The sequence below is a fragment of the Papio anubis genome, chromosome 16 (assembly GCF_008728515.1).
Source record: "Papio anubis isolate 15944 chromosome 16, Panubis1.0, whole genome shotgun sequence".
NCBI lineage: Eukaryota > Metazoa > Chordata > Mammalia > Primates > Cercopithecidae > Papio > Papio anubis.
Genome location: NC_044991.1, coordinates 53,269,336 through 53,412,219, shown reverse-complemented (window position 1 = coordinate 53,412,219; position 142,884 = coordinate 53,269,336). Strand labels below are relative to the sequence as shown.

General features: G+C 44.7%; 3 protein-coding genes and 1 non-coding gene across 6 annotated transcripts; 1 reads left to right on the top strand and 3 right to left on the bottom strand.

Moving 5' to 3' along the window:
* Window positions 1-28,828: 28,828 nt before the first annotated feature.
* Window positions 28,829-42,637, bottom strand: TMEM230 (transmembrane protein 230). 2 transcript variants are annotated; one of them, XM_003905043.4, is made up of 4 exons: window positions 42,500-42,637; window positions 38,951-39,064; window positions 35,503-35,625; window positions 28,829-29,914 (listed from the first exon to the last, which is right to left on the bottom strand). In XM_003905043.4, the coding sequence occupies exons 2-4, from the start codon at window positions 39,047-39,049 to the stop codon at window positions 29,774-29,776; spliced, it is 363 nt and encodes a 120-aa protein (XP_003905092.1). In that variant the 5' UTR covers window positions 39,050-39,064; window positions 42,500-42,637; the 3' UTR covers window positions 28,829-29,773. The 2 variants fall into 2 exon arrangements, with proteins under 2 accessions (XP_003905092.1, XP_009214779.1); XM_009216515.4 differs by having other exon boundaries at window positions 42,296-42,619.
* Window positions 42,638-44,491: 1,854 nt separating this feature from the next.
* Window positions 44,492-60,785, bottom strand: PCNA (proliferating cell nuclear antigen). 2 transcript variants are annotated; one of them, XM_003905042.3, is made up of 7 exons: window positions 60,673-60,785; window positions 49,390-49,726; window positions 48,580-48,677; window positions 48,421-48,488; window positions 46,968-47,162; window positions 44,982-45,105; window positions 44,492-44,900 (listed from the first exon to the last, which is right to left on the bottom strand). In XM_003905042.3, the coding sequence occupies exons 2-7, from the start codon at window positions 49,608-49,610 to the stop codon at window positions 44,821-44,823; spliced, it is 786 nt and encodes a 261-aa protein (XP_003905091.1). In that variant the 5' UTR covers window positions 49,611-49,726; window positions 60,673-60,785; the 3' UTR covers window positions 44,492-44,820. The 2 variants fall into 2 exon arrangements, with proteins under 2 accessions (XP_003905091.1, XP_003905090.1); XM_003905041.4 differs by lacking the exon at window positions 60,673-60,785 and having other exon boundaries at window positions 49,390-49,832.
* Window positions 51,648-51,770, bottom strand: LOC116270891. Its single transcript, XR_004179196.1, has one exon. It is a non-coding gene; the product is annotated as a small nucleolar RNA SNORA26 (small nucleolar RNA).
* A 133-nt stretch (window positions 60,786-60,918) lies between the features above and the next one.
* On the top strand, window positions 60,919-130,023 carry CDS2 (CDP-diacylglycerol synthase 2). The gene is made up of 13 exons (XM_003905040.2): window positions 60,919-61,307; window positions 106,102-106,238; window positions 107,453-107,549; window positions 108,881-108,978; window positions 111,017-111,156; window positions 114,608-114,666; window positions 115,286-115,368; window positions 117,198-117,285; window positions 118,099-118,167; window positions 118,988-119,140; window positions 121,202-121,321; window positions 121,879-121,982; window positions 122,250-130,023. The coding sequence occupies exons 1-13, from the start codon at window positions 61,251-61,253 to the stop codon at window positions 122,380-122,382; spliced, it is 1,338 nt and encodes a 445-aa protein (XP_003905089.1). The 5' UTR covers window positions 60,919-61,250; the 3' UTR covers window positions 122,383-130,023.
* The last annotated feature ends 12,861 nt before the right edge of the window (window positions 130,024-142,884 follow it).

Here is a 142,884-nt window from a genome sequence, read left to right as displayed (position 1 = left end):
CGGAAGAACTCTCTGCCCGTGTTACTGTGTTTGCAGGAATACCTGAAGCTGGGAATTTATAAAGAATAGAGGTGTGTTTGGCTCACGGTTCTGCAGGCTGTACAAGAAGCATAGCACGAGCCAGGGCTCAGCTTCTGGTGAGGACTCTGGGAGCTGCCACTCATGGTGGAAGGTGAAGCGGGAGCAGGCATGTCACATGGTGGGAACAAGCAAGGCGGGGGAGGGGCCACACTTTTGCACAACCAGATCTTGCCTGAACTCAGAGCAAGAGCTCACTCATTACCATGAGACGGCACCAAGCCCTTCATGGGGGAATCTGCCCCCATGACCCCAACACCTCCCACCAGGCCCCTCCTCCAACACTGGGGATCACACTTCAACATGAGATTTGAAGGGGGCACACATCCAAACCATATCACTGCCCCTCCCGTTTCTGCCTAAAAGCAGAACGTAAAGTTTCATTTGTAAGGGTGTCTTTCTCTCCCTACCAGGAAGAGTAGAATAACTCTTAATCACCATTATCACTGGAGATGGTACCAAGATGAATCTGCATAAACAAACCTTACTAGATAACCCTTATCTAACCTATCTATAGTTTCCCCCGTATATTTACTTTCCCACAATTTACAACCCCTAGAAGCCCAAACCCATTTTTCTTTGTCTAGTTACCTCTCCACAATTTATCACCCTTTGTTAAAATGATATATAAGCTCTCAGGCCTAACCACTTCTTTAGGTTTTCACTTCTTTTCTATGAAGTCCCTGTGTATACACAAAATAAAACTTTCCTCCTGTTAATCTGTCTTTTGACAGTTTAACTCTCAGGCCCAGCTACAGAATATAAGAGTAGAGGAGGCTGGGCATGGTGGTACATGCTTGTAATTCCAGCACTTTGGGAGGCCAAGGCAGGCGAATCAGTTGAGCTCAGGAGTTTGAGACCAGCCTGGGCAACATGGCAAAACTCCATCTCTACAAAAAAAATAAAAAAAAAAAAATTAGGTGGGCACCGTGGCGCATGCCGGTAGTCCCACCTACTCTGGAGGTGGAGGTGGAGGTGGGAGGATCACTTGATCCCAGGAGGTAAGGCTGCAGTGAGTTGAGATTATACCACTGCACTCCAGCCTGGGTGACAGAGTGAGACCCAATTTCGAAATAAAAGAGTAGAGGAAAAGTTTTTCCATTCTTCACTCTCAAGACCACACGTTTCTCTTCTCTTTTCCACAGCTGCATTCTTCCAGGCCCGTGGCCAGGTGCTCTCTCTGCCAGGTCTGTAGTTTACTCCTTTGCGTGGGCACTTTTGTCAGAGACTCACCTCAAGCTACAAGCCTTGCCCCCTCCCCAGCTCTCCGGGCCTCCCTGGCCCACCCATCCTGGCACCAGCTTTCATATCAGATCCCTGGTAATGCCTTATAGTGGATTCTATGGAAGCCATGGTTTTTGTTTTTTCTTTTTTTTGAGATGGAGTCTCGCTCTGTTGCCCAGGCTGGAGTACAATGGCACAATCTCAGCTCACTGCAACCTTCGCCTCCCGGATTCAAGCAATTCTCCTGTCTCAGCCTCCCGAGTAGCTGGGATTAGAAGCACCCACCACCACACCTGGCTAATGTTTGTAGTTTTTAGTAGAGATAGGGTTTCACCATGTTGGCCAGGTTGGTCTTGAACTTCTGACCTCAGGTGATCTACCCACCTCGGCCTCCTATAGTGCTGGGATTACAGGTGTAAGCCACCGTGCCTGGCCAGCCCTTTTTTTAAAAAAAATTATTTTTAGTATTTTTTAAAGAGATGGAATCTCACTGTGTTGCCCAGGCTGGCCTCCAACTCGTGGAAGCCTCATCTTTGACAAGCTCTGTGCACCCATCTCCTGTCTGCTTGCTATGAATGGCGGGCAACTTGGGCACAGGAGCCTCAGTGACTGCTTGGAGAGCTGGAAGTGTCTGGGAATTTTCAATTCCCCCTTCTCCCTGGTCAGTAGCCAGACTGGCATGGGAGGACAACAGCCCAGGTCCTTTGCCTGGAGGTGTAATTCACAGTCCAGTCACTCCATCCCCTTACAGGCTTCTCCTGGGAGCACACTCTTCTCTAATAAACCATTTGCACCTGAAACTTTGATTCAGGGACAGCGTGATCCACATCCCAAACATTCATCAAGATGATCATTTTGCAACTGGAACTCACTGAATACTGAATGCTTGAGTAATATAATATATAAAGATATCACAGTATCTCCCTAGCATCCCCCACCGCCTTTTATCCCTGCAACCAACTTGCCTTGGTTAATTCTTGGCTCACCCATTCTCAGCCATGCAGTAAGGGAGGATCAACGCCCGCCCAAACTCCCACATGGGCCCTGATTTGTTTAAGACATCATGGACATTCCTTTGGTCATCATGGGCAGGAAACCCAAGCAGATCCAGCAGAGGACCCATCTGCTGGGGTTTCCAGGAATGAAAAGCTTCCTTCTTGGCAGGCCCAAGAAGAAAAGGCTGTGATTGAGGAAAGACATAGCCCACAACAACCCCTGGTGCTGCTCCCAGCCAGTGTGTGAAGACAACATCCAGAGACGGTGTCAAGTCAGAAAGGAAGAGAAACTACCTGTGGTCATCATGTGAGCCCTGGATAGAGGACTGTTCTGGTACAGGAGTCCCCAAATCCTCTTTTACTACTTAGTTAATTTGAGTTGAATTAAAAAAACAATGCACCCTTAAGAGCCCTGAATGATTTACTGGCTCTTTTTGGGAGTGGCCCTATTTTGAGATTATTTTAGGGAGTTCTTTAAATATACTAAATGCTCCATTTACTGTATAGGGGTGATTCAAAAAGAATCTTTTCCTCGGGGAAGAGGGAGAGGGAATTAATGTCTAATGAGTATAGAGTTTCAGTTTTGCAAGACGAAGTTCTAAAGATCTATTTCACAACAATGTGAATACATTTAACACTACTAAACTGTACACTTAAAAATGGTTAAGATGGTAAATTTAATGTTTTAAAAAATTTTTTCTTGCTGGCCGGGTGTGGTGGCTCATACTTGTAATCTCAACACTTTGGGACCTTGAGGTGGGAGGATTTCTTGAGCCCAGGAGTTTGAGACCAGTCTGGGCAACATAATGAGATCCTGTCTCTATAGAAAAATAAAAATAATAAAAACATTTTTTTCCTCTTTTATTTTTTAATTTTATTTTTATTATTTTTTAAAATAAAGACAGGTCTCGCCATGCTGCCCAGGTTTGTCTTGAACTCCTGGCCTCAAGCAATTCTTCCGCCTTGGCCTCCCAAAGTGCTGGGATTATAGGCACGAGCCTCGCACCTAGCCATCAATTTAATGTTATATGTTTTTTAACACAATAAAAAAGGCATACAGAATGTAGGTATATACATTTATCTAAGTGCATCAACCTGTATAGTTAAAATGGTATCTTTTTTTTTTTTTGAGACAAAATTTCCCTCTTGTTGCCCAGGCTGGAGTGCAATGGCACTATCTTGGCTCACTGCAACCTCTACCTCTCAGGTTCAAGTGATTCTCCTGCCTCAGCCTCCTGAGTAGCTGGGATTACAGGCATGCGCTACCACGCCTGGCTAATTTTCTATTTTTAGTAGAGATGGGGTTGCTCCATGTTGGTCAGGCTGGTCTTGAACTCCCAACCTTAGGTGATCCGCCCACCTCAGCCTCCCAAAGTGCTGGGATTACAGGCGTAAGCCACTGTGCCTGGCCTAAAATGGTACATTTTATGGAACATAGATAGTACTCCAGTAAAGCTGATTTAAAAGAATAAAATAAAACTAAAAAGAGGCCAGGCGCAGTGACTGGCAAAACTCTGTCTCAAATAAATAAATAAAAATAATATTTTTCCTATAGGGGCCCAACCTCATGACATCCTATGAGATCATGTTTTGCAATTGCTGTCAAGATTTCTAACAATGAGACCAGGTTTGGTGGCTTATACTTTGGGGCCGAGGCAGGCAGATTGCTTGAATCCAGGAGTTTGAGACCAGTCTGGGCCACATAGCAACCAACTTGCCCCGGTTATTTCTTTAAATTCATTCATACATTCTTTCAACAAATATTGGCAGAGCGCAGTGGCTCAAACCTGTAATCCCAGCACTTTGGGAGGCCAAGGCAGGAGGATTGCTTGAGCCCAGGAGTTCGAGATCAGCCTGGGCAATATAGTGAGACCCCATCTCTACAAAAAACAAACAAAATTAGTTGAATGTGGTGGCATGTGCCTGTAGTCCCAGCTACTTGGGAAACTGAGGTGGGAAGGTTGTTTGAGCTCAGGAAAGTGGAGGCTGCAGTGAGCTGAGATCGCGCCACTGCACTCTACAAAAATACATCTACAAAAATTAGTGGGGGGTGGTGGTGCACACCTGTGGTACTAGCTACTTGTGAGGCTGAGGTGTTAGGGTCACTTGAGCTTGGGAGGCGGAGATTGCAGTGAACTGAGATCGTGTCACTGCACTCTGGCCTGGGCAACAGAGCAAGACCCTGTCTCAAAAAAAACAAAACAAAACAAATTCCAGCAATAGCTCAAGCACCCAAGTCCTTTACTGGACAGGAAGTGTCCTAAGGGTACTTTCTATGGTCTGGTTGTTATTGTGCTCCAGAAGATGACATGATGCAGTGACTTGAGAGGCAACCATTAACTATTGTTGGCCGGGCACGGTGGCTCACGCCTGTAATCCAGCACTTTGGGGGGCCAAGGCGGGCGGATCATCTGAGGTCAGCAGTTGAGATCATCCTGGCCAACATGGCGAAACCCCGTCTCTACTAAAAATACAAAAATTAGCCAGGCATGGTGGTGGGTGCCTGTAGTCCCAGCTACTCAGGAAGCTTAGGCAGGAGAATCACTTGCACCCATGAGGTGGAGGTTGCAGCGAGCCGAGGTCACGCCACTGCACTCCAGCCTGGGTGAAAGCAAGACTCCATCTCAAAAAAATAAATAAAATAAAATAAATAAATATTGTTGAATGGAGGGATTCACCAATGTGTAGCCTGTCAGACAGGCTAGCCTAAATGTTGAGGTTACACAGTGACCGAAACAGACAAAAATCTGTGTCTTTGGCCTGGTGTGGTGGCTGACGCCTGTAATCCCAACATTTTGGGAGGTGGGTGGATCACCTGAGGTCAGGAGTTCAAGACCAGTCTGACCAATATGGTGAAACTCCATCTCTACTGAAAATACAAAAATTAGCAGGGTGTGGTGGCAGGAGCCTGTAGTCCCAGCTACTCGGGAAGCCGAGGCAGGAGAATCACTTGAATCCAGGAGGCAGAGGTTGCAGTGAGCTGAGATTGCATCAGTGCACTCCAACCTGGGCAAGAGAGCTAGACTCAATTAAAAAAAAAAAAAATCTGTGCCCTTGTGGATTCCATTTTACTAGGGGAAATACTTGTAAATAAGATAAATTTGTGAAATATATACTATGATGGTAGTGAGTATTAAGGAAAAAAATGAATCAGGATCAGAGATAAGTAGCATGGGGCATGGGGATTTAGCCTCACTGAAGTGAAATTTGTATCAAGACTTCATGAATGACACACAGACATCAACCTCACTGCCCCGTGGAAGTATAATCTGAGGCAGAGCAGAAGAAACTGGCCCAGGAGAAAAGGGAGGATGCAGACACATCAATTAGACATAGCCAGGGATGCTTCATGGTGTCCTGGGTGTGTGACCTGCGTAGACACACAGGGACCCATGCTTAGAGGGACCCTGTGCTTGATTTAATGCTCTGCTGTCACCCTCTTGAAGTTTTTAATCAGTTTTTAAACAAGGGACTGTGCATTTTCATTTTGCACTGGGCCCCACATGTTACAAGTTACGAAGCTGGTCCTTCATTCTTTTGAATAAACAGTGCCTTCTCCCTATCGCCCTCTTTAGAAGCACAGATACTCCCAGCAAATGCTAATCATTCATGTTTCTAATTTACTGATGTGACTTGTTTTTCCTCTAATAGGTGTGAAGTATGAGATAGAGACTGTATCATCCAGGGTAGGCTGGGGTATGCTGCATGACAGAAACCCCCAAATCCGGTGGCTTAACACAACAAACGTGTGTACTTCACTCTCACACTTTGTGTTCATTATGGGTCAACGGGGGGCTCTGTTGTGCATCATCATCAGTCTAGGACCGTGGCAGAGGGAAAGTGAAACAAGGGAAATTACGCACTGGCGGTTAGAGTCGCTACTCAGAAATGACACATATTGCTTGAACTCACATTTCCCCGCCAAGGCAAGTCACGTGGCAAGTCACCCTCCTTTAAGAGATGAGGAAGTTCAATCGAAACAGGAGCCCAGACAACTGGGCCACTTGTTTTTTGTGTGTTTTTTGAGACACAGACTCTTGCCCTGTTGCCTAGGCTGGACTGCAGTGGTATGATCATGGTTCCCTGCAGCCTCAACCTCCTGGGCTCAAGCAATCCTCCTGCCTCAGCCTCCCAAGTAGCTGGGACTACAGGCATGCGCCAACGGGCCCAGCCTACATTTGTTAATTCGTTATTCCAACACTATTTATTAAATAAGCTATCCTTTCTCTAGTGATTTTAATTGCCCATTTATCATATACAAAACTTTTGTTGATATTTGTGACTCTTTTTGCACAGTGTTTCTGTTCCATTGTTTTTTCTTTTGGTGCCTATGCAGAATCACCCTGTTTTAATTTCTGTAGGTTTATAATGCCATTTTATTTTATTGTTTTAGAGACAGGGTCTTGCCATGTTGCCCAGGCTGGCCTTGATCTCCTGGGTTCAAGGGATCCTCCTACCTCAGCCTCCTGAGTAGTGGGACTATAGGCACGAGACATCATGCCTGATTTATAATGTCATTTAATATCAAAGAGGTTAAGCATTCTTAAGATTCTCCTTTGACCTTTTCTTGGCTATTATCTTAATCTTTTATTTCTAGATAGATTTCAGAATCACTTTGTCAAATCCCCCCATTCCTTCTATGTGATTTTGATTAGAATGGAATTGCATTTGTAGATGAATTTGCATTTCTTTATAATATTGAGACATTAGGTTTTTGTTTGGTTTTTAGAGACAGCTTGCTCTGTCACCAAGGCTGGAATGCAATGGCACAGTCATAGATCACTACAGCCTCTAACTCCTGAGCTCAAGTGATCTTCCCACCTCAGTTGGGACTACAGGTACAAGCCACTGCACCCAGCTTTTACTAGTGGAATGAAATAATCTTTCCATCCTCTGGGAGCATGGTCACTCATGACTGAAATTCACTGAAATTTTTAAAAAAGAAGAAAAAAAATTGGAAAGCCTTATTTTCTCCTTCTCTTTTCTTTTTTGAGACAGGGTCTTGCTCTGTTGCCCAGGCTGGAGTGCAGTGGCGCAATCCTGGCTCACTGCAACCTCTGCCTCTCAGGCTGAGGTGATTCTCCTGCCTCAGCTTCCCCAGTAGCTGGGACTACAGGTACGCACCCCTATACCTGACTAACTTTTGTATTTTTAGTTTAAAAAGCTAACTGCATAGTTTTTGTTCGCTTGTTTGTTTGAAAAAAAATCATAACATCTTAGTGAGATACTTAAAAAGATTATTTTATAAAACTAGTAGTCAGGTGCAGTGGCTCAAGTCTGTAATCCCAGTACTTTGGGAGGCTAGTAGGTGAATCCTGAGTCCAGGTGAGGCCAGCCCACAATGGCCAACATGGTGAAACCCATGTCTACCTAAAATACAAAATTAGCAGTGGTGGGTGCTCACATGTAATCCCAGCTACTCAAGAGGCTGAGGCAGGAGAATCCCTTGAACAGGTGAGGAGGTTGCAGTGAGCCGAGATGCGTGCCACTGCCTCCAGCCTGTTGACAGAGAGTAAGATTGTCTCAAAAACAAAGAAACAAGGCCGAGCGGTGGCTCAAGCCTGTAATCCCAGCACTTTGGGAGGCCGAGAGGCGGATCAAAGAGATCAGGAGATCAAGACCATCCCACAAAGCTAACAGGTGAAACCCCATCTCTATTAAAATACAAAAAAAACTAGCCGAGGTGGGCGGGCGCCTGTGAATCCCAGCTACCGGGAGGCTGAGGCGGAGAATGGCGTGAACCAGGGGCCAGGCCCGCAGTGAGCTGAGATCCGACCACTGCACTCAGCCTGGGCTGACAGGCGAGACTCCGTCTCAAAAAAAAAACAAAAAAAACAAAACAAAACAAAACAAAACAAACAAAACAAACAAAAAGCAATAAAAGCGAGATTATCCACATTCAATGCTTTCTATTAATTTGATCTTCAAGTATTTTGTTTTATAGTTATTGTGAATGAGACAATGTTCCTAAATGTTAGTCTAGTAGAGTAGAAGTTCTCTCAATTTTGATATTATTTGTAACCATCTATCCTGCTGCTGAACTCTCTTATTAGTGCAAACAGCTGTTTGAAAAAATCTCTGTGTCCTTAATGTAGAGGTTGAAAAAAAGAAGAAAAATCCTCTTGGTTTTTGTAAGTTGCAATGAATGTGTTCACAAATTATGATTAGTCTCTCATTCTTTCTTTCTTTCCTTTTTCTTTTTGTACCAATTTCATACTTCTCATTTCTACAGCAAGACTGAAAGTTGCTGTGTTAACCAATACATTTTAATTTCTACTGTCTTCTGTGACCCCATGACTGCTTGTCTCCAGTCTGGCAGCAGCTAGGGGGTTCAGTGCCTATTGGCTTAGGGAAGGAATGACACAGCAGAATGTAGAAAAAGGAAGTCAAGTTCTTGAAATTTTTAGTTTCTAAAGTCTTTCTCTCTCTTTTTTTTTTTTTTTTTTTTTTGAGATGGAGTCTCAGTCTGTCGCCCAAGTTGGAATGCGGTGGCGCAATCTCGGCTCACCACAACTTCTGCCTCCTGGATTCAAGTGATTCTCCCGTCTCAGCCTCTTCAGTAGCTGGGTGTACAGGCATGCGCCACCATGCTAATTTTCACCACGTTGCCTAGGCTGGTCTCAAACTCCTGGCCTCAGGTGATCTGCTCACCTTGGCCTCCCAAAGCTGGGATTACGGGTGTCAGCCACTGTGCCCAGGCTTCTTTCTCAGACTTGAAATGGCAGATGAGGTGAGTGAGACTCTATACCAGGTTACACACTGTAGCCCCTGGACCCCTGCTGATCCATGAACTGTCTGTTACTGTCCATGATGAGTTAAGTACAGATATTGAGAACATTTAGCAGCTGTTATAGCAATATGATGTTGTCCCTATCCAAGTGCATGATTGGCAGACTCATCTCATTCAACAGTGTACAGGCCAAAAAGATTAATTCATGACAATTGGAAGTAAAACAAAACTGGTCTTCCATCATAGATTGCTTGATAAGTGCTTCTTTAACTAGAAGTCTCTAGATGCAGAGAAAGAGGAGAGTTAGAGAGAAGCATGTGGGTTTCAATCTGAGATGTGCCCCTGCGTCTTGTCCCCTCCCCTAGAAGCCCAAAAAATTGCTGTAAGTGGGTGGTGGGGGATGGAAGGGGCGAGCTGCCAGCAGGAGAACAAGAGATATCCTTGACAAACCAGAAAGCTGGAATCTGAAGGCACCCATGCCCTTTTTCTAAGTAGAGTCTGGTAAGTGGCAAGACAGTGAAAAGGCTATGGGCACAGCAGGGCAGCTGGGTTTGGCAGCCCACATGGTTCTCACGCACGCACTCCAGCATGGGCTGGGAGCAGCAGAACAATTTGATGTGTGTCCAGGAGTTCCTAAATGCTCCCAAAGGCAGCAGAAAATCTTGAACACTCCCACGAAGTAGGCACACACACCACCTAAAGCTCCCACATGCCCAAATGGGGTCCAGAAGGAGCTAAGAGACACAGATCAGAAGAATGTTCATAGCTGAGAACAGGGGACAAAACCACAGCTACCTGTATCACCAGTACCCAAGATCTAGACAAAACAAAACACATCTTAGCCAGTGTGGACACTCAAGAGTCAGATGCTCCTCCTTTCTGGAGGCCTTGACACCAAGTGACAGTCCTCCCTGCTTGCTGTCAGAAAGGGGAACACTCTTATTATGGCCAGAAGTAAATTTCCATCACCTGGGAGAATGGTCACTCATGTTTGAAATTCACTGAATATTTTTTTTTTTTTTTTTTTGAGACGGAGTCTAGCTCTGCCGCCCAGGCTGGAGTGCAGTGGCCAGATCTCAGCTCACTGCAAGCTCCGCCTCCGGGGTTCACGCCATTCTCCTGCCTCAGCCTCCCCAGTAGCTGGGACTACAGGCCCGCCACTCGCCCGGCTAGTTTTTGTATTTTTAGTAGAGCGGGGTTTCGTGTCAGCCAGGGATGGTCAGATCTCCTGACCTGGTGATCCGCCCTTCTCGGCCTCCCAAAGTGCTGGGATTACAGGCTTGAGCCGCAGCGCCAGCCTTTTTTTTTTTTTTTAGACAGAGTCTTGCTGTGTCACCCAGGCTGGAGTGCAGTGGCGCGATCTTGGCTCACTACAACCTCCGCCTCTCGGGTTCAAGCAATTCTCCTGCCTCAGCCTCCCGGGTAGCTGGGATTACAGGCACCCACCACCACGCCCAGCTAATTTTTGTGTCTCTTTTTCAGTAGAGATGGGGTTTCACCATGTTGGCAAGGCTGATCTCAAATAGCTGACCTCAGGTGATCCACCTGCCTCGGGCTCCCAAAGTGCTGGGAGCCACCATGCCCAGCCATTCACTGAAATTTTTTAAAAAAGAAGAAAAAAATGGGAAAGCCTTGTTTCTCTTTCTCTCTCTGTCTTTTTTTTTTTTTTTTTTTTTTTCCTCGAGACAGGGTCTTGCTCTGTTGCCCAGGCTGGAGTGCAGTGGCATAATCCCGGCTCACTGCAACCTCTGCCTCCCAGGCTCAGGTGATCCTCCTGCCTTAGCCTCCCGAGTAGCTGGAACTACAGGTGCATGCCACCATGCCTGGCTACTTTTTGTATTTTTAGTTTTTTAAAAAATAACTGCATAGTGTTTGTTTGTTTTGAGACAGAGTCTTGCTCTGTTGCCCAGGCTGGAATGCAATGGCATGATCTAGGCTCACTGCAAGCCCAACCTCCTGGGCTCAACCAACCCTCCCCACCTCAGCCTTCCGAGTAGCTGAGATTACAGGTGCCCACCACCACACCCGGCTAATTTTTGTGCCGTTAGTAGAGACAGGGTTTCACCATGTTGGCCAGGATGGTCTCAAACTCCTGACTCTCAAGTGATCCGCCCAGCTTGGCCTCCCAAAGTGCTGGGATTACAGACTTGAGCTACCATGCCCAGCCTTAAGGAAACCCTTATTTCTTGCACGGCTGTCTGTATACTGACATTCATACCTCCTCTGGCTTTGTTCAATCAAAATGACAGATGTTAGTGGGCATTTTTGCCTTGTTTCTGATTTTAATGGGAATGCATTTGGTATTTTATTATTAGTTACGGCATTTGTGATTAATTCTTCATATTCTGTTTTTTTTTTTTTTTTTCTTTTTGAGACAGAGTTTCACTTGTCGCCCAGGCTGGAGTGCAATGGCGCGACCTTGGCTCATTGCAACCTCCGCCTCCTGGGTTCAAGCGATTCTCCTGCCTCAGCCTCAAGAGTAGCTGGGATTACAGGTGTACACCACAAAGCCCGACTAATTTTTGTATTTTTAGTGAGATGGGGTTTCACCACGTTGGCCAGCCTGGTCTCAAACTCCTGACCTCATAAGATCCGCCAGCCTCAGCTTCCCAAAGTGCTGGGATTACAGGAGTGAGCCACCACACCTGGCCTAATTCTTCATATTCTTGGTGATGTTAGGACCCATCTTTTTGAAGTTGGTTAGGGAGTTTTTTTTTTTTTTTTTCCAGGAGCGGCGGTTTAATAGAAGAAAAAGAAAGAAAAACAGCTCTCTCTATTGAGAGAACGGGGACCTGTGAGAGGAAAGACCTGGCTAGGGAATTTTAATATGCCTTTTTAGTAAATCAGGGATAGATGTCGAATTTTATCAGACGGTTTTTGGCTTCTATCAAGGAGTCATACGATTTTTCTCCTTCAACCTATTAGGGCAATCAAGCACACACAGATTTCCTTAATAGACCTTTGACTTTGCCTATTTGTTTTAACCCACAGCTTGGTTTTGTCTTATTATAATTTATTTACAAACTTAAAATCAATATTTATAGATGAAGTTGGCATGTACATTTCTTAACACATTGGTTTGGATGAGCTTTGATATAAGTGTTCTACTAGGCTTGTTAAATGGATAGTGATGTTTCTAAACTTTTCTCTTGCTTTATTTATTTATTTATTTTATTTTATTTATTTTATTTTTTGAGACAGAGTCTCGCTCTGTCACCCAGGCTGGAGTGCAGCGGCGCAATCTCAGCTCACTGCAAGCTCCGCCTCCTGGGTTCACACCATTCTCCTGCCTCAGCCTCCCAAGTAGCTGGGACTACAGGCGCCCGCCATGCCTGGCTAGTTTTTTTTTTTTTTTTTTTTTTTTTAGTAGAGGCGGGGTTTCACCGTGTTGGCCAGGATGGTCTCAATCTCCTGACCTCGTGATCCGCCTGTCTTGGCCTCCCAAAGTGCGGGCATTACAGGCGTGAGCCACCGCGCCTGGCCTCTCTTGCTTTAGATTCTAGAATGCAAAATTACCTCCAGTCTTTCTTCAATGTTTAGTAGAAATTTTCCATAATATTGTTCAACTAGGTCTGAAAATTTGGGGGCATAAGATCTTTTTCTCTCTCTTTTATTTTAGGTTCAGGGAATACACGTGCAAGTTTGTTACATGGGTAAATTACGTATCATGGGGGTTTGGTATACAGACTATTTTGTCACCCAGGTAATGAGCATAGTACTCAAAAGGTAGTTTTTTGATCCTAACCCTCCTCCCACTATCCACCATCAAGCAGGCCTCAGTGTCAACTGTTCCATTCTTTGTACCCACGTGTGCTGAAGGTTTAGCTTCTGCTTATAATAAGTGAGAATGTGTGGTGTTTGGTTTTCTGTTCCTGTGTTAATTCACTTAGGAAAACGACCTCCATCTGTGTTGTCGCAAATAACACGATCTTGTTCTTTTTATGGCTGCATAATATTCTATTTTAATTTTTATTATTATTGTTTTTTGGAGACAGAGTCTTGCTCTGTTGCCCAGGCTGGAGTGCAGTGTCGCAATCTCTGCTCACTGCAACCTCTGCTTCCTGGGTTCAAGTGATTCTCTCCCTCAGCCTCCTGAGTAGTTGGGACTACAGGTGTGTGCCACTACAGTCAGCTAATTTTTGTATTTTTAGTAGAGATGGGGTTTCACCATGTTTTCCAGGCCGGTCTCAAACTCCTGACCTCAGGTGATCTGCCTGCCTCGGCCTCCCAAAATGTTGGGATTACAGGTGTAAGCCACCGCATCTGGCCCCATAATATTCCATGTTGTATATGTACCATGTTTTCTTTATCCAGTCCACTGTTGATGCAACATAAGATCTCTGGTGACCCTTTTCCTATCCTCCAGAGTTCGTTGGTTTATTCCAATTTTCTATTTCTTCCCGAGTCAATTTTAGTAATTTATATTTTATTTTTAAAATAGTCCGTTTCATTTATTTTTAAAAAGTTCATTTCATTTCCATTTTTTAACTCACACACAAGGTTGTACCTAATATTCTGTTATCTGAATGTTTATCACTGAATCCAGAATTTCATCTGAAAACTATGTTCTTGGACTCCAGATCGCCCCCTACAACAACCTCTCTGATCTGACTATAGGTACGAACCTTCTTTTTGTACAAGTTTCTCCTGTTGCTGGTAGCAACTCTCCTCCAATTCTCCTGTTCCACTTTTTTTCATGCTACTGAATCTTTTTTCTCCTTCCTTCCTTCCTTCCTTCCTTCCCTCCCTCCCTCCCTCCCTCCTTCCTTCCTTCCTTCTTTGACAGAGTCTCACTCTGTCACCCAGGCTGGAGTACAGTGGCACAATCTCAGCTCACTGCAACCTCTGCCTTCCGGATTCAAATAATTCTCATGGCTCAACCTTCCAAGCAGCTGGAATTACAGGTGTGCGCCACCATGCACAGCTAATTTTTGTATGTTTCGTAGAGACAGGTTTCACCATAGTTGCCAGGCTGGTCTCAAACTTCTCACCTCAAGTGACCTGCTCACCTCGGCCTCCCAAAGTGCTGAGATTACAGTGAGCCACTGCGCCTGGCTTCCTGAATCTTTTCATGAGCCAACTTCCTCTTTACATCTTTACCTGAAGGAGCCTGTTTTTTTCTAGCATCAGGAGTTGTGATATGGGTTTCCTGTTCTAATCTTGTAGTCCCAGACAAAAAAAGCCATACTCTCTTTAAGCTTATTTATCAGATTTAGATGATGAGCTGAGAGTGATGAGAAGGGCTGGACCCCCAGCTAGGGTAGGGGACGGGAGGCCAGGCTCCTTTCCATGACATAAGGGACTCTTCAACATCTCACCTGCCTGCATCCTAGCTACTCAGGAGGCTGAGGCAGGAGAATTGCTTGAACCCGGGAGGTGGAGGTTGCAGTGATCAGAGATTATACCACTGCACTCCAGCCTGGGGGACAGACTGAGACTGTCTCAAAAAAAGAAAAAAAAGTATCTGTATATATTTTTATATATGCTTTTTTTCTGGAAGAATACAATGACAGATTGTTAATATGGAGTCTTTAATATTTTGCTTAATATAATTCCATCTTTAAGTGAACAATTCTTTATCTTTTTATTTTGAGGTAGGGTCTTGCTCTGTTGCCCAGGGTGGAGTACAGTGGCACAACCACAGCTCACTGTAGCTTCAACCTTCTAGCCTCAAGCAATCCTCCCACCTCAGCCTCCCAAGTAGCTGGGATTACAGGTGCACACTGCCATGCCTGGCTAATTTCTTATTCATTTGTTTAGTTATTTTTTTGACACAGAGTCTCACTCTGTCCCCCAGGATGAGTGCAGTGGTGTGACCATGGCTCATTAGAGCCTCGACCTCCCAGGCTCAAGCAATCATTCCGCCTCAGCCTTCTAAGTAGCTGGGACTATAGGCATGCACCACCATGCTCAGCTAATTTTTGATTTTTTGTAGAGATGAGGTCTTGCTATTTTGCCCAGGCTGGGCTCAAAATCCTGGATGCAAGCAATCCTCCTGCCTCAGCCTCACCAAGTGCTGGGATTATAGGCATGAGCCGCGATGCCTGGCCAACAATCATTTTTCAAAGTCTGGAAGATGACATAGGAAAACCCAAGACTGACCCTAGAAGACAGAAACACCATCACAGCCTCAACTGTGTCCAGATTTCAAGACGTAGCTGTCTCCCTCTTAGACAAAAGACAACCTTGCCTTCCAGCCTTCACTCCAGAGTATCAATTACTCACAGGGTTTTGAACTTTGGAACCTGATCATTGCTAGGTCTTTCCCAGTGCTTTGTACACTCCAGGTGCTTTCCAGATTTAGATGATCAGCTGAGAGTGAAGAGAAGGGCTGGACCCCCAGCTAAGGTAGGGGATGGGAGTAAGGAAGGAGTAAGAGGACATATTTTTTTTTTTTTTTTTTTTTTGAGACAGAGTCTCATTCTGTCGCACAGGTTGGAGCAGTGGTATGATCTACAACCTGTACCTCCTCTCCCCTGGCCTGGGTAGAGGCTGGCTTCCCGTCTCCTACCCTAGCTGGGGGTCCAGCCCTTCTCTTCACTCTCAGCTTATCACCTAAATCTGGTAAATAGGCCCAAAGAAAGTGTGGCTTTTTTTTTTTTTGGTCTGGGACTAGAAGATTAGAATAGGAAACCCGTATCACAACTCCTGTCACCAGAGAAAAACAAGCTCCTTTGGTAAAGATGAGAAGAGGCATTTGGTGGAGGAGCTGGGATGACAGGCACGCACCACCACGCCTGGCTAAGTTTTGTATCTGTAGTAGAGATGGGGTTTCACCATGTTGGCCAGGCGAGTCTGAAACTCCTGGCCTCAAGTGATCTGCCCGCGTTGGCCTCCCAAAGTGCTGGGATTACAGGCATGAGCCACCACACCCAGCCAGGACATACTTAAAAAAAAAATGTTTCAAGGTCAGGCACGGTGGCTGACGCCTGTAATCCTAGCACTTTGGGAGGCCAAGGCGGGTGGATTGCCTGAGGTCAGGAGTTCGAAACCAGCCTGGTCAACATGGTGAAACCCCATCTCTACTAAAAATACAAAAGTTAGCCTGGCATGATGGCATATGCCTATAATCCCAGCTACTCTGGAGGCTGACACAGGATAATTGCTTGAATCTGGGAGGCAGAGCTTGCAGTGAGCCGAGCTCATGCCACTGCACTCCAGCCTGGGCAACAGAGGGAGACTCCATCTCAAAAAAAAAAAAAAAAAAAGTTTCAAACACAATTGATTCAAACCAACCTCCCTTAAAAAGAAGGAAAAAAAAGCCAGCATTTTCCATAGGAGACAGAGATTTGAAAAATGAAGCTGTGTTCGTGTCTCCTAACTCAGCTAGGTCAGCAGAAGAGCAACAGGGAAGCAATCATGTGTTTTTTTATTTTTTTGACACAAGGTCTCAAAAAATCCTCCTGCCTCAGCCTCACAAAGTGCTGGGATTATAGGCATGAGCCTACTGCACTCACCTGGCTGGAGTGCAGTAGCATGATCACAGCTGACTGCAGTCTCCACCTCCTGGACTCAAGGATCCTCCCACCTTAGCTCCCTGAGTATCTGGGACCACTGGTGCATGCCACCACACCTGGCTTAATTAAAATAAATTTTTTTGCCGGGCACGGTGGCTCACGCCTGTAATCCCAGCACTTTGGGAGGCCCAGGCGGGCGGATCACAAGGTCAGGAGATCGAGACCATGGTGAAACCCCATCTCTACTAAAAATACAAAAAATTAGCCGGGCACGGTGGCGGGTGCCTGTAGTCCAGCTACTCAGGAGGCTGAGGCAGGAGAATGGCGTAAACCCAGGAGGCGGGGCTTGCAGTGAGCTGAGATCCGGCCACTGCACTCCAGCCTGGGGGACAGAGCGAGACTCCGTCTCAAAAAAAAAAATAAATAAAAAATAAATAAATAAATAAATTTTTTTGTAGAGATGGGGTCTCACTATGTTGCCCAGGCTGGTTTCAAACTCCTGGGTTCCGGGAGGCGGAGCTTGCAGTGAGCCGAGATCGCACTACTGCACTCCAGCCTGGGCGACAGAGACTCCGTCTCAAAAACAGACAAAAAACAAACAAACAAACAAACAAACAAACAAACAAAAAATCCTGGGCTCAAGAGATCCTCCCATTAGCCTCCCAAAGTGCTGATATTACAGGCGTGAGCCACTATGCCCAACCCAGAACCAGGTTTAACAACTGTAGAGGCGGCAATGGCGACAGGCGGTCTAAGCAGCAGGTGGAATGGTACTGTTAATGACATCAAGTTCATCTGAGTGTGGGTGGGAACTTAGTATAATAGATTTTAAAGGGATAATTCTCGCTGCTGTGCTGATAAGTGACTATTTTATGTTGATAATATACTGAGATAAAAATGTTATGGTCATAAAACAAAAATTGATTGCTGTAAAATGTAAAAAAGAGTCCTTGGACATTAAAACCATGATAGCAAGTAACAGAGCTGGGTGGTGGCTCACGCCTGTAATCCCAGCACTTTGCGGGACCGAGGTGGGTGGATCACGAGGTCAGGAGATCAAGACCATCCTGGCTAACACGGTGAAACCCCATCTCTACTAAAAATACAAAAAATTAGCCGGGTATGGTGGCACGTGCCTGTAGTCCCAGCTATTTGGGAGGCTGAGGCAGGAAAATTGCTTGAACCTGGGAGGCAGAGGTTGCAGCGAGCCGAGATCACACCATTGCATTCCAGCTTGGGCAACAGAGTGAGACTCCGTCTCAAAAAAAAAAAAAGAAAGAAAAGAAAAAAAATAGTAACAGAAGAGTAGAAGGCCGGGCATAGTGGCTCACACCTGTAATCCCAGCACTTTGGGAGGCTGTGGTGGGCAGGTCACTTTGAGGCCAGTAGTTTTTTTTTTTTTTTTTTCTTTGAGACGGAGTCTGGCTCTGTCGCCCAGGCTGGAGTGCAGTGGCTGGATCTCAGCTCACTGCAAGCTCCGCCTCCCGGGTTTGCGCCATTCTCCTGCCTCAGCCTCCCGAGTAGCTGGGACTACAGGTGCCCGCCACCTCGCCCGGCTATTTTTTTGTATTTTTTAGTAGAGACGGGGTTTCACTGTGTTAGCCAGGATGGTCTCAATCTCCTGACCTCGTGATCCGCCCGTCTCGGCCTCCCAAAGTGCTGGGATTACAGGCTTGAGCCACCGCGCCCGGCCAGAGGCCAGTAGTTTGAGACCAGCCTGGTCAACATGGTGAAACCCCATCTCCACTAAAAATACAAAAATTAGTTGGGTGTAGTGGCACAGGCTTGTAATCCCAGATACTTGGGAGGATTAGGCAGGAGAATTGCTTGAGCCTGGGAGGCAAAGGCTGCAATGAGCTGAGATCGCCACACTGCACTGCAGCCTGGGCAACAGAGTGAGACTCTGTCTTAAAAAAGAAAAAAAAAAAACAAAAAACAAACAAAAAAAACAAACAGTAGTAGAAAATATAACAGAGGGCTGGGCACAGTGGCTCATGCCTGTAATCCCAGGACTTTGGGAGGCCGAGACCTGAGGTCAGGAGTTCGAGACCAGCCTGGCCAACACGGTGAAACCCCATCTCTAGTAAAAAATACAAAAATTAGCCGGGCATGGTGGCACGTGCCTGTAATCCCAGCTACTTGGGAGGCTAAGGCAGGAAAATTGCTTGAACCTGGGGGGCGGAGGTTGCAGTGGGATGAGATCGCGCCACTGCACTCCACCCTGGGTGGCAGAAGACTCCGTTTCAAAAAGAAAAGAAAATAAAAGAAAAGAAAATATGACAGAGGAGTTGAAAGAAAAAAAACTGAGGAAATCTTCCACAAAGGAGATCAAAAAGACAAAATATGGAAAAGAGACAAAAATACGAAAAATAGAAAAGGACCGACATCTAATGAAAAAATTCCAGAAATAGGAAACCAAGGTATGAGTGAAATAAATTATCAAATAAATTAATTTCAGAAAATTCCCTAGCACTAAAGGACATGAGCTTCCAGACTGAAAAGGCCAAGGGCACCTGGCACAATGGGTAGTGGGTGCTTAATAGAAATAGGCCAACAGCAGGACATGCATTGTGAAATTTCAGAGCACTGAAGACAATTCTACAAGCATCCAGAGAGAAAAATGATGACAAAGGAAGAACCAAGAATCAGAAGTCACGCGGGAAGCTAGAAGGCACTACAGTCACCTCCTCCCCTCAGAGGGACAATGGGCAGGAAGAGGACAGGGCAGCACCCTCCTTTATGGAGAGAGTTCTTTCAGATGAAACGGATGGGAGACTAGGGGATATATACAAATGGGGTCAGTTTGGGCTTAACTAGGGATACATAGATACATAGAAAATCATGCAAACAAACGTGATTACTAACTCCAAGGAAAAACTAACAGTTGTGTCAGAAGGAAAAGCAGTCAGTCATACTAAGAGTTCTGGCTCAGCTATGAATAGCGTTTGTGTGTCCTTAGTAACATCAACATTAATATTGATCCAACCAAAATGACACAATTATATGGACAAATGGAGGGACTGAAAGTACGTGTCTGTGACGAAAGATGACCAAACAGCAGCCCAATCTGCAGCACTAGATACAGTCAGTTGATAAGGCTTAATACTGAACAACTGTGAAATGGTAATAAAAATATTTCACATGGACATGAAAGTCAGTACTAAAAGCTTCATCTGGAAGAACTGAAGGTGGTTGTCTCTTCAACAGAAAGAAAGGAGTGGTTGCCAAGAACTACTGATTTTCATGATAAGCCTTGTTGAATTTTTTAGGCAGGGTCTTGCTGTCACCCAGGCTGAAGTGTAGTGGCTAGATCATGGCTCACTGCCTCCTTAAACTCATGGACTCAAGTGAACCTCCCACCTCAGCCTCCCAAGTAGCTGGGACTACAGGTATGGGTCACAGAGCCCAGCTAATTTTTTTTTATTCTTCGTAAGGATTTTTTTTTTGCTGTTATTACTGTTTTTTGTTTTTTGTTTTTTGAGATGGAGCTTCGCTCTTCTTGCCCACGCTGGAGTGCAATGGCATTACCTCGGCTCACAGCAACCTCTGCCTCCCGAGTTCAAGCGATTCTCCTGCCTCAGCCTCCCTGTAGCTGGGATTACAGGTATGCATCACTAAGCCTGGCTAATTTTTGTATTTTTAGTAGAGATGGGGTTTTACCATGTTGGTCAGACTGGTCTTGAACTCCTGATCTCAGGTGATCCACCCACCTCGGCCTCCCAAAGTGCTGGGATTACAGGTGTGAGCCACCACACCCAGCTGGTATTGTTCTTTTTGTTGTTTTTTCTCCCAAATATTTTTGATCTGCAGTTGGTTGAATCTACAGATGTGGAACCCAAAGATATGAAGGGCTGACTGTACTTATTTATTAATATTACTTATTATATTTGTTCAGTTATTTCAAATATGGATCTATTTCTACGTAAGTATATTGCAAACTTCTGGAGGATGGGCATGGTGGATGATTCCTTTTTGATACCTACCAAAGCTATGTCCATAGTAGATGCCCCAAAGATAATTCATGGATAAACATAAACGTCGAATTCAAGGTGACTTGATATGCAAATTTAAATCAAAGTCTGGAGATAAAAACCAAGGTTAGATTAGAGCTGTCACTGTAGTTAAGACATTTGGAGAACTTAAGTACATCAAGATAGAGCTGCATTCAAAGTTCTGTGGTCTACTTTTTTGGTTAATGTTTATTTTTTTTAATGAAGAGATATTTTTGTTCCCAAAGTACTCTCAAGTTTCAAGTTTTGGTGACCTGGGACTTGGTATATAAACGTGAATTTACTCTGCCAACACCCTATGTGACTTTCTAGACTTTGTGCCTGCCTCCTTTGTTTTCCTAGATTGCAAAGTCATAATTTCCACACACTGAGATACTGACCTTCTTTTATTGCTGGTCTGATAAGATTGGCAGAGAGAGGTTAGTTTCTTGCCCCTTGCTGGAGGTGGGGAGATGAAAACACCAGGGAGAAATACATAGTGGAAGATCATCTTGAGTTGATGTTCAGAACGAGGAGTCCTCGATCCTGGACCAGCATCAGTCCATGGTGCTTTTGGTCTCACTGTGGTTTCACTCCCCATTAAATGGGGAAAATACTTGACATTTTCTGACATCCCGGGTTCAACATATGCATATCAGTAGATGTAATACACACCTAAAGAGAATGAAAGGCAGGCCAGGCACAGTGGCTCATGCCTGTAATCCCAGTACTTTGGGAGGCCGACGCGGGCAGACCACCTGACGTCGGGAGTTCATGACCAGCCTGACCAACACGGAGAAATCTTGTCTCTACTAAAAATACAAAATTAGCCTGGGTGGTGGCACATGCCTGTAATCCCGGCTACTGGGGAGGCTGAGGCAGGGGAATCGCTTGAACCCAGAGGCGGAGGTTGCAGTGAGCCGAGATCGCGCCACTGTACTCCAGCCTGGGCAACAAGAGTGAAACTCTATCTCAAAAAAAAAGAGTATGAAAGGCAAAAATCACATGATCATCTCAATAGATGTAGAAAAGCATTTGAGAAAATTTGACAACCTTTCATGGTAAAAACTCTCAACAAGTTAGGTATAGAAAGAATGTACTTTGATGTAGTACCTTGGAATTTACCTTATATGACAAATTCTCTGTGAACGTACTGAAAGCTCTTCCACTAAGATTAGAAACAAGACAAGCATCCCCACTCTCACCATTTCTATTCAACATAGTAATGGAAATCCTAGCCAGAGCATTAGGCGAGAAAAAGAAATGACAAGCCTCCAAATTGGAAACGAAGAAGTAAAACTGTCTCTACTTACAGATGGCATGATCCTATATATAGAAAACCCTAAAGACACCACCAAAAACCTGTCAGAACTAAATAAAGTTGTAGGATACAAAAGCAACATATAAAAATCAGTAGTGTTTCTATACATTAACAAAGAACTATTCAAAGAAAAAAATGAATAGGAAAAAATCCATTTTATTTCATATTTTATTTTATTTTTGTTATTTTGTAGAGAGAGGGCCTCACTATGTTGCCCAGGCTGGAGTGCAGTGGTGCAATTTTGGCTCACTGCAACCTCCACCTCCTGGGCTCAAGCTATCCTCCCATCTCAGCCTCCTGAGTAGCTGGGACTATAGGTGCATGCCACCATACTTGGCTAATTTTTTTGTAGAGATGGGGTTTTGCCACGTTGCCCAGGCTGGTCTTGAACTCCTGGGCTCAAACGATCTGCCTGCCTCAGCCTCCCAAAATGCTGGGGTTATAGGCATGAGCCACTGTGCCTGATTTATTTATTTATTTAGAGATGGCTGGAGTGCAGTGGCAACATCTCAGCTCACTGCAAGCTCCACCTCACGGGTTCAAGCGATTCTCATGCCTCAGCCACCTGACTAGCTGGGATTACAGGAGTACACCACCATGCCTGGCTGATTTTTGTATTTTTAGTAGAGACACAGGGTTTGCCATGTTGGCCAGGCTGGTCTTGAACTCCTGGTCTCAAGCGATGCGCCTGCCTTGACCTCCCAAAGTGCTGGGATTACAGGCATGAGTCACTGCATCCAGCCTAAAAGGCCTCATTTATCAAGGCTATACAAAACGTAAAATACTTAGAAATAACTCTGGGGGAAACTTGGAGCTATCAACAAATCCGATCAGTGAGTTTTTTTCTTTTTCCTTTCCCCTTTTTCCTTTGTGAGATGGAGTCTTGCTCTGTTGCCCAGCTGGAGTGCAGTGGCACAATCTTGGCTCACTGCAATCTCCGCCTTCCGGGTTCAAGCGATTCTCCTGCCTCAGCCTCCTGAGTAGCTGAGATTACAGGCGCCCACCACCACACCTAATTTTTGTATTTTTAGTTGAGACAGGGTTTCACCATGTTGGTCAGGCTGGTCTCGAACTTTTGACCTCGTGATCTGTCTGCCTCAGCCTCCCAAAGTGCTTGGATTACAGGCGTGAGCCACCACACCTGGCCTTTTTAAGTGACAAGGTCTCATTCTGTTGCCCAGGCTGGAGTTCAGTGGACCATCACAGGTCACTGTAACTTCAAACCCTGGGCTCAACTGATCCCACCTCAGCTTCCTAAGTAGCTAGGATTATAGGCACACACCACCACACCTGTATAATTAAAAAAAAAAAAAATTTTTGGCCAGGCATGGTGGTTCACGCCTGTAATCCCAGCACTTTGGGAGGCTGAGGCAGGAGGATCACGAGGTCAGCAGTTCAAGACCAGCCTGGCCAACATGGTGAAACCCCATGTCTACTAACAATACAAAAATTAGTCAGGCGTGGTGGCACGTGCCTGTAATCCCAACTACTCGGGAGGCTGAGGTAGGAGAATAGCTTGAACATGGGAGGCAGAGGTTGCAGTGAGCCGAGATCCTGCCACAGCACTCCAGCCTGAGACAGAGTGAGACTCCATCTCAAAAAAAAAAAAAAAAAAAAAAAAGGAAAATTTTAGATCTGTTGCCCAGGCTGGTCTTGAACTCTTGGCCTCAAGGGATCCTCCCACCTTGGCCTCTTAAGTAGCTAGGACTACAGGTGCTGGCCACCATGCCCAATGCCATCAGTCAGCTAAGTCTTACACTTTTCTGATCACAGCTACAGGGACAGTTGGTCTTACTGCCCAGGTTCCTCATGGTCACCTCCTATTTCCCAATGCAAGTCATCTCCTTGCAACTACGGACAAAGGGGCACTGGTTTTCTTCAGCCTATCAGGCCACAGACCCTCCCAGGATGTGCTGGTGATTTTGCTGCTGCCATTATTTCAGCTGTGGGGCAAAAGCAGCCCTGTGGATGGTGGTCTCAGGGCAAACTCTGTAGACATTAATTCTAGAGAAAACCCTCTCGAAGGATTAGCATCTTAGCCAAGAAACTTTTACCCTCAGATTGGAGCATTTTCTAGTTGGTTCTTCTTGTGTTAGTGAGAGGAATGAAAGAGTGGAGGCAATAGAGATCCATGGATGGAGGCAAGCCAGCACCTCCAGCGTTTGGAGTAAACTCCTGAGCCACCAGGCCTGCCTCCCACAGAAACAGAAAGAAAACCTATCCTGCCTCTCACTGGGCCATAAATTATACATCGTCCCCTTCCCTGGGCCTTCAGGGAACCGAAGCATGTTCCACTCCTGCCACTGACCTTCCTCATCTTTGGGACTCCTGTCTTAATTTCTCACTGATCACAAAAAGTGATCTTCACAAAGTCTTCCTGCATTGTTTCTCTGCCAGTTCTGCAGACTTTGGGAGTTACTGTCTTAGCTAGAGAATAACAGTGGATCAAAGAGGAGGGACTATACCTTCTAAGTGCCCCTGCACCCAGGGCCACCCATTGGCACTGCCTGAGGAGGTCGTCTCAAGGTGAGGAGATGGACTAGGAGGGAAAGTGAGCCCTCATCAGCCAGTGCTTCTCAGACACTGACAAGCAACTAATAGGTAGGCTTCTTGACATACAGGGCTCTTGCTACAATGCAGATACCGATTTAGGAGAGGAGCCCAAGATTCTGCATTTCAAATTTCCCAAGTGATGTTGATGCTGCCAGTCCACAGACCAGACTGTATTTGCATAGCAAGGAGCAAGACTGAGTGGAGGTGAAAAAAATAGAGGAAAAACAAGCTCCATGAGAGGCAATCTGATGATGCTCCAGCTGCAAAATCTCTTTGTCTTCAAGGACTTCCCTGCAGGGCCTTTCACCTTTTCCGGAGGATTGGAGCACACAGCCTTCCAGGCCCAGCCGAATGCTGGTAAAGGACCAGGGGCCTGAGACCTCCTCACACCCTCCATCAGCAGCTGTCAGGGAGAGGAGCCCTGCCTGGGCTGGGCAATCAACCCTCGCCCCTGCCGCTGGCTCTCGGGTGGTTCTGCCATGGAACAGCAGGCTCAAGATGGCAAGAGGGTAACAGATGGTCTCTCTTCCCTCCACCTCTGCCTCATCCCAGGCTCTGCTCCCTGAAGCCAAAGCAGTGATCCTCTTTACTTTCTTGAATAGCAGCTTACTTTGTGCCAGGCTGTGTGAACCACCATCTGGAACTGTTTTTATTTAATCCTCACAATCACCTTGTGAGGTAGGAACTGTTTTATCCCCACTTTAGAAGGAAACTGAGGCCCCATCACTGAACTACATACCTGTGAGGCCAGGAGCCTATGGGACCGAATCTAGGAGAGAAGCCTCAGGATAGGAATTTAATGAGAAATCAAGGCAACTAAGGTGCATTGATTGGTATATGACCCTTCAAAGGTAAGCAGAAAGCCAGTGCTGTTACTGTCCGTCTACCAGGTTCCCTTACCATACACCAGTGGCAGGAGGTTCTCCTGTGCCAGCTGGTATAGGTAGGTCATGAAATGGGCTCCTTGGCCTGGGCAGAGGGTGCCAGGCAGAGGCATGACTGACCAGGCAGCATCAACTGTGTGAAGAGTAGCTGGCCTGCTAGGCAGCTGGTGGAGGGCCATTTAGGAAAGTCTGAAGTAAACGTAGGTCGGTACTTGCCTACCTATCTATACCTCAAAGGAACAGTGTCCTGGGATGGAAATGCACACGATTCCAGCTCTTCATTTGACAAACCTAAGTGTCTACAAGCACTGTGCTAGGATTTGTGGGAGGGTTTAAGACAGTCTTTGTCCTTAGTGAGGAAAATTAGCATGCTGGATATAAAAATAAGAGTGGTGGAAACTTTGGTGAACTGGAGAATGCTGCTCAGCTAAAACTTGTACTACCTTACTTGAGTTGGCTGGAGCCTCTCAGCAATGAAGGACTACCTGATTTTTCAAGTCCAAAATCAAGATCATGTGAACATTTCCCTTTTCAGAAACAAAATGCGCAGAACTTGGGGACAGGTGGTCAGAAGATAAAACGGAACAATTCAAAAAATAAATCCTCAAATGCAGGCCAACATGTGGCTGCTGGTTTGCAACCTGTGTTCCTCACTACCCAAGTCCTATTTGTTCCTGTTGTACCTCCAGCACCTCACAATTCCTGGCAGAACAGAAGTGCCTCTGGTATATGACCACGTGAAGCTTAACCAAGAGACCCACCAGAGTGGCAATGGATCTGAAATTTCCATCACATGCAGAATAGCTGAAGCAACTGGAGAGAGTTTTTAGCCTTGGAAATGACTAACAGGAGGCATAAGAATTGTTACAAATAAGAACATCCTTTAAAAAAGTTAGGATATATGGTCTGGCCAACATTTTGGAGCGGGGAGAAGGCTACTTTCAGGTAAAATATACATCTGACAAGTGACCACGGTCCCCCAACTACTTCTACTGTCCATACCCACCTCCCCCATTTCTTCACTGGCCTAGTACCTAAAAGCATTTGGCTGTCATATCTGGTAAAGGGAATTCAGGCTTTGCCTTTTTAAAATTTTTATTATTATATTTTTGAGATGGAGTCTCACTCTGTCACCATCTGGAGTGCAGTGGTGTGATCTTGGCTCATTGCAACCTCCACCTCCCGGGTTCAAGTGATTCTCCTGCCTCAGCCTCTTAAGTAGCTGGGATATAAGTGCCCGCCACCACACCTAGCTAATTTTTGTATTTTTAGGCCAAGCTGATCTTGAACTCCTGACCTCTAGTGATCCCGCCCACCTCGGCCTCCCAAAGTTTTGGGATTACAGGCGTGAGCCACCGTGCCAGGCCCAGGCTTTGCCTACTAACTTTCATCCCAAATATCTCACCTACTTCCTACCTAAGAATCTTACCTAACTCAGAATTTTTTTTTGGAGATGGAGTTTCACTCTTGTTGCCCAGGCTGGAGTACAATGGTGCGATCTTGGCTCACTGCAACCTCAGCCTGCCGGGTTCAAGCGATTCTCCTGCCTCAGCCTCCCAAGTAGCTGGGATTACAGGCATGCATCACCATGCCCAGCTAATTTTGTATTTTTAGTAGAGATGGGGTTTCTCCATGTTGGTGAGGCTGGTCAAATTCCCAACCTCAGGTGATCCGCCCGCCTCGGGCTCCCAAAGTGCGGGATTACAGACATGAGCCACCGTGCATGGCTAACTCGGGACTTTTCTAAGGATTAAAATGAGATATGTAATGAAACTATCTGGCAGAATACCTGGCAAAGGGGTCAAGAAATGTTCAACATTATTATGGAGGTTTAGATCTTTTCTCCCATCCAACTACTAACCAGGCCTGACCCGGCTTGGCTTCCAAGATCAGATGAGGTCGGGAGCATTCAGGGTAGTATGGCCATAGAGGTTTAAGTCTTTTCTATAAAACACCAAATAATACAACTACGGTAAAAGCATACAAGTTGCAAGGAGTCTGAGTTTGGCTTCATAAATGATACTTCTGTAACAATGCCAGCTGGAATAAGATCACAAGTGTGAATGTTGAAATAGAGCAGCAAAGGCCATTCCTCAGGGAACTCTGGAGAGGAGATTCCTACCCCAGGTAGGAAGTTGGTTGGTTTCTGCTCTGATCCTATGACTACTAAATGCATAGGATGAAAAACTACACTTATAATGTGCATTAACAAGAATATGACTGATCTCCATGGATATGGAAAGATACACAAAATAGAATCAGTGGGGGGAAAAAATTATAGAACCATACAATGGGAGACCAAGTTTTAAAAACCAGGTATGTATATATGTGCTTAGAGCATTTCAGGAAGGGGTATATTAAGAAATTTATTTGGAAAACCTTGAGAGGTAAGCTGGAGTGAATGCACACTCTCCACTCCATGCCCAAATGTTTACTTTTCACTTTATACCCTTCTGTTTATTTTCTTTGATCAGCAGCATCAACTTTTTAAAAAAGGACCGAATAGGCCAGGCTCGGTAGCTCATGCCTGTAATCCCAACACTTTGGGAGGCCAAGGTGCGGGGATCACTTGAGCCCAGGAATTCAAGGCTGCAGCGAGCCATGACTGCCACTGCACTCCAGCCTGGGCAGTAGAGCAAGACTCTGTTTAAAAAAAATAAAAATAAAAATAGGCCAGGCGCGGTGGCTCAAGCCTGTAATCCCAGCACTTTGGGAGGCCGAGACAGGTGGATCACAAGGTCAGGAGATGGAGACCATCCTGGCTAACACAGTGAAACCCTGTCTCTACTAAAAAATACAAAAAAACTAGCTGGGCGAGGTGGCGGGCGCCTGTAGTCCCAGCTACTCGGGAGGCTGAGGCAGGAGAATGGCGTAAACCCGGAAGGCGGAGTTTGCAGTGAGCTGAGATCCAGCCGGCTACTGCACTCCAGCCTGGGCGACAGAGCGAGATTCTGTCTCAAAAAAAAAAAATAAATAAAAATAAAAAATAAATAAATAAATAAACCAAATCATTTGGTTTGGTCAAAACCTTCTGATCTGAGCTTTGCTTGGCAACCACTCCCCAAGATAAAGCTTTATATATCACCTCACATATTCACTGTCAAGGATCAGGAACTCTAGACTACTGGACTCCCCAGTCAACATTCCCATTACCAAAAGTGCCTAATCTTGGAGGCTGCTTCACGTCACCCTCTCTTTGTCCCTCATTTCCTGAGTCTTTTTTTTTTTCCCTTCCAACTACACTCGCTCTACTGGTGATCTCAAACAGCCCTCTGATTTTTAAGATACTGTCCAAATACTGACTCCCAAATTTCTATTTCCATCCAAGACCCACTCTTAAACTCTAGACACACACATGCATCACAACTGCCTCCTCAACAGCTCCACTTGGATATTGAGTAGACATCTAACACTTGCTCTTCCCATAGCCTTCCAACTCAGCTGATGGCATGTCCAATGCTTCTAGCTGCCCAAGTCCACACCTCAGAGTTAGGGAAAGTAGAGTGTGACCCATAATGCCAGCTACCTACAAACTAAGGTAGATCTGGGTACTGGGATTAAAGATATCATAAAATCATTAAAATGTTTTCTGAAATGTTTAAAGTTAACTCATTTTAATTCCAGGATTTGGATTTCAACGTTTTAATTTCTTTGGAATATAAGTCACCTTTTGCAAGCTAAAAAATAGAATCAAACTAAGGTGATCTAGTCCTCTAGGCATCCAGGCTGATCCTTGGAATCATGAGCAGAATGATGATATCACAAGGTGCTAGCAATAGGGTTATAAACTCGAAATAATAACCACTTATCTACATGTTTCATTAGGAAACAGCCAAAAGTCCAGCCATTAAAGGAATAATCTACAGAACATTTTGATTTACAAGGGACAAAATGATCCAAATTGTATGCTGTCCAATCTACTGGTGAACTGGATCAGAATGGGCCAAGGACTGTTAAACAGAGAGGGTATTTACATTTTGAAAACTTGCTCCGCAGGAAAAAAAAATTCCTGGTTGCTGTCAATAAGAAAGCAAGTAAAAAAAACATTACAGATGAACTCACCGATCTTTGATTTTCCACTGGAACATGAAGGTAGGGATAAGTGTAGAGGATAATATACTCAGATATTTTTAAAATAAATTACTTAGTAATAAGAAATTAGCCATACTACATTCTTCCATTTGCTACAAGAGGAAATTGGCAATGAAGACTATTTAAAAGAAATGCTCAGCTCTACAGAGGGTGGTGGCAGGCAACACTTTTCCATTACAGAATAACCTCTATTCTTCCATGATACATATTCCTGTGGAAAAACTTGTCAGGAGCTCTTGCCAGGGCCAAGGGATGAAAAACAGAGCATGTCCTAATTAGCTACTGTAGGTTCAGTTAACATCTTTGGGAAGGACCCATAAAATCTGGCCATTATTTTCTTAAACATCTGCAAGCAGAAGAATTCCTTAGTCCTTAGCTATAGTTTCTGCTAGGTATCTTAAAGCTGGGACAGTTCCACTGTGACTCTTCTCCTCAGCTATTAGGTGGGTGCTAGTCATCAAAGTCTGGAATGTCATCATAGGAGTAACCACGGTAGCCTTTGGATGCGTAGTAAGCGATGCGCAGGTGGTAAAAACCCGGTAGGAACACCAGAATGCCAATGATCAGGACTGGAACGGCCCGGTCTGCCCCCTGGTGGCAGAAGGAGGCAAACACATTAGTATCGTAAGAGTTACACATTTTAAAATAAAAAGTCTCATACCTAATCCTTAGATCAGTATTTTATACTCTTCAGTACATTTTCTTTGAGTTGTATACTACCGAGGGAAAAGGTTTCCTCCTGACTATAAATTGAAGAAAAACTACAAAGTACTAACAATTATAAAGAAAAAAATGACCCATTCTCATCCAGATATTTTAGCTTCTTTTCCTTTTTTTAAAGCTCTTAGTTGTGAACACAACATACTCTGTGTCCTGTGGCCAATATTATTAAAACTTCTTCATATATTTAAACTGTAAGGATGTGTAACATTCCACTGAAATGGACATGCCACAGTTTTACTTAACTGCCCCACATACAACTGCTGGACACTTTGGTTGTTTTTCACCTTTTGTAATTGTACAGCTACCACTACAATAAACTCTGTGTTTTTCTCAGAATTTCAGGTTTTTTTTTCTTTTTTCTTTTCTTTTTTTTTTTTTTTGAGGTAAGAGTCTTGCTCTATTGCTCAGGCTGAATTACAATGGCGTGATTACAGCTCACTGCAACCTCAACTTCCAAGGCTCAAGTGATCCTCCACCTCAGCCTCCAAGTAGCTGGGGTTACAGGTGTGAGTCACCATACCTGGCTAATTTTGTATGTTTGTTTGTTTGGTAGAGATGAGGTCTCACTATGTTGCCCAGGCTGGTCTTGAACTCGGGGGCTCAAGAAATCCTCCTGCCTCAGTCTCCCAAAATGCTGGAATTATAGGCTTGAGCCACTGCAGCTGGCTGGCTGTGTTCCCTGTTGTGTGTTAATTATAGTCAGAATTGGTTCAAGACAACTTAGACATTGTGTATGTGGGGACAGCCCATGAGAAAGAACCACCAACTACTTTAGGTTTCTAAGGTTTCATATTGAAGCTCAACAGGAACGCCATACAAACATAATGTAAGAAGGAACTGACTTATGAGGCACAGTGACCCCACACATATAACAGAATTGCTATTTCTCTCCAAACACTGACGGTACATCCATGGCACTGCACAGCTACAATGACAGCATGCTGCTCCAGCTACAGCCCTTTACCAATCAGGACTCTTGCATGCCAGGCTCAGCCATGTTGTTCCAAACTATTACAGGGCAAACTGTCTAATATCTCAGAGACCAAGTTTGTCTACCTGCTACCACCTCCCTTATAGGAACTATGGAAGTTTACTGTTGCTCAAAGGAAGAAAAACATATTTTGCCAACAAAGAACAAAATGCAAAAGAAAATCTTTTTGTTCTTTCTGCTGGAATCTGCTGTACTAGACATGAATATAAAAACAAAGATTCAATCAGGAAAAAAAACCTAAAATCCGAATAGACAAACAAAGAGTAATGAGATTGAGGCCGTAATAAAAAGTCTCCTAGCAAAGAGAAGCCTGGGACTTGATAGTTTCACTGCTGAATTATACCAGTTAAAGAATTAATACTTGGCTGGGCATGGTGGCTTATTCCAGTAATCCCAGCACTTTGGGGGGCCTAGGCAGGCAGATCGCTTGAGCTCAGGATTTCAAGACCAGCCTGGTCAACATGGTAAAACCCTGTCTTGACAAACAACACAAAAATTAGACGGGCATGGTGGTACACGCCTGTGGTCCCAGTTGCTAGCGAGGTGGCAGGATCACATAAGCCTGGGAGGCAAAGGTTGCAGTGAGCTGAGCTCGTACCACTGCACTATGCCTGGGTGACAGAATGAGACCCTGTCTCAAAAAAAAAAAAAAAAGAATACTAATCCTACTGAAACTATTCTGAAACAGAAACAGACATGGAGAGAATACTTCCAAACTCATTCTATGAGGCCAGTTTTACCGATACCAAAACCAGGCAAAGACACGTTGAAAAAAGAAAAATAGGCCAATATCCCTGATGAACATTGATGCAAAAATCCTCAATAAGGAGGATAATACTAGCAAACCAAATTCAACAATACATTAAAAAGATTATTCATCAGGACCAAGTGGGATTTATCCCAGAAATGCAAGGATGGTTCAACTTATACAAATCAATGTGATAAAATCATATCAGCAGAATAAAGGACAAAAACCATATGATTATTTCAATCAATGCTAGAAAAGCATTTGATAAAATTCTACATTCAACGGGTGCAGTGGCTCACGCCTGTAATCCCAGTACTTTGGGAGGCTAGGGTGGGCCTCACACTGACCATAATTAACACACAACGGGGAACATAGCCATAGGGGTGCAGTGGCTCAAGCCTGTAATTCCAGCACTTTGGGAGGCTGAGGCAGGAGGATTGCTTGAGCCTAGGAGTTCAAGACCAGCCTGGGCAACATAATGAATGAGATCTCATCTCTAACAAACAAACAAAAAAATTAGCTGGCTATGATGACTCACACCTGTAACTCCAGCTACTTGTGAAGCTGAGCTGGGAGGATCGATTGAGCCCAGAAGATTGAGGTTGCAGAGAGCTGTGATCACACCACTGTACTCCTGGACTGCTTGAGTCTAGGAGTTTGAGATCAGCCTAGGCAACATGGCAAAACCTCGTCTATATAAAAAATAAAAAAAAAAAATTAACCAAGTGTGGTGGCACCTGCTTGTGGTCCCAGTTACTTGGGAGGCTGAGGTTGCAGTGAGCCAAGATGGTGCCACTGCACTCCAGCCTGGATGACAGAGTGAGACTCTCTCTAAAAAAAAAAAAAACATACACTAGGGAAAGAACCAGTCTTTTCAATAAATGGTATTAGGAAAACTGGATATCCATATGCTGAAGAATGAAACTAGACCCCTCAAATCTCCTACCATATACAAAAATCAAATGAAAATGGATTAAACACTTAAATGTAAGACCTAAAACTATGAAACTACTACAAGAAAACATGGGGGAAACTCTCCAGGATGCTGGACTGGGCAAAGATTTCTTGAATAATGCCCCCAAAAGCACAGGCCATCAAAGCAAAAACAGATAAATGAGATCACATCTGGTTAAAAAGCTTCTGTACAGCAAAGGAAACAATCAACAAAGTGAAGAGACAACCCACAGAATGGAAAAAAATATATGCAAAGTATCCATCTGACAAGGAATTAATAACCAGAATATATAAGGAGCTCAAACTCTATAGGAAAAAAATCTAATAATTCAGTCAAAAATGGGCATTTCTCAAAAGAAGGCATACAAATGGCAAATAGGTATAAGAAAAGGTGCTTAACATCACTGATCAAAGAAATACAAATCAAGACTACAATGAGGTATCATTTCATCCCAGTTAAAATGGCTTTTTAAAAAATATAGACACGAGGTCTCACTATGTTGCCCAGGCTGGTCTCGAACTCCTGGGCTCAAGTGATCCTCCTGCCTCGGCCTCCAAAAGTGCTGGGACTACAGGTGTGAGCCACTGCACCCAGCCAAAATGGCTTTTATCCAAAAAAACAGGCAATAACAAATGATAGCAAGGATGTGGAGAAAAGGGAACCCTCGTACAATGTTGATGGGAACGTAAATTAGTATAGCCACTACGGAGAACAGTATGAAATAGAACTACCATATGATCCAGCAATCTCACGGCTAGGTATATACCCAAAAGAAAGGAAATCAGTCTGTCAAAGAGATATCTGCACTTCCATATTTATGGCAGCACTATTAACAACAGCCAAAATTTGGAAGCAACCAAAGTGTTCTTCAACAGACAAATGAATAAAGAAAATGTGGTACATATATACAATGGAGTACTATTCAGCCACAAAAAAGCATGAGATCCTGTCACTTGCAACAACATGGATGAAACTGGAGGACGTTATGTTAAGTGAAATAAGCCAGGCACAGAAAGACAAACTTTCCAAGTTCTCACTCATTTGTGGGAACTAAAAATTAAAACAATTGAACTCATGAATATTGCAGAATGATGGTTACCAAAGGCTGGGAAAGGTGGGGGGAAATGGGGATGGTTAACGGGTACAAAAACATAGTTACATAGAATGAATAAGCTCTAGGATTTGATAGCACAAAATGACTAGAGAATAATTTATTGTACATTTAAAAATATAATAACTAAGGCTGGACGTGGTGGCTCACGCCTGTAATCCCAGCACTTTAGGAGGCCCAGGCGGGCAGACCACTTGAGGTCAGGAGTTCGTGACCAGCCTGGCCAACATGGCAAAAACCCGTCTTTACTAAAAATACAAAAATAGGTCAGCCGTGCTGGTTTGCCACTGTAGTCTCAGCTACTCAGGAGGCTGAGGCAGCAGAATCACTTGAACCCAGGAGGCGGAGGTTGCAGTGAGCTGAGATTGTACCACTGCACTCCAGCCTGGGTGACAGAACAAGACTCCACCTGTGTCGGGTGCGGCTCCAAGCCTGTAATCCCAGCACTTTGGGAGTTTCGTAGACGGGCGATCACGCGGGTCAGGAGACGCAGACCATCCTTAAGCACATGGCGGAACCTGCCTCTACTTTGTAAAAAATACAAAACTAGCCGGGCTGGCGGGCGGGCGCCGTGTGGTCCCAGGCTACCGGGAGGCTGAGTGGTGAGAATATGCGGAACCCGAGTATGGAGCTTTGCAGTGAGCTTTTGAGATCCGCCACCGCATCTAGCCTGGGCGAAGCAGCAGCCGGACCCAGTCTCAAAAAAAGACTGCTGGTTCCCCAAAAAAAAAAAAAAGAAATATATATATATATATATATATGTATGTATGTATGTATATATAACTAAAAGTAAGCTATACAGCTTTAGCCTGTCTGTAATCCCAACACTTTGGGAGGCCAGGAGCACGACCACTCATTCACATGATGGTAACCCCTGTCTCACTTAAAAATACCAACATTAGCTGGGTGTAGTGCCACACGTCTGTAATTTCAGTTACTCGAGAGGCTGACGCACAAGAATAGCTTGAACCTGGGAGGCAGAGGTTGCAGTTAGCTGATATCATGCCACTGCACTCCAGCCTGGATGACAGAGTGAGATTCTGTCTCAAAAATAAATACATAAACAAATACATACATAAATAAATAAAAGTATAATTGGAATGTAACACAAATGATGAATGCTTGAGGTGAAGGATACCCCATTTAGCCTGATGTGATTATTATGAATGCATGGCTGTATCAAAATATCTCATGTATCCCCTAAGTATATATACCTACTACGTCCCCGTAAAAATTGGAAAAAAAATTGAAAAAAAAAAAAAAATTGGCCAGGTGCAATGGTTCACACTGGCAATCCCAGCACTTTGGAAGGTTGAGGCAGGCAGACTGCTTGAGCTCAGGAATTAGAGATCAGCCTGGGCAACATAGTGAAACCCTGCCTCTGCAAAAAATAAAACAAACAAAAATAAATAAAAAATAAAATTAGCTGGGCTTGGTGGCACACACGTGTAGTTCCAGCTACTTGGGAGGCTGAGATGGGAGGATCACTTGAGCCCAGGGAGGTAAAGGTTGTGCCACTGCACTCTAACTTGGATGACAGGGCAAGATCCTGTCTCAAAAAAAATAGACCACTGGGAAACACACACACACACGAGCCTTGGCTAACATTTTTAAAATCTCATAGCTTATTCCCACATGCCTGTCAGCTTACCCCTTTGCTGATGTAGCCTGACAGCAGGAGGGAGCCTATAATAATGAGAAAGGCGCCGATCAAAAACAGCACAGTGGCAAGTGCGATGGCCTTATAAGGGATCTTAGGAGGAGTTTTCTTAAACTGGAAGAGAAACAGAGACAATAAAAGACAATGAAGAACGTTATGCAAATACCTGGGTTCAAACATTTAATTAATTACTTTTAATTTTTATGGGTTTTTTTTTTTTTTGCTTGTTTTGAGACGGAGTTTTGCTCTTGTTGTCCAGGGTGGAGTGCAATGGCACGATCTCAGCTCACTGCAACCTCCACCTCCTGGATTCAAGTGATTCTTCTGTCTCAGCCTCCTGAGTAGCTGGGATTACAGGTGCCTACCACTACACTCAGCAATTTTTTGGGTATTTTTAGTAGAGACAGGGTTTCACCTTGTTGGTCAGGCTGGTCTCGAAGTCCTGACCTCAGGTTATCTGCCCGCCTCGGCCTCCCAAAGTGCTGGGATTACAGGCGTGAGCCACAGCGCCCTGCCTAATTTTTATGATTTTAGAGACAGAGTCTTGCTCTGTCACTCAGGCTGGAGTGCAGTGGTGCAATTATAGCTCATTGCAGCCTCAAACTCCTGGACTCAAGCAATTCTCTTGCCTCAGTCTCTCAAGTAGCTGGGACTTCAAGCGTATGCCACCATGCCCAGCTAATGTTTAAAATTTTCTGTAGAGACAGGGTCTCACTATGTTACCCAGGGTGGTCTCCAACTCCTGGGCTGAAGGGAATTCTCCCGCCTCTGCCTCCCAAAGTGCTGGGATTACAGGTGTGAGTCATCAAGCCCAGCCTCAAACACTTTAAAACAGGGAGGAGAGCTCACACCTATAATCTCAGCAACGTGGGAGGCTGAGGCAGGGAGATCACTTGAGCTCAAGAGTTTGAGACCAGCCTGGGCAACATGGTGAAACCTCATCTCTACAAAAAATACAAAAATTAGCTGGGCATGGTGGTATGTGCCTGCAGTCTCAGCTACTTGGGAGGCTGAGGTAGGAGGATGGCTTGAGCCCAGGAGGTGAAGACTGCAGCCAGCTGAGATTGCACCACTGAGCTCCAGCCTGGGTGACAAAGCCAGAACCTGTTTCAAAAACAACAACAACAACAAAAACGGGAGGGTAATTAAGAACCAAACTAGATGCTTTATGTGTCTTAAGTATGTCCTACCACCTAGTGCAGCTCTGAGAAATAAAAGGGACTGGCAAGAGATGCAAGAGATGAAGCTCTAGTTATTGCTCTCACAGTTACTCAAAGGAATCTCAGAGGAATGTCATTCACTCTAGTTTGAATCTCATTCCATAAATCATTCATTGTATCATAAGAAACTTTTTATAAACAAAAACAGAACTGACTTTATGGTCATTCATTTGTTAGACATATATTTATTAACTGCCTGGTATATAGATGGCTGTACTAACTTATGGGGATTTAACAGATCCTGTCTCTACAAAAAATTTTAAAATTAGCTGGGCGTGGTGGCACATGCTTGTGGTAACAGCTATTCAGGAGGCTGAGGTGAGAAGACTGCTCGAGCCCAGGAGGTCAAGGTGGCAGTGAGCCTTGACTGTGCCACTGTACCCAAGCCTGGGCAAAAGGGCAAGACCCTGTCTCAAAAAAAAAAAAAAAAAGGCCAGGCACGGTGGCTCACATCTGTAATCTCAGCACTTTGGGAGGCCAAGGTGGGTGAATGACTGGAGGTTGAGAGTTTAAGAACAGCCTGGCCAACATGGTGAAACCCTATCTATACTAAAAATACGAAAATTGGCCAGGCATGGTGGTGCACACCTGTAGTCCCCCAGCTACTAGGGAGGCTGAGATATGAGAATCGCTTGAACTGGGAGAGGGAGGTTGCAGTGAGCCAGGACTGCGCCACTGTACTCCAGTCTGGGCAACACAGCAAGACTACATCTTAAAAACAAAACAAGAGGCTGGGTTCGGTGGCTCACGCCTATAATCCCAGCACGTTGGGAGGCCGAGGCAGGAAGATCACCTAAGGTTAGGAGTTCGAGACCAGCCTGACCAACATGGAGAAACACCGTCTCTACTAAAAATACAAAATTAGCTGGGCATAGTGGCGCATGCCTGTAATCCCAGCTATTTAGGAGGCTCAGGCAGAAGAATTGCTTGAACCTGGGAGGCGGAGGTTGCAGTGAGCCGAGATGGCACCACTGCACTTCATTCAGCCTGGGCAACAAGAGCAAAATTCTGTCTCAAAAAAAAAAAGGAAAAGAAGGCAATTTCAGTTTATTCCAAACCATCAATTGTTTGTTCCACATAGCAAGTAAACCTGCCTTATGAACAAACTCAATTCAAGGTTAAGATTCAGAGACAAATTTTCTAAGGTTTGGCTCATGGTTGTGCCTGACCTAAGTGGCTGGAAGCTTTCCAGATCTTTCCAGATCTATTTTTATCTCTCCTTCAAATGTGGGTCCAAAGAGTAATTTATTTATTTATAAAGGATGGATTCCTGCTACTTCCTCGTTGGCCCTAGTTCCACCTAGAATATTCTATTGTAAGGGGAAGTGCGTAAAAGGAGATGCTATAATAGTATTGACTAGTTTATAAATGGTTAGGGTAGGATACAAATTTAATAAATACTCTGTTTTACTTACTATTTATCACAAGAATACCTTTAATAAATTGGATCTCATGACATCAGGAAAGAAGGAAGATTCCTACGATCTGCTGGCTTTAGCAATAAGTTTCTCCCTTAAAAGGTGAACTGGCTTTGACTAAAGTGTAAATAAACACTGATAAAAAAAAATTTCACGCCGGGCGCGGTGGCTCAAGCCTGTAATCCCAGCACTTTGGGAGGCCGAGACGGGCGGATCACGAGGTCAGGAGATCGAGACCATCCTGGCTAACACGGTGAAACCCCGTCTCTACTAAAAATACAAAAAAAAAACTAGCCGGGCGAGGTGGCGGGCGCCTGTAGTCCCAGCTACTCGGGAGGCTGAGGCAGGAGAATGGCATAAACCTGGGAGACAGAGCTTGCAGTGAGCTGAGACCCGGCCACTGTACTCCAGCCTGGGTGACAGAGTGAGACTCCGTCTCAAAAAAAAAAAAAAATTTCACCTAACGAAAATTTTAAAGTTCCTTAAAAAAAACAAACAAACTCCATCTTAACAAAACACAATCTAGTTAGTTTCTGAATAAAGTAAATAAAACCTGTAACTACAAGGCTCTGGCATTACAACTAAAAATTCTTAGAGATGGACAATACTGGAATTGGTTTGAAACTACCCTGCCACAGCCCTCTTCTGCAATTATGGCTGAAAAGGTCTCAGAGCTGAGTTTTCCTCTTGTTGCTCCCTCTAATCCCTAGGGACAGTTAGCAAACCCTCCATTTGGAAGGTCTTCCGGCTAACTCAACAGAAACACAGCCAGCCAGTCTTGCAGTTCTTGTCTGCATTTACCTGAAGGTCAATGTAGCCATCGTCTGTGCTGGAGAGCCTTGAATATTTCACTTTACTACTGGGGATTCCAGTAGCCAGGTTGGTACGGGACGGCATCATAACACGCTGACACAGCTACGGTTTGAAAACAAAAAACGCTGTAGGTTTTTTGGTGACAAAGGTGCATTAAAGCCAATGAGTTCAGGATTATTAGATGCTCTGCATTGGAGTTCTGGGCTGCCACGTCAGACTAGCAATGGGCAATTTACACTTCACTGTTAAATTTTCACTGTGTCAGAGGCATACGCATATGGAGAACCAGATATGCCTCTGACACAGTGAAAACATTCTCACTATATATTAAATATCTAGTCTGGTCTGTCCTTGTAGAATGACAGTGAAGACACTCACCAAGAATCACATTCCAGTTTATTTTGGCACTAAGATTCCCTGACTTTTAATTTTTCCAAAGTCACATAGAGACTAGGTAGAATAATGAGGACTTAAATCCAGGTCCACCTGACACCACAGTATTGCCTGTCCCCTGCTCCCACTTTTAAGAAAAAGCAAGAGGAGCATTCAAATGATTCTCTTGTTTGACAGGGAGGGAGAAGAGGGCAGGAAATGGAATACACTCACATCAACATTTTGCCTATTGCCCCTCAATAGAGATCAACCCTTTAATGCAAAAGATCTGTAAAGTTTCTTGCCGTAAATTTGTGGGGTTTTCTGTTTGTTTGTTTGTTTTTCTTGAGACGGTGTCTTGCTTTGTCACCCAGGCTGGAGTAGAGTGGGTTAATCTCAGCTCACTACAACCACCGCCTCCCGGGTTCAAGAGATTCTCCTGCCTCAGCCTCCCGAGTAGTTGGGATTTATAGGCATGCACCACCACGCCTGGTTAATTTTTCTATTTTTTAAGTAAAGACTGGATTTCACCATGGTGGCCGGGCTGGTCTCGAACTCCTTTTTTTCTTTTTCTTTGTGATAGAGTCTCACTCTGTTGCCCAGGCTGGAGTGCGGTGGCGCGATCTTCGCTCACTGCTGCTTTCACCTCCTGGGTTCAAGCAATCCTCCTGCCTCAGCCTCCTGAGTAGCTGGGATTACAGGCATGCACCACCATGCCTAGCTAATTTTTGTATTTTTAGTAGAGATGGGGTTTCACCATTTTGGCCAAGCTGGTCTTGAACTTCTGACCTCAAGTGATCTGCACAACTCAGCCTTCCAAAGCGCTGGGATTACAGGCCACCATGCCAGGACCCTTGTAAATTTGGATAAGGGCCTGGCTATACTAGTGCCTCTAGAAGCGCCCACCTCTCTGCCCCATCCCAAGCACCAAAAGTAGTACTTCATTTTCCTAATTACTTCTGTACCAACCTTAAGAAACGGAACATGGTACAATATCTTACAATAAATTTTAAGGAAAGAAAGAAAAAAATGGAATAAAAACCTGGGTTCTTGTTCAAAATATTCAAAGCAGACAGCGGTAATGAAATCATGGCTATTATGTCACCAGTTTAAGAGACAGTGGATAAGTCTGAAAAATCCTAACATTTAAAATAAGGCAATTTGTATTAATATGCTGGGTGTGGTAGCTCATGCCTGTAATCCCAGAACTTTGGGAGGCTGAGGTGGGCGGGTTACCTGAGGTCAGTAAGTTGAGACCAGCTTGACCAACATGGTGAAACCCCATTTCTACTAAAAAAACCCCCAAAATCAGCCAGGCACAGTGGCACATGCCTGTAATCCTAGCTATTTGGAAGGCTGAGGCACAAGAATCGCTTGAGCCTGGGAGACAGAGGTTGCAGTGAGTCGAGATTGCACCACTGCACTCCAGCCTGGGTGACAGAATGAGACTCTGTGTCAAAAATAAAATAAAATAAAAATAATTTTTTTTATTTGTCCACTTTTCCTCCATAAAGTAACAAAGCTGTATGATCAAAATGGATAAATATATTTTAGTCAAAGTTTTTAAATTCTAAATTCAAAAACATATCTTTAAAAAAAGAAAACTGGCCGGGCACAGTGGCTCACACCTGTAATCCTATGTAATCCTAGCACTTTGGTAGGCCAAGGCATGTGGATCACGAGGTCAGGAGTTCGAGACCAGCCTGGCCAATATGATGAAATCCTGTTTCTACTAAAACTACAAAAATTAGCCAGGCATGGTGGAGGGTGCCTGTAGTCCCAGCTACTCGGGAGGCTGAGGCAGAAGAATCGCTTGAAGCCACTGTGCTCCAGCCTGGGCGACAGAACGAGACTCCGTCTTAAAAAATAGTAACAATAAAATGAAGTATTTCAATAAGGGCATAAGGGCAACATAAAAAAAGGACTAGTTTGTTTCTGGGTTGGCATTTTGAAAATTCATCATTATCATCATCACAATAATGGTGGTTAGTACTTACCTAGTCTTTGTTAGATGCCAGCTGTTCTAAGTACTTTGCACATACTTAATTCCAAAAATTAACAAATTGTTTTCTTTTTTTGGTGTTTTTTTTTTTTTTTAGACGGAGTCTCGGAGTCTCGCTCTGTCACTCAGGCTGGAGTGCAGTGACCCGATCTCGGCTCATTGCAACCTCCGCCTCCAGGGTTCAAACGACTCTCCCGCCTCAGCCTCCCAAGTGGCTGGGACTACAGGCGCCTGCTACCATGCCCGGCTAATTTTTGTATTTTTAGTAGAGACGGGTTTCACCATATTGGCCAGGTTGGTCTCAAACTCCTGACCTTCTGATCCGTACGCCTCGGCCTCCCAAAGTGCTGGGATTATAGGCATGAGCCAGTGTGCCCGGCCTAACAAACTGTTTTAAGTGGCTTGCAGTCAATGCAAAGTAACTAGCATAATTAAATAATTGGTGCTAAATATTAGTGTCCCTTTTTATTGATTACATCCTGGTCTAGAAATCAAGTATTGAAAAATGAGCATAATGCTAATCTCTATACTTTTCAAAAAAGATTGGATCAAACTGCGTCAAATACTAGGTTTTTAGTGTTGTGATCCCGACTGCATTTAATTCTATAAAAGTTCAAACTACCAATATGTGTGGTTTTTGAAGGAATTTAACCACATCTAACTTGCACTTAGACTTTTTTGTTAAGTACGTCCTGACACTATTCATACATCCGCATCAAAACAACACATCGCAGGGGCGTGAGGGAGAGGGGAGACGAATGTTTACTCTTGGCAAAGAGGATTCTAAAAGAGGGGGAAAAGAAAAACGAGCATTTTCAAAGTATCAGTCTTCGTTCCCAACAGGCTTTTTACCAGCTCACCGCTACCCCCAAACTCCCTCAGCACCTGAATGTTACGAGAGTTCTAAAAGCATCATAAGACGTTTGGCACAGTGCCTGGCATTACGCGTCTCTACATACGTTATTCTCCTGCCCGTCTTCAGACCTTGCCAGAGAGATAAATAAGAACCGACGCGAATTTAGACGTAAAACAAACTGTGCCAGGGAGGACGAATGCCCCACACGGATGACTCGGAGCTTGATTTCGGCGGGAAGCGCGGTCTCGGACACGCCCAGAGCCCAAGAGGACGGTTATGTCCCCGCCCCGTCGCACACACGCCTTACCGGAGCGCCGCGCCAGGCCGTCCGCACACCCAGAGCTCGCCCACGGTTGGCAGCGTACGAGGTCGCATGGTACGGCCCGCTTAAGGGCCACGCAGGCCGCCCCAGCCGGGATCAGTGCGCCGGAAGTGGCGTGCCGGAAACAGGCGCGTCGGAAGTTGCGTCTCCGGAAGCGTTTGTTTCCTCAACCAGCTTCCCAGGCTATCACTTACGGAGTATCAGCTGCAGGAGGCATCGGGGCTGCACGGGCCGAATGCCGATTCGTGCGTTTTGTTTAGGCAGCCGCGACCTGTGCCCGCCGCCGGCTACCTCCACTGTGGCGGGCGAGCACCTAGGGTCCTCGCCCACCTGGGTCACCGTCAGGCCCAGGGCAAGCCAGCTACGTGGTTTCTCCCTTCTTTAGAACAGGGGCCAGGCTAGAGAGCGCCATGGCTTCCCAGGGAGGCAGAAGCCGAGTCCGTCGCAGCCTCAGGACCAGAAGTCAGTGCGGCCAGATATCCGCTGCAAGGCGCCAGCCTTCCACGGGCGCTCGCCTTCAACACCCCACTACCACACTTCCCTTGAATAGCACACTTGTAAACTGTGCTGTCAATACCCCACTATACTTCCCTTGAATAGCTCCACAAACTTGTGCTTATTTTCAGGCCTTGTCCAGGTAAAAGGCCTGCCCACAAGGGACATTTTGCTGCACATGAAGCTTTTCAGAAAGTTGTTTATTGAGGTATAATTTATACACAAGTACAAATAGATGAGCTCTGAAAATACGTATGGTCCTAGAACCATCACCAATCTAGATGGAAATACATCCATCACCCCAAAATTCCATCAGCCTCTTTTGCAGCCTGTTTCCTTCTTCACTCAGAGGCACACTGTAGGAAAATGAATACTTACTACTGGACATGGTTAATTCTCATGTCCAGTAACTAGAACTCAGTCCAAGTAATTTAATAAAGAAACTAGTCATTTAATCTACCAAACAAAAATGCACTGGAAAAAAGGATTATGATAAAGCAATTTTTAAAAATGCTTTTTCTAAAGCCAAATTTAGCAGCGGGGGTTGTATACCTACTTTAGTGACACTAATGTAAGTTCTGATAACCTACTATCAAACCAGCCAAAAATATATATATGTATTTTTGAGATGGAGTCTCACTCTTGCTCAGGCTGGAGTGCAGTGGCATGATCGCGGCTCACTGCAACCTCCACCTCCCGGGTTTAAGCGATTCTCCTGCCTCAGCCTCCCAAGTAGCTGGGACTACAGGCATGCGCCACCATGCCTAGCTAGTTTTTTTTTTTTTCATTTTTAGTAGAGATGGGGTTTCACCATGTTGGCCAAGCTGGTCTCAAACTCCTGACTTTAGTTGATCCGCCTGCCTCCCAAAGTGCTGGGATTACAGGTGTGAGGCACTGCACCACGCAAAAAATTAATACACAGCACAGTTATCTTACAGCTATTAATGGGAATATTTTTAAGTCTTTCTTCGTAACTTCAGGGCTTTCTCACTTTCTTGGTTGGATCCAACATCCATGGAATTTAAGACATCTTCATCCTTTATGTGAGTGAAGTTGCAAAAAGTGTATTTATACTAGAGAAATTTTGCAGAACCATACTCCTTGGGCCCCATTACAGATCTACTGAAACATCAAAGACTCTTGTAGGACTCCCTAGGCTAAAAAGAAACACTCCATTAACATCCTTATAAAGCCAACACGACTTTGGGTACACGAAGCTTCTGAAGAGTATTAACTTTTGCCAAGTAAAATGAAATACACAGGATTTGTACTACTCTCACTTGTTCCTCGTCCTCAAATTGGAATAACAAGTTTGACAAGCGAATCCCCCTAAAATATCTAGTAACCTACTGTATTTGAAATCCTTTTGATCTCCATCAGGCTGCTCTAAACTGAAAAACCATTTACATGAAAGGGTAGCTGTAGCTGGGAATTCAGTAGGATACTTCCAATAGTCCTGGTCAAAATGAAGGCACTGCCCTGTGATGTTTGAAATTCAAGTAACTTTATTTAAATTCAAAAACAATTCTAAAACTGCATTTAGAGTCAAGACCCTCTTGTATTATAAAAATCACATGTATTTCTAAGAGACAAAAATACTTCTAGGTTAACTAGACCAGATCTGACTTTGGACTTTATTCTTTAAACAAATTGCAAAGAATAGAGAAAAAAATAGGTTATTTACAGAAAACAATATCTACATATGTACTTAAAAGTACAAATTTGGTGACAGAAAAGACTTCAGTATATGCTGGCATCTCAGAAGCAGTTCTCAAAGAGCTTAGTTTTATTTTCTTGAATTTTAAGAATGCCTAAGATCCTTCTTCATCCTCGATCTTGGGAGCCAAGTAGTACTTCAAGTGTCCCATATCAGCAATTTTATACTCTACAACTGAAAGACCGGAAGATAGTTAATTACGGAGGAGTATCACATATACTACCTACAAAACAAGGTTCAAATTTATTATCTTACCAAGGGGTACATCTGCAGACATACTGAGTGTCACCGTTGAAGAGAGTGGAGTGGCTTTTGTAAAGAAGTTCAGGTACCTCAGTGCAAAAGTTAGTTGAACTGGTTCATTCATCTCTATGGTAACCTACAAGAGAAAACAGAAGATTCATCATTGAAAAACATCAAGAAAGTTGCAATCTATTAGCTTGCATTTATAAAAACCCACAAACACTTTTATTAGTCACTTTGGAGGGAGCTATGAAAATTTTGAAGACTGATGCATAAAGCAAAAGAATCGAGTATCTAGCTCGTCTTTCCTATAATTTAGATAACCAAATTATATAATATGGGAAAGCTTTTCTTTATGGAAATTCTTCTGATAAGCAGCTAATAAATGAGTAAAACGTATTAATTTCAGCTCTGCAAACTCTAATGACTTAATGGATCTAGACAATGACTATTATAGCTGCTAACACTGCGAAGACATCCAGACCCCTTGTGCCTTCTACTAGAGGCACACACCACCACCTATAAAGTATTCGTGCTCTCTCACCCCCGAAACAAAACATCCTGAATATCATCAAGGCTCCAGGGCTATAGCTACCAGTCTGTAGGACACAGGGTGGAAGAATTTACGTATACACAGGAATGCAATCAGCAAAATCCAAACTCTGGAAAACTTAACAAATCATCTAATTTCTTCAACAAATAGACTGTAATGGAAGGGGAAGAATGAAATTAGAGGAAACCAGGTTAGGTGTGTTGGCACACACCTGTAGTCCCAGCTACTAGGGAAACCAAGGCAGGAGGATCAACTTAAGCCCTGGAGTTTGAGGCTGTAGTGAGCCATGACTGCACCACTGCCCTCCAGCCTGGATGGACAGAGCAAGACCCTGTCTCAAAAACAAAGAAAAACAGAAAAAGAAAAAAATAAGGTTAGCAGAGGAGCGGAAATGTGATTCAGGAAACAGATAAAGAATCAGGTCCTAGCCTTTATTAATAATAAAAAAAAACCCTTCCAACTGAATTTTACAACTTTATTTAAACTAAATGTTGACTACCCATTCAAGGGACAAGAAAGCAATATATAGTATTTATTGTAAGCTTGTAATATGCCAGACACAGCACATGCTAAGCTCTTTAATGTTACCATATTTAATCCTAACAAGCTTATGAGATTAGGACCTTCGTCCTTGATTTACCAAGTTTTAATTTATGCTCAGGTTACCGAGTTTTTTTTTTTTTTTTTTAAAGATGGAGTCTTGCTCTGTCACCCAGGCTGGAGGGGAGTGGCATGATCTGGGCTCACTGCAACCTCCACTTCCTCAGTTCAAGTCATTCTCCTGTCTCAGCCTTCCGAGTAGCTGGGGTTACAGGTGTGCACCACCATGCCCGGCTAATTTTTTCTACTTTGGTTAAGCAAGGGCTCTCTAAGTACTCTCAAAGTTGCATGGAGTCTGCTTTCTAGCCTTAGTGAGAAGTCTTCCTGTTTAACCTTTGATTCATACAGCCTGTGACTTTGGCTAAATTGTCACTTAAGGTTGCTCAGCCTGCTTCTCCACCTTTAAAATGGGCTACCAATTGGACCCACAACATGTACACTAATATAAGGATTACATAAGCGCTCCTAACAGGTAGACTTTTACTCCTAACAATACCCTTCTATAGAGTTGCTGTTCTATGCTTAATTATTTGGTAAGAGTAAATATCTCCAGAAAGCTAAAGGTTAGATGCCTAGCTTCCCAATCCTACCCTTAAGAGCCTGTGTGGGCTTGATCCATAAACCATTGTTCTGTGGTATGTACACGTGCTGAATTTGTATTCCCTTCTTGCAAATATAATTCTAAATTGGATGACACTTACAAATCAGTTGCAGATTTCAACAGTATCTCAATTTTCAGAAATTACTTGGGATCCAATTCTGTCTACTTTTAATTTTAGCAATTAACCTAATAAGCAGTATTACAATTCTCTTCAAACTATTTTTTTTACTTAAAAACTACTTACAGCTTCCTCCTCTTTATCGACATTACTTGTCTGTGACAATTTAATGTTTCCATTTCCAAGTTCTCCACTTGCAGAAAATTTCACGCCGTCTTTTGCACAGGAAATTACAACAGCATCTCCAATATGGCTGAGATCTCGGCATATACGTGCAAATTCACCAGAAGGCATCTTTACTACACAGCTGTACTCTTGTTCCTATTAAGAACAAAAATTTTCCAAAAGTTAATTGTTAGAAATTTAATGATTTGGCACCCTCACTTTCTTAAAAGGCAACATCTAAACAACTCAGAATCAAGATTTTTCTGATTACTGACTCGTGTAATTTCTTAACAAACTCCACTCAAAAAAAATAAATGGCTATTAAATGCACTGCCCAGGGAACAAGCGCCTCCTCCTCCTCATCCTCCAGGGAGAAAGTAAGAGAACATTAGAGTATGCCACAGAAATGATGACGGCGCAAGCAGGTCTAACTACTTTCTAAAAGAAAACGAGAGAATATGATATTAGGCATTTTCAACATTCCAACATTTCTTCTCTCCTTTGGTGTTTATAAACCTAACCTGGATAAATTTCTTCTAAGATAGCTTTCAAACCCACTTAATAAAAACCAAGCATCGGGCCGGGCGCGGTGGCTCAAGCCTGTAATCCCAGCACTTTGGGAGGCCGAGACAGGCGGATCACAAGGTCAGGAGATCGAGACCATCCTGGCTAACCTGGTGAAACCCCGTCTCTACTAAAAAATAAATTAAAAAAAAAAACTAGCTGGGCGAGGTGGTGGGCGCCTGTAGTCCCAGCTACTCGGGAAGCTGAGGCAGGAGAATGGTGTAAACCCGGGTGGCGGAGCTTGCAGTGAGCTGAGATCCGGCCACAGCACTCCAGCCTGGGCGACAGAGCGAGACTCCGCCTCAAAAACAAAGCAAAACAAAAAAAAATCAAGCATCCTAGAAGGAAGCAAATTTTAAAAGAGGTTCATGGAAATTAATGCAAATAGACAACTGGCAGTAAACAATAAATTTAACCAGTGAGTTTTAGACTTGTGGTAAACAACTATCCAAATACTAAAATCTCTTTAAAACATGCACCAGTAGATATGTTTCTAGAAAAAGTTCTGTTATGAAGTAGGCTTAAATTATATTAACTTATCTTGACGGAGGAGGATCATTGAGGCCAGGAATTCCAGACCAGCCTGGGCAAGACTGCCCCCACACCCACACACAAAAATAAAAAAATTAGCCAGGCGTGGTGGGACAGACCTGTAGTCCTTCCTAGCCACTTAGCAGACTAAGTGGATTGCTTGAGCCCAGGAGTCCCAGGTTACAGTGAGCTATATGGCACCACTGCACTCCAGTCTGGGGAAAAGAGGAAGACCCTGTCTGTAAAAATAAACAACATTCTATGACATAACTATCATGCCTGTGTACAACAGTCGCTACAATCAGAAACTGATACTCACTGGAATTCCAAGTTGTTCAACATCCAAATCCATCAACTTCATTTCATAGTCTGAAACTTTCTCCTGGTCTACCAAAAAAAAGCAAATGCTGTTGAGAAACACTGGCACAGAGTTTTGATCTTCTGTAGCTTCATAACTCAGTAAAAAGGTACGACTTACTTGGTGCTTCAAATACTAGCGCCAAGGTATCCGCATTATCTTCAGCCCTTAGTGTAATGATATCTTCATTGCCCGCGCATTTTAGTATTTTGGACATACTAGAAGACAGGAGACACATGGTTTAAAATCAACACCATCTACTGAAGGTCTGTATTTCTAATGCAGTTAGAAGGGGTTACCACTCTCACCCATAGGCCGTCTCAGAACTGGTGGAGGGTAATTGCACTGCTGGAGGATGCGAATATTAATGCAGACATTTTGGGATGCATCTGGCAGTATTTATACTAAAATACCACCAGCAGTTTCCCTTCTGGATAGAAACAATCTCCTGCCACTAAGTAGGATGACAGGCTGACACTTTTCTCGCAAGGGCACATTATAAAGCGTTTAAAGTCAACCGCGACTGAGCCGGGAGGATCGCCTGAGCCCAGAAGTTGGAGACCAGCCCGGGCCAACACATCGAGACCGTCTCGGAAACAAAAAAGCCACAACTAAAGCGTCCATTCAAGGCCAACAGGATTTAGTGAGCAAAAGCTCTGGAGCAGTGTTCCTGGCACTGCAGAAAAACCAGTCATTTTCCCGCCACCACCCGCTTTGTGACTTTGGCGCGAAAAAGCAGGTTCACGCAGCAGCCAGCGCGGGCTTTTCCGAACCGCGCGGTCAGCTGGGCCCCACCCCCCTGCATGGCAGGCCAATGAGAAGGTACGGATGGTCCACGCCAGCCAATGAGGGCTCGGCTCGGAAGCGATCCCGCCAAGCCCCGGAGGTGGGGGTGGGCCGGGGCCGGCTTCTCGGCGCCGCGAGGCTCACCTGGTGAGGTTCACGCCCATAGCCAGGTTGCGGTCGCAGCGGTAGGTGTCGAAGCCCTCAGACCGCAGGGTGAGCTGCACCAAGGAGACGTGTGACGAGTCCATGCTCTGCAGATTTACGCCGCTGGAGCTAATATCCCAGCAGGCCTCGTTGATGAGGTCCTTGAGGGCCTCCAACACCTTCTTCAGGATGGAGCCCTGGACCAGGCGCGCCTCGAACATGGTGGCAGAGTGGCAGCAACGCGGCTACAGGCAGGCGGGAAGGAGGAAAGTCTAGCCGGTTTCCGCTTCAGGAGCCTCAGAGCGAGCGGGCGAACGTCGTGACGAGAAGCTGAGACCTAGAAAGAGAACTACCAGTCCGCTACGCCTGCAACCGTTTAATGCCGCCGCGTCCGCCAGCGCGCGCTCTTACCCTGCGCCGCGTTGCGACGTCACCACGCTGCCCGGCCCACGGCCTGGGCGGGTTAGAATTTAGGGCCAATCGTGCCGATGCTCCCCGCGAGGCCCGCCCCCTAGAACACACATTGGAGGAAGCGGGTGCAGGGCGGGGCAGCGTCCCGCAGGTCTCCCCGCCTCTTCGCCTGACTCCTGAACCTGACCACTGAACAAGTCCGGGCATATGTGGGGATCCGGCCCAGGCCCCGGTTCGTCAAGCCCCAGCTTTATGGTGCCTCCTCAGCCTCCAGCTCCGTGGGTAGAAAGTTTCCAGCCACGAAAGTGAAAATGAAAAGCAAATCAAGCCTACCGGGAGGAAAAGCCTCCTTGTAGCCTGAAGAGTACAGCTGCTGCAAATATGCACTTTATTTTTCAATTACAGAAGTGATGCGCTCCTAAGTGTCACACCATAAAGAGGTGAATTGTTATGTTAAACTTAGCTCCCTCTCACCTCTTAACATTCCACTGCCAGCTCTTATAATCACTCAATCGTTCCTTGTATAAAGCTTTTAAAGCTTTTTTGAAAGTTCGAATACTTTTTTTTTCAAAATGCACTCATTCCGTAAACACTTCGAAAAAGTACTTAATAAAGTACATTTAATTTTATGCCACGTACATCTTTTTTATATCAGTACCTCTTTAAAAGATAGCATCACATGTATGTAACTTATCAATCTCCTGTTAATTACAAACACCTTTGAGCACTTAGGCAATTTTGGTGCTATCAACTCCTTGAAGTAATACAGCTGAGTCAAAGAGCGTACACATTTAATTTTTTTTTCTTTTCTTTCTTTTTTTTTTTTGAGATGGAGTCCTGCTCTGTCATTCAGGCTGGAGTGCAGTGGCGCGATCTCGGCTCACTGCAACCTCCGCCTCCCAGGTTCAAATGATTCTCCTGTCTCAGCCTCCCGAGTAGCTGGGATTACAGGCGCCTACCACCCCGCCCGACTAATTTTTTTTTTTTTTTTTTTAGTAGAGACGGGGTTTCACCATGTTGGCCAGGCTGGTCTCGAACTCCCGACCTCAGGTGATCACCTGCCTCAGCCTCCCAAAGTGCTGGGATTACAGGCATGTGCCACCATGCCCGGCTAAATTTTTGATAAATGTTACTAAATCTCTAAAAGTTTGCAATTTACATTCTAGCTAAGACTGTGTATGAACATGCTCACTTTATCTTTATTTTCCTAACTACAGATACTAGCAATCTCATTTTTAAATCATTGGTCATCTGTGTCAAAAATTCAATTTTTTTTTTTTGAGACGGAGTCTTGCTCTGTTGCCCCGGCTGGACTGCAGTGGCACTATCTCAGCTCACTGAAACCTCCGCCTCCCAGGTTCAAGCAATTCTCCTGTCTCAGCCTCCCAAGTAGCTGGGATTACAGGTGCCTACCACTACACCCGGCTAATTTTTGCATTTTTAGTAGAGACGGGGGTTTCACCATGTTGGCCAAGCTGGTCTCGAACACCTGACCTCAGGTGATCCACCCGCTTTGGCCTCCCAAAGTGCTGGGATTACAGGCGTGAGCCACTGCACCCAGCCAGAAAATTTCAATTGTTACAGGATGGACAGGGTTTGTTGTTTCTCTCCTGCTTTGTTTACACCATTTCTCTTTAGTTACTTTTAATATCTTGGTCAGTAGAATTCTTTAGTTTTTCTACCACGTATCTAGGTATGGATTTAGTTTTATTTATCTTGTTGAAGGAACTGAAGATTCATTTCAAGTCTTACATATTCTCAATCATTATGGCTTCAAGTATCTCCTCTCCTTAGTCTATTCTTTATCTCTGGAATGCCTTTCTTCCCTTTTTTTTTTTTCCTAGTTCGGCTATGACTCCATACAAGGTTCTAAGAGGAGTTTCACAGTCTCTTCCCTGGGTTTTGTGGAGACTTAACTTTATCCTTCCGTATCAGCCTCTTAGAGCACTGGGTCAGCCTTAAAAAGGAACAGGAAAGGGCATTTCTGGTATTTCTATTATAAGATGCCTTCAATTGTAATGTGTACAATTATTTTATGTAGCACAAGAAAGAAAACTGTCAAACTATTATTTTTTAGAGAGGGGGGTCTCCTTTTGACACCCAGGATGGAGTGCAGTGGGAAGATCACTGCTCACTGCCACCTCCAACTTCTAGGCTCGAAGGATCCTCCTGCTTCCCAAATAGCTGTGACTACAGGGGTGCACCACTGTACCTGGCTAATTTTTAAATGTTTTTGTAGGGAGGAAGTCCCACTATGTTGCTCTGGCTGGTTTCCAACTCCTGGGCTCAAGCGATCTTCCCAATCGGTCTCCCAAAGTGTGAGATTACAGGCATGAGCCACTGTGCCCAGCCTCAAACTGTTATACAATGCTTTATCACTTAGAATTTCTTTCTTTTTTTCCTTTTTTTTTTGAGACGGAATCTCGCTCTGTCATCCAGGCTGGAGTGCACTGGTGCGATCTTGGCTAACCGCAACGTCCGCCTCCTGGGTTCAGGCAATTCTCATGCCTCAGCCTCCCGAGTAGCTAGGATTACAGGCAAGCGCCATTGCACCCGGCTAATTTTTGTATTTTTAGTAGAGACGGGGTTTCGCCATGTTGGTCTTGAACTCCTGACCTCATGTGATCTGCCTGCCTCGGCCTCCCAAAGTGCTGGGATTACAGGCGTGAGCCACCACGCCAGGTCTATTTTGTTTTAAGATAACTTTTAGACTTTAAAAATATTAAGACATTCCTACTGTTTCTCCACTCAGTTGCTGATACTGCTGTTTTTCTGTATAATATCCTACTCTGTGTTGTCAAGGGTATTGATGACGCAGCATTTTTCCATAGTGCTATTCTATTGTCTCTCGAATTTCTTGCAAGCCTCTGCTACTCATTTGTAAGTTTTGATGTTGGCACTTTCTTGCTTTATGTGTGATGGACTATCCATTTGCATACATCTCAATAGCAAAACATAATACGGCATCATCTGTTTGTGGGTATTTTCCTTTCTTGGGTCCGTTAAAATCTCAGTTCCTTTGCAAAATGTGGAATGTGTTCATTCCTCCAGTGAGGAACATTTGCTTCACTAAAAACAAATGCATATGCTCCACTACTCTGTTTCAGTTCTGTCTGCTTACATAATATCATTTTGGTTTAATGCCAAATCACAGTGTAATAGATTTGAAGACATTTTAATGTCAATTAAACTCTACCCATGTGGGACCCACGATGTACGTGAATCTGTTTATTTCTGCTATTATAGAAGTGATGTGCTCCTAAAAGTGTCAGATGATAAAGAGGTGTACAGTTACGTTAATTTTATGTTAAACTGAAATGAGGACATAAACATGCCTATGACTGTGGTCAGAGAAGGCCTCTCTGAGGAGGTAGCATCTTATCAGAGAAGGCAGCTGTTTGGAGAGTTGGAAGAAAGCTTTCTAGGCTGAGAGAATAGCATGATTATAAAGGTCAGTATACTTGGAATATATTCAGACAAGTTTGATGTGGAACTCAGACTGATGTGTCTGAAGCAAGAGTGGTGCAATGTGAGGTTGCAGAGAGGCTGGGGTGAGCTCTTGCAGGACTTTGTAGGCTCTCTAAAAGTGCAAGGGAATGTGGTCAGCAGCAGGTCTTTGATGTGATCCAATTTACATTTTAAGCGGCTACTTTAACATAGAGTAAAGGTACTATTGGATCAGTGGAAGAATGAAGTAAATTTTGATCAGATAATTGGTTAAAACTATTAGAAAAGAATAAAAGCTGTAGACTTTTCTGGATGGGTGCGGTGGCTCATGCCTGTAATCCCAGAACTTTGGGAGGCTGAGGTGGGTGGATCATCTGAGGTCAGGAGTTCAAGATCAGCCAGGCCAACATGGTGAAACCATCTCTACTAAAAATACAAAAATTAGCTGGGCGTGGTGGTGCACACCTGCAATTCCAGCTACTAGGGAGGCTGAGGCAGGAGAATTGCTTGAACCTGGGATGCAGAGGTTGCAGTGAACCGAGATTGCGCCACTGCACTCCAGCCTGGGTGACAGAGCAAGCCTTCATCTCAAAAAAAAAAAAAAAAAAAAAAAAAAGACTTTTCCTGATAATTATTCACTAGAATAAATTCTAGATAAATAATTCAAATTCAAATCTTAACCCAGTAGGAAATGGAAAAATATTTTGGTAAATATTCATGAGATCTTCCTATGGGTTCTAAACATAAGAAAAAACCCATAAAACATAATGAATGACTATACAAGTTTTAAGACTTCAGTATGCCTCAGAGGATTATATTGGTTAGTGTAGTTTAGGTTTCAGTGACAGAGACTCAACTTGAATGGATTAAGAGAAAAAGAAAATTTATTCATCTAAACAAAAAGCCAGAGGTATCTGGCCTCCACTGTCCAGTCCTAGTCTTAGTAAATAAGTAAAGTTTATTAGCCACATTAATAAGCAAAGAAATGTAAATTCAATGGAGACAGCATTTTAACCTATCAAATTAAACCTATTAAAATCATGTGAACACCCGGTGTGTTAGGAAGGATTCAAGGAAGTAGGCACTTTAATACATTGCAAGTGGGAGTATACATTGGTATAATTTTTCTGGTGGAAACTTAGAAAAGTGTATCAAAAGCCTTAGAATTTTACTTATTCTTAGACAGAGAAATTCAATCTCTAGGTTTTTTTCCTACGGAAGAAATCAGGGGAACTTACCAAGATCAAGCATGCTTAAGAATGTTTCTTGGGCCAGGTGCAGGGCCTCGCGGCTGTAATCCCAGCACTTTGGGAGGCCCAGGTGGGCAGATCACCTGAGGTCAGGAGTTTGAGACCAGCCTGGCCAACATGGTGAAACCCCATCTCTACTAAAAATACAAAAATTAGCCAGGCGTTGTGGCAGACGCCTGTAATCCCAGCTACTCGGGAGGCTGAGGTAGGAGAATCGCTTGAACTCGGGAGGTGGAGGTTGCAATGAGCCAAGATCACGCCATTGTACTTCAGCCTGGGCAACAGAGCGAGATTCTATCTCAAAAAAAAAAAAAAAAAACCACCACCAACAAAAGAATGTTTCTTGGCTGGTCATGGTGGCTCATGCCTGTAATCGCAGCACTTTTATCGCAGCACTTTGGGAGACCAAGGAGGGCAGACTGCTTGAGGTCAGGAGTTCCAGACCAGCCTGGCCAACATGGTGAATCCCTGTCTCTACTACAAGTACAAAAATTAGCTGGGCGTGATGGCACACACCTGTAATCTCAGCTACTCAGGAGGCTGAGGCATGAATTGCTTGAACCTGGAAGGCGGAGGTTGCAGTGAGCCAACATAGTACCACTTCCCTCCAGCCTGGCTAACAGGGCAAGACAGTGTCTCAAAAAAAAAAAAAAAAAAGTTTTTTACAGAATTATGATGATGATGATTATTTTTGAGACAGTTTCTCACTCTGTCATCCAGGCTGAGGTACAGTGGCACAATCTTGGTTCACCACAGCTTTGACTTTCCGGGCTCAGGTGATCCTCCCACCTCAGCCTTCCAATTAGCTGGGACTACAGGTGCACACCACTATCCCAGCTAATTTTCTGTACTTTTTGTAGAGATAGAGTTTCACCATGTTGCCCAGGCTGATCTCAAACTCTTGGGCTCAAACGATCCTCCCACCTTTGCATCCCAAAGTGCTGGGATTGCAGGCATGAGCCAGCATGTCTGGCCTCTTACAGAATTATTAATAATTCCCCAGAAATTGGACATAACCTTAAGGTCTAACAATATTTGCATTTGTTAGGTAAATTATAAATTTGTAAGATGGAATATTGTATAGCCTTTAAAGTACCGTTTGCAAAAGGCATTTAACGATAAAGAGAAAAATCACATTATGAAACAGAATAAACAAAGATATTCCAATTTTCTAAAACTATTATATCTAGGTATATGTGTACAGTAAATGGAATGGAAAAGCAAGAATATAAATATTAACATCTGTGACTGATGGTGCCACAAATAATTTTAATTTTTTCTTGTACCTTTTTGTAGTTTTCTATACTTTTTTCAGTAAAAATGTATTGTTGATCAGAAAATGAATACTGAGAGAAAATGCTGTAAAGTATTTTATGTAGTATCTGGCAAATTTCTTCACAAGGTAATATGTATCAGAATTATTCTCAATCCTGGCTGCACTTGAGACTCACCTGGGGAGCTTAAAAAAAGTCTATTCCACTCGGCCCTCCTCCAGAAATTCTTACTTTAGGGTGGCCCCTCCATTAGTAGTTTTAGCAGCTGTCCAGATAATTCTTTTTTTTTTTTTGAGATGGAGTTGCCCAGGCTGCAGTGCTGTGGCGTGATCTCCGCTCACTGCAACATCTGCCTCCTGGGTTCTAGCCATTTTTCTGCCTCAGCCTCCCGAGTAGCTGAGATTACAGGTTCCCACCATCAAGGCCAGCTAATTTTTGTATTTCTAGTAGAGACGGGGTTTTGCCATGTTGGCCAGGCTGGTCTCGAACTCCTGACCTCAAGTGATTCACCCACCTTGGCCTCCCAAAGTGATGGGATTACAGGCATGAGCTAGTGCGCCCAGCCTTGTCCAGGTAATTCTAATGAATAATCAGGACGGAGACGTACCTTACAGCATGTGTGGTCAATAGATGAATATTTGTGCTTAAAACCACCATGTAGGCCGGGCGCGGTGGCTCAAGCCTGTAATCCCAGCACTTTGGGAGGCCGAGACGGGTGGATCACGAGGTCAGGAGATCGAGACCATCCTGGCTAACACGGTGAAACCCCGTCTCTACTAAAAAATACAAAAAAAAACTAGCCGGGCGAGGTGGCGGGCGCCTGTAGTCCCAGCTACTCGGGAGGCTGAGGCAGGAGAATGGCGTGAACCCGGGAGGCGGAGCTTGCAGTGAACTGAGATCCGGCCACTGCACTCCAGCCTGGGCGACAGAGCGAGACTCCGTCTCAAAAAAAAACAAACAAACAAAAAAAAAACCACCATGTAGAGTACTGGTTCGAAAAAGTGAGGCCTCCAGTTTGTCAGAGAGAAGACTGACATCATTCAGATTCTATATGTCATAATCTAATAGGCCTGTAGGTTTATGGGAGTGCAGGATTTGCATTTTTTGAAGCTGTAAGAAGTTTGACAAAGTTGGGCATGGTGGTTCACCCCTCTAATCCCAGCACTGTGGGAAGCCAAGGTGGGTGGATCCCTGGAGCCCAGGATTTCGAGACCAGCCTGGGCAACATGGCAAGACTCCATCCCTATACAAAAAACAAAAATTAATTGGGTGTAGTGATGGCGCCTGTAGTCCCAGTTATTCGGGAGGCTGAAGTGGGAAGGTAACTCAAGACCGGGCAGTGAGTTCAGCTGTGATTGTGCTACTGCACTCCAGCCTGGGCGACAGAGCAAGATCCTGCCTCAAAAAAACAAGAGTTAGACAATTCTGCATAGCTTATTCTCACTTTCACTTTGTATGTCATTTCATTAAACTGAATAAGAAGTTTTAGCTATCTGAAAACATTTCTCAAACTAAGAACTAGAAAGGCAATGTAAGGGGCAAGAGAAAGAGCAGATCAGATAAAGCCTGATTTTGTGTATCAACAATTCTTCAGACCAGTCACAGTGGCTCACACCTGTAATCCCAGCACTATGTGAGGCTGAGGCAGGTGGATCACTTGAGGTCAGGGGTTCAAGACAAGCCTGGCTAACATGGTGAAACCCCATCTCTATTAAAAATACAAAAATCTGCCGGGCGTGGTGGCACATGTCTGTCCTCCCAGCTGTTTGGGAGGCTGAGGTGGGAAAATAGCTTGAACCAGGGAGGCAGCGGTTGCAGTGAGTTGAGATTGTGCCCCACTGCACTCCAGCTGGGGGGATGGAGTGAGACACCTTGTCTCAAAAAACAAAACAAAAAAACAAAAAGAAATTCTTTTTCAATGAATTTATTGTTTAGTGTTCAAGGAATGTTTAGTGACAATTCTTCCCCTCTTAAGAGAAGGGAAATCACTATTCAGGGAACTGAAGAATTGTCATGCCACTTGTACCATTGTAGTTTTCCAGTATCAAGATGAAGGAAGGTGTTTTCATTATAGAATTATAATAGCTATAGCAACAGCTGCCCAGTTATACTGAGCTTGCAGTCAGCCTGCATATTCTGGGGGACCAGGAATCCCATGGTAGTGACTTCTGTTAATCAACATAGCATCTAAAAATAATGAAACTAACCAAGGAGTGCAATGAAAAGAAATCACTGTGTACAAGATGTGCCCCAAGCCTGGAGGAAAAAGTTAATATAAGTAACATAACAGAAAAATCAAGAACAGAGGAGGAGGTGCAAGGTAGTGTAAAGTAACAAAATTCTTTTAGCTGAAGGTGGAGGGAGACTTTTACTTTTAATTTCTTTCTACAATTAAGAGAAAGGCCTGACCGGGCGTGGTGGCTCACATCTGTAATCCCAGCACTTTGGGAGGCTGAGGCGGGCAGATCACGAGGTCAAGAGTTCAAGACCAGCCTGGCCAACATGGTGAAACCCCGTTTCTACTAAAACACACAAAAAATTATCCAGGTGTGGTAGTGTGCACCTGTAATCCCAACTACTACAGAGGCTGAGGCAGGAGAATCGCTTAAACCCAGGAGGCAGAGGTGCAGTGAGCCGAGATCATGCCACTGCACTCCAGCCTGAGCAACAAAAGTGAAACTCTGTCTCAAAAAAAAAAAAAAAAAAAAAAAACCCAAAAAAACAAAAAACAAAAAGAGAGAGAGAAAGGCCCTAAAGCTTGCCTAAAGGCCTATTAGCATGACTTCCACCAGACTTCCATCCACTGGCTTCAGGAATATACTTGATCTGAGTTCCATTAACCTGACAGGGCTGAGTGTAATGGATGAGAAGTTTGTTCAGAGCACATTTTAGGATATTATCCATCCTAGTAATCACACTGTGCATTCTATAATTCTGACTTACGTGCATTGGTTCTCCAAGCTTCCTTTTATTAGGCTGGATTTGAAAAGGAACAGCTGAGTTTCTAGAAGGACTGACATGACACTCACTTAGATATGACCTTTCATAACTATGTGCCCCTAAAGGTGAAGTTCTAGACACTAACATCTTCACCCGTCTTAGACGATCATCTTGCTCGAATGCTGTGGCTCATCCCTGTAATCCCAGAACTTTAGGAGGCCTATGTGGGAGGATTGCTTGAGCCCAGGAATTTAAGACCAGCCTGAGTAATAAAGTGAGACTTCATTGCTACACAAAAATTTAAAACTTAGCTGGGTGTGGTGCTGCACACCTATAGCCCAAGCTACTCGGGAATATACTCACATAGAAACCAGGAATATATAATGCTGTTTTTGGAATTCTCACTACCTGCCCCAAAACTCACAGTTCAGGTCAAAATTACCAATAGGAGATTTTAGCCAGGTGTGGTAGCTCATGTCTATAATCCCAGCACTTTGGGAGACCCAGGTAGGAGGATCTCTTGAACCCAGGAGTTCAAGACCAGTTTGGGCAACATAGCGAGACCCTGTCTCTAGAAAAAAAAAGAGAGAGAAATAGGCGGGGCGCGGTGGCTCACGCCTGTAATCCCAGCACTTTGGGAGGCCGAGGCAGGCGGATCACGAGGTCAGGAAATCGAGACCATACTGGCTAACACGGTGAAACCCCGTCTCTACTAAAAATACAAAAAAATTAGCTGGGCCTGCTGGCGGCGCCTGTAGTCCCAGCTACTCAGGAGGCTGAGGCAGGAGAATGGCGTGAACCCGGGAGGCGGAGCTTGCAGTGAGCCGCGATTGCGCCACTGCACTCCAACCTGGGCAACAGAGGGAGACTCCGTCTCAAAAAAAAAGAGAGAGAGAGAGAGAAATAAATTAATTAAAATTTAAAAATTGAAAATAAGAAAAATGTAAAATTATATTTTTTAAAAAAAGGAAATTGCAATTCTTTTGTGTGCAAGTGTCTCATTGTGAGATTACAATATGCTTAAACTGGGGACCCAATGTTATACGTGTTTTACATCACTTACTGGGCAGTGAATAGAAAAGAACAGGAAACACCAAAGGCAATGCTGGAGCAACACAAATTTTAATAAATTCAGGCAGGCAGTATAATATGGTCGTTAGAGTGTCGGCTGGTAACAAACCTATTTGTGTTCTAATTCTTGCTAGGCACTTTCTAGCTGGGAGACCTTGGCTAAGGTCCTTTTAAAAGTTTTAAATCCATCCAACAAGTACTTAAGATGGATGTGTCAAAGACATACATGATGCACAGTAAACAAAGTAGACAGCACTTCTGTCCCAAAAAAGGTCTTTCCATAGTCCAGAAGACAAATTTGAAAAACTGAGGAAGGGCGGGGCGCGGTGGCTCATGCCTGTAATTCCAGCACTTTGGGAAGCCGAGGCGGACGGATCACCTGAGGTCAGGAGTTTGAGACCAGCCCGACAAATATGGTGAAACCCCGTCTCTACTAAAAATACAAAAGTTAGCCAGGCGTGGTGATGCACGCCTTGGAATTGCTTGAACCCGGGAGGCGGAGCTTGCCGAGATCACGTCACTGCACTCCAGCCTGGGCGACAGAGCGAGACTCCGTCTCAAAAAAAAAAAACAAAAAACAAAAAACCAACCAAACCAACCAACCAACCAACAACAACAAAAAAAAACACTGAGGAAGATCTTAACTGTAAAATGCAAATCATACCCAGTTCCAAGCCATGTGTGGATTAAATGAAATAAGCCAACTAAAGAGATTACTCAGCTCAGTGCCTAATATACAATTAGCGCTCAATAAGTACTAGCGACCGCTTGGCAAAGCAACGCAGATTGAAGTGTGGGTTTCATTTCTCATCATGTGATAGGTGATAAAATGCTCTTAATCAGGTCGGCTCACCTGGCCTCTCCATTCGACCTAAATAACATCTACTTACTTGCGTAAGGGAAGAGCCCTGGCCCAGGTCAGCAAGCATTTGTCCTCCGGGTGGCGCCTCTCGCCTTCAGTAACCCGTCACCTCCAGAACCAGGGCGCCAGCTCCGGCCATCCGTGGTCAAGCGGGAGCTCCCATTGGCTAATCGCACTCTGAAACGCACGCCTTTTCCCGGCCCTGGCGCTGCCGTCCAATGTGCGCCTCTCGACTCTGCTCCGCCCCGCCCCCGTCGCCCCGCCTCCCTGTCGTATTTGCGCCATTGGTGGATCTTCCGGACCGTGATGGCGACGCTGCGCATGCGCATTCGCTCCGAGCCCTCCTCCGGGGAGAGGGAGCTCGCGGGTCGGGGCTAGGGAAGGCTGACCCAGCTCGGCCCGGGTGAAAGGGCGGCGACGGCACTGGGTGGGGCAGAGCTCCAGGGCTGGCTGCTGCGCTGCTAAGAGAACTGTGAGCCGCTCGGAGCCGCGCGCCTCTCGGGCGGGGCGGGGCCGGCTGAGGGAGTCCGCGCGTGCCCGCGCCGAGCTGCCTGCTCTGGCGGCTTCGCTGCTAGCTCGCGGCGACGTCGGGCCGGTTTTTCCAGGATGACCGAGCTGAGGCAGAGGGTGGCCCATGAGCCGGATGCGCCACCCGAGGACAAGGTAGCGGCAGCGTCGGGGTGGGCGCGGCCGGGATAACAGCGCGTCCGGGAGGCCCGCGGGGGACGCGCGCAGAGGGGTCGTCTTGTTCTCTGACCTTTTGTCGCAGCCGACGGCGGACCCGGGCCCGGGTAGCGCGAAGGGTCCTCGGGTGCCCGGCCCTCGCGGCGCGCGCGTCAGGGGTCGGCGGGTCGGGGTCCCGGCTCAGGGTCTGGCTGGAGTGGCTCCCCCGGGGCGCAGGAAGGAGCTCGCCAGGAGTGGCGTACGGCCTCCTGCCTCGCTGGGCTGGCTGCGGGGATTCCCTTCTCCCCTAACTCCCTGAGGCCTTCCTGGAGGTGAAGATGTGCAGAGCCTTCTTAGGGAGGCGGCTCCTCTGAGCGCAACTTAGGCTCTCCGTTCCCTTTTACAATATTATTATTTTGGGAGGTGGGGGAATCAGGACAAGGCCATAGCATTTGCCTCCTGGGAGATGTAAATCCCTTCTTGGGCATGAAATCATCAACTTTGAGCAGAGAGGTGTTACGCAGTGAGCCAGCCCGTCATCAGCAGGTGTTGGAGGGCGTCCTCCCGGTTGATGGGTTTCCTGCACCGTGTGGGCTCTGGTGGGTAGGGGAGGAGAGTAGGAAGGAGGCCATCTTGGCAGGGACAGTGGCCCTGGGTGGCGGGTGGGGGTGACGAGTGGGGGAGTACACTCCTTTGGGTGAAGTGAAAGGTCTGTATAGGGGAGTTAAGGAAGGTAGGGATTGGTTTTATTGCTGTGGAGGTTGAATGGCAGTGTAGGACTTTGTAGCAGTAGTTGTGCTTTCCGAGATAGCAGTGATCAGGAGCCCTGTATTTGGAAAACTGCTCTGGCAGTGATGTGTATGGACTGAGGGAGCCTGGACCAGACTGAGGGAGCCTGGACCAGACTGAGCGAGACTGGTTCACTCAGGGATTGCGTATGAGTGACCTGTAGATGTTTTCTTTGGCCCACATGTTGTCTTAAAAATCAGAAAATTTATCCTAACAATCTAAATTTCTTGCCTGTCTTAGATAATCGGAGGGTCCATCATCACTTTGTCACCCGATCAATGGTTGGCTGGAGCTGAGGATTATCTGTTCCCACCAATCCCTGTTGCCTTACACCAGGCTCACGGCTTCCCCTAATGCAGCCTGTGACTTTTTGATGACTGGACGCAATGGACATTAGGGAGACACGAAGAAGGAAGAAAACACAAGATTTGCTGACAGGATGTCAACAGAGCAGTTACACTAGGAGGAATGTTTTGGGTGAAAGATAATGAGATTATGGGTTTTTTAAAACAACTTTCATGTTATTGCAGTTCACAGTGGACCATCCAAAGATAACTGTTCCTACTGATTTTTAGAACATATATTTTGGCCAGGCACAGTGCTGCACGCCTGTAATCCTAGCTTCTAGGGAGGCTGAGGCAGGAGGATCGCTTGAGCCGAGGAGTTTGAGACCTTGTTTCAAAACACAAAAACATGTTTTGGAGAAAATTTAGGACTGGGGCTGAGGATTTAGCGGTCGCTTGCAGAGACAAGATACTTTGTTTTTTTTTTTTTTTTTTTTTTTTTTTTGAGACGGAGTCTCGCTCTGTCGCCCAGGCTGGAGTGCAGTGGCACGATCTCGGCTCACTGCAAGCTCCACCTCCCGGGTTCACGCCATTCTCCTGCCTCAGCCTCCCGAGTAGCTGGGACCACAGGCGCCCGCCACTTCGCCCGGCTAGTTTTTTGTATTTTTTTAGTAGAGACGGGGTTTCACCGTGTTCGCCAAGATGGTCTCGATCTCCTGACCTCGTGATCCGCCCGTCTCGGCCTCCCAAAGTGCTGGGATTACAGGCTTGAGCCACCGCGCCTGGTGAGACAAGATACTTTGAAGTCTCTAATTTTTCATTTGGCTATCCTGGTTCAGCCTGAAATAATTCTGACTCACCTTTTACTGCTAGTTGATAAGTATGCAGATGTTTGGAGGCTCTGTAGCTCTGTTTAAGGGTGAGATCATACTTGATGTCAGTGGGACTTTGTGGACCTAGAAGGTGTGAGGAGAGAGAGAAGAAAGAAGGCATGATAGCTGGTGGGCCATGTTTTTGAAAAGCTAACTATGTACAATAATTAGAATGTCAAAAAACAACCTTGGGGTTATGATATGCAACATAAAGATTCTACCCTCCTTCTCGGACTTGTTAGATCCATCCCCCAGAGATGATGTGCTAGTTGAACCATCTTACTTTCACATCCCATACTTTAGACAGGGAGGACATGAGGAGCTGTCCAGCTAGAGGTGCACTTACATCACTTATACAGTGACAGAATGCCTGGGGTCATGAGGTCCAATCGTGGCATGTTGTTCCCTAAAAGACAGCTGCTGTGCACTCTTGTAAAAGCTTGATGTTTGTTACCGAGAACAAGAAAAATCAGTTCCTCACCCCATCATTCAGAACTTCTGAATTGTCACTGAATTGTCATGTATGGGATTTTTTTCTTTTCTTTTTTTTGTTTTTAGACGGAGTCTCTCTCTGTCGCCCAGGCTGGAGTGCAGTGGCACGATCTCCCAGAATCTCTACTCTAACTTCCAAAACAAAATCTCCTGAAATGCCAACTCAATCATAAATTTTAAGATGCCAGTGTTTCAGACCACATCTCATCCTTTGCTTTCCTAAGCTCCATCAGAAAAATATGGTTGGGTAGGAAGAGGATCATTCCCAAAGCCTAAACTCCAAGTTTGTTGGTTTGGCAACTATACTGTGCTTTGGGACTTTAAAATTATAAGCACAGTTCCCAGAGGAGAACATTTCCTTTATTAGCAATTGGCTTTGAAAATTCCATTCCCAGATGCTAAATATAACAAAATACCTTCTGACTTTTATAAATAAACATTCTCCAGACTATTTTGATACTAATGATTTTCTATTTACAAGACAGTTTTGCCACAGCAGTTAAGCAACTGTAACATTTTGAGGAATCTTTCAAGTTTATTCCAGAGCCTTTTTTTTTTTTTTTTTTTGAGACGGAGTCTTGCTCTTTCGCCCAGGCTGGAGTGCAGTGGCGCCGCCTCGGCTCACTGCAAGCTCCGCCTCCCGGGTTCACGCCATTCTCCTGCCTCAGCCTCCCAAGTAACTGGGACCGCAGGCGCCCGCCACCACGCCTGGTTAATTTTTTGTATTTTTAGTAGAGACAGGGTTTCATCATGTTAGCCAGGATGGTCTCGATCTCCTGACCTCGTGATCCACCTGCCTCGGCCTCCCAAAGTGCTAGGATTACAGGCATGAGCCACCACGTCCAGCCTCCAGAGCTTTTTTTTTTTTCCTTTTCTTTTGAGACAGAGTTTTGCTCTTGTTGCCCAGGCTGGATGGAGTGCAGTGGTGCAATCTCAGCTCACGGCAACCTCCGCCTCCTGGGTTCAAGCGATTCTCCTGCCTCAGCCTCCTGAGTAGCTGAGATTACAGGCATGCATCACCACGACCGGCTAATTTTGTATTTTTAGTAGAGGCGGGGTTTCTCCATGTTAGTCAGGCTGGTCTCAAACTCCTGACCTCAGGTGATCTGCCTACCGTGGCCTCCCAAAGTGCTGGGATTACAGGCATGAGCCACCGCACCTGGCCTATTCCAGAGCTTTTAAAGCACTGACTTGAAAATTGTTCACTGGATTCTTTTATGAAATTAAAAAGTTCTTGTTTCATAATGCATTTCCTTAAAAAGACAACCCTGTTTTATTATTTCTAATTTCCTTGGGTTCTAACACAAGAATATTGGCAAAGCCAAAGTCATAGACGTAAGTGTTTCCCAAACTGTGAAACAGAATAAATCAGGATTTTTTAAAAGTTTACTATGGGCTGGGTGCAGTGGCTCACACCTGTAATCCCAGCACTTTGGGAGGCCAAGGCGGGTGGACCACCTGAGGTCAGGAGTTCGAGACCAACCTGGCCAACATGGTGAAACCTCGTCTCTACTAAAAACACAAAAAAATTAGCTGAATGTGGTGGCAGACACCTGTAATCCCAGGTGCTGGGAAAGCTAAGGCAGGAGAATTGCTTGAACCCGGGAGGCGGAGGTTGCAGTGAGCTGAGATTGTGCCATTGTACTCCAGCCTGGGCAACAAGAGTGAAACTCTGTCTCAAAAAAAAAAAAGCAAAAAATCAAACAAACAAAAGTTTACTATATACATTCAAAGACAAATAATAGATTTCACGGTTGTTAAAATGTTCCCTTATTAAAAATCCTATACATGGCCAGGTGTGGTAGCTCATGCCTGTAATCCTAGCATTTTGGGAGGCTGAGGCAGGTAGATCACAAAGTCAGGAGTTTAACACCAGCCTGGCCGATATAGTGAAACTCCGTCTCTACTAAAAATACAAAAAAAAAAAAAAAAAAAAAAAAAAAAGGCCAGGTGCAGTGGCTCACGCCTATAATCCCAGCACTCTGGGAGGCTGAGGCAGGAGGATCACCTGAGGTTGGGAGTTCGAGACCAGCCTGACCAACATTGAGAAACCCTGCCTCTACTAAAAATACAAAATCAGCTGGGTATGGTAGCACATGCCTGTAGTCCCAGCTACTCGGCTGATGCAGGAGAACTGCTTGAATCTGGGAGGTAGAGGTTATGACAAGCCACGATCGTGCCATTGCACTCCAGCCTAGGCAAAAGAGCGAAACTCCCTCTCAAAAAAAAAAAAAAAAAAAAAATTAGCCGAGTATGGTGGTGGGTACCTGTGGTCCCAGCTACTTGGGAGGCTGAGGCAGGAGAATGGCGTGAACCTGGGAGGCAGAGCTTGCAGTGAGCCGAGATCGCGCCACTGCACTCCAGCCTGGGGGACAGAGCGAGACTCCTCTCAATTAAAAAAAAAAAAAAAAAAACAAAGGGAGAGTTTAAATTTTAACTGAAGAAAGTGTGTAAGAGCAGGGGCTTGAGTCGGTTACATCTACCTTGAGCCTGGGCTCCGCCACATAGAGGCTGTGTAACTCTGAGCAGATCACTGAAGTTGTGGCAGCCTCAGTTTGTCCATCATTAAAATGGGGGTCATAAAATTGTATGTGCTTCACAGGATATTCATGTGGATTAAATTTATGTATGGGCTGCCAGCAGAGCTTGTCACATCGTAATATATTAGCTGTGTTGCTACTGATTAAAATAGATTTTTATAGAAAAAACTTTAATATTCATCTTACACTCTTGAAAGGTAATGAAATCTTCAAGTTATACATATTTGTAGAACCTATTCATATTCATTACCTTTTAAGGAAAGTTTTATAGAAAGGACTTAGCCTTCTATGACCTATCTTTTCGGTTTATTTTCTTGAGGAATTTTTCGGTACTCCAAATACAAGGTTTAACTGTAGAAGGACCACTGAACGTTGTTGTATGCAGTTGTCTTCTTTTATAATTAAAAAATGGTTTTCAATAGACTTTGAGATTGAACTACTCAAAATATTAAAGAACTATAACTACTTCAGGTGTAAGAGAAATGCTTAATTTTTTTCAAGAAAATTTTTTTATGTTGAGAAGTAATTTGGGAATTAAAATATCAGTAAACCTTAGCTATGATTCCCAGGCTTAACACGGAGAGGAGGTGAAAGATTGTTTTGTCATATAACCCAGTATTTTATGTTTCTTATTTTTGTTGCTCAAACAGTATGATTTTATTTTAAAAAACTCAATTACTTCACGATTTTTGACTAAAGTTTTTCCAAAATCTATTTTTAAAAAATGTTTTGTGTTTGCCCAAGTTAATATGGTATTTCATTAGAAGAATCTTTATCGGCCAGGCGCGGTGGCTCACGCCTGTAATTCCAGCACTTTGGGAGGCCGAGGCGGGTGAATCACGAGGTCAGGAGATTGAGACTATCCTGGCAAACACGGCGAAACCCCTTCTCTACTAAAAATACAAAAAAAAAAAAATTAGCTGGGTGTGTTGGCGCCTGTAATCCCAGCCTTTCAGGAGAATGGCATGAACCTGGGAGGTGGAGCTTGCAGTGAGCTGAGATGGCGCCACTGCACTCCAGCCTGGGCGACAGAGCAAGACTTCATCTCAAAAAAAAAAAAAAAGAATTTTTATCAACTTTTAAAAATGTTAAATTGCTCTCCTTGGATGTTAGGACTAGAAGGGACTTTAGAGGTGTTTTTTATTTTTAGGGATAGGGTCTCACCTTGTTGCCCAGGCTAGAGTGTAGAGTGGCACAGTCATAGCTCACTACAGCTTTAAACTCCTGAGCTCAAGCCATCCTCCTGCCTCAGTCTCCTGAGTAGCTCAGGACTACAGGCCCGAGCCATGTCACCCGGCTTGAGGTAGTTATTTTATAGAAGAGGATGCCACAGCTCAGAGAGTTTTAAGTTATTAGCTCAAGATGACATAGTTGGTTAGATACAGAGTGGTTCATATTATGAAGGGCTTCTATTTATTTATTTTTTGAGATGAAGTTTCACTGTTGTTGCCCAGGCTGGAGTGTAATGGCGTAATCTCAGCTCACCATAACCTCTGCCTCCTTGGTTCAAGCAATTCTCCTGCCTCAGCCTCCCAAGTAACTGGGATTACGGGCATGCGCCACTACACCCAGCTGATTTTGTATTTTTGGTAGAAACGGGATTTCTCCATGTTGGTCAGGCTGGTCTTGAACTCCTTACCTCAGGTGATCCTCCCACCTCAGCCTCCCAAAGTGCTAGGATTACAGGCCTGAGCAACCGCGCCTGGCCTTTGAAGGTCTTCTAATTCCCGGTTGTTGTTTTTAATTTTTTTCTCATAGAATTAATTTACAGACTTTAAAAGTTTCTAGTAGTGATTAGCGTTGATAGATATGATATCCAAATATTACCTATTTTTCTTATTTGGCTACAAAATCAGAAAAATACTATATAAATCTTTCAAAATGTTACATGTTTAAAAGTAAGGTCTCAGAGAGTAAATGTGGAGACCCTGTGAAGAAAAAATATATTTTTTTTGTAGAGAAAGTGGATTAGGTTCAGTTTTCCTGGTTATCGGATGACTGTGATTTAGACATTTGTGAGCACTTTCCTGGGAGTGGCCACTCTGGTATCCTTGAAAGGCACTCCCAGCACAGTGCTTGAAGACCACAAGGCGCCTTACCCAGGCAGCGGGTGAGGCTGCTTGGAAGAAATGCTTTCCAGTTAATGACTGTTAGCACGAGAACCATTTGTTCTAGTAAGAAGCAGTCATTCGGTATTCAACACTTCTCTTTAGAACATTCACTGACTCCAGGGTCTGCTATGGACAGTGTCTGTATTTCTGCGAGGGACTGGTATTATCAGTGTTCATAAGGATATTATTGACAATTTTATGCCTGTTTTGACTCCACATAATCAATTTTTTCCTTGCTGATTTAAAGAAATAATACAATCTTTTTAAAATCAATAATATTTAATAGTTTTATTTTTATTTATTTATTTTTTGAGATGGAGTTTCTCTCTTGTTGCTCAGGCTGGAGTCCAATGGCTTGGATCTCTGCTCACTGCAACCTCTGCCTCCCGAATTCAAGTGATTCTCCTGCCTCAGCCTCCCGAGTAGCTGGAATTATAGGCGCCCACCACCGCACCCGGCTAATTTTTATATTTTTAGTAGAGATGGGGTTTCACCACGTTGGCCAGGCTGGTCTCGAATTCCTGACTTCAGGTCATCTGCCTGCCTTGGCCTTCTAAAGTGCTGGTATTACATGTGTGAGCCACTGTACCCAGCCGATGGCATTTTTAAATTGGTAAGGTAGAAAGTGATCGTGAGAGTCTAACAGCTGATGGATATGGGAATATAATACTTGATAAAATCATTCAGAATATGTTTGACAAACAAGAAGATTGTATAAAACCTTCACTGCCCTACTAATGTAAAGCATTTCCCCCCTCACTTTATTCTCAACCTTACAACTGCCAGAAATTATATAATCTTGAATATATTTGAGAAACTCTTTTTAAAATGAATCTTGTAACTAATTTCTTTAATATATGTATAAATATATAAAATATATATAAATATATATACAGATATATATTTATTTTATAATAGAGACAGTGTCTTAAAATGTTGTCCAGGCTGGTCTTGAACTCCTGGGTTCAAGCGATCTTCTCGCCTCGGCTTCTCACAGGGCTGGTACAGCATGAGCCACTGTGCCTGGCCATTGTAACTAATTTCACAGGGCAGATAACTGTCCTTTAAACTGTTTGAAAACATTTGAGTGTTACTATTTCTGGTTTTCACACTTTTCTGTCTTTTCTAGGATCCACATAGGTGGAGGGCATTCCTCTCCACAGTTTGTTAACCTACATTCTGTGGTGTTAAGGTCTCCCAGGCCTTCTGTACTGGCACTAGAGGCTGTTGGGGGTGAAAAAGTACAGCTGTTTGTGTGTCATACTGCCTCTGGTTCAGAAAGGAGACGGACACTGACTGTTCACTATTAATTTTGCCAAAGTCTCCTTGAAAGAATGCTAATTTGTTCCTGGCATTGGGCAGGGTTCCTGCCTTCCAGATCTTGTCACGTGGTGGTTACCTGGTTGGGGTAATAGTGAGGCACCCCCTCCCCACCCCCACGCATGGTCCCCACCAGGCAGCTTCCTATGCCAGTCACTGATCTTTGTTCTTATGTTGTTTGCCCCAACAGTAGGGATGGCATTGAGCCCACTAAGTTGAGTGACCTTTTGAAGAAAGTTAAACTTTATGATGTTATTTTGAGTAGGCAATGTGTGGTTCAGAATTTTTAGGGAGCAAAGGGTACTCTGTGAAGGTTTCCTTTCTCCCACCTACCTCTCCCCAGGGACAGCCTCATGCCACACTGTGGTTCTCATGAGCACTGCTGTCTGTGTGGAAGGACCTGACCTGTCCTACCAAAGTCAGACATCTTTTTGATTTGTTGCCTTCGGCAGAAGCTCCTTTGTGTTAAGGTCACCATAGGGCCAGCTTGGGACTTCTCTGTGAAGACTTTGCTGAGGTTTTGAGAGTTCTTGGGACTTGGGATTTACGGGCAACACTCTCTGTCTCTGGGTCTCTGATGTGGAGAGGATGTCTGCCATTGACGCCGAAGCCCTGAGTGGACAGCTCTCAGAGCTGTATCTCCACAGTCCATGCCCGGCTAGTCCTGTGGTTTCAGTGGTCTACAGGACATTCCTAGGTGCATGACCTTCAGTCCACACAAACTGACTTTGTCTCAAATCTGAATTCTCTCATTCTACTTTTACCACCCTCCTTCAGTTTCTTTTTTCTGTGATAAAATCACAGATGACTCAGTTACTCAGGTTTGAAATCTCCTATTCCTTTGTTCGAATCTGCCGGATGCAGATTCGAACCAGGTGTGACTTGGAATCCTTATATGTTTGTTGTTTGTTTGTTGTTTATTGTCTGATTGTTGCTTTTGGAGATTTCAACATTTCAGGACTGCAGTATTGTAAATGCCTGCAGTATCCTTCTAAATCCTAGTTCCTTACCTCTCCTGGAATCCTTATCTGTCTTTTGCTCTTTCCGATTTCCCAGATTTCAGGATTTATTGCTTGCGTTATTGTAACCCCTGTGAATTGAGCTCCCTCCTGTTAGGATTTGCTCTGGGTCCCTCCTAATCCATCTGTCCTTCGTCTCTTCCAGGAGTTCTGAAACTACCCTAATAATTATTGAGGGGTGGGGTGGAATGGTAGAATTCTGGCTCTGTTTCGTAATACTTAAACTTTAAGATCCTTTGTAGCCTTCTGTCCCTCTGTTTCCTTCCATTTCTTATTTTAGGTTCAGGGGGTACATGTGCAGGTTTGGTACATGGGCAAATTGCATGTTGCTGAGGTTTGGTGTACAAATGATTTTGTCACCTAGGTAGTGAGCATAGTACTAGATGGATAGTTTTTCAATCCTCACCAGCCTTCCACTCTCCACCTTTAAGCCCTGGTGTTTGTTGTTCCCCTCTTTGTGTCCATGTGTAGCTCCCAGTTCACTCTACAAGTGAGAACATGCAGTATTTGGTTTTCTCTTCCTGCATTAATTTGCTTAGGATAATGACCCCTAGCTGCATCCATGTTGCCGCAACGGACATGATTTTATTCTTTTTTATATAGCCTTCTCTCTTAACTGGCCTTTCTCCCTGCTGGGTGCCTCTGTGTCATGGATCTTGATTCTTGCTCTTTCCTACCCCTGAAATGTGTTCTTTCTGTCACTCTCCCTCGTTTCTACCTATTTTTCTACCTTTTTTTTTTTTTTTTTTTTTTGAGATGGAGTCTCACTCTGTCACCCAGGCTGGAGTGCAATGGCGTGATCTTGGCTCACTGCAGCCTCCGCCTCTCGGGTTCAAGCAATTCTCCTGCCTCAGCCTCCCTAGTAGCTGGGACTACAGGTGCATGCTACCACGCTTGGCTAATTTTTGTATTTTTAATAAGATGGGGTTTCACCATGTTGGCCAGGCTGGTGTCGAATGCCTGACCTCAAGTGTTCTGCCTGCCTTGGCCACCCAAAGTGCTGGGATTACAGACGTGAGCCACTGCACCTCACCTTTCTACCTATTTAAGTCTTATTTTTTCAAAATTTATCTCAGAGTATCTCTGGCTAGAAGTGATGTAAGCTTGTATTATTAAAAATTACAGAAGTAGGTCTCTACAAAAATATTTTTTTAAATTTGCTGGGCGTGGTGGTGCGCGCCTGCATTCCGAGCTACATGTGAAGCTGGGGCAGGAGGATCAGTTGAGCCCAGGAGTTTGAGGCTGCAATGTAGCCCGCTACAGTATAACTTGGGCAACAGAGCAAGACAATGTCTCAAAAAATACACATGTGCCCTAAATAGTGCTCAAGTTTTAAAATATTTTAACCCAGCATTAAAAAAAATTTTTAGTTGACGTATATTTATGGGATGCAGGGTGATAGTTCCATATATGTGTTCAGTGTATAATAATTAAATCAGGGTAATTAGCATATCCATAACCTCTAACATTTGTCATTTCTTTCTTTCTTTTTTTTTTTTTTTTTTGAGGCAGAGTCTCACTCTTGTCGCCCAGACTGGAGTGCAGTGGCATGATTTCAGCTCACTGCAAGCTCCAACTCCTGGGTTCACGCCACTCTCCTGCCTCAGTCTCCCGAGTAACTGGTACTACAGGTGCCTGCCACTGCACTTGGCTAATTTTTATATTTTTAGTAGAGATGGGTTTTCACCGTGTTAGCCAGGATGGTTTCGATCTCCTGACCTTGTTATCTGCACGCCTCAGCCTCCCGAAGTGCTGGGATTACAGGTGTGAGCCACCGCACCCGGCCACATTTATCATTTCTGTAAATTTTTTTTTTTTTTTTTTGGTAGAAACAGGATCATGCTATGTTGCCCAGGCTGGTCTCGAACTCCTAGCCTCAAGTGATCCTCTTGCCTCAGCCTCCTAAAGTGCTAGGATTATACATTAGCCACCACGCCTAGCCTCGAGTTGATTTTTCTATCTGGAGAGAGAGAGGGTAGGGTTTTAGTTTCACTCTTTGGCATGTAGATATCCAGTTTTCACAACACCATTTATTGAAGAAGCTGTCGTTTTCCCAATGTGTGTTCTTGGTTCCTTTGTGGAAAATCAGTTTGCTGTAAATGCATAGATTTATTTCCGAGTTCTCAATTCTGTTCTATTGGTCTGTGTGTCTGTTTTAATTTAATTTGTTAATTAATTTTATTTATTTTTGAGCCAGAGTTTTGCTCTTGTCACCCAGGCTGGAGTGCAGTGGCGCCATTTTGGCTCACTGCAACCTCCGCCCTCTGGATTCAAGCCATTCTCCGGCCTCAGCCTCCCGAGTAACTGGGATTACAGGCATGCACCACTATGCCCAACAAATTTTTGTATTTTTAGTAGAGACAGCATTTCACCACGTTGGCCAGGCTGGTGTCAAACACCTGACCTAAGGTGATCCACTTGCCTCGGCCTCCCAAAATGCTGGGATTACCTGGGAGGCTGAGGCAGGAGAATCGCTTGAATCAGGGAGGTAGAGGTTGCAGTGAGCCACAATTGCACCACTGCACTGCAGTATGGTTAAAACGACCATACTACCTAAAACAAGGTACAGATTCGCAGATATTTTTTAAATCCTGAAATCTGTATGGGATCACAAAAGATCCCAAATAGCCAAAGTGATCCCAAGCAAAAAGAACAAAGCTGGAGACATCACACTACCTATTTCAAAATGTACTAGGAAGCTATTGCAACTGAAACAATATGGTATTGGTATAAAGACAGACACACAGGCTGGGCGTGGTGGCTCACGCCTGTAATCCCAACACTTCGGGAGGCCAAGGTGGGTGGATCACTTGAGGCCAGGAGTTCAAAATCAGCCTGGCCAAAATGGTGAAACCTCATCTCTGCTAAAAATACAAAAATTAGCCGGGTGCGGTGGCCCATACCTGTAGTCCCAGCTACTTGGGTGGCTGAGGCAGAATTGTTAGAACCTGGGAGGTGGAGGCTGCGGTGAGCCGAGATCGTGCCATAGCACTACAGCCTGGGCAACAGAGCCAAGACTCTGTATCAAAAACAAACAAAAAAAGAAATGCTACTGATTTTTGTATGTTGTTTTTGTGTCCTACAACTTTACCGAATTATTTTATCAGTTCCAAGAGTTTTTTGATGGTTTTCGGTTTTTCTGTATGTAAGACCATGCCATCTGCAAAGAGGGAGAGTCTGACTTCCTCCTTTCTAATTTGGATGCTCTGCATTTGTTTCTCTTGCCTCATTGCTCTGGCTATGATTTCCAGTACTATGTTGAATCAGATTGGTGAAAGTGGACATCCTTGTCTTCTAGTGCTTAGAGGAAGGCTTTCAGCTTTTGCCTATTCAGTATGATGTTAGCTGTGGGTTTGTCATATATGGCCTTTATTATGTTGAGGTATGTATGTTCCCTTCTATACTTAATTTGTTGAGAGTTTTTATTGTGAACCATTGTTAAGTGCTCTTTCAGCATAAATTTTTTTTTTTTTTTGAGATGGAGTCTCGCTCTGTCACCCAGGCTGGAGTGCAGTGGTGTGATCCCAGCTTGCTGCAACCTCCACCTCCTGGGTTCAAGCAATTCTCCCTGCCTCAGCCTCCCGAGTAGCTGGGATTACAGGCGCCCGCCACCATGTCCAGCTAATTTTTGTATTTTGTAGTAGAGATGGGTTTTTGCCATGTTGGCCAGGCTGGTCTTGAACTCCTGACCTCAGGTGATCTGCCTATCTTGGACTCCGAAAGTGCTGGGATTACAGGCACAAACCACTGCACCCGGCCAGCATCAACTGAAATGATCATGTGGTTTTTGTCCTTCATTCTGTTGATATAGCATCATTTTTAGTGATGTGCCATTTCATTTTGTGACTGTATCTCAACTTATTGAACCAATCAGGCATTTAAATTGTTTTAAGGTTTTTGCTATTGTAAGTAATGCTGCAGGAAATAACCCTTGTTAAAGCAAAAACCTTTCTGCACATGTATGGTATTCTTAGATAAGTTCCTTTGGAACTGCTGACTCAAAGGGATGTACTTTGTTTAGGTTTTGATGCAATTAATATATTCCCTTCTGCAGTAAATTTGTAGCCACTCTAACTGTATGAATGCCTATCTTTGTGATCTCTCCTCCCTGCAGAGTAATACTGAGTATTCACTTGTTTCTTGATTTTAGGAGAGGCATTTTAGCCTGCTGATTACAATCATAAACTCAGGAGTTGGACTCCTTGGTTTATAGCCTAGTTCCATCATTAACTTGTGTCAGTTTTGTCATCTGAACAATAAGGCTGAGAATAGTATCAACCTTATAGGGTTGTTCCAAGGCATTATCATTTCTTTCCTTTACAAATTGTGCCTTAGAGCTCAAGTAGTTGATTAGGGAAAGTTTCTCTTCATAGAATAAATGATGAACTGATATAATTAAAATACTTAAAATTTCCAATCCCCAGTGAATTAATGGAATGAAGCAGTAATCATCAATGCTACTACCATCACAGAGACAACCAAATACTATGTACCTCCTGATGGAGAAATCTTATCATAAAATCATATTTGAACTTGATCAAGACTCTAGTTCTAAGTGCTGGTTTATAGGAAATTCAAGAGACGGAAGAACACATGGACCTGGTTGCTTTAGTAAATAAGTGTGTGTGTAAATTTCTTTGGGTGTGTGTAAATTTATTTTTCCATGTCTGTGATTTCCTGGCTTATAATTCTCAAAGCCCTCATTAAAGTCTCTTGTTATAACTTTGGGGCACTTGGAAACTCAGAAGCAGGCCTCAGAAGATAGAATCTCCCTCTCTGACCATCTCCTCCTCCCCTTTAACCTGCTCCTTTCTCTCCCCAAGGCAGGAATCTTCCCCTGCCTTTCTATCTTGGAGCTGGCCATAAAAAATTATCTGGCTTTCCTTGTTTGATTGCTACAAGACCTCATTTCAAAACCCTGTAGCCTGGAGGAAAGACTGCTGCACAGGGAGGCTAAGAAGAATCTGAACAGACAGGCCTTGCTGGGTTTCCCCACTTAGTCTGTTAGTATTAGATAGTATCCTTTTTGTTCAGTCACATTTCTGCATGGTTGTCCATGCAACGTGTGCATCTAATGAAGTCTCTATACAAGGCTTTAGAGGACAGGGTTCAGGGAGCTCCTGAGTAGCTAAACATGTGGAGGTTTACAGGAAGGTAAAAACATGCTGGGAGGGTGGTGTACCCCAACTCCACTGGGACAGAAGCTCTCACACTAGAGACTCTGAAGCTCTTGCAATGGGGACTCTTCTAGATCTCTCCCTATATATCTGTTCACCTGGCTGTATATTTGTATCCTTTAAAGTGTCCTTTGTAACAAACTGGTAAATGTAAGTAAGTGTTTTACTCAGTTCTGTGAGCCATTCTAGCAAATTAGTCAAACTCAAAGGTGGTGGTGGGGGCGGGGGTGATGGGGACTCCAGCTTGAAGCTGGTAGATCAGAAATTCTTGAGCCTCAGATTTGCAACTGATGGGAAAGAGAGGATGGTCTTGTGGGACTGAGTTCTTAACCTCTGGTTTCTGAAGCTATCTCCAGGTAAATAGTGGCTGAAGTGAATTGAATTGGAGGGCACCCAGCTAGTGTCCGCTGCAGAATTGATTGCTTGTTGGGTGTGTGGGGAGATATCCCCAAACATTTGGTCACAGAGCCTTCTGTGATTGTTGTTACAGTGTGAGAACAGAGGGAAAAAAACCAGTTTGAGTTTTACCACTTTCACACACTACTCTCTCTGATTTAAAAAAACATGGAAGAGAGAGGAGAGATAGAGATAGATATGAAAGGTAAAACCTATAGATTAAAAGACTTTAGGTGCTGGATGTGTTCACTTGTGCCTGTAATTCCAGCGCTCTACAGGCTGAGGTGGGAGGATGGCTTGAGGCCAGGAGTTCCAGACTAGCCTGAGCAATAGAGTGAGACCCTATTGCCTAAATAAAATATTTAAGGCTGGGTGCGGTGGCTCACATCTGTAATCCCAGCACTTTGGAAGGCTGAGGCAGGCAGATCAATTGAGGTCAGGAGTTTGAGACCACCCTGGCCAGCATGGTAAAACCCCATCTCTACTAAAAATAGAAAAATTAGCCAGGCACGGTGGCATATGCCTGTAATCCCAGCTACTCGGGAGGCTGAGGCAGGATAATCGCTTGAACCCAGGAGGTGGAGGTTGCAGTGAGCCAAGATCATGCCACTGTACTCCAACCTGGGTAACAGAGCAAGACTCCGTCTTAAAAAAAACAAAAACAAAAACTCAAGGCATATTAATGATTTCTGGACCTAATTGGGATCCTGATCCAATCAAACTGCGATAAAGATAAATAATTTAAGTTATTGGGTAAATCTGAATATTGGATATTTGAAATAAAGGAATTGTTAATTTTTTAGGTACGATATTGGCATGGTGATGTTTAAACATTACTCCTGTATAAAAAGCACTAACTATAAAAGAAACTATTGATAAATTGAGCAACATTAAAATTAAGAACTTATGTTTATTGAACCACAGTATTAAGAGTGAAAAGGAAGGCCACAGGCAATCAGGAGATATTTATAACAATGTATCTGATGCAGGACTAATTTCTAGAATCTATAAATAATTACTTCAAAATAAATATATATAAAAAGACAACTCAGTAGAAAAATGGGCACTTTGTTTTTTTGAGACAGGTTCTCACTCCGTTGCCCGGTTGGAGTGCAGTGGCTCACCAAAGCCTCAAACTGCTGGGCTCAAGGGATCCTCCTGCCTTCGCCTTCCTAATAGCTGGAAATACAGGCAAACACCACCATGCCTGGCTAATTTTTGTATTTTTTGTAGAAACAGGGTCTCACTATGTTGACCAGGCTGGTCTTGAACTCCTGAGCTCAAGCATTCTTCCTACCGCAGCCTCCCAAAGTGCTGGGATTGTTGATGTGAGCTACCATGCCCAGCCAAAAATGGGTACTTTAGATGATCAATAAACATGAAAAGATGCCTAGTGTCATTAGTCATCTGGGAGGTGCACATTAAAAACCTTGATAAGATACCACTGCACACCCACTAGATTGGCTAAAATTAAAAAGAATGGGCCGGGCGTGATGGCTTATGCCTGTAATCCCAGCACTTTGGGAGGTGGAGGCCAGCGGATCGCAAGGTCAGGAGATCAAGACCATCCTGTGAATGGTGAAACCCCGTCTCTACTAAAAATACAAAAAATTAGCCGGGCATGGTAGTGGGCGCCTGTAGTCCCAGCTACTTGGGAGGCTGAGGCGGGAGAATGGCGTGAACCCGGGAGGCGGAGCTTGCAGTGAGCCGAGGTTGTGAGTACTGGGATTACAGGCATGAGCCACCACGCCCAGCCACATTTTTTTTCATATAAACATGGAAACCATCATGTTGAGGATTACATGCATTCTGTGAAGTTTGTGTATTAACAATCCTTGTATGTCTTGCTAGGAAAATGTTAACTGCAGAGGGTTTGCAGGGTGTGTTGGCTTGATCCAGTCCTTTCCCCTCTGACTTGCAGAACATATCACTTCCTCCCCAAGGGAGGCAGCGTGAAGCCCCATCCAGTTACTAGTATTGTGAGTGGCTCAGAGTTCAGCATCACAATTTAATGCCCAGTAGTCTCCTTCTTGGGTCTAGTGACTGTGCACCAAAGGGTCATCTGTCCTCCCTTTCCCCTCCAACTGCAGTTGTGGAAGAGGAACAGGATGGAATGGGGCAGAATAACCAAAGTAAGCTTTCCTATTCTGACAAGGAAAGAATGGGGAGACAAGACACAGTAGTGTCTTGGCTCACCTCTCTCCTGAGTGGAAGTTGGACTAAGATCTCTGGGCGTGTAGATGGAGTCTTTTGCCCGATAGGCCTCATTTAAGGATAAATGGGTAGAGAGGAAGGACCTCCCGATCCCCCCACCAAATCCAGGAATTAGGAGAGTTCTATTTTAGGGCTCAGTATTCACGCTGGAAGCTTAAATTAACCCAGATGGTCTATTTGGTTTATTTAAAGATAATACTAGCTTTGCGCCTGGAGGAATAGCCACGTTCTCTGCAGGTGAGTCTGGGAATAGAGCTTGTAACTTGCATAGTTGTTTCAGTGTACAGACCTTCAATTTCTGTTACAATCCCTAGTTCTTTCTCTCATCCACTATCCCATTTGCCAGATATTGGTCTGGAGCTTCTCCAGGGTTTCAGAGGGCAGAGACTCCTACTTTCTCCAGAGCCTTCCTGAAGTACACTCTTGGCTGCATTTTCTGTTTTGTTTCATCCATCTTAGCTCTTCAGACTATTATGTCATCCATAAATGTGCTGAAATCTCACATCCACTGGTGATGCCTGTCCCCTGCTGTTTCTAAGGCCATAGTTTCATTCCTTACTGTACTTACTGACATTCATTTCACTGCGATATTGGGGCCCAAAGCATGGGCTTTGTCTCCTAGCTTCTGCAGGAAGTTTCAAGTTGTATGTTTTGTTTTTTTGCAGTTTTTTGTTTTTGTTTGTTTGTTTGTTTGTTTTTCTGAGACAAAGTCTCGCTCTGTTGCCCAGGCTAGAGTGCAGTGGTGTAATTATGGCTTACTGCAGCCTTGACCTCCCACTCTCAATCAACCTTCCCACCTCAGCCTACGGAAGATTTGGAGCCACAGGCATGTGCCACCATGCCCAGCTATTTTGTAGAAATTTTTGTAGAGATGGGGTCTCACTATGTTGCCTAGGCTGGTCTCAAACTCCTGGGCTCAAGTGATCCTCCCACCTTGGCCTCTCCAAATGTTGGGATTACAGGCATGAGCCACTGCGCCCATCCAATTTTGAGAAACTGAGCCGGCATTACAACATAGAAGCAGGCAGTTACAACACTTTTGTTGACATTTTTTGGTTTTGTTTTGTGTATGTGGTGAAGGATAAAAATGGTTCCTCTTGATTGATGATGCTTGTGAATTCTGGGCTTCTGCTCTTGGCATTAAGACAGGCAGGTACTGACAATGACCCTGGGAAGTGCTTGTGCTTGGTTAGAGGTGGGTGATGTAGCAGAGGAGTCAGGGAAGGAAACCAATGAAAGAGTCAGGAGAGTGTGGAGTGCTACCAAAGCCTGAATGTTTTTGAGAGGGAGGAAAAGGTCAGTGTCAAGTGCCACGGGAGGGTGCGAGTAGCATAAGGAGACATGGTTTATCCCACCCTTGTGGGCTTCCCACAGTGGCCCAGATGACAGATGAAGATGCTGTCGTCTCAGGTGATAGGACCTAAGTTTTTTTGAGCAGTAAACCTTTATAAAATACATTTGCTATTTTCTGGATACTGCTAAGCTGTTGTTTATGATTTTTTTAGCTTCTATTCTCTTATGAAATAACTACCACTATGCATTTATAACCTGTTTCTTTAAACCATTACAACAAAATTTCAGACTTTTATACCAAAAAATAGTCCATGTCTTTTTAACTGCAAATGACTGAAAACTAAATATAATAAACAAGCTAGAAGTTTATTTTTCCTCACTTGAAAGAAGTCTGGAGGTCAGAATTCTAGCAGCTTCACAGTGTCTAGGATTCAGGTTTCTACTCTCTTGCTCTTCTACCTTCCTGAGTGTGTGGCTTCTATCTCTAGTATAGGATGGCTGCTAGAATTCCAGCCATCACTTCATACTTCAGTAAGCAGGAAGGAGAGAGAGGTCTGCTCCTTTCCTGTAAGGATACTTTCTGAAAAATGCATGATTTCTGCTCATATCTCATTGGCCAGAACTAATTTGCATGTTCTTACCTAACTGCAAGGGAAGCTGGGAAATGTCCCTCCTGAGGGGTCATGTGCTTGGCTAAGCATTGAGGTTTCTATTACAGTGGAAGAAAAGGAGAATGGATGTTGGGAGACAACCAGCAGTCTCTGAGAACTCCTAAAGGTCTGAAGATGCCTGTTAAAAATGGACAGATCTAAGACGCAATACAGAGGAGACGCTGGGAGATTATAAGGATGGAGATTAGATAAGACCAGTTGTCGTTGCTGGGAGTCTTCATTAGCAGTGGTAAGAGCTGATTCAATGACAGCCAGGCAGAAAGGGAAGGGGGACTGTTTTGTAGACTTGGGGATAGGAAAGAAGGGGGTCAAGTATAGTCACAAGCAGCTGCCTGCACATCAGTAGTGGACCCCAGGAGAGCACAGGCCTTGCAGGTCTTTTGGTGTCTGGTACATAAATGTTTGGTAAATAAAGGGATTAATCTGCAGAAAACTCCTTGCATCCCAGTAGCTCTCAAGTATGTCCAGGCCCACTTCTTTCTTTTTATTTTTGTAGAGACAGGGTCTCCCTATGTTGCCCAGGCTGGTCTCGAACTCCTGGCCTCAAGTAATCTACCCGCCATAACCTACCAAAGTGCTAGGATTACAGGTGTGAACCACGCTGCCTAGCCACATTTTTTTTTCTTTTTTCTTTCTTTTTTTTTTCTTCGGTGACAGAGTCTTCCCATGTTGCCCCGGTTGGTCTTGAACTCCTTGCTTCAGCCTCCTGAGTGGCTGGGACTATAGCAGCACACCACTGCACCCAGCGGGGCACACTTTTCTAAAAGTAGAGGAAAAACCAGTCTTTCAGCTTTCTGTCCCTCATTGTCTGATTTGTGTCTCTTGATCTCTAAGAGCAGTACTTGTTTTTTGTTGTTGTTGTTGCTGTTTTGTTTTTGTTTTTGTTTTTGTTTTGAGACAAGGTCTCACTCTGCTGCCCAGGCTGGAGTGCAGTGGCATGATGTTGGCTCACTGCAACCTCTAAGAGCAGTAATTGTTATCTAACATGATCTTGAGCTCTTATAAAATTGTGTGGAAATGACCTGTTGAAGAGAGCCAGTAATGGGGCTGCTTTAACAAGATGACTTTGGATACAAGTTATTGCAGCTGCACCCCCCTTCCTGCCATCACAACAGAAACATCTCCTCCCTAGATGCTGCAAAATGACTTGCTAGAGGTGGCACAGGTATCAGTGTGGCTGAGATTGAAACCCAGGTGTCCTGCTGTCTAAAAGGCCTTTTGAGGACGCCATGATTAGGCTCTTATCAGCTTTATGGGGGCACTTCTCTCTGGGGAAATGAATCAGTCACTAATGCAGTTTAGTAGACTGTCTTCAAAATAAGAGATCTTTGGTTCAAAAATATGAAAGGATAAGGTTAAGAAGTAGGTCTAGGCCATCTGTTTTGTTACATGTGGAAACTGAGGCTCATGGAGACTGGCAGGCTGGCCAGATGTCTGATTGCTTCTGGCCAGTTTTTTTCCATGGGCTTAACTCTGATGGCATAAAAAATGAGTCTTTAGTTCCTTCAACTGTAGGTTTATGGTGTCCCACAAATCTGCTTCCAGTGTGAAGGTGGCATGTAGATGCCCTGCAATCCTTCCTCATTGCTGATCTTTTGGCACTTTGAGTAGAATCTCCCCCTACAATGCTATCTGCACTGTGGTTGGGTCAATATCTGTCCCCTCTTGTGATTTTTTGGGAGCGTAAAAGCCACCTGAGCTTTGTTTTCTCACAGGGATGTCAGCCAAACACCCAATTTTCTCTTGAACAGTTGCTGTTTCTATCTCCTATTGTTCAACAGAACTATTTGTACAGAGATTTTTTTCAATATGTACGCAGTGACCTCTCTGTTGAAAACGTACCACTAAGGAGTAACCGTTTTGAAAATTTACCAAGAACTGTTTCTTCAGAGATACCAGTCTCTTCTGGGGACTTTTCTTTTTTTTTCTTTTTCTGGGTTGTTGTTTTTTTTTTTTTTTTTTTTTTTCTGGCTGGTCTCGAACTCCTGGGTTCAAGTGCTTCTCCTACCTTGACCTTGTAAAGTGCTGGGATTACAGGTGTGAGCCAGTGTGCACAGACTTCTCCTAGTGTTGTTTGTTTGTTTGTTTGTTTGAGATGGAGTGTTACTCTTTTGCCCAGGTCTTGCTCTGGTCACCCAAGCTGGAGTGCAGTGGCACGATCATGGCTCACTACAGCCCTGACCTCCTGGGCTCAAGCGATCCTATAAAATGGTGCTAATTTCCATTTCCATGAGTACTATTTGAGTATAGTATACTAGTTTTCTCAATCCTGGCCCATCAACCTGATGTGAGGAAAATTGTTTCTCATGGCTATTTTATTTTTTATATCATGGATTATTAGTGAGATTGAGTATTCAAATATACATGCTATTTATATTTGGTAAATGACTTTTCTTTTTTGCTAATTTTCCTATTGGCATGTTCACATTTTTCTTATTGACTTGTAAGTTATTTAAATAGTTAAAGAAGTTGGATCCTTTGTTACATGCTGCAGATTTTTCTCAATTTGTCATTTTTAGTGTTGTTCCATTTGAAGTGTTAAATTATTTTTGCTAAACCTGCCAGTCTTCCTGTGTTTCTGCTTGTGATGACATGCTTAGAAGGGCCTTAGTCCTCCTCTCCTTGCTTCCCCCACCATATGGGTACTTAACTTATATGTTCTTTTAGTTTATTTTTAGAAATAGGGTCTCACTATGTTGCTTAGGCTGGTCTTGAACTCCTGGGTTCAAGTGATCCTCCTACCTCAACCTGGCAAAGTGCTGGGATTACAGGTGTGAGCCAGTGTGCACAGACTTCTCCTAGTGTTTTTGGTTTGTTTGAGATGGAGTGTTGCTGTTCCACCCAGGCTGGAATGAAGTGGCACGATGTTGACTCACTGCAACCTCTGCCCCCTGGGTTCAAGTGATTCTCCTGCCTCAGCCTCCCGAGTAGCTGGGATTACAGGTGCCCCCCACCATGCCTGGCTAATTTTTATATTTTTAGTAGAGATGGGGTTTCTCATGTTGGCCAGGCTCTTCTCGAACTCCTGACCTTAGTCGATCCACCCACATTGGCCTCCCAAAGTGCTAGGATTACAGGTGTGAGCCACCGTGCCTGGCCCTCCTAGTATTTTTATAGTTTGCTTTTGACATTGAAATCTTTCATCCATCTGGAATATCTTTTAATGGGGTGTGAAGTAGAGATCTAAAATGTGACACTTTCTTAAAGGATTTTAAAAAATGATCCATTTTTCAAAGTGCTGCAACTGTGATAACTGAGGAGGGTTTGGGGCAGTGTAACTTTGTGTTGGCTTGGCTGGCTGCTCAGCAGGGCTGACCATGCAGTAACCAGCTGTCCTCCTGTGTCCATTTCTAGAAACGGGCTCACTGGATTATCAGAAGCATTGGCCCTTATTTTACCAGGATGAGCAAACAGACCTGCAGTTCAGTAACTTGACATGTTGGAGTTTGAACCCAGGTGTGCTGAATCTCAGTTCCATGTTCTTTGCATTACGATTCTGCCTTCCCAGCTTCCTGGTTTCCGCCAGCCATTTTTCTCCCACAGGTTGGCCAAAGAGCCCCTAACACAGGGAAGACTTGGAAGTTTCTCAGGGTCAGCCAGCAGGGCCATAAGGAGTGGGGCAGCCCTTGCCTTACTTTGTACCCAGTCTCAGAGAGAATAGGAGGTGACAGGGGCCGCTGGGTTCCATGGGGCCTGCAGGCCAAAAGCAAGGGCACCCTGGAGCAGTGCCAGGCCTGTGTGGCACAGTGCCCTCATCCCGAGGCCCAACTCAGCTGTAGCCCCAGCCTCTGCTGTGGAGCTCTCCTGACACTCCCACCCCATTTCCTCATCTCTGTCTCCTCTCCAGGCTTCTTTGGAAATTGACTGTCCAAACCCTCATTAGATGCTGTCTCCTCAGCAGATGGTCTCTGGGGTCAGGTTATTTGTCTTAGACTTCTGTAGCTCCCACGTGATTCAGTAAAGGCATGTTGATTCATCATAGGGGTTCCTGGCAGAAGGGCAAAACTATCAGGGGAACAAAGTAGCCAGAGATCACATGCTGAGCCACCTTCTGACTTGGTCATGAACTCCTTGCTGGTCAGACCTGGCTGTTCCAAGCATATATGGTTGTCAGGAGGTTGAGTTGGTACTAAATCAGCTTTGAAGATTAGCAGCTGCCTGGGCAATGAGAACCAGGCCTCTGGTTTCAGCAGGAATTTGTTGTGCAGCAAAATAAAATATTGCCATGTTAGTGTTTATTTTTAGTGTTGAAGCACCACCTTAACAAGTTGACAGTGTTAATGCTACATTAACATATGATATACTTAGTATCAGTCCCAATATTTCTTTTATTTTTATTATTTATTTATTTTTTTGAGACAGAGTGTTGCTCTGTTGCCCAGGCTAGAGTGCAGTGGCGCGATCTCGGCTCACTGCAAGCTCCGCCTCGTGGATTCACGCCATTCTCCTGCCTCAGCCTCCCGAGTAGCTGGAACTACAGGCGCCCGCCACCACGCTGGCTAATTTTTTTGTATTTTTTAGTAGAGATGGGGTTTCGCCGTGTTAGCCAGGATGGTCTCTGCCTCCTGACCTCGTGATCCGCCCGCCTCAGCCTCCCAAAGTGCTGGGATTACAGGCGTGAGCCCCCGTACCCAGCTAGTCCCAATATTTCATTAAAAAGTACTTAGAATTTATAAAACTAAAAAAGTAAAACTGACGAAAGTGCACCAAGTTTGGACACATTAGCGAATATCAAATAAAAACCAAATTTGATAAAAATTAAATGCACAACATAAATTACCATTCCTGTGTAGGTTAGTAGATAAAATTTAATGTTTACTAAGATGTACTAAATTACATTTACTTGATTTACTACATTTAATTTAGAGTTAAAACTAAGATTTAAAGTGCAGTGATCAGTGGGCAAGGTGGTATGTACCTGTAGTCTCAGCTATTTGGGAGGCTGAAGTTGGAGGATTGCTTGAGCCCAGGAGTTCGAGTCCAGCTTGGTAACATAGCAGGATCCCATCTCTTAAAAATAAATAAATAAATAAAATTTTTGTAGAAGTGGGGTCTTGCTGTGTTGCCCAGGTTGGTCTTGAACTCCTGGCCTCAAGCAAGTCCTTCTGTCTGCACCTCCCAAAGTGCTGGGATTATGGGCATGAGCCACCATGCCTGGCCTAGACTCCATGTCTTTTTTAAAAAAACAAATAACAACAACAATAACAACAAAAAACAAGCAATGATCTTTTAAAATATTCGTAATTGGTGACATTGATATAAGTGTATTTTCAAGTTTTTTTTTCCTCGTGCTGATAAACTAGGAGTAGGGGAATGATGAGAGCACTGAACTGCAGCTCTTTCCTGTTAAACTTTCATCTCTAAAGAATCCCACCTTGTATTTGATAACTTTAAGGATTCCTTTTTTTGGCCGAGATTGCAGCCTTTTTATTGCTAGTGTCCTATGGTTTTTGTTTCAAAGACAGCATTTCCTGTTTATCTTGGTGTACTTTTGTTTCATCTTTAGTTTGGAAACTCTTTGAACTGGCATAAGAATTAGTCTCCAGGCAGGCCAGGCACAGTGGCTCATGCCTGTAATTCCAGCACTTTGCGGGGCCGAGGCGGGTGGATCACTTGAGATCAGGAGTTCAAGACCAGCCTGGCCAACAGGGTGAAACCCCGTCTCTACTAAAAATACAGAAAATTAGCCAGGCATGGTGGCACACACCTGTAGTCCCAGCTACTTGGGAGGCTGAGGTAGGAGAATTACATGAACTCGGGAGGCAGAGGTTGCAGTGAGCCGAGATCGCGCCATTGTACTCCAGCCTGGGTGACAAAGTGAGACTCCATCTCTCTTTCTCTCTCACACACACACACACACACACACACACACGAATTAGTCTCTAGACAAAAACTTTGCTTTACTGATTGGTTTTCTTCCTCCTCTTGAGGATTATGGAGGAAAAGAAGAAGGCTTTTAAATGAGGACACCTTGGTGTGGATAGCTCTCAAAATATAAGTGGAGTGACTGGAAAAGCATGCCATTTAGAATGCATTTGTACCACACAGGCATTATGGCTTTGTGTTTTAGGTTCTCATCTGTAAAAGGTCAGCCATACTATGTCTCCTTTCCCTCCTGTTTTGTCCCACAGTGATAGCCAGCTTTTGTGTAGTGTAGTTCACAATATTTTATCTGGATTATCTTGGGGCCTTTGGGGCTTGTTTTGAACCTTGATCCGCAGGAGTAAGTAAACTTACAGTGTGTCCCAATACCACCTTGCAGGCATGTATCACTTGGATACAAAAGTTTCGAGAAGCAGTACTTACTATTTGTGATATATTCAGAAGTTTTCTTTTCTGTTTGAGTCTATCTTATACTTTTTATGTACACTTTTTATTAAAGTATAACATACATATAGAGTGTGTACATATCATATTTTTACAATGACTTTTCATAAAGTAAGCACATCCCTGCAACCAAGATAAAACAAAATGGCACCAGTCCCTGGGAAGCATCTCTCATGATGTCTCCTAGTCACTGCCCCCACTCAGGGGAGCCACTAGCCTGACTTCTGGTTCCATATCTTATTTTATATTTTGCTAGTTGTGACCCACTGAATTGATTTCAAGACCCAGTAGGTCTCAACCTATAGTTTGAAAAACACAACTTTGTTTTATTTTCCCAATAACTCTTAAGATAGGAATTCCTTTTTATGGATGAAAAAGGTAAGACCCAGTGGTCAGATTTCTCCCAAGATCTTACAGCTTGTACTGTTTCCCCTTTTTCCCATGCATTTGAGCTACTCTTCTCCCTGAGATGAGGAGTGACTTGCTTTGGAAAGACAGTTGCAGCCCTTTTTGTTTTATGTCTTGTTTATCACTCTCCCTTAATGTATTTACAAGATTGATATTCATTATTAATGTAGCTTTAGTGAGTTCCTGATCTTACCATTCTTAAGTACTGAGAATGTTTTTGGTTTGTGTTTTTGTGACTGAGTCGGAGGCATTTGCTTTTGCTTTGGAGGTTTGTGGCTTGGAAACTTTCATGGCCTCCCCCTAATAGGATGAAGCTCTTCAGGTGGCATGCGGGTATGACAAATGATGACTGTGCACAGCTCCCCACCCTCACTGTGCTGACCTGCAGTTCCTTCCTTGCCTGTAGACTTTGCCTATAGAGAGATTTCTTTCCACCCCGTTCCCACCTCATGTCTCCCTCAGGCTCCAGAATACCTACGTGGAGGGCCTGAGTGCTAAGCTGTCCTGTCATCTGCAAGCTTGTCTGATTGTGAGATCGTTGCTCCCAGCCAGCACCTCTGGGCGTAGAAGTCCCATAGCCCATACCCAGAAACTTTTTCCCCAGCTGCCGAGCCTCGAGGCTCTCTTGGGCTGTGAGGTGTTCTCTGGCTTTGGTAGTTCACAGCTGAGGCTTTCATTCTAAGAGCCTTGACCTTCTGGGTTCACCACCCTTGGTAGTTCTCTGGGAGAGAGGCAGCTTGGAAACACTGTCAGGGTATGTCCTAGGCTGTGTTGTAGGCCATGGGGATATAGCAGTGAATAAACAAAGTCTCTTCCACTCTGAGCATTTGTCCGAGTGGAGGAGACAGACAAATGTGCAGTCATTTCAGGTGGTAGTGATGTTAGAAGAATAAAGCAGGTGTTTCTTAATAGGATATAGCCTTTTGAAGTGCCAGTATCTGAAGGAGCTTTCCAGTGTGCTGTCCAGTTGGCACAAAGGACAGATGTCTTTTGTTTTTGTTTTTTAATGAGACAAGGTCTTAGTTTGTTGCCCAGGTTGGACTGCAGTAGTGCGATCTTGGCTCACTGCGGCTTCCACCTGCCGAGCTCAAGAGATCCTCCCACCTCAGCCTCCCGAGTAGCTGGGACTATAGGTGCGTGCCACTACACTCATTTAATTTTTGTATTTTTAGTAGAGATGTGGTTTCACCATGTTACCCAGGCTGGTCTCAAACTTCTGAGCTCAAGCAATCCGCCTGCCTTGGCCTCCCATAGTGCTGGGATTACAGGCATGAGCCATTGGACTCAGCTGGTTTGTTGCGACTCTGCTTAGAGCGTTTCCCGTTATTCAAGGGAAATGAATGAAAACATCTATAGACCTACACATTCCGTAGGGCAAGATAGGGCAAGATTGAACCGCTTAGGACTCTAAAAGTTTTTACTCTGCCTACTTAGCCATTATCCCTGGGAGGACCTTTGCTGCTGGGGGAAATGCAGCTCATTTATTACCACGCTCCATTTTATGGTCGTTCCTTGGAGGCACTCCCCCACCCCAAGTCATTTTAACCTTTGGGAAGGGCTGAAATGCTGTGCTTTTAGTCATTAGTTGTGTTTATGTAACTGTAGCTCTAAGGTTGTCTTTCCCACACAAATGCTGGCAAGGCAATATTGCGGGCCTTGTAGATAAAGGTTGATGGATTTCATTCATTTAAAAAAAATTACTCCTTGAGTTTTTAACAGGTTCAAGGCAAGGAGCTCTCAAGGTAAACAAAGATGAATAAGGCAGTCCCTACTTTTTATAATCTCAAAGTCTAAAATTATGGAAGGTGCCCTCTTACTGTAAATATAACTCATAAAAAATCATATGGGGCCTCTAGGGAGGATCTAGCTGTCTCCCTTCTAGCTTCTGTTGGCGTTCCTTGGCTGTAGCCATGTCTCTCTCTGCTCTGTCATCACATTGCTCTCTCCTCTGTTTCTAATCTCCTCCCTCTCTCATAAGGATATATATGATTACATTTAGGGCCCACATGGATAATCCAGGATAAATCCCTTCTCTCTTAGCTTAGTCATATCTTTTGCCATGTAAGGTAATATTTACTCTTCTTGCCGTGTAAGATAATATTCACAGGTTCCAGGGATTAGGAAGTGAATTTTGTTGGGGGGAGTTTTCTGCCTATCCATAGACAGCAATCAGAAGAGGTTTATCTTAGTGGCTTGTAAGGATGAACAGGGAGGAGAAAAGATTGAGAGTAAAGGGGGAGAGGAGGGAAGGGTGGGATGTAATCAGGAACAGGGAGCAGCAGTTTTGCTTGGCTGGAGCAGGTGGTGTGGGGGATGGACTGGGATGGATTGTGAAGGACCTTGAGTGGGAACAGTTTGTCTAATTCACTAGGCAAAAATGAATGGAGGAGGGGTGTAATCAGAGCTGTGCTTTTTGAAGATTAATATGGTCGTGTGTGGAGAATAAATGAGAGAAGGGAGGAATTTGTGGAGATGCCAATTAGGAGGCCAGCGTAGTAGTGAAGGGTTGATCTGCAGGCTTCAGCAAGGGTGCTAGCTGTGAGAATGGGAAAGACCCTAAATGAAAGGGTCTGCATAGTGTGAGAACTGAGGAGGTGTATAGGGCAGGGGATTTGGCAACAGTGATGTGGACAGTCTTTTCCATGGGGCACATTTCAGGGAGATTAGGGTCTTGAAGGAAAGCAGAAGGATGAACTAGTGTGGGTGGGAAATATGGTGGTTGTTTTTGAACCCACTGAGTTGGAGGTATCTTGTTGACAGGTTGAAAGGTTGCACTGGAGCTTGGAGGAGAGGACATAACTCGTGTTATGGGAGCTGGTCCACAGAAGAGAGGCTGAATGGCAGGGTCAGCTCACTAAGGGGCAGTGTGGAGATATAGCCTGGGGGAGCTACTGGCATTTAGAAAGTGTGGGGAGGAAGAACAGAGAAGATGTCATTGGAGAGGATTCAGATGTGATTAATTGTAAATGCAGGCAGCCACTCAAATTGACTAAAAAGAAAAAAAGGAATCCATTGGCTCATGTAACTTAGAAGACTAAGGTAATTCTAGCTTCAGGCCTGGTTTAATCCAGGTTCTCAAATATCACCAAGCTTTGGTCTCCCTCCATCTCTTGGCTCCCCCTCATGTTGGCTTCATTTTTGGGTTTTAAATGATAGTAGCTAGATGTAGCAAGATGTCGGCCAGCAGGTGAGAGTCCCATGGGAAAGGTCATGCCTTCCTCCTGGTGGCTTCAGAAGCACAGGAAATCACTGTTATGTGTTCTTGTCATCTTTGACCTGGTCACTGTGGTCAAGGGAGCACAGTGCTCTGATGAGTCAGGTCTAAATTATGTGCCTACACTTGAAGTAGGGGGTGGGAGGAGTACTCAAAAGCAAAATAAAGGAACCGTTACTGCACAGAGTGGAACGAAGCTGGATAGTAAGACACTAAATGTCCAGGACACCAGGGATCTGGGTGGGAAGGGGATGGTGGTGCGCAAAACAAGAATTGGTTGGATGCTGCTGAGATAGCTGTGAGGATGCTGGAGAACAGTGTGTGGGGCTTGACAGTCAGGAGCTAATCTTTCAGGAAATGGTTTTCTGAAACAGTGTAGGCTGAAGCCAGACTCAGGAAGTTTGAGAACATATGGTAGATGCAGACTTTGTAAAAGAGTTTGGAAGTAAAGAGGAGGAGAAGTGAATTGGTGACTCCAGGCCGAATGGAGTTGAAAGGAAAATGGTTTTAGGACAAACATCTGAAGAGTGGAAAAAAATCTGAGAGAAAAGATCATATGGTAGAGGTAGAGAGAGGAGGAGTTGATTGGTGTGGGAGAGCACTGGAAGATGTGGGATCTGGGGCCTGGGCGGGGAAAGACAGGCCATGTGTCAGTCTGTTTGGGCTACTATTATGAAACACCATGAACTGGGAAGCTTATAAACAACAGAAGTTTGTTTCTCATTGTTCTGGGGTCTGGGAAGTCCAAGATTACGGTGCCAGCAGATTGTGTCTGGTAAAGAGCTGCTTTCTGATTCATCCATGGCTTCTCACTGAGTCCTCATGTGGTGGAAGAAGGATTGCTCTGGGACCTCTTTTATAAGGGTGCTAATCCCATTAATGAGGGGTTCAGCCTCATGACCCAATCACCTTCCAATAGCCCCATCTTCTAATACATTGAGTTGGGGGTTAGAATTTCAGTGTATGAATTTTGGGGAGACATAAATATTCAGACCACAGTAGGCCAAGATTTCAGATTGGGATAGATGGCAGGCATTTATTCCACTTCTTTCTGAAGGAGCTTGTTACTGACATTATCATTTTAGGTCCTTTAGTTCACATTTTTCCGACCCACAATCCAACACAAATTTGTAAACATTCTTAAAACATGAGTTTTTTGGGTTTTTTTGGTTTGTTTGAGCTTATCAGCTATCGTTAGTGTTAGTGTATTTTATATGTGGCCCAAGACAATTGTTCTTCTTCCAATGTGGCCCAGGGAAGCCAAAAAATTGGCTTCTGCTTTAGGTCATTTTTTTTTTTTTGAGACAGAGTTTTGCTCCTGTTGCCCAGGCTGGAGTACAATGGCACGATCTCGACTCATTGCAACCTCTGCCTCTCGAGATCAAGTGATTCTCCTGCCTCAGCCTCCCGAGTAGCTGGGATTACAGGCACCTGCCACCATGCCCAGTTAATTTTTTTTTTTTTTTTTTTTTTTGAGACGGAGTCTTGCTCTGTCCCCCTGGCTGGAGTGCAGTGGCGCGATCTCGGCTCACTGCAAGCTCCGCCTCCCGGGTTCCTGCCATTCTCCTGCCTCAGCCTCCCAAGTAGCTGGGACTACAGGCACCTGCCACCGCGCCCGGCTAATTTTTTGTATTTTTAGTAGAGACGGGGTTTCACCATGGTCTCGATCTCCTGACCTTGTGATCCGCCCACCTCGGCCTCCCAAAGTGCTGGGATTACAGGCGTGAGCCACCGCGCCCGGCCATGCCCAGCTAATTTTTTGTATTTTAGTAGAGATGGGGTTTCACCATGTTGCCCAGGTTGGATTTGAGCTCCTGACCTCAAATGATCTACCTGCCTCGGCCTCCCAAAGTGCTGGGATTACAGTCGTAAGCCACTGCGCCCGGCCTAGGTCATCATTTTTAAAAAAACCCTGTAAAATCTCACCACGATTTTTCAGCTGTTTCCAGATTATAATGGAATCTGTTTGACTCTGGTCTCCAAGTCATCAAATGACATATTTTCAGGATATAAGACTATAAGTAGACTTTTCTATTAACAGTAAAGCTTGTGAATCTTGGTTTGATATGTACAAACAGAGCCACCAGTATGTACCCCAATTTCTGGTTGGAGTGACAGAATGAGAACACAGCCAGTTTCTGAGCAGCTGGTGGTTTGGGGACACAGTAGGAATTTGATACTGGGTGATCGTTGTATCTCACAAGGTGCATCCTCGAGTAGTAATGACTCATTTGTCAGAGATGTAAGGTGGTGTTTTGCAGTGATTTGCAAACTGTGTTCTCTGCTGATATGTTAGGGGTTCTCCAAACAAAATTTAAATCTGGCAGTGAAGATGAACTGAGACTCATTCACGCTGTTATTTCAGCACCGGTGAGGGGGAGGCACTTGATGTCAGGAAAACCTTGCTTTAACCCGTGTGTCTTTGCAGTGGAACAGAAGGGTAAGCAAGCTGCTCTGAAAATCAGATTGAAATTTTATGTCAGAAAATGTAAAACAGAGAAGCATCAAAGAATGACTCAATGGTCTTGATAAATTCATTTGAAGATGAAATTATGTTAAAATTTTATAGTTCAGTAATTTAAAAGTATATTACAGTTTTTTTTTCCTTTTTTTTGGATGATGTGCATGTAAACAAGTGTAAGGAATCTTTGTAAAGCATCAGAAGAAAATTTTAGGTGTTTTGATCTTCATTAAAAGACTATTAGCAAGATGTCAAAGGAATAATAATGCCTGTGCAGATGGTAACCAGCTTTGTTTTGTTCATCTTTTCCCCATAACAAATTGGTAAAAATTGTATTTGTTACACTATTCACAAACCTTTTCTACTAAGTATATACCAAGCTGTGTTCTTTTGAAAGATGTTTCTAGTAATTTTCAGGTCATTTCCATATATATTATGTGTGGTTAAAAAGCAAACCAACCCTGGTTTGTTAAATAATTCCCCTGTTTTTACTTAAAAAATAATGGGGTTGGGCATCTGTGTAAAGTGTGTACACCTTAGCATTATAAATTACTGACACATTTTAAAAAATGAAGTAAAAACTCAGAATTGTTGTGATTCAGTGCCCTTATGTTTTTTAAAAAGAGGGAAAAGTAATGCAAGATTCAGAATACTGGAGTGGTTGGCATGCCTCTCTTCATTTTACTTTTTGACCGGCTGCCCATATGCCGATGATGATGAAGCTGAGCTGTTTGTGCCACTGCCATTTGATGCTGCGAGAATCACAACTGTTATATCTGTTGCTGCTTCTGTTAAAAGGCAGAGTAGTAACTGGCCACTGAATTAAATTTAAAAGAAAGGCAGGGGAGAGCTGGAATCTCTGCTGAGGATGGCTTTGCTCAGGTCTTTTCTTAGCCCTGCAACTACTTAACGCTTCATATGCTTGCTGAAGGGATAGGTCTGTCCTTGACTGATTGAACCTTGTTCAGAATCCTGTTCACCTGGCTATTGAGGACTAGAAGTTGTAGGTTGCTGAGGTGGTATTGGGGGTTCTAGCCCCCTCCTCACAGTAGTAGGGGAATCAGAGCTTTGGGGAACCTTAGCAGTTTTCTCCCTGGTTGCAGGTTGGGGTAGATACAGCTGTTAGACTGTCTGCACTGTCCAGTATGGTAGCCACTGGCCACATGTGGCCAATTAAACCTTTTCTTACTGTGGCTAAATATTATATATAACATAAAATTGATAATTTTAACCATTTTCAAGCATATGGTTCTATGGCATTGATTAGATTCACGTTGTTTTGCAACTGTCACCAGAACAAACATTCCAGAATATTTTCATCTTCCCCAAATGAAACTCTGTACCTATTAAGCAACTCTCCCCTCTCACTCCCCCAGCCCCTGACAACCACCATTCTATTTTCTGTCTCTATGAATTTGACTACTCTAGGTACCTCATGTAAGTGGAATCATATATTTGTCCTTTTGTGTCTGGCTTATTTCGCTTAGCACAATGTCCTCAAGGTTCATCCATGTGGTAGCATGTGTGAGAATTTCCTTCCTTTTTTAGGCTGAATAATTGCCACTGTGTATGTATACTACATTTTGTTCATTCCTTTGTTGATGGATACTCGGATTGCCTCTACATTTTTGTTTATTGTGAATAAGGCTGCTGTGAATATGGGTGTACAAATATCTCTTTGAGTCCCTGCCCTCAGTTCTTTTGGGTGTATACCCAGAGGTGGAATTGCTGAGTCATGTGGTAATTCTGTGTTTGATTTTTTGAGGAACTGCCAGACTGTTTACTATAGCAGCTGCATTATTTTACATTCTGACCAACAGTGCACAAAGGTTTCAGTTTTTTCACATCTTCACCAATACTTGTTATTTTAGTTTTTCTTTTTTGAAAATAGCCACTCTAGTGGATGTGAAGTGTGTGGCAGTTTAAATTTAATTAAAAATAAATACATAAATTCACTTCCTTAGTCACACTAGCCACATTTTAATTGTTTAATAGCCATACGCAGCTGTGGCTCTTATATTGGACAGTACAGAGAGAACATTTCCATTATTGCAGAAAGTTCTATACTGACAAAACCTGGAGGTAGCAGTGGACCTGAAAGGGATTGATCCAAGCCCAGCAGAGTCACCAAGGATTTAGTCAATTTATAACTGACACATACTTTGAGAGGCAATCCATTGATAACTGACACATACATCAATTGTTTTCATACTTTGTGTATGTAGTATAGCCCAGTATAGACATAGTTTTATATTCTGCCTTTTTCATGTTGCTGCACGGTGTTTATAGTTGTCTTGTTAATAGCTGCACAGAAAATTGATTTACCGTCATTTACCTAATAATTTTTCCTTGTTAGGGACATAAAACCAGTTTCTCCTTTTCAGTACTGCAGTAGAGTATGCTCATTTCCTGGTTGTCTCCACGCTTAGCCCTTCTGGTTTCTTCATCTATTCATTTTATCGTCTTGCTCTTTTTGGTCTCTTTACTGTTTTAACCACTCCATTGGACATATTTAGCCTCTAGGTAAAGTCTGACTAATGCTAACTAGAATCAGACCATGCCTGTGTTAATATAGCCTAAAATACCAGTAGCTATTTTTGCTATTTGAACTGATTGTACCATCTTGAGTCAAGTGCCTACTCCAAAACAGTCAAGGTGCACATTGCCTTAGGCTGGGGTAAATGCCTGTTCGTGAACCTATCACTGTGGCAGAGGGGCAGGATTAAAAATAAGTAGACTGTACGAGCTACTGTATACCATGAAAAGAGTTGAATGGATTTTTAAGAGGGAACTAACTGCAGTGTCCAGTACCTGGGGGAAGATGGGGAGATAAGAATTAAGGGTTGAACATCCCAAAATCAAAAATTTGAAATTTTCAAAATCTGAAAGTTTTTGAGTGCCAATGTGATGCTCAAAAGAAATGCTCATTGGAGCATTTTGGATTTAGGATTTTCTGATTAGGGATGCTCAACCAGTAAGTGTAATGCAAATATTCCAAATTCTGAAAAGAATTCTGAAATGCAAAACACTTCCGGTCTCAAGCATTTTGGGTAAGGGATATTCAGTCCTCTCAGGTGTCTGGCTTATGCAGGGTACATAGACTCGCATGCTGTCAACTGACTGACTAGGCAAGACTTCAGGATCAACAGTTTTACAGACAATGTCAAAAGCGCTGTGTTTAGATGTGTTATGTTTGAGATGCCTGTGAAAACTTTCTCGTGGAGATGTCGGTAAGTGGTTGGAAATATGAGTCTGAAGCTTGAGGGAGAAGTTGGGGGTTGGAGATACAAGTGTTGGGGTCATTGGCGTGGAATTGGTAATTAAAGCCAAGGGGCTGGATGATGATACCTAGGGAGAGAGTGTGGTAGGTCCAGAACTGAGCCCAGGTCCCATTCAACATTTTGAAGTCAGATAGAGATAAAATAGCACAGGAGACTGACAAAGAGCGGCCAGTCAGGTAGAGTGAGAATCTGATAAGTATGGTATGGAAGTAGCTGAGCGGAGAATGTTTCAAGGAGGAAATGGTCAACTAGATCTGACATTGCCAAGATATATGATAAGATGAAGGCAGGAGAGTCTATCTGATTTGCAGCATGGAGGTTGTTTTATTTACTTATGTTTGAAGACTTTAGTCTCCAGAGCCTGTGGAGATCACACTGAGACCACATTGACTTTTCTTTGCTGAGGTAATGGATATTTGAAAGTAATTTGATGGCCAGGTGCTGTGGCTGATGCTTATTCTCCCAGCACTTTGGGAGGCCAAAGCATGAGAATTACTTGAGGCCAGAAGTTCAAGACCAGCCTGGGCAATGTAGGGAGGCTCTTTCCTTTTAATTACTGGTTTTCAAAAAAAGATTTGGTGTTTCAGCACCCTTCAAAGGTGGCCAAAGTAGTTTTGTTTTCTTTTTTGAGATGGAGTTTTGCTCTTGTTGCCCAGGCTGGAGTGCAATGGCTCAATCTCGGCTCACCACAACCTCTGCCTCCTGGGTTCAAGCAATTCTCCTGCTTCAGCCTACTGAGTAGCTGGGATTACAGGCATGGGCCACCATGCTCAGTTAATTCTGTATTTTTAGTAGAGATGAGGTTTCTTCATGTTGGTCAGGCTGGTCTCAAACTCCCAACCTCAGGTGATCCCGCCTGCCTTGGCCTCCCAAAGTGCTGGGATTATAGGCATGAGCCACTGCGCCTGGCCAGTAATTTCTTACAGTTATCATTATGAACTCATAAATTTTTATATACTTGTGTTTAAATCACTTTTTGTTTATTATTTTAATGCTCAAATTGTCCTATCATTGGCCATTAGGAGTCTGTCTTCAATGCCTTTCTCATTTTCAATTTAATTTTTTCCCCAGGCATCCCCAGTGATTTATCAAAAAGAGAAACTATTTAGCATTGTGGCTTTCATAATTTCTTTCTTTCTTTCTTACTTTTTTTTTTTTGAAGCAGAGTCTAGCTTTGTTGCCCAGGCTGGAGAGCAGTGGCGCGATCTTGGCTCACTGCAGCCTCCACCTGCCAGGTTCGGGCAATTCTCTTGCCTCAGCCTCCCAAGTAGCTGGGATTACAGGTGCCTGCCACCACGCCCAGATAATTTTTGTGTTTTTAGTAGAGACGGAGTTTACCATATTGGCCAGGCTGGTCTTGAACTCCTGACCTCAAGTGATCCACCCACTGCGGCCTCCCGAAGTGCTGGGATTACAGGAGTGAGTCACTGGACCCAGCCCATAATTTCTTCTATAACTAGTATGACAAATTTGGGATTGAGAACACTGTTAATTCCATGTTCTTCAAGGGAGAAACATACTAGTTTCTCCCTTGAATAGTTAGAGTCTATTTAATTGGTACTGGATTCCATGAGTGTTGGTTATAAACCAGGAATAGTACAAAAGTGACAGTATAAAGTTCCAATATGGTAAACAGCCCCAGGGTGCTTGCCTGCCCACAGGAATAGGAGAGGTTGGGGCTTGAGACACTGGGGACATTTGTTCTCATGTCTACTTATTTTGTCTAGGAATCTTTGTAGAAAGCACTATTGTGAAGTGAGTGACAGCGAAGCAGGTACCAGATAGTGATTTATGATTTAGGGGCTCGTTGCATGTGGAACCCAGCAGCTGTCCTGGTTCTGCTTCCTGGCAGGGGTCTAGGGAGCACACTTGAGCCCAGTTTTGAGATTGCAAATATGTTTTTCTTCTCCATCTTACTAGATCTTTTGGCAGTATTCGACATATTCCCTCCTTGGAAGAGCTTTATCTTAATAAACTAAAAAAAAAAAAAAAAAAAAATTCCTTCCTTTCCCAGTAAGGCTGAAAACTAATTTTCCTTTAAATACTAAAGAGAGATGCCCGACTAAGAAACTGATAATAGGAGGACCTAATGAACTCCAGTGGGGCTTCTGATTTTTGGTGTCTTTCCCCTAACCCTGGAAGACAATAGGAAAACAAGTGATGTCATCAGAACAGAGCCATTGGCAGAGCCTCTTGGGGACCTGAGTGGTTTTCCTGTCTCTGATAGTCTCTGTTCTGAATTAAGTAATGGCTTGTGATGGAGGTTGGTACTTCCTGCAACTCTTTCACATTTATAGTTATATGCTTGCTGTTAGTAAACAGATGCATTTACTCCAGAAGGAGGCTTTAATGGGCAAGGTGTGAGAGAGTGTTGGGAGAAAGAAGGATTCCTGATCATTCCTTGTCACAAAAATTATGGGTTTAATGTATGAGATTGGCAGTTGTGCAGAGGTTGGGACTCAATACAACTGTATGTATTTGAATTAGAAAGCCTTGCATTCCTAGAAACTGGATTTCAGACGGGCTTTCCTTGTCCTTTCTGAGACATACAGACCCTGTACTTTTTTTGGAAACCCCCGTATCACTTAGGATACATTTGGCCACAAACGCCTAAGAAGACGGGGAGATAAACAGTGGGACAGCTGGCTGCAGCCCTAAAATGCCTCCTATAGTGCTATTGAGTGCAAAAATGAATGGTTGGCCTGTGCTATATGTAGCCCAGCTGTACCTGCCACTGTAGCAAACCCTGGATTCTCTCAACATAATTGACTGTGGCTGCCTATGCAGATGTGGTTCTAGGTGCCAGGCCAGGTGCTGGGGGTACAGTGGTGAGGATATCCACATGGCTCCCCCAGAGAGATGATGGTCTTGAGGTGGAGACTGTGCCGTGTGGGAAGCAGTCCTTTTTTGTTTTTTGGTTTTGAGACAGGGTCTTGCTCTGTCGTCTAGGCTGGAATGCAGTGGCGTGATCAGGTCTCACTGCAGCCTCAACCTCCTAGACTTCAGGTGATCCTCCCACTTTGGCCTCTCAAGGTTTTGGGATTACAGGCATGAACCATGGTGGGGAGCACTCCTAAGGAAGGACAGGGGCCGCTGGAACACACAGGCAGCTGGGGAAGATTTGGAGAGAAAGGGAACTCTTAAAGGATCAATGAAAATTTGCCGGAAGAGAAGTGGGTTTCAGTAGAGGGTGGTTTGCAGACTGTTTTAGATAGGAACACAGTAGCAAAAATCCTAAAGGTGAGAAAGTACAACCTGTTCTAGAAACTGACTCTAGTTCAGAATGGCTATGAGAGATAAGGCTGGATGAGTAGATAAGACCCTGATCCCAAGGGGCTTGTACGCCATTTTAAAGAGCTGTTATCTAGGTACTGGGGAGCTGTGGGAGGGGTTCAGGATGGAGAGTGACACAATCAGAATTTCTGGGAAGATCCTTGTGCTGCAGTGGCGAAAGTGTAGGTGGGAATGGACTCTAGGCTGAAGGTGAGGTAGCCAGTTAGGCTGTTGCAGTTACTCAGAGGAGGGATGATGTTGGCTTGAATTACGGGAATGACGGGTGGCATAATGAGTGGATGCAGCTGACAGCTGTTTTGGAGATCTACAAGCTGAGGAAGGAGCCACTAAGGGTGATGGCCACCTTGTTCTCTTGAGAATTCAGGGTAAAGGGTACCATTTGCTAAGATAGGTCACCTAGTAGAAGGAAGACGTTTGTGGGAAGAGATGATGAGCTTGGTTTTGGACACATGTTGAGTTTTAGGTGTCTGTGGAGACATCTATTCGGCATTTAGAGTTAGGGTCTGTAGCTCAAGAAGAGACAGCAGGGAGCATGAGAATGAATGGGAAAACTCAGGGAGAGTGGGAGGCAGCAGAATAATAAGAGAGCTTAGGACCAACCCCAAGGAACCCTCAAATGAAGGGACAGGCCGAGGAAGAGGCAGTTCCTAAGGAGAAGGCCAGCTAAAGATGCCTGGCCAGAGAGGCAGGTGGAAACCTAGGGGGAGGTGCTGCTTGGAAGCCAGAGGAAGAGTGTTTTTCAATAATAGCATTAAAAGCTGCTGAGGGATTGAACGAGGTGAGGACTGAGTACCTGGTGGGTTTTGTGACAAGGTCCTTGTTGACCTGGAAGAGCTGCTTCATTGGAACAGGTGGGGCTGAAGTTGGGTTGTTGTGGTTTGAGGAATGATGCACAGCCAGGGAGGGGACATGAAATGTCGACAGCTCTTCCCAGAGGTTTACCCATGAAGTGGGGAAAAAAGTGTATTGGTTGGATGAGCTGTCAAAAGTTGTTTGTTGAGCCTGCCTAGATGGTTGTAAGTAGGGCTGTAGTGAGGGAGAGAGGTGAGAAGATGGGGAGGGCAATGGAGTGAGTCTCTGAGGAGGTAGGAAGAGAGGGCATGGCAAGCACATGGCTGGCTCCGAGTGTGACTGTCCTGGGGACAGTTGTCCTTTGCCACCAGTGGTGTGTCCTCTACCAAGTCCCCTGTGGTCCTTTGTAAATAGCTTTATCTGGAGGCAAAATGGCTCACAGCCAGAGTTAGGTTTTAAGAAGCTGTATCTGCCACATTCATGTATTTTCTTGTCCTTTCTCTGAGTGCAGTTAACCTGTTAGAGATGCCAGAAGTGAAGCTGTCCATCTGGGTAGCTTTGGATCCCATTATTGCTATGAGGCTTTTGAAGGACAGGGTATGGCCATGCTGGGGATGATTGTAAATTCATTCAGAGTGGGGTCCTCCTTCTGCTTGGTGTTTTGTTCTGACAATTGAACTTGCCAAATGGAGTTAGTATTAGGGCTAAAGTATTTCTTTGTTATTCCTAACAATACACACACACAGATGCATACTCTCACACATATATATGTATATATTTTTTTCAGTAGGAACTCAGATGAAAGGCTACTTGGCTTTTTCATTGAGATGGCCACCTAAGTCCCTGACACTTATTAAGGATGCTTATTAAGGATAGACCCATCTCTGGTAATTTCTCTCCTAGGATCCTGTCTGTGTGAGTGGGGTGTTGCCCTCCCTGGCAACTGGCCACAGGGCTTGATCTAGAAGATGGAGGCCATAGTATTCAGCAGAAAGGTTAGGCTTAGACTAATGACTTTCCTCCAGGAGAAAGTTGATAATTTGTATATAAAGCAATGCAAAAAGTTGTGTAAGTTATGGAGTTAGTCAGTGAAACTTGTGAATTTGAATGCAGTGTCAGTGGGAAAGGCAGAGTTGTTGGAGGTATAACCCACCAGTACCTTGAACTCCGCCTTTTAATGAAATTTCCTTCCTCCTGAGGTGAGGAGTTTAAGACCAGCCTGGCCAATGTGGCGAACCCTCATCTCTGCTAAAAATATAAAAATTATCCAGGCGTGGTGGCGGACACGTGTAATCCTAGCTACTTGGGAGGCTGAGGCAGGAACATCCCCTCCCGCCCACTGCTCCCTCTGGTCCTCCCTCACTGCCTTCTCTTGCTTCTGCTCTGTTCTGATCTTCGGGTCAGTGCTGTGTGTATGGAAGCTTCTGGGCAGTTGGTGGAGAAGCTTTCTGAGCATGAGTTTCTCCAAAAATGCTAATGGCTCTTACTGAGCCCCTAGTGCACAGGACACTATATGTGTCCCTCATCCTAAGTGCTTCTGCCTTTCCCTAGAGGGTCTATGTAAACCAAAAAGGGTGGGCCCTCAGAGGAGCTTTCCCCCTTCCTTTAAAACATCACTCTTGTTTCCTGTTTATTCTAGCACTACAGCCCCCTTGGGAAGTGGCTGAGGAACTGTGGGAGGATGGGCGGTGGTTGAGAGAGAACCTGAGAGGGTCTGCCCCACTTGGCCTCTGTTCCTGGCCCTCGGGATCGAAAGGGAAGGAAGGAGGAGGGGTGCCTGGGAGCTGGGTGGGTATGAGTCGGAAGAGGCATGGCAGCCTCTCCCTGCCATGCTGGTCTCGCCTCCCACCAGGAGCAAGGCAGGAGTGGATGCTGGTCTGGTCCTGCTTCCAGGGCTGCTGCAGGGGCACCAGTCAGGCACACGAGCAGGAAAGTGTGTGCTATCATATCTCAGTGTAGTCTGGACACTTTGGTCCATCATAGGTCAAGTAGAATTAATTAGCTCATCAGTTCAGCAAATCTTGGGGCACCTGCTATGTTCCAGATACCGCTCAGTGCAGTGGTGGACAGGTAACTCCTGGCCCCTGACACACCGCCATGTCTGACATGTATATGGTGTTTTTACCATGTGTCCCAATTTACATTCATGAACATATACATGTGTCCTGATAATGCCTATTACAAAGCATACATGGGAAAGAAAAGAATGAGGTAAGTAGAAACAAGTCCTAAGATTTCCTCCCACACTTTGGCAGATGGTTCAGCTTCAGAGTCTGCTAGCATGGACTGTTGCTTTAATGGTTAGCCCTTGTGTTTCAGACACCACTTACACAGTTTTGAGTCGGGGCTGCCGGTGTGAAAGAGCTTGAAGCAAGGTAGGCAAATGCTGTGCCCAGATCATTTATTAGCAGTTGGCCCCAGCAAGGCCTGATGCTCTCCTTGGGAAGGGTGTCCAGCTTGTCTGGGGTGGGTGTTTTAGGCTCTCGTGCTTCTGTCCTGTGTGCTGTGGTTAGGCTATTGTGGGGAGTGCGGCAGGCACCTGCTGCTATTCAGTACTTTATAGTTTTCATAGTCTTTCATTGAGGTCACATTGGTCATCCCAACAACCTTCCGAGATAGGGAGTCCTTTCCCCACTGAAGACCAGAGGATGGAGGCCTGTGCTGCGTATCATGAGTGTCAGAGCTGGCCCTGGGCCTTGCTTTCCTGGACTGGCTGCTGCCTCATTCTGCAGAAAGTTTTCCTTGACATCTTCCCGCCTCGCTGTGCCCCAGAGGAGCAAACTGATGAACATGTTCAGAATGTACCACCTTTCTTGTGGGAAGGAGCATGGGTTCCAGGTCCCTGCCTCCTTCCGGACCCTCTGTGGAAGCTGCTGCTGGCACTCAGCTTCCTTTTCCCAGGTGTGAGCAGTTGTTTCCCCAAGCAGAATGCCTTTGTCCACGGGGTGGGGAGGAGCCAGAAGACTGCAGACCTCCACGTTCTCTCGTTTCTGTTCCCTTTGGCATCCACAGGACATCAGGAGCTGGGTGGCTGGCTGACCTGTCCCCCCCTCCTCCTGTGTGTCTTCCCCAGGCTGTGCCGTTTCCCCCCTCACAGGGATTTGCCCTTGGCACATGTTCGGCTCTATCTCAGCTTTTGGGAGAGCGTGGTCTGTGTTGGTCTCCTGCTCAGAGGATGCTTCCTTAGCAGGCCCAGGTGAGGCCCAGGGAACCTGGAGTTACTCACTTAAAGGCAGGGGAAACCTAGAAAGTGAATCTCTTTCAGCCTTGTTTGTTCAGGTGATTACTTCATTTCTTAGTTGTTCAGATCGGTCCCTCTGAGTTCTTGGTAACAATAGTTGCGGTATCTTTGTAACAGTTCTCTATCTCCTTTTACTACTCCCTGCTTCCGGATACCCCTCTTCACTTCACCCCTTCCTACAAGGAAGGAGAGGAGTCAGGTCTGACAGTGTTGCAGGATGCAGTGCTGGGCTAACGGGAAATCCAGAGAAGCTCTTAGCACGGAGCTGCAGCTGCCTGCTCCTCCCTCACAGGACGCTGCCTGGGTTCCGTTCCTGTCCTTCCCTGCCTGGGGAACTAGCAGCCTTTGTGAGTCTCCTTGACAACAGGATGGATAAGTTAAAAATAACCTTGTGCGGAGCTTTCTGTGTGTGAGTGCCCTCTCGCCTGCTGTGCTGGAGCACAGTCCCTGCAGCTTCTAGAGGCTCTTGGAATGCATCTGTGGGAGTCTCGGTGGGGTCCAGGTGCTAGCATTTTGAAGCCCCGAGATTTTAGAGGTGAGAGCCAGATAATCAGGCAGCATCATTACCTTGTAACTCATAATGATTACCGTAATATTACTGGCAACTGGTGGTTGCCGATGGTGTGTGGGTGTCAATGTTGAAATAAAGACTGGACAGCTGTTCTGAATTCTTCGTCTTCATTTAGTCTCCCTGGAGAGGGGCGACTCTGGAGACCTTACTGTGTTTCAGAACCTCTGGAGTGGTGTACTGGGACACAGCTCCGAGTGAGAGTTCGGTTATACCTCTTCAAGGAATCCCCACTGGAAGGAGGGTCCTTACCTTACTGGGCCCCTTTTATGAGGTGAAGACGCCAAAGTATAGAGGCACTTGGATGACTTATCCAGAGCCACCTGGCTCGGCTGTGGCAGAGTAGGGAGCAGTCACTGTTGTCAGAAGCTGTGGCTCTTCCTCTCGGATCCTAATGATGAGGCGTCTTTATCAGGCCTTTACCAAAGCCAGCTGTCTCTTTTTTATCAGCAGTCTGCACTAGGCGAGGCCCTCTGTTTTGCTAATCTGTTTTGTGTTTCTGTTTTGCTAATCTGCACTAGTTAAGGCCCTCTGTCTTGTCACAGTTGTAAACTAATTTAGAAAGAGCTGTCTCCCTGAGGGCAGGAGCTGGGTTTTTCTTTACACACCTGGACCTAATTCCTCTCTTCTCCTTCCATCCATTAGTAAGTGTCTTGCTGTGTGCCACGCATGGGGATAATGAGAACAAGAAGTTATGTTCTTGTCTTTAAGGAGTTTATTGTCAGCCAAGGAGACATTTATGAAAGTCCCCATTGTGGCCAGCGCTGAGAGGGAGAAGGTCTGAGTGTTAAGAAAGCAAATAACTGGAATGTCTAACCTCACCTGAGGTGAAGGTGGGGGTTAGAGCAGTCTGAGAGAACATATTGGTAACACAAAGTACTCAAATCTGGAGCACATAAACCACTATAAATCAATAAAAAAAGGAAGGCAGAAAACTCTGAGAAAAACTCGCCAATAATTTGGAAAACACTTGACAAAAGAAGATATCCAAATGGCCAATGAACATGTGAAACAGTGCTCAATTCCATGTATTTATCAATCATCAGGGAGGTCAGAGGACCTGGGTTAATATGAGACGTTGGGCCACATGTTGAACTTCCCAGATCCTGTTTCTTATTTGTAAATGGGGCTTCTGTCCTTTCCCTTCCTTCCAGTACTGCTCTGAAGCTTGCAGGCATGGGAAAGGCTCTTCAGACCGTGCATGCTATACAGATACTAAGTAGTGTTGTTACTCTAAGTGATTTAATTTCTCCTCCACCTCTTCTCATAGCAGCTATTGTAAATTCCCTTATGAAAGAAAAGACTTGAGTAGTAGGATGATTCCTAGGATTCAGAATATCCCGTCCCTTGATACTTTGGGTAAAGAGCTTACTGCCGGCATGGCTCTGGTTCCCTAACCCAGGCTGGGAGCAGGGTGAGTTCCTTCGGGTCTTTTGACACCCAGGGCCTGGTGGCAGGGAAAGGACTGAGGTGCACCAGTCCTGGCTCAAGCATTGGCTGGAGTAGGCTGTCTGGTTCGTCGTCCACACTGACTGTGATTGACCTCACAGAGTGCTCTAGTGAAGTCCAGAAATAACACTGTGGACTTGGGGCATGTTGACATTAATGGGTCTACCGGGGCAATAGCTCACACTACCTGGCTTCCCCTGAGAGAGCCTGGTCAGTGCCATTTACTGCCCTAGCAGGCTCAGGGATAACCTCCTGGTAAAACCGGTCCCTGCCTCCCTTTTGCATTCTTTGGATACAAAGGAGCCATGTTCTCTCTTCTGGATCTGTCCTCTGCAGTTGAGCAGATGGTACATGGTGCAGATGCACACCTCTCTTCCAGCAGAGTGCGGCTGGCCACCTCGGCACATGTCACAATAGTGTCAGGATTGCTGCTAGTCCTGTCGGTCCCATCACCTGACTGTGCCAGGTTCTTAGGCCCTGTTTGGAGTCTTTCCCCATAGATCTCTCATGACAAGCATAGACTTCTCAATGGTCGACTCAGCACTTTTGACCTTTTTCTCTTCTATATTTCTGCCACATAGGAGTCAGAGTCAGAAGCAAAGGTAGATGGAGAGACTGCATCGGACAGTGAAAGCCGTGCAGAATCTGCACCCCTGCCAGTCTCTGCAGATGATACCCCGGAGGTCCTCAATAGGGCGCTTTCCAACTTGTCTTCAAGGTAACCTGGCAGGTGCTTGTTGGGGGCTTTGCACCATGTCTAAGTGCCCTGGAAGAGCCTGCAGAGAGCCCGTGTTCTTGCAGAACAGGCCCGCTCCCTTGCCTCAGCCTCCCATGCCGCTGCTCCAGGCTCCATTGAGTGTAATCTAGTGCTTAGCGGTGGCAGTGAGCACAGTGACCAGGAGGGGAGGGCAACCAAGGCTGGAAGGATCTGGCCCTGGAAGGGTGCTCCAGACTGGACTAGGAAGTGCAGTCCAAAGAGGAAGAGGGGACAGGAGGGATGGAGGTGGGTGAGGTCAGCAGACACTGCACAGCACAGGAAACCGGCCTTGGGTTTATGATTAATGGAAGGCTGCTTTTCACTGAGGAGTCCATGTTTCCAGTTCAGTTTAGTTTCTCTCTCCCACATCCATTGTGAACAATTCCTTAAATTCTCCAGGAAGAACTGGGAAACATCTTAACCTAGGTGAATCTAGTTAAAACTTTTGGCCCTTGAGAACTTAGTTCTTTTAACACAGCTATGTGAGTAGATCAAAAACAACTTATAAAACCCCAAAGCATTATCTCAGTGTTCCTATGTGTGCCTCCAGCTGTGCCCTTGGGAGTCTGAATTGTGCAGTGGTTAAGGGCGTGGACTTTGCAGCCAGACCCCTGGATTCAGATCCCAGCTTTACTGTTTGCCAGCTATTCAACCTGTGCCTCTGTTTCTTTGTCTATAAAAGCGAAGTGTGTTGAGGATTGAAGGAGTTAATATATGTAAAGTCCTCATAAAATTACCTTATGCATATTTGTGGTAGCTGTTATTATCATTGCATAATGTTACTGTTATTCCCATAATTATTCAGGGCAGTACAGTGTAGGATCCTGCTGCTGGAAAAAAAGTTTTTTTTTTCTTCAGATAGTCAGCTGTAGAAACCATCCAAGTGGATACAGAAGCAGAGGGTACTACATTTCCCTTGGCTTTTTGTTTGTTTGTTTTTTGCCTGATACCTTCTTTAAGATATAAGCTAGGTGTATTTTTCTGCCAAGTTTGGTTGTGGCTGAGGCATTGGTACTGTGGCCCTGCTCCTGCCAGCATGTGACTGGTGCTTCCGTCAAGGTGAATCTGGAAAGGACTGAGCTCAGGGCCCTCAAATCTCAGAAAGATTCATGTCCCTTGAGTTTGTGCATTGGTTTTTTTAACTGGTGTTTTCTCCTTCCCCTACTCTGACGTAGATGGAAGAACTGGTGGGTGAGAGGCATCCTGACTTTGGCCATGATTGCATTTTTCTTCATCATCATTTACCTGGGACCAATGGTTTTAATGATAATCGTAAGTGCCATTTCATACTATTTTAGTTTCCCTTTCAGTTTTTGCTGCAGGCCTGGTTGTCTTAAGTGCCAGGTATTGGGTTGGTTGGGGGAACTGACAGGGGTCCAGGCTGCTCAGAAAACATCTGCCATAGAACATCTGTGACTTTCCACTTTTCAGTAGCCACCTGGAGGGCCATTGATGTAGGCTAGTTGTATGTGGTGGAAGATGTATCTTCATTTAAAAAACTGACTTTATCGCCTGTAATCCCAGCACTTTGGGAGGCAGAGGCGGGCGGATCACAGGGTCAGGAGTTCGAGACCAGCCTGACCAACAGGGCGAAACCCTGTCTCCACTAAAAATACAAAAATTAGCCATGCGTGGTGGCAGCCACCTGTAATCCAAGCTACTCAGGAGGCTGAGGCAGGAGAATCGCTTGAACCGAGGAGGCAGAGGTTGTAGTGAGCTAAGATCACACCACTGCCCTCCAGCCTGGGCAACAGAGTGAGACTCTGTCTCAAAACAAACAACCGACTTTATTATTCCAACTCTGTAAAATTTTACCCTAGCCATGTCTCTATGTGACTCCTGGTTTTGTTTCTTGTTTTCATGGGGCCTCCCTCCTGAGTGTAGAGCTTTTATTAAGAAATCCCAGTCCACAGAGGTGCTCTCTCTGTCTTCCCACTGTCCTGGACAGGGTCAGGTGACCATCAGCTGCATGTGAGCAAAGCAGATGAGACTTTTGAAGTACTCAAAGTCAAAAGGAGAATGGATTGGTTGAATCCTCGGAGGTTCTAGAATAAAAAGTTAAAAAGGAGGTTCTAGAATAGAAAGTTAATTGAGGGCCGGGCATGGTGGCTCACACCTGTAATCCCAGCACTTTGAGAGGCCAAGTAGGGAAGATCGCCCAGGAGTTCAAGACCAGCCTGGGAAAGAAGGTGAGACCTCGTCTCTACTTTAAAAAAAAGTCTTTTTGGCTGGGTGCAGTGGCCCACGCCTGTAATCCTAGCACTTTAGGACGCTGAGGCAGGTGGATTGCTTGAGCCCAGGAGTTTAAGACCAGCCTGGGCAATATGGTGAAACCCTGTCTTAAAAAATAAAAAAGTTAATTGAAACATCAGGGTGTGTATTTTATTGTGAGTGGAAAATTGGATCTACTCCCTGTTACACAGAGGGCTGCATTGCTCTGTGGGATGGTGTGAGAGAGGAAGGAAGAGGAGGCAAGCAGAACCATTAGAAGCCTAATATTTTTCTTAAGTACAATGGATTTTCTGGAAGGCTCATGACCTATTGGTTTCCATTTCCAAAAATCATAAGAATTGGGGTGTCAGTGAATGTTTTGTGTCCCGCAGGTGATGTGTGTTCAGATTAAGTGTTTCCACGAGATAATCACTATTGGCTACAACGTCTACCACTCCTATGATCTGCCCTGGTTCAGGACCCTCAGCTGGTAAGCTCTCCGCCTAACAGAGGCCCTTAGAATTTGGATGATGTGCTTTTTGGCAGGTATTTACAGTGATGGTGGGTATTTCTATTACTTGCTATAGAAATAAATGCTGGGGAGGCAGATATCATGTTAGGTCATGCAAAGTTTTATGAAGAAAATGGCATTTGAGCAACGAGTGAAGAAATGGGTAAGAGAATGTTAGCAGAAAAAAGGAGGTGATTGCTGCAGACTTGCACAGTGCCTTTGAGACCTGAGTATTTCATAGGCCAGACTGTGTGGTTGGCCTTGGATTAGTCTTTAATAGTTACTTGAAGTCTGGACTCTTCCTGAGAAGAAACCAGATGGGCTGCATTCTGTGACTGTGTTTGCCTCGGTATTTGGATTCCTTAAACTCTGCGTGATGATCCCGTTTTTCTAGATCAGTATATTTTTCATGCTGTCATATCTCAGCATCCCACTAGAGTTGTCTGGAAGTTGTTAGGTTCTGCTGCCGGCTTTGCTTGTTATCCCTGGAACTTGGTTTTCTTATATCTAAGACAGATGGTTGAGACTTTGTGGTTTCCAGACTGGTGTTTGAGCCCTACCTCATCAGAGGTGTTTTGAGTGCCAGAGTGGACAGGAGTGAGACTGAATGCATGGAATCTGGGCTCTGCTGGGAAAGTTGGCTTTCTCTGTTTCTTAGGACTCAGCTTTCTTAAAGCAAAAACGAAAGAAAAACCTGTAGTACATGTCTGAGACCCCTTTCTGATCTGAAACTCTCTGCTTTATTGGCTGTAGTATTCTCAGGTGGTGACTTTTGAGCAGAGCACTGCACAATGCTGAGAAGACCTGGGGCAAATGTGGACCTTGTCACCCCACTGTGTGGGGGATACAGGGGTTGAGGCCATGACTTAGCCGGCTGGAGAGTAGTGGTTTTTGCCCCAGCAACCTGGTCACCATCAAGGAAGCCGATGTGCTCAGATGTAGGCTGGGCACCCACTTCCTGAGGTGTTTCCTGTCACCCAACAGCATGGGCTGCCTCCCAGCCTCCAGATGGAACTGTGATTGCCTCGTGGCTTAAGATGCAGGTCCCTGTTGCGGCTGTTCTTTAGCTGGAAAGCAGTGTTTTGCGTTTTGTTAACATACTCAGAAGGCCTGACTCCTGGCTGTGGTCACTTTACAAAGAAAGCTTTTTCCATGTAACAGAAAAGAAACGAAATATGAAGTTTTTGTACTTCATAATTTTAAAAAAAGAATGGGAAAGAAAAGCTCTCCACTTTCTTCTCTGTCTCAGGATCCTTGCTGGGGGTTTGCAGTGGTGGCTGCACGGTCCCTTACTCGGCAGTACTATGGAGGCTTGCAAGGGATGGCTTCTCTTCTCACGAACGCCAGTTGAGGAGAGAGGATACGCAAGTGAAGAGTTAACGCTAGCGGAAGGTCTGTGTCAGAGCCAGGCTTCAGAGACGGAGATGCATCATGAATTGCTTAGTCAGATAATCACATATTAGCTGCTATAGAAATAAATGCAGGGGAGGCAGATGTCATGTTAGGTCATGCAAAGTTTTATGAATAAAATGGCATTTGAGCAAGGAGTGAAAAAATGGAGATGCAAAGAGAATGTCAGGAGCAGGAAGAAGGCAGGAGAACAGCAGACAGGCGGCATAGCTGGAAGAAACCATTGTGATAGCAGTGAAGGAGTTCCTGTTGGGAAGAGTGGAAACGAGACTGGGGAAGCAGGATGAGGCGTGTTTTTGAAGGTCGTATGGTTCAAGGATCCCTCAGTTAGGTATGGGAATGCTACAAAAGGGGCAAAAATGGAGTCTCAAGTTTGGGAGAAATGGAGAGTGAATGAAAGCTGCTGTCTGTTTCTAGATAAATTTCTCACCTGTGGTGTCACCAGAGAGCAGGAAACTGTGGTCTGCCTGTCCCTCTGTGAGCTGTGCTGGGGGGCTCAAGGGTGGAGGGTATTCTGCTGCCCTCTGTCCCCTCCTCTGGGATGTCTGACTGCCTTGCTGTAAAGGCAAGGGTGCTCCCCGCGGCAATGACCTGTCTTCATTTACAGGTACTTTCTCCTGTGTGTAAACTATTTCTTCTATGGTGAGACAGTGACGGATTACTTCTTCACCCTGGTCCAGAGAGAAGAGCCTTTGCGAATTCTCAGTAAATACCACCGGTTCATTTCCTTTACTCTCTATCTAATAGGTATGCATTAAGCAGTTCACCACTTCTTGTGTCTGTATTGTTTTTGTATGTCTGTCAAGTAGGAATTGGGGAATTTCTTGGTTAGTGTACAGTTTTGTGACATTAACTCTGACCATGCAGGGGAGCAGAGCTGATGCTTTATGTCAGGCTGTAGCAGGTCTTTCCTTTTTTTTTTTTGAGACAGGGTCTCACTCTGTCACCCAGGCTGGAGTGCAGTGGCATGATCTCAGCTCACTGCAACCTCTACCTCCCGAGTTCAAGTGATCCTCCCACCTCAGGTCCCAAAGTAGCTGGGACTACAGGTGCATGCTACCATGCCCAGCTAATTTTTATATTTTCAGTAGAGACAGGCTGTTGCCATGTTGGCCAGGCTGGTCTCGAACTCCTGAGCTTAACTTATTGGCCCTCCTCAGCCTCCCAAAGTGCTGGGATTACAGGTGTGAGCCACATGCCTGCCCTTGTAGGAGCTCTTTTAAGAGAAATGGAGTGTGGGGGCGGGACTGTAGCCTGTGCCACCTGCCCCTGTGTTTCAGCCACCATTGAGGAACAGCACAGCATGGTCCTGTCTTGACTCTCCTGTTGGCAAAGATTCTGCAGTGGGACTGAAACAAAAATCATCTAGGAACTTACCATCTTTAGGGGAGTCGTTTTAGGAGACCACCTTGGGTGACATTGTGGCATGGTGGAAATTTTACTGGATTTAGGCTTAAAAAGACTGCAACCTCAGAGGGAGCTAGGAACCTAATGTTTCTGAGTCTCAGCTGTTTTGTAATCTAGAGCTAAAACTGCAGGGTTACTCTGGATTAAATCAAATACTTTAAAACTTCACAAACATTAAAGCGTTATATTAATATAAACTCAGCTGAGGCCACGTACTAATTCTAATAATGCTGATAATTTTTCATAGCTGCCTTCAAAGCTAGTTTGAAGTACAGAAAAATTTCTTCTGTCCGCAACGTCAGTCTGACCTATTTTTGATCAGCTTGATAGCAATACTTCTGTGAATGACACCTGACTATTAAAATATAAAATCTGCGAAGGGGTCTGCTGCCATTGAGGATATTCAGAGAGTATGCTGCAGACGCCGAAAGCAGCCTTCCACAGTGGGAGGTCAGGGGTCTGGAACAGCGACATACTTATTTCTGGGCAGGACTGCTTTTGAGGGGCTCTGCATATTTATGGGTAAAGGTTCCTTTCCTTCCTGGAGAAGGGGTCTGCAGACATGTTTTGCTACCATCTAGGTCACTGTGAGAGAGATAAAAAGGTGGTCTTGACCCTATACCATGTGGATCCCTCTTCTCCCAGCCCTGTGAATACTAGGACGGGTGTTGGCAAACCTTTTTTTTTTTTTTTTTTTTTTAAGAGGAAGCAAGTTTATTAAGAAAGTAAAGGAATAAAAGAATGGCTACCCCATAGGCAGAGCAGCCCCAAGGGCTGCTGGTTGCCCATTTTTATGGTTATTTTTTGATTATATGCTAAACAAAGGGTAGATTATTCATGTCTCCCTTTTTTAGATCATATAGGGTAACTTCCTGACATTGCCATGGCATTTGTAAACTGCCATGGCACTGATTGGAGTGTAGCAATGAGGACGATCAGAGGTCATTCTCTTTGCCATATTGATTTTGGAGGGTTTTGGCTGGCTTCTTTACTGCAAACTGTTTTCTCAGCAAGGTCTTTATGATCTGTATCTTGTGCGACCTCCTGTCTCATCCTGTGACTTAGAATGCCTAACGGTCTGGGAATGCAGACCCCGTAGGTCTCAGCCTGATTTTACCCAGCTCCTATTCAAGATGGAGTTACTCTAGTTCAAATGCCTCTGACATTTCCCCCATCACTTTTATAAGAGAACCCTTAATCCTAAGGGTTGCAGAGGGATGAAGATCCATCCTCTGTAACTTCTTCAGGCTGATTAGGGGCAATGATATTCCTGCCTACCTATCGAGGTCTCTCGTATTCAGGATAGAGAGGAGCTCAGTCAGAAAGTGTCAGTATGGTGAGGGCCATTCACAACTGGGACACAAAGTGATATCTGCAAGATTTTGTAAGTGTTTAAGAGAACATTGAGTAAGCTTATCCTGCATTCCTACACAAATAGTACAACAGCAATATATTCCATATCAGTAAAGCAAAATAAGCAAAACTATCCCAAGTAAACTAAAGAAGGCTTTCCATGAACTGGGTAATTGTTGGAACCAAGCTGATACAGCGTTGGTAGCTGATTGCAATATGTTCCCAGAATTAGAATACTGATTCAGATTTTTATATCACCAGTCCCTCTTGTTTCTTCTGAGCTGCAGCCAGAGATCACTGGTTGGTTCACAGGAACAAGCAGTTTAAATTGCAGGGAAAAAAAAAAGTCAGCCAATCAGTGCTGCAGTCTATTTCCTTTGGGTTGGGGGAGGTCTCCTCAGTATTGTCCCTTTGGGGTTCACCAGACAGATGTTACCAGAGAGGGGTCCAGACCCAGACCCCGAGAGAGTGTTCTTGGATCTCATACAAGAAAGAGTTTGGGGCGAGTCTATGGAGTAAAGTGAAAGCAAGTCTATTAAGAAAGTAAAGGAATAAAAGAATTGCTACTCTGTAGGCACAGCAGCCTGCAAACTTTTTATTAAAGTTCCAAACAGTTAATATTTTAGGCTTTGGGGACCATAGGGTCTTTCTGGCAATTACAGCCATGCGTCGCTTAATGATGGGCTACGTTCTGGGAAATGCATTGTTGTGATTTTGTCATTGTGCAAACATCGTAGAGTGAACTTACACAGACCTAGATGATATAGCCTCCTATACACCTAGGCTATAATGTGTAGTCTATTTCTCTTAGAGTAGAAACCTGTACAGCATGTTACTTTACCAAATAAATACTGTAGTCAATTATATCACAATGGTAAGTATTTGTGTATCTAAACATATAAAAGGTACTATATGGTAATTAGTAAATCTTATGGTATTACAATCTAATGGATATTATAATCTTAGGTAATCATTGTTGTATATGTGGTCTGTTGTTGACCAGAACCTTGTTGTTCAGAGCATGACTGTACTCAGTTCTGTTGAGTTGTACCTTGAAAGCAGCCATAGACAATATGTAAACAAATGGACATAACTGTGTTTGAATAAAACTTTATTAATAAAAACAAGCAGCTGGCCTGACCCCTGTTTGCTGGTCCCTGTTCTAGGAATAAACATTCCTATCTGATGAACCATGTTCTAAGTTTAGTGTGGTCTGCATGACTATAAAATATTGCCTTCCTTTTACTGTTTTGGAGGAGTTATTTTTTCCTTGTGACTGTTTATCTGGATACTGTTTTCCTCCCCTGGGCTTTGACATTGTGCACTGGTTAGCTGCTGGGAATAAATCAGCCAAAGAACTACTTAACATAGCTAAAGAAGGGCAAAGATAAATGCAGAACATAATTCATTTTTCTTTTCTCCTCCCACCTCAAACTAGGATTCTGCATGTTTGTACTGAGTCTGGTCAAGAAGCATTATCGACTGCAGTTCTACATGGTAAAGGAAATGCATGTGTGTGTGTCAGAATTCTTGATTTAAATAAAGTTTTCCAGGAACTCAACAAGCCTTTCATGCTTTCTGTGACAAATCAAAACTCAGGAACATGGTCTGATCTGTAAGGATCTAGAGCGTGAAGGAAGAATGCCCATTTAGGTTTAACGACTCTACATTGACTTAGACCCAGTCAGTGTTATTTAACTTACACTTTAAGCAGCCTTTCCACTAGGACTCTGAAGTGGGTTCCAGAGAAAGCACAAGCTAAAGCTTCAGACATTGCCCGCAGATGTCCTGTCTGGTACATCATTTGCTACCGCTTATTCCCTGACTCACTAGAGAACAGCTCCTCTGTGAGTGCTCCAGGTGTTCAGTAACTACTAAGAAAATGAAAAATACCCAGGCTTTCAGAGCTTGGGAGAGCTCACTCACTAGTGGGCTGTGGGGGACAAAGTGTTACTCTCAGAAGCCTGATCTTACCTGTTCACTTTCAATAAGTCAGATACAAAAGCAGATATTTTTCCTACCTGTTTCTCAGCAATTTTCTATTTGGTACTGATTGTTCTTTGAAGTTACTTTCAAGGTAAACTGGTAAGTAGTGTTTATTTTTCTTTTTTTGCAGTTTGGCTGGACCCATGTGACGCTGCTGATTGTTGTAACACAGTCACATCTTGTTATCCACAACCTATTTGAAGGAATGATCTGGTGAGAGTTGGGAGATGGATTTTCCCTTTTATTTTGTGAATGTTTCTCATGTACAGATACCCTCTAAGCCAGTAGCTGTCACCTTGAGCCACATCAGAATCCTCTGCAGGGCTCCTTACAACACAGATTGCTGAGCCCCACCCCTGAGTTTTTGATTCATTAGATCTGGGGTAGGCTTGAGAATTTGAATTTCTAGTACATTTCTGGGTGGTGCTGATATTGCTGGACAGGACCCATGCTCTGAGAACCACTGTTCTAGACTAACAGGTACGGGAATATTTAAAGACGCAAAGACAATGCAACATGTATGGCAACAGATTTGAAACCCTAGAGGAAATATTCATGATTTCTTGGCAAAATGTGTACTAAAAGTCATGAAGAAGAAAACGTGAATAGATCGGTAACTTTAAATGAGCTTTGAAAATTATGTAAGATTCCATATCTGGAAAAAGAAACAGGACCAAATGGGTTAACAGCTGAGTTTTATCTAACCTTTATACTAAAGCTGATGAGGAGAGAGAAGCAGGAATGATAAACCCATTTCTGCTGCGATTGTAGATAAATCATTCTAAATAAAATATTAGCAAATAGAATCTGGCAGTGTGTCAAGGGAATAATATGCAAATACTGAGTGGATTTTATTCCAAAAATGCAGTGGTTTCATCTGTCAGCATTGATAGAAACCACTGGCCAACCGAAGCAGCTAGGTGATCTTAGTGAAAAGGTAAAAGGCCGGGTGCGGTGGCTCATGCCTGTAATCCAGCACTTTGGGAGGCTGGATATTAAATAATTAAAGCATATTATTTAGAATTGGGGAGGTAACCACTAGAAAAATAAAAATTAGAAATGATTAGAAGTGGTTATTTTTGGGAATGGAGATAGGGATGGGGGAAAGAAGGAAAACTTTTTGTTCCTTTTACAATTAAATTTCATGAGGTCAGGAGTTGAAGACCAGCCTGGCCAACATAGTGAAACCCCCATTTCTACTAAAAATACAAAAAATTATCTGGGCATGGTGGCAGGCGCCTGTAATCCCAGCTATTCGGGAGGCTGAGGCAGGAGAATCACTTAACCTGGGGGTGGAGATTGCAGTGAGCCGAGATTGTGCCACTGCACTCCAGCCTGGGCAACAGAGAGAAACTCTGTCTCAAAAAAACAAAACAAAACAAAATACAGTAATCAAAGAACTTTTTAAAAAGTGTCAGCATGGAAGAGTGAGGAGAGAGAGAGTGCAAGTGTGGAAACCACCTCTTTCATAGTGAGGATGACTGGAACAGCAGGGGATGGGCAGAGAGGAAATCTAGCTGTGCGTGTTGGGGTTTCATGCTCAATACAGTCCTAGGGAAAGGTAGGGCCTACTAGAGCTAGTAATAAACAGCAAAAAAAGTCAGTAATTAGACATTAAAGCATATTATTTAGAATCGGGGAGGTAACCACTAAAAAAATAAAAATGAGAAACGATTAGAAGTGGTTATTTTTGGGAATGGAGATAGGGATGGGGGAAAGAAGGAAAACTTTTTGTTCCTTTTAAAATTAAATTTCTATCATTGTTTATGTATATTTCTTTATCATGAAAAAAGGACAGATGACCTTTTAGTTTGCAATCTCCACTTATTCAGTAGTCATTCAGTAAACACTTGAATGTGTACTTTGTGTCAGGTGCTAGGTATGACTTTTTTGGTACTTTTATGTTTTTAACTTACTCCTTAGCGGGTTATCAGAATTTTATGGGCGATTTTGGTACTGGAATTTAAGAATGGCACTGTTTTGTGTACTCTTGAGGCACTGTCACCTTGGTTGAGTTGATCCTTACTTTGGTTCATTTCTAGGTTCATTGTCCCCATATCTTGCGTGATCTGTAATGACATCATGGCCTATATGTTTGGCTTTTTCTTTGGTCGGACCCCACTTATCAAGGTAAATGGATTACCCTAATGTGAAATACCACTGTGAGCAGGAGGGTGGTGCTCTCAATGTGAGTAGATCAGCCTGGCAGACAGAAGAAAGCTTCCTGTGTTGTATTGTGACCATGTCTTCATGTCATCCTGGAGAAAGGCCAAAGGAAAACACTGACAACTGATTAAAAAAAAAAAAAAAGATAATAAAGAAAATAGGCTGGGCATGGTGGCTCATGCCTGTAATCCTAGCACTTTGGGATGCTGAGGTAGGAGGATTGCTTGAGGCCAGGTTGTTCAAAACCAGCCTGGGGAACATAGGCCGTGTCTTTACTAAAATATTTAAAAATTAGCTGGGCATGGTGATGGCATGCACCTGTAGTCCCAGCTCCTTGGGAGGTTGAGATGGGAGGATCTCTTGAGCCCAGGAGGTTGAGGCTTCAGGGAGCTGTGATAGTGCCACTACACTCCAGCCTGACTGACAGGGCAAGATCATGTCTTGAAAAAAGAAGAAAGGAAAATATTTTTACAGATTTATATAATCTTCTTTTTGGGACACATTTTTTGGGACTTCGATCTGGATTTGAGTGTAGTCATTTAATTAGTATATAGTTTTCTAATATAAAACTATTCGAATGACTGATTGAAACAGAAAGGGAACCAAAGGGAGGGTATAAGGTAGGGAACAAGGAAACCATATTTGGGGGAGCTTTGGAAGGTGATATGGTTAAGAGAATGGGGTTTTATGAAAGAAAGGTTCTTAACAAGTACTTATTGTTCCCAAAACTGTAGTTATCAAAACATCCTTTGCTAAGAACTTGCTCTCTGTCCACAGCTGTCCCCGAAGAAGACCTGGGAAGGCTTCATTGGGGGCTTCTTTGCTACTGTGGTGTTTGGCCTTCTGGTAGGTGGTGGCTTCTAGCTGTGTGAGGGATTGGGTGGACAGAGGTCTCACACCACCTTTCAAGGCCTGTCCAGAGCTAGAGAGTGTCTTTGGAGACCAGGACTCTGTCCTGCTGAATGGCAACCTTGCCCTGAAGAGGGCCACTGGCCATGCCAGCCATCCACCAGCTTTCAGGCAGGGTGCTAGCAGTTGGAGAGCACCTTCTGTGCCCTCTCACGCCCAGGCACGGTGACATCAGCAGGTAGCCTTCTTGTCAAGCATTTGATGTTCCAAGGTCAGGGTGAGGGCACCCAAGGGAAGATGAGATACACAGCTTTTCTCCTACATGTGCCTTGCCCAGAGGTGGGTGCTTCTGACCCCTGGGCCAGTCCTCCTTCTTCAGCGCTGTCTGACTGCCCCTCATGCTCCCTGCCCAGCTTTGTTGCTTTCCAGCCTTGTTCCTCCTGAGGTCTGACTCTCACTGTGCCCCTTCCCCACGGCCTCTGTCCAGTTATCACTGAGTTCAGAGATTCAGAGTGGTCCTAGCTCCCCAAATGGGGAGAGTCTTCCTATAGTTTTTTGACCCAGTCCCTTCAGGTTTTCCCAGATTCTTTCGGGGCCTAGGTGTTTGGGTGCCTATGTGTAACCTTGATGGGTCATGAGCCTCTTTTTTTTTAAATTGAGGTAAAATATGTATGGTAAAACATGAACCACTGAGCACATAGCTTGCAGTTAGCAGGGTACTGGGCACCCTGAGGAACATGGCCAAACCAGGTGCCCGTGTCTAGGCTGGATGGCTGGAACTTACCTCCTTGCCAGTCTCTCTGTTATTCCTTCTCAGCTGTCCTATGTGATGTCCGGGTACAGATGCTTCGTCTGCCCTGTGGAGTACAACAACGACACCAACAGCTTCACTGTGGACTGTGAGCCCTCGGACCTGTTTCGCCTGCAGGAGTACAACATTCCTGGGGTGATCCAGTCAGTCATTGGCTGGGTATGTGCCACTCACAGGGGGTCAGCGGCCTCTGTGGGCAGTGGCTACAAAGAGAAATCCCCCTCCACCACCTGCCTTCCAAAAAAAGCTAGCTTCCTCCTTCCCAAAGCTGTAAGCCCCAGGATGAGGGAGAATTGCTCACACCCAGTCAGGGTATGGGCAGAAGATGTTTCCCCCAGCGTCAGATCGTTTAGACCAGTGGTTCTCAAAGTGTGTTCTGTGGATCCCTGGAAGGCTGTGGGATCCTTTTAGTTGCAGGGGTAGTGTGGGGGGTCTGTGAGGTCACAACTCTTTTATAATTAGACTGTGACATTATTTGCCTTTTTCATTGTGTTGACATTTGCTGTGATACGGCGCAAAAGCAACAGTGGTTAAAACTGCTGATGCCTTCACGTGAGTTAAGGCAGTGGGTTCCTAATGCCACACACTCACAGTACAACAGGCCAGTTCTTCTAATGAATGTCTATGAAATAGTAAAGTTACTAATTTTGTTAAATCTTGACCTTTGTATACACACCTTTTTAATACTCTACTGAAATGGAAAGTATGTGTAAAACATTTCTGCTAAGTACTGCAGTACAGTGCTTGCCTAAAGGGAAAGCAGGTGTGCAGTTGTTTGACTTGTGAACTGAATTAGCTGCTTTTTTCTAGAAAAGAAAGTAAATTTTACTTGGAAAGAACCAACAAATTATAATTTTTCAGACTTGGGTATTTGGCAGACATTTTTCTTGAAAAGAAATGAAGTGAGCCGAGATTGCACCACTGCACTCCAGACTGGGCAACAGAGTGAGACTTTCTCAAAAAAAAAAAAAAAAAAAAAAAGAAAAAAAGAAAAATGACTGACAGTAATTGTTACCAAGGATAAAATTTGGCTTTCAAATGAACATTAGAATTTTGGAAAACTTAACCTGCCAGTGTGAACTTGACAACTTCCTAATACTTAAAGCCTCTTCTGATGAGGTCTGTGATGATTCTTAACGTGTGTGTGTGTGTGTGTGTGTGTGTGTGTGTGTGTGTGTGTTGATCACATGAGAAAAACAAACATATTTGACACTGTATAATGAAATGTGTCTACAATTGGAAGATTTACATAACTCAGTGAACCATTATTTTCAAAATGGCTGATACACGGTGCTATATAGTCATACATGGGTAAAAGATACATTCAAGTATAAGATAGACCAATGGATTTTAATGTAAGAGAGAACAAAGTACGTTGATAGAATTCTGGATTCCATATCACACCTAATATTCAAGAAATGACTGCTTGTCAAGCTCTGGTGTAGTGTCAGAGAATATCCAAAACCATCTGAGACTACGACTAAAATACTCTTTTCAACTATGTATCTGTGTAAGGCTGGATTTTCTTTATATACTTCCACTAAAACAGCATGTTGCAACAGATTGAATGCAGAATGTTTTAATGTTTTCCATTAACTTCGATATTAGAAATTTACAAAAACGGGAAAAATTCACTCCTTTTATTGATTTAAAAACCTACATATATGCAATTAGTTTCATAAAGAGTTATGAGGTTGGATGTCTTGGTCTGTCTGTTGTTATAGCATTATTATATATTTACACATTATATATATTATAGGTATATTATAACAATGTAGTGTTGATAGAACACTTGGGGCTGGGTAATTTATAAAGAAAAGAGGTTTACTTAGCTTGTTTCTGCAGGCTGGGAAGTGCGAGAAGTGTGGCATTGGCTGCTGCCTGGCCTCTGGTGAGGGCTTTTTGTGCTGCATTGTAACATGGCGGAGAAGGTCAAAGGTGGAAGCAGACACATGCAAAGAGGAAAACCAGGGGCTTCATCACTTCATAACAACCCATTTGCCAGTGCTCATCTCGTCTTTTGACAGAGAGAACCCACTACCAGGAGAAAGGCACCAAGCCATTTATGAGGGATTTGCCCCTGAGACCCAAACACCTCCCACTAGGCATCACCTCCCAGTGAGGCTACAATGGGGGTCAAATTTCAACATGAGTTGACAACTCAGACCGTAACACTGGGCACGTACGCACCTTACCTTTTACTTCATTTACTCTTCTCAGAAAACGGTCCGGATGTACCCCTTCCAGATTCACAGCATCGCCCTCTCCACCTTTGCCTCGCTCATTGGCCCCTTTGGAGGATTCTTCGCAAGTGGATTCAAACGAGCCTTTAAAATCAAAGTAGGAAAACCCTCTTGTGTTCCTCTCATCTCACTCCCTCCTCACCCATCTTCTGCCTTTCTCCCCCTTCCCTGCTCCCTCCAAAACACTGGGCTATACACCCTGGCATTTAATATGTGATCTTGACCCATGCACTGAATTTAGGTGAGTTAATTAATAACAATACTTTATTCTCAGGAAAATGCAATCATTGTTTTTCAGTTTATTTGTTAATAATAGCTTTCTTCAAAAGAACATTTTGGGCCAGGCAGTGGCTCATGTCTGTAACCCCAGCATTTTAAGAGGCCAAGCCGGGAGGATCACTTGAGGCTAGGAGTTCGAAACTAGCCTGAGCAACATAGCAAGACTCCTGTCTTTATTAAGTAAATGAAATAAGAACATTTTGTAATGCAATAAAATTGTGTCCTAATATAGCCTCACCAGTAGATTTAATACTTCTCACCTTCTGTTGCCCTCAGCTACTCAGGACAGAAGCCAGACATTGGGGTGGGACCATTAGGTTGGGATTGATCAGTGGCTGAGCCCAAGTTCACCTGTCTTTCCCCTGCCTCTAACAGGACTTTGCCAATACCATTCCTGGCCATGGAGGTATCATGGATCGCTTTGACTGCCAGTATCTGATGGCCACCTTTGTCAATGTATACATCGCCAGTTTTATCAGGTATAGTACCTTTCCATCTGAACCAAGTTGGTGGATTTTTAAGTATGGTGCAATTCTAGAATTTTAGCAGCATTCTCAGTTCCAGTGAAAAGCATCCCAAATAATACAATTTTCAGTTGTTGCTGCTTACAGATTTTCTGAGGCCTTCTCCTGCCATCTGTTAATAGATAACTCTCTGATCCAGAGATCAGAGCAGTCACTCGGATAATCAGGCCCTGGAAGCTTCCGGGGCCCAGCTCAGTGCTGTTTCTTCACATTCTGTTCCAGAGGCCCTAACCCAAGCAAACTGATTCAGCAGTTCCTGACCTTACGGCCAGATCAGCAGCTCCATATCTTCAACACGCTGCGGTCTCATCTGATCGACAAGGGGATGCTGACATCCGCCACAGAGGACGAGTAGGGGCCACCCAGGGCCAAAAGAACAGGAGCGGAACTGAGCAGGGGCAGGTCTCCAAGGCAAGCCCAGCTGGTGTGACTTAGACAATGATGAGGCTTCAACTCACTGTCTTTTTTTTTTTTTTTTTGTAGGATATTTTTTATTTGTGGGTTCAACAAATCTGTACATACAGCAGTCTATGTGTTTAGAATTTGCATTGTGAGTAAACTACAGCTTTGAGTTGGAAAGAAGTCATGGGTTGTAAAACCATTTGAATTTTTTTAAAACAAAAGTATTTATCTGAAAGACAGTGTTGCCCAGGTCAGGAGTGTTTTCTTGGTGGTTCCAGTTCCTATCAATTGAACTGTTTCTGGGCTCAGTCAAACACAGACATTCATCTGTGTCCAACCAAATCAGGGGACTTGCCCACCTGTGGGGGGAGGCACAGCTTGGATGTTTTGTACACCTAGTCTTTTCTAGAAATCCCTGCTTGGAGCTGCAGGAGAGTTGCCTTCTGTAGGTTGGAGGAATGGAGGCTTACTAACCAGATAAGCCTTCTGTCCATCCACACCAAAATCCTGCAGAATGTAAATAAGCTCTGCTTTATAAGATGGGTTCACCTTCATCACAGACTGAAATAAAATTTCAGTTTTTATTTTTTTCAGAAAGCACGAAAAATTATTTATAGTAGTCTGGAGAAAAAACACACTGTAATATTTCAAGTGTATGCAGTAGAATGTACTGTAACTGAGCCCTTTCCCACATGTCTAGGCTCCAGTGGCTCCTGTAGGTCAGTCCACCTAACTGTGTGTTTTCAGGGACGATGCCATCCACGTATGTGCTGTAGACTTTCTGCTGCTGAATCCTTTCTGGGGACTTTCTCATCAGGCAGGGAGCAGAGGGCTTGTCGTTCATGCACCCTTTGCCTGAACACCCATGTAGCTGCTGTGTTGTGTATATATTACTCTTAAGAGGAGTGTATGTGTCTGTGTTTGTTTTAAAAGTTACTTATTTCTTACAGTGATTTCAATTGTACCATGACTTCTTCACTAAAACCACAAAGTCCTGCTTAAAACTATGGAAAACCTAACCTGATTAGAGGCTTGACTATTTTGAAGATTAAATGCACACTTTTTATATAATGTGACCAGTTTAAATGTAGTTTATATTGTACTGGGGGACCTTTTGTTGTTGTTGTTTGCTTAAACTGTGATTTTTTTCCCCTCCCTAATTTCAGGGGTGAGATTGACTTTGGGAGGACAGATTAGTTCTTTGTCAGGCCAATAAGCAATGGAGTGCCGGAGAGGGAACTTGGTGCCCAAATATATTAAATTATTCGGTGCCATGGATGTTTTCATTGCCAACGAGGGTGTAATGATTTGCTTCAGCACCGTGGTCTAGTGCTGGTTTGTGGTGTTTTTGTTTGTAAATTAGCCTCACTGCCTCCCTGAAAGTGCACAGTCAGCCCAGGTCTCTAGAGCGTCCAGCAGAGGATGGAGTCCTCGGGATGTTTCAGCTCACACATCCTTGAGTGACTTCCCATATGTGTGCAGGGCTGAAGCAGCTTCTTTCTGCTGAACTTTTATTTCCATTTCAGCCTCATGGCTTTTCTTATTCAGGTCCAAGGCCCCTTAAAACAAAACGTATTATTACAAGGGGTTTCATTTCAGTACTGGCTGTGTGACCCCGGGCAGGATGCATCACTCTCAAGGGCCCCTTTGTCAGAGCTACTCCCAATTCCACTCTTCTGTGATTCTGGCTGAGCAAGTTCATGCCAGTAGAGGCTCGTTGAGTGAGGTCCTGGGCATCCCCCAAACAGGAAGTGTTTTCAGGCCCTTACATGCTTATCCTCAAGGTGAGTAGGTATCTCAGCAGCACACCCAAACAGTAAAGGTGATCGATAATGAAACTGTAGTTTTCAGATTGAAGAAGGAACCTTGATCACCAAACTAGATACCAAAAGGGCTCCTCATTTGTCTCTTTTGTCCCATTGTGGGCATATGGTGGGCTCCTCGAGAGGAGGGAGTCTCAGCTGGGGCCCAGCTGCAGAGACCTGCTTTTGAATAGGGCTGCCTTTGGGATCAGGGAGCTGAGCATACTGGGCAAGGCTCATGTTCACTTGGTGGCGGGTGAGGGAAGGGGGGTCCTAGGAAGCCAAAGCTGAGTGCTCACTAGAGCTGCTAGCAGGCAGGCCAGAGGGTCAGCTTGTGTTTTATTTTCTGATTTCCCCTGCATGCTTTCTGGAGATGAAGAATTTTTGTCAGGTAGCTGGGAGAGCACCGCTGTCTTGTGTCCAGATAGCACAATGTTTCTCTTTCTCCTATTCACAGACAAGATGCAAGAAACCATTTTTACGTATATACATTCAGATCTTAATGAATGGCATCACTTGCTTTAGACCCTTTTTTTTTTTTTTTTTGGTCAAAAATAAAATGTGACTGCAACTGTGTGCCCTCCCTTGTCGTGAATTCCCTGTTTATCACTTCCATGTGTGGTTTTATGCTTCTCATTTGTTTATTCATAAATACTGCATAATCCTGATTCAGAGACTTTTGCTTTGCTTTCCAACTTCTATCCCTACATTCTCACAACAGCCTTCTTACCTTGGGTGAGAGTCAGGAGCACCTTACCAGGCAGGGAGCTTCCCCAGCGTAGCGTGGTAGAGTCAGGGCTCTCTCTATCCTGTACTTTACCCACAGGACACCTGGAGGGTCCCCCAGCCCTTCTTGCTTTTGTGAATGTGGTGTGAGTACACCAAGGTATTGCAGTTTCTTTCCCTCTAGCTCAGGAGGCCTGGCCTGAGCCAGGTGGGAGCTTAAATTGCTGTTGGCTCCTGCCTGGTGGAACAAGGGGGTCATAGAAACCAGGGCTGATGGGCACCCCCCAGCCCCTGGGAGCTCTGCTCATGACTGCTCACAGGGTGCCAAGTCTTTGCCTTTTGTGTGTGTGCATGTCGCCCTTTTAGCTGCTTTTAGTATTCAAAAAGGTTCCATTTATGTTTTACTCCTGAAAGTTAAACCCTCTTAGGCAACTTGTTTCATATTCTGGGCATTTTAATAGTTATAGTATTTTGCATTTAAAATGTAATTACTCTTAGTATTGTACAGCCCTATAATGTATGAGAACTAGTTTCACATCCTTTGAAACTAATCTCTTTCATTGGGGAGGATGTAACTTTTGACTTTACACAGGTGGACTTCGAAACCATTTTTATAGAATTTTTTTCCACTGGGTTTTTATCCTGTAACTTGACCTATTTTATGCAAGAAAATCCCAAAAATATGTTTTAAGGGAGACTACACAGACCTTGTGATTTGGGTCTGAGCTAGTTGCTGAATCGACTGGAGCCTTATTCGAATGGATCTTTGAGTTGAGATCTTCACACTGTCAGTGAGCCCTTGGCTCAGCCCTTATCACCTGTTTGTATGGGGACCATGTTTCCCAAAGCTCAGGTTCATCTCCGCTGTTGACAGAGTTGGGTAGTGGGAGGGTATCAATGACTTGGGACAGAGCGTCCTTGCTCAGAAAACTGTGAAGAAGGGGTCTTGTTAATTACAAAGGCAGCCCTAGATGCATGTCCAAGGCAGTAGATTTTCATCACTTTACTGAATGTGGTATGTCACTGCTGAAGCCTTTCCCTGTTTTAGTAATATCTTAGGCACTATTGTCTTTTGTCTTCCAGAGTAACATATCTGGGCCCACCTTTCTTGCACAGTGATTATGTGCTAAGAAAGGGGTGGAGTCGGGAGGACAATTTCACTTGAACCCAGGTTTCTGTTCTTCTGAGGTCAGGGTGGGGAGGATGTCCAGGTGACTTTTGTGGACACACTGCAAGACTACTAGTAAGCTGCAGATGGACTCTCACGTGTGCTTTGGAACACTGGGCTCCAAAGAGCAGGTGGAACAAACTCTGGGCTCCTGAAGGTGGTGGTTAATACTTGGGCAGAGCCTCATATTCTTCCCTGACTTGGTCAAAACAAACTTCCTTTTCCCTTTATTACCCTCCACACAGTTGCCCAGCTTCCAGTTTTTAAAGAGATGAACAGCTCTCACTTCCTGACTCATTTTCTCTTGTTCGGTGGGGGCCTTGTGCCATAACCTGCATGGGGTGCTAGGGTTTAAACCAAGTAGTGATGAAGGATTCTTATCTCAGGGCTCTGCCTGGCCCACCTTCTCTTGGGCCTGGACTCTCCTTATCCCCATCCCTGCAGAAGGTGGGCCCTATTCTCAGAAAAGTCCTGGCTGCTGTTGCCATCTGAATGTGCCCCTACCTTTCAGGTTGACCAGCAGTGGCCTTACCTGGCCTCTCAGGTGGATGGAAGCTGTTCTCACCTGGAGCTGCCTCTTGATTAAGGCTGTCACCTGTTTGTATGGGGACCATGTTTCCCAACACACTTTGAGTGCAGTTTAGGAGGTATCCTTTGGATGCTGAAGTATTGGAGTTTTGAGGTCATGTGGATGATTTATGAGAATAGAGGGGCAGAATATGTGAAGTCTAGGGTTTTATGTCCAGTGGGTTTCAAATTCGTTGGCTATTTAAAGACCCTGTCTCCTCCCCAACCCTCCCCTTCCTTTTCCCATCAAATGCCTACCTACTGAGGCGCCTTCTTTTTATTGTTGAGCCAGTGAGATATCAGTGTGTTTATTAATAAGGATTACAATAGTATAGTGCTTAATATGTGCCAGGCATAGTGCTAAGGGTTTACATACATTATCCTTTTTAATCCAGAAAACAGCCTTTGATTAGGTATTATTATCTCCATTTTATAGATGAGGAAACTGAGGCAGTATGACTGAGGCCGAGAGCAGCGGTTAAGACCAACTTTGGGATCAAATCACCCTAGGTGTGGGCAGGTTACTAGGCTGCTCTAAGCTTCCACCTTGAAGCCAGTGGGTCTGACAATAGTACCTTCTTCGCGGTGTGGTTGTGAGGATATAACGAGGTAATGCATGTAAGCATGTAGTACCATGCCTGGCACATAGTAAGCGCTCAATAAATGATAGTTACTTTTGTTGAGCTCAGCTGGTAGTTTGACCTCCGTTGGTGCAATGCCAGAGATGGGATTCTCAGCCACCACACTGCCACCATCCTCCACACAGTCTGGGTCCCTCCGAGAGAAGCAGGCCAACCTGAACATCCCCTACAGCATCTTGGTGCTTCACACACCATTTAGGAGGCCAGCCTAACGAGGCAGGAGGACATGAGGGTGTGCGGAAGTTCTATTCTTAGTGGGAATGGCTGGCCTGAGAATCCAGCTCATCTCCTCTGCCCACAGTCTAGACTGCTTGTGGGAAGGAGGCCATCTCCTCCTGCCTGGTGGTGCCTCCACTCTGGGCAGGGAGGGCCTGTCTGTGACTCACTCTGGACCCCACTTCCCACTCTGGCCAAGGGCTGTCCTCTGTGCACATAGCTCAGGAACCTGCAGCAGTTCCGTGTATGGGTGGATGTCATCAGGGGCCAAGAAGAGAAGAATGGGGACAACAGAAACCTGCTTTGTAGGGGATTATGTAGACTAAAAGCCTAGAAGTTCTACCCACATCCTTATGATGCAGCCAGTTTGGAGCTTCATGTTTCCTTCTTAAAAGTAGTAACAGGGTAGAAGTGGGTGACCCATTGAGGACACATGATGTGTGGTGTTTCTGCCAGATTCTAGGTTAGCAAAGACTCAAATGGGTGACTCATGAATGATGGGAGAACAGGCACAGGACTTAATGAAAAGAGTTTCTTGAACTTAGTTTTCTGAATGGGGATGGGGAGTTGGGGCACGTGTGTGTGTGAGGGGAGGCTGCCTCACTTTGAAGGAATGGTGTTGGCTAACGGGATCCATGGAATTCTTAGGTCAGTTGAATAATAACGCTGAACTACTGGTTTGACTGTGGATTATTTCCTGGGTGTTTGTGGGACCCAATAGCACATTGCTATTAAAAGTGTGGAAATAATGGTCCCTCTGTTTCAGTGAATTAATGAAGTCATGATGATGCCATGAACCAGGAGAAGATGGTTGTGGGGGTTTCTAGGAAGCAGCTGCTGTGATGGGCCAATCCCAGGCTTGCCTCAGAGGCCTCTTGCCCTTCTGGGTTTGTGTTTGCCTGGCCTGGTGCTTCCTCCCTCACTGTGTGGTTGAGTGGACCCAGGCGGCCTTGTATCCATAGAAAGCCTCCACTCGTGGGGGTAAGGGCCCTCTGGAAATCAAGCAGAGAATATCCTTGCAGTGGTCTCCTGGGCATTGGGCAGGGCTTAGCCCTTTGCAGCCCCCCAGAGGACCTTCCCTGCATAAAGCACTCAGAAGGGTTAGCCACCTGGTGATTCTGTCTGTAGTGAAACTGTTTGCCAATAATCATCCACATAGCCACCTCTGTCCTTGCTGTTTGGGTGCCTTTTTTTCCACCTGCGTTAGGTTCTTGCACTGCTTATGCTGGCTTTTCTTAAAGGAACACCAGAGTAGAAAAGAGGTTAAGAATGTTTTCTAGCAGGCAGAATGTGCATACATGTTTTTATGAGTGTCCTTTGGGTGCATTTCTTTTAAATCCTCCATGCACAGGGCTCTGGCCTTTAGTAAACCGTTTTTCTGTCTTACTTCATGCTCGCTGGGTCCTAGGGGCTGATTACAAAGGGGAAGAGTTGAGCAGACGTCAGCGGCTGATGAAACCAAAGGACTAGGAGTCAGGAGAACAAGTCAGGGACCAGGAGACAGCAGTTTGGTTTATTGTTATCCAGCTGGAGGACTCCTAGGGGCAGCAGCAGGAGGAATACCAGGGCCAGGGAGGGGCCAGGAGTCTCACAGTGGAGGGCAGACTGTAACAGAGGCCAGGTGAATGCTCACTGGCCCTGGATGTCATGTGAGTTGGGGACCAGAAATCTGGGCTCAGAGAACCCATCCAGGGAGATTTGAAGCCATGGGTTATCTTCTAGAGTTGATACTGATAACAAGTTTTAATTTTTATTGATATTTAATACCTTCTAAAACAGAAGGGTAAGAGCAGATGGGAAGCGCCTCTGTTGAAGGATCTTAGGAACCTTGGTTTTTGTTTTTTTTCTGGTTGAGTTGTGCACAACTGTGGACATCCTTCTTAATTCCACTCTGAGGATTTGTTTAACTAAAAAGTTTCCAGACACAGAAAGGGCCTCCCCACCTGCTTTGAGGAGCTGTCTGTGCTGGGAGTGCCAGGCATCCCATGGGCCCCATCACTGCCAGTGTCTGTGCCTCCCAGTGGTCAGCCCTGTGTCTGCCCTGGCCCTGTCTCCTCTGACAGGGCAGAGCATTTCTGGTCAGTTTCTCCGTGGTGTCCCCCGCCCCTTTGTAAAGTGGATGGACATGACAGAATTCAGTTGTCTCACCCTGATAGCCTGGGTGTTAATATTCACTTTTCTCGCACTCAGACACGGGCGACCTTGAAGCAGCTCTCGGTTTGTAGAGTCCACGTCACAGTCCCCACGGCCTCCCCAGATAGGTGTGTGCCTGTGCGCTACTGCTGTGCCGTTTCCCCAACTTGGCGTTTCACTAAATGCAGCTGATCTCTGTGCACTCGTGATCCGTGTTGAACAATACATGTAGGTTCTTTTTCCATGCAATGTAAGAACATGATATACTGTACATTGGAAAGCATTTACCTTATTTATATATCTGAATGTTCCTACTACACAAATAAACATATTAAATTCTAGATCATGTGTGGTTTTTGATGGTGGGGTGGCGGAAGGCCAAGGATGTGGACGTTTGGTCACTTATGTGACGCCAGCATTACTTTCCAGGATGCTACTGACCACTCCTTGCTTCTAGAGACTCCCTCTGTCCTTGGCCTTTGCAATTTGCCCCCCTGGCTTTCCTCCTGCCCTTGGTTGCTCCTCCTCGGTCTTCTTTCTGTGTGTCCCTTTTCTGGGCCATCCCTTGGGTGGTGGCATTCTGCCTGAGGCTCTCGCACACTGAACTCTCCCCTCTGGGGGTTCCCACCCCCTCCCAGGGCCCTGATCACCACACTTCCCAAGTCTGTGTCTCTAGCCCAAGTGGACCTACATTTCCAGCTGCCTGTGAGGCCTCTCACACGGACTTTGCATGATAAAACCCAAACCTATGGCCTTTTCCTACCCATGTCCTGAGTCCTGTGTTCTCTAACTTCCCATGTGTTCTGTCACACAAGCCAGTAACTGGGGTGATCTCATCAGTCACCCAAGCCTGCCCGTTCTGCCTTCCAAACATTCCTGGACTCATCCTTACCGCCAGCCTTCTGGGCCAGGCCCTGCCTCCTGCCAGGATTTCTAAGGCTGCCTCTAGCCCTCTCCCTACAGCCTGGCCATCTCTGCTAATCCATTTCTTACATGATAGCTGGGATGAGCTCTCTGCTTGGAACCCTTTGGGGCCTGAGGTTAAAGTTCAGACTTGGTAACGAGGCTTCTGGGGCCATCTGTGAGCTGGCCAGTGCCTGACCCACGCGTTCGGGTCCTCACAGCCACAGCTGCCGCTTGTCCTGCCTTATTCCAGGTGTGCGCCTGTCCCGGGCGCTGGCATGTGCTGTTTCCTCTGCCCAGTTTTTTTCCTTTCCCCAGCTCTTCCTCAGCCTGCCTAACTCCTCTTTTCCTTGCAGTTCTCACTGTCAACAGCACTTCCTTGGGGAGGCCTTGTGTTGTCTCCTCACTGTGTGTGTGTCTCCTGCCCCAGGACAGGAGGATCTGAACTCCTGGGAGCCAGCAGACCAACCTTACCAGGGCAAATGTCTGAGGCCAGTGGGACCTCTAGATTGATTACCTTTTGGACAGTGGCCTCTGCCATTTCACCCACAGGAAACCTACTACCATCGGAACTTCCACAGCGAATTGCTCACCCACATTCAAGATGCAAAAAACCCCGCTGCATTCACTTACTTTCCGAAACCCCACAAAATCTGACTCCAAGCCACCAGTTTCCAAGACTGTTGGGAAAACCAACATGAGCAGTTTCCCTGGCTGCCTTGCTCTAGGAGCCGAGGGCTCACATGGTGCTGAAGTGGTGAGGGTCCCTGGGCTCAACTCCATCTGCTGAAGGTTCTGTTGTCCAGGCCTGTGAAGTCCATAGGAGGCCCTAGGCCAGTGGCACAGAGCACCTGTGCAGTTGCCTGCATCTGGCATCCTTCCATATTTAGAGCCCCCACACACTGGCCTTGATGATCTCTTTTTTCTCTTCTCTTTTCTCTCTTCTTTCTTTTTTTTCTTTTCTTTTTTTCTTTTTTCTTTTTCTTTTTTTTAATTTTTTTTTGAGACAGAGTCTCCCTCTGTTGCCCAGGCTGGAGTGCAGTGGTGGGATCTTAGCTCGCTGCAACCTTTGCCTGCCAGGTTCAAGCGATTCTCCTGCCTCAGCCTCCCAAGTAGCTGGGATTACAGGCACGTGCCACCACACCCTGCTAATTTTTTTTGTATTTTTAGTAGAGACGATTTCGCCATGTTGGCCATGCTGATCTCGAACTCCTGACCTCAGGTGATCCACCCACCTTGGCCTCCCAAAGTGCTGGGATTACAGGCGTGAGCCACGGCTGGTTGTGCGTTCAGCCAGCACTTGTGGAGTGCCTACTCTGGGGTAGGCCCTGTCCAGACACTGCAACAAAAAGTCCTTGTTTCATGGAGCTAATTTTAGGGAAGAACCACAAACCTGAGAAAGCTTGTTAGATGGAGAAAATTGTAGCCAGGAGGAGGGAAGAGGGAATGCTGGTAGGGAGAGATTGCCATTTTAAATAGGGTGAACAGGGAAGGCCTCACTGCAGAGGTGGTGTTTGGGCAAATGGACACACCTCGAGGCTCTGGGGGAGGGGCTGTTCAGGTATCTGGGGAAGTGCAAAGACACCTGTGTTGTGGAGGAACTGCAGGATAGATGGAGCAGGGGAGTGGGGAGGAGCACTGGCAGGAAACCCAGGGGTCGCAGGGATCCTGAGTAATGACACAGGGCCAAGGCCATTGGCTTTTACTCTGAGCAAGATGAGAAGCTGTTGGGGAGTTCAGAACCTAGGAGTGACTCTTCAGAGCCTGGGAGTGTCAAAGTGGTGTTTGTTTGCAAAGGGCTGCTATGTTGAGAACAGACTACAGCGGGCCAAGGGCGAAAGCAGGGTGATCAGAGAGGAGGCAACAGCAGCGATCCAGACACACAGGTGGCTCAGAGGGGGTCATGGGAGTGGGGCAGTGGTGAGAAATGGTCAGATTGTCAGATTCTGCAGAAGGATTAGGTATGGAGGAGAGGGAAGAAGAGGAGTCAAGGATGGCTGTGAAGTTGGCTTGGGCAGCCAGAAGGATGGCGCTGCCATTTCTGAACTGTGGATGGCTGTGGAAGGACAGGTGCAGGTGGGAGGTGGATGCAGATGGACAGTCAGGAGTTTGGGTTTGGACACGTTCGGTTTGAGATGCCTGTGAGATACCCACGCAGGGATATCCAGTCCCGGGGAGGAGTCTGAGATGGAAATAGAAATTTGAGAGTGATCAGGGTGTGGGCGTTAGTCTACACCAGGAGCCAGAAGCCTGGATAAAGTCACCGACAGAGAGGAGCTAAGGTCTGGAGATGAGCCCCTCCATTGTTTTGGACTTGAGGATCTACTTTTTAGCTAGGGCTACTCGCTTCCCTTCAATAAGACAATCCAGCCTTCAGGCCTGGGGAAAGGCCTGGGTGTAGCGTTGCTTTCAGGTGACCCCACTCCCATCTGACAGCAGAAGCAGCTATTAATTTTCCCCTGGGGCCGGAATTCTAGAGACCTGGGTGCCCTTTCCTTGAGAAGAAAGGGCAGCTTTACCTTTTGGTCTCCTGGGGAAAGGAGAGGAAGGGGAACAAAGCAAGAGTAACTTCTCTGTTTGATTATTCAGAGGCCAGGCAGTCGGGCTGGGGAGCCCCAGAGATGGACTCATGGCCTGGCCATGGCATACTAACTTATACACCATCCAATATTTACCAAAAGACATTGCCAGTTCCCAAGTCAACCAAAACTTAGGGAGTTCTCAAATGAAAGAAACACCATTGTGTTATTTACGTTAATATCACTTCTCAATTTTAACAAACTTCAGTACATTTTTAGGGTAAAAAGCACATCCATCAGACTGAGTCTAGGTTCAGGGTAAACTCTGATCTGGATTTGACTGACGCAACTGAAGTTATTCCTGCAGCAAAGATGGGCTCTCCGATCTTGCCCACATGGTCTCTATTTCTCATAGATTCCAAGAGTCGTAGAGGTAGAGCCTTTTAAGCCTTTGATTCTCAAACTTGGCTCAACATTAGAATCGCCTGAGGAACCTAAAAATCTACCAATGCCCGGGCGGTACCTCAGACCAATTAGATAAGAATCTCTGGGCTTGGGACACAGGCATGAGTGTTTAAAAAACAGTTCCCCGGAGTGATTCCAAAGTGTAGCTGAGGTTAAGAAACAGTGGTTGAAACTTCCTCCAGTGAGTCCAGCCCCTCTCAGAAACCAGCCGCAACTGGTCAGCAGCACCCTCTGCTGGAGCATCCCAGGGTGAGCCTCAGGATGTCCCGAGGTGACCCTTCTGGGGTAGTGCTGCTGTTCTATCCAATGCTTTTATTCTACACCACGAGCCATGGTGCAGAATGGCATATGCCTCCCAGTGCCTCTGCCCAGAGCTCCTTCTGTCTTCTTCTTCTTCTTCTTCTTTTTTTTTTTTTTTTAAGACAGAGTCTTGCTTTTTTACCCAGGCTGGAGTACAGTGGCACAATCTCAGCTCACTGCACCCTCCGCCTTCCGGGTTCAAGCAATTCTCCTGCCTCAGCCTCCTGAGTAGCTGGGATTACAGGTGCCCACCACCACACCCAGCTAATTTAGTAGAGATGAGGTTTCGCCATGTTGACTAGGCTGGTCTTAAACCCCTGACCTCAGCTGATCTGCCTGCTGCGGTCTCCTATAGTGCTGGGATTACGGGCCTGACCCACCGCACCTGGCCTCCTTCTGTCTTCTTACACCTCACAGACTGAATCTCATTCCTCTTTTGCATGACGCATGTCTACAGTGATTCTTAAGTGCCTCCCGGCTTTCCCCTTGCTGCCCAGCCTTCTCTTCCCAAGTTTTCTATCTTGTTCTTTTCACTCTTTCTCACGAGAAATGCCTCCCACTCCTTTCAGTATGCTGACCAGTTCTAGACACCCACAAGCTTATCCTTTTTGGGGGTCCCCAGTGACTTCCTGTAGTTGTGCACCAGTGCGTGTGTTGGAGGGGGCATGCGTGGGATCCTGTGGGCACTGAAGACCCCCGTAGCCACTGCCCAAGAGTGAGCTTCTTCCCCGCCGTAGTCTCACGGGCCCCTAAATGCCCTGTCTACCATGGTGTTCATCAGGAAGCGGGGCCAGGAGGGAGCCCTCTGATAATCTGTGGGTTACTAGAGAACCTCCTGAGTCTGGGGAGCTGGGGTTTGTGACTTCCTGAAGTTGAAATTATTTAACTTTGGATTTTGAATAGTTTTAGACTTACAGAAAAGTTGTAAGAATAGTATAAAGAATTTCCTACATCCTTCACCCAAATTTTCCAAATGTTAACATTTTGCCACCATTGTTTATGTTCTCACTCCACACACACACGTTTTTTTCCTGAATTATTTGTAAACTGTAGACATTATGTCCCTTTACTGTTACATAACCTTATTCAGATTTAACCAATTATCCCAATAATGTCTGTCATAGCAAAGAATATTAATATGTATGTTTTTGACTGGTGCAATTTGAGGAACTCTGCAGGAGCTCTGAGAACAAGAAATACCTTTCCTACTTCCTTCCTGGCCACCCCTTCCCTCCTGTGATAGAAACGCCTGGGGCCACTGCTGTAGACGCCTAGGTAAGATGTGGTACCCAGCCTAGTGAGGCAGTGCTGTCAAGGGCCCAGCAGAGGGCAGTAGTAGTTCAGGAGTGAGGCACAGGCAGGGCTTAGAAGTGAGACATCCTTATCTGCAGAGGATCCTAGCCCAGCATTCACTAGCTTTGTGGTCAGGAACAAAACCCTTAACCACTCAGCTTCCCCCTCTATAAACTGAGGGTAATTGAGAAAATTTGCAAAGCATGTGTCCACTCCTAGCATCTAGTAATCATCCAACAGAAAGTTTTATTTGCACTATTTTAAACTTTTATTTGTAATATTACCACCTTGGCTGAGAAGTGAATTTCTCAGGGATGCCGGGGAAGAAGCAGAGAAATGTTCCAGTGAAGCAGAGGCAGGGCCGGACATTGAGGCTGGAGGCACAGAGAGGGAAGGGAGTTCTTGGGAATGAAGGGGAGGGGAATGAAATGGTAACTGTGGCTAACCTTACACTGAACACACCCAGGCCAGCTCGAACTGAAATTCACACTGGAATGCTGGCTATTTCATGACATCGTCCAGGTTCCCATCAGGTGCTAGAACCTCCTCCACAGCCATCCTTACCAAATCCATGAAGGAGGAATGGCTTGTCTTCTTTTCCATTCGGGCTGGGGCAGTGCCTGAATTCGATTCCTGACTCCATCCCTTAGTGGCTGTGTGGCCTTGGGCAAGTTATTTAACCTTTCTGTGCTTCAGTCTCCTTGTCTGTAAAACAGAAGATAATACCGTTTATACTATACGGGGATCATACTCACTCCCGTGATCATTGTGAGGATTAAATAAGTTAATACTTTCAAAGAGCTTAGACTAGCTTCTGGCACACAGTGAGTTTTCATAAATATTATTATTACCATTATTATTTCAGTGTCTGCTCCCACTGGCACCCCCTTTTCTTCCTGATCTGAAGGCTTGGCCTTTCCTTTTCCTCTTTTTTTTTTTTTTGAGACAGAGCTTCACTCTGTCGCCGAGGCTGGAGTGCAGTGGCACTACCTTGGCTCACTGCAACCTCTGCCTCCTGGATTCAATCGGTGCTTCAACCTCACGTGGGATTATAGGCACTGCCACCACACCCAGCTAATTTTTGTATTTTTAGTAGAGACAGAGTTTTGCCATGTTGGCTAGGCCAGTCTTGAACCCCTGACCTCAAGTGATCTGCCCATCGTGGCCTCCCAACATATTAGGATTACAGGCATGAGTCACCATGCCTGGTCGCTTGGCCTTTTAATATCACCCCCGGGGTGGTCCCATTCTGGGTGGGGGAGTTACTCTTGGGTCTGGGTCTCCCTGCCCCCGAACATAGCTGTTGCACAAGTGGCTGCTCACACTGAACTCTACAGAGTCATCAGTCAACCTTGAGGGATTGTTATCTGACCAAAGACTTTCTATTTGTCCATTATTTATTGCTGCAAACATACTAGAGAGCAAGGAAGCCATAAAAAGCAAACAGTGGGGTCATGTCAAAATGAGGCAGAGTCAGCAAGAAGAGGCTCCTAAACATGGGACATTTTGAACATCAATAAGGGTAATAACTGCAATCGATGGAAACACATTGATTATATTTAAATACATGAATTCATAATAATACCTACATTCATGTAATCAGTATTGGAGGATGTGGGCAAACCAACTCTATTTCTAAAACTAGTTAATGAAAGGAAAGAATCAAGCACGTTTCCTGCCTTTTCTAAATAAACTGTACCATTGGTGTTAAATATCTGGTTTCTAAAAAATGTAATTTTAATATATAGAGATGGGGTTTTGCCATGTTGGCCAGGCTAGTCTCGAATTCCTGGCCTCAAGCAATCCTCCCGCCTTGGCCTCCCAAAATGCTGGGATTACAGGCATAAGCCAGTGTGCCCAGCCAGTCATTTCAATAAGTGTACTGGATCAATTATATATTCATGTGAAAAATTACCTCACACCATACCACACACACACAAAAAAAATCCAGATGGATTTTTAAATCCATCTAAACGTGAAAGATAAAGCAATAAAGCTTTTGAAGAAAACATAGGAGACCACCTTCATGACCTCAGAGTAGGCAAAGATTTCTTAAACACGACACAAAAAGGCTCACTATAAAAGAAAAAAAATGATAAATTAGACTAAAGGGCCACTGTATTAGATACCTTGAGTGATTGCAAAACCTGGTTCTTGTCCTTATGAAGTTCATAATAAAGCCAATTGTTTTCTTTTTCTTTCTTTTTTTGTTAAGAGCAGAGTTTTAAAAGCTGACTATCCTCCCTGTTCTGCTCTCCCTAGGTGGTAGACTACCTACCCTTCAGGTACCCTGCTGTTAATTCTCTGAGTTCCCAGAGAGCACGGCTCCCCAGCAAGTAGCTGATATTTCTCCCTTGCCTGGCCTAGATCGGCCTCTATTTGGAGAGGTGGTTTGCTGGTTGAAGAATGAGAAGGGGGTGGAAGGGGGACAAACCGGCCTCTTCTGTGTCATTGACAGCTGATTTTTGTCAACGTGCTGAGTTTATGAAGTTGTCAATCTGTGATGATTAAGATTCTGTCGGGGTCCTGTGGAAAGGAGAGAGGTGGTGGCTTCTGAGAACATAACCAGAAGGCATTTAGTGAAATAGGAAAGTCATTGTACAGAGCTTTAGCCTAGTTATTCACTGAGCTCAGAAGTGCTCCTCCCTACCCCTCCTCTCCCTTCCCTTTCCTTTCTTTACTAGCTGGGATTGTTCTTTTATTTATTCACAAAATTATGTACAAAAACAAATCATGCCTTGCTCTTGTTATTAAGAGAGACATTTTAAGTGGATCATTGAAATACTATGTGGGAAGGCTTATTCATAGTTAATTATTAATGACAACTTATCAAAGCTTTTCCTGGACCAAGTAACTGTCTCTTTATTTGCACCATTTCATTTCATCGTCATAGCATCCTTATGAGCTAAATATTATTCTACGTATTTAATAGGTCATAATATTGAGGCTCATAAAGATTTAGCAACTTGGTCACCTATATTGTTAGGGGTCTCAAGATAATCCTCTTTACAGGTCCAAGCCCATCAATCAAATGTCATTTGGCAATAACTCTTTCTCATTTTGTTATCCATGTGTCACCCAAATTATTTGGAGCCTGAGGCCTTAATTAAAAACCTGGCTGGTATGATTATAATGTGGCTGAGTGCTGATGCCAAATTTAAAGTCAGAGTGTGATTTTTTTAAGCTATGTATTTCAGAAGGATTGATGGTGGCTGCTTGTCTTACGCTCCAGAAGGTTTAGGGCCATAGCTGGCTGGCCCCAAGTAGAGAAAACCCAATGGCTGTGTTTCTGGAGCGACCCAAGGCACAGGATACAAACTTGTCCATGCCACAATTATTGCACTTACTAGGACGCACTGATTAAAATTCTGTTTTCCCCTGAGAAGACATTTATTTTTCAATAAATTCAGGAAACCATTTGACGACATCCAATATGCTTTAATAATAAGAACGCTCAACACGCTGGAAAAAGAAGGGAACTTCCTCAACCTGATAAAGGATATTTATATAAAAGCCACAGCAAATGTCATACTTAATGGTGACTGACTGCTTTCATTCTAAGACTAGGAACAAGAGAAGGATGTCTACTTTCACTGCTTCTATGCAGCATTGTACTGAAGGTTCTAACTAGAGGAATCAGGGAAGAAAAAAATCATAAGTCATCCAGATAAAAGGAAGAAGTAAACCCATTTGTATTTGCAGATGACATGAACTTGTATATAGAAAGCCCTAAGAAATCCACTAAACAGCTATTAGAACTAATAAGTTCAGCAAGGTTGCAGGATACAAGATCAGTATACAAAATCAATTGAATTTCTATGCATCAGCAATGAACTATGTGAAAGGTAATCCAGAAAACTCTCTCATTTACAATAACATCAGGAAGAATAAAATACTTAGGAATAAACTAAACCAAGGGGGTAGAAGACTTGTCCACTGAAAATGGCAAAACATTAATGAAACAAATTAAAGAATACATACGTGAATGAAAAGACATTTGGTGTTCATGGATTAGAACACAATATTGTTGAGATGTCCATACAACCCAAAGCAATCTATAGAGTCAATACAATGACTTTTTTTTTTTACATACAGATTTTATTTATTTATTTTAAATTTACAGAGACAAGATCTTGCTCTGTCACCCAGGCTGGAGCACAGTGGTGCCATCCCAGCTCACTGCAGCTTCAAACTCCTGGGCTCAAGCAATCCTCTCACCTCAGCCTCCCCAGCAGCTGGGACTACATGCACATGCTACCACACCTGGCTAACACAATAGCATTTTTTAAAAACAGAAATAGAAAAAACAATCCTAAAATTCACATGGAACCACACGAGACCCCCAATAGCCAAGCCAATTTTGAGAAAGAAGAACAAAGCTGGAGACATCGTACTTCCTGATTTCAAAATATTAATATATTACAAAGCTACACTAATTCAAGCAGTGTGATACTGGAATAAAAACAGACGTGTAGACAGATAGAACAGAATAGATAGCCTGGAAATACACCCACACACATATGCACATATGGTCAACTGATCTTCAAAAAGAGAACCCAGAATACACAATGGGGAAAGGATAGTCTCTTCAACAGATGATGTTGGGGAAACTGGCTATCCACATGCAAAATAATAAAACTGAATTTTTTTTTTTTTTTTTTTTTGAGATGCAGTCTCGTTCTGTGGCCCAGGCTAGAGTGCAGTGGCATGATCTCACCTTGCTGCAATCTTCAACCTCCCAGGTTCAAGTGATTCTTGTGCCTCAGCCTCCTGAGTAGCTGGAATTACAGGCGTGCGCCACCCTGCCTGGCTAATTTTCATATTTTTAGTGGAGACAGGGTCTTGCCATTTTGACCAGGAGTTTGAGACCCTCAAGTGATCCACCCACCTCAGCCTCCCAAAGTGCTGGGATTACAGGCATGAGCAACCATGCCCGGCTTGAAATTGAAACACAAAAATGAACTCAAAATAGATTAAAGATTTAAGCGTAAGACCTGAAACTGTACAACTTCCCTGAGAATACATAGGGGGAAATCTTCATGACGCTGGATTTCACAATGATTTCTTGGATGGGGAATCAGAAGCACAAGCAACAAAAGTGAAAGATGGCCAGGCATGGTGGCTCATGTCTATAATCCCAGCACTTTGGGAGACCGTGGAGGACAGATCACTTGAGGTCAGGAGTTCAAGACCAGCCTGGCCAACATGGTGAAATTAGCCAGGCATGGTGGTGTGCGCCTGTTGAGGCAGGAGAATCACTTGAACCCGGGAGGTGGAGGTTGCAATGAACCGAGATTGTGCCACTGCACTCCAGCCTGAGCGATACAGAGACTCCATCTCAAAAAAAAAAAAAAAAAAAAAAAAAAAAAAAAAAAAAAAGGCAAAACACAAGTTGAATCATATCAAATTAGTTTCAATTAAAATTTAATTGAAGTCCTGCTCCATCTAAGGAGTCGGGGAGGAGGATGTAATCTGCCAACTGCAAATCTTCATTGTTTGAGGGCTGTTCCTTGGGGCATTTCTTCCTCAGCACTTCTGGTCTGCTGCGTGTTCAGATGAAAGGGAGCTCCAAGGCAGAGCCACAGGTGGTTACAGTAAGAAGCGGCTAGTGGCCAGTACATGTAAAGGGAACTGACAGCATCTGCCCCTGTTGTTCAGTGTGGTAGCCACCAGTTGCATGTTGTTGCTGAGTACTTGAAAGTCGGCCAGTTGGAGCTGAGATATGCTGTGAGCATAAAATACATCAATAATTTTGAAGACAGTAGACAGAAGAAAGAATGTAAAATATCTCACTAATAATTTTTAATATTGATTGCAGTGATAATATTGGTTGCAGTGATATTTCAGATATAATGTGTTAAAATTATTATTTAAGCTAAATTCGCCTGTTTCTTTTTTACTTTTTATTTTATATAATCATTTCTTCTTTTGAGACAGGGTCTCACTTTCTGCCTAGGCTGGAGTGCAGTGGCACGATCATGGCTCACTGCAGCCTTGACCTCCGGGGCTCAGGTGATCCTCCCACTCAGCCTCTCGAATAGCTGGGACTACAGGTACGTGCCACCATGCCTGGCTAATTTTTAATGCTTTGTAGAGACAAGCTTTTGCCATATTGCTTAGGCTGGTTTCGAACTCCTGGCCTCAAGTGATCCTCCCTCCCCACCCTCTCTCACCTCAGCCTCCCATAGTGCTGGGATTACAAGCTTGAGTCCCTGCACCTGGCCTCGTTTTACTTTTTAAATGTGGTTAGTAGAAAATTTTAAATTACCTCTGTAATTTAGCTGCATTGGTAGCTTGCATTATATTTCCTTTGGTTATTGTGTGCTCCACTCTTACCTCATACTAGGAAGTTAGGACTTAGGTTATAGCCCCAGCATCTGACAGCTGATAAGAAGTGGAATCAAGGTTCAAGCTGAGTTCAGAGCCCACACACTGAAATGCTGGACATGCAGGACACCATGGCAGCACTTTGGACATGCCTGTTGCTTCTGCCACGGGTTTTCACTGAAGAAACCTCCCCCGGTGGCCTCCAGGCTCTGAGAACTTTGACCCTCATGCAGCAGCTGTTGCAACCTTAAGCATGGGAAATGACATCCCTAGATGCCCTTCCTGATGGGCAGCTGGTGAGTCTTTTTCCAGCTAGTTTAGTGAGGTGGGCAGCAGTGCACGGGGTTGCTGAGGCATGTGACCTCTGAACATATTGGTGTCTCTCCCTAGTGGGGCAGGCTACTCTGTACATTTCAGAAAAGGTGCCCGTGAAGCTGGCAATGTGAGCTTGTATGATCCTGGCCATGTTGGCCACAGGTAGGATTAGCCATTGGCAAAAAGCCAGGTTGGCCAAGTTTATTTCTGGTGCCTTCTCACGTCCACACTCTTTTGTCATTGCCTCCTGTGCAGTCTTCAGGGTCCTGGAATTTCTATTTATCTTCTACACATCTATGGGGATCTTCTAACACATCCCAGGACACATCCCGGCCTCCGTGTCCATGCCAGGTTTCTCCATGCCATCCTGGGCTCCAGCTGCCGCCATGATGACTGTGTCTTATGTAAAAGAAGTCCCAAGGTTGAGTGCTGTGATTTTGGTGCTACAAAATTATCAGAGGCCCAAGCTCCTTCCAGCTTTTGGTTCTGGGGGTGGCCTTCGATTTTGTGGTCCAAGGTGGCTGCAGGAGCGCTTGTCATCGCACCTACATTCCAGGCAGCAGGGAAAGAAAGGGAAGAGGAAATATCTACTAAATCCCCTTTTAGATTTCCCAGAAGTCCCAGCAACGTGTCTGCTTATAATCCGTTGGCCAGAATTGAGCCAAATGCAAACTCTAGAACAAGGGTTGTGGGGAGGGGCTAGGAAAGCAGCCTTTATTCTGGCCAGCAATGTGCTGAAATGAAAGAGCTCTGTTACTAAGGAAAAAGGGAAGAATGGTTATTGACAGGCAACTATTGTTCTCTATCACAGTCATACACCACTTTCGGGAGACTGGTGTGAAAGCACAATGGGGTCTTGATAAATGCTACGGACACATTTCATCATTAACAGGCAGCATGAGTTGCCAGTCTTCTTTCAGCTGCTTTCATCAGCAGAACAAACCTTTGTGGCCAAATTCTTGCCTTTGATACCTTTGCTTCCAAAAAATGGTGTGGTGCGCACATGTTCTTCACTTATAAGTGGGAGCTGAACAATGAGAACACATGGACACAGGGAGGGGAACAACACACACTGGGGCC

Bases quoted from the DNA above. Each gene is read 5' to 3' on its own strand.
- TMEM230 (XM_003905043.4), bottom strand. From the start codon at position 39,049: ATGATGCCGTCCCGTACCAACCTGGCTACTGGAATCCCCAGTAGTAAA. The intron at 35,626-38,950 runs GTAAATGCAGAC...TTTCTCTTCCAG, and splicing joins ATGGCTACATTGACCTTCAG to TTTAAGAAAACTCCTCCTAA. The intron at 29,915-35,502 runs GTAAGCTGACAG...TTCTGCCACCAG, and splicing joins CAGGCTACATCAGCAAAGGG to GGGGCAGACCGGGCCGTTCC.
- PCNA (XM_003905042.3), bottom strand. From the start codon at position 49,610: ATGTTCGAGGCGCGCCTGGTCCAGGGCTCCATCCTGAAGAAGGTGTTG. The intron at 48,678-49,389 runs GTGAGCCTCGCG...CCTGTCTTCTAG, and splicing joins ATGGGCGTGAACCTCACCAG to TATGTCCAAAATACTAAAAT. The intron at 48,489-48,579 runs GTAAGTCGTACC...TTTTTTTGGTAG, and splicing joins GCTAGTATTTGAAGCACCAA to ACCAGGAGAAAGTTTCAGAC.
- CDS2 (XM_003905040.2), top strand. From the start codon at position 61,251: ATGACCGAGCTGAGGCAGAGGGTGGCCCATGAGCCGGATGCGCCACCC. The intron at 61,308-106,101 runs GTAGCGGCAGCG...TCTGCCACATAG, and splicing joins ATGCGCCACCCGAGGACAAG to GAGTCAGAGTCAGAAGCAAA. The intron at 115,369-117,197 runs GTGAGAGTTGGG...GTTCATTTCTAG, and splicing joins CTATTTGAAGGAATGATCTG to GTTCATTGTCCCCATATCTT.